Here is a 144,179-nt window from a genome sequence, read left to right as displayed (position 1 = left end):
ACTGCTGGGGCCTGGGGGCTGGGGTGCCCCGGGGCAGCACTTGGCTACCAGTGAAGACTGTCTGCACAGGTTAGGGAGTGTTAGGAGACAGTCCCTTAGGCAGGCCTCGCGACATTATTACAGTGAGCGATAGAAACAGCGACAGTGATGGGGGCACTTACAACAGGCTGAGCAAGGTGCTGACCGAGGAAGCTGGGGCAAGACGGGAAGATGACCGCAAAGGAGCAGGTCGAGCCTCAGCTGGGAATTCAAGCACACACGCTGTCCCCTGCGGACTTCCGATGAACATGATAGATTCCAGAAAGGACCTGATGCCACAGGAGGGGGTCAAGTAGAAAGCAGAAGGTTTTGCTTATTTCTTGACAAACTGTCCCACTTCTAGCTGTCTGCTGGTTTGATCTCCTTGCTTTCCAAGGGACTCTCAAGAGTCTCTGCCAGCACCACAGTTCGAAAGCAACAAGGAGATCAAACCAGTCAATTTTAGAGGAAATCAACCCTGAATACTCTTTGGAAGGACTGATGCTAAAACTCCAATGCTCTGGCCAACTGATGTGAACAGTTGACTCATTGTGAAAAGACCCTGATTCTGGGAAAGACTGAGGGCTGGAAGAGAAGGTGGTGACAGAGGATGAGATGGTTGGATGGCATCACTGACTCGATGGACAGGAGTCTGAGCCAACTCCAGGAGATGATGAAGGACAGGGAAGCCTGGTGTGCTGCAGTCCATGGGGTTGTGAAGAGATGAACACAACTTGGTGACTGAACAACCACCTGTCTGCTAGTATGGCCTAGAAAATACAGGACTCTACTATGGGGATGGGGAGAAGCTTTATTGACAAAGCAAAGGCAATGTAACCCACTTGACAGGAGTTATATTTGCAAAACTCAGAAGACTGGTTTAGACAGCCACAGTTCATACCTGACCTGCAATGCTTTGTGATGGCTTAGATCCAGTTATCCTGATCCTACAAGTCTTTTCACCAAAGCATCTGCAAATCATAAAAATAGGGTTTGGAACATAGCTAACACAGGATTTAAAAGAATCACCCATGAGACTTCCCTGGTGGTCCAGTGGTTAGGAGTCTGCCTGCCAATGCAGGGGTAGTGTTAGTTACTCAGTCATGTCTGATTCTTTGTGACCTCACGGACTATAGCCCGCCAGGCTCCTCTGTCCATGGAATTCTCCAGGCAAGGATACTGGAGTGAGTTGCCATTTTCTTTTCCAGGGAATCTTCCCAACCCAGGGATTGAACCCAGGTCTCCTGCATTGCAGGCGGATTCTTTGCCATCAGAGGCACCAGGAAAGCCCCAGTGCAGGGGACACAGGTTCAAATCCTGATCCAGGAAGATTCCACATGCCACTGGGCAACTAAGCCCATGTGCCATAACTATGAGCCCTCGAGCCCACGCTCTGCAACAAGAAGCCACCACAATGAGAAGCCCACATAGCTCAACTAGAGAGCAGCCCAAGCATAGCAATGAAGACCCAGCACAGCTGAAAATAAAACAAGATTTTTAAAAAATTTAAAAAAGAATCACCCATAGGTTACACACCATAGCATTTTTCATGAATGATTACTAAACTAGTCAGAGTGGATAGCTATCATTTCACCTGCCCTGTGTGATCTTAGGGAAAGCATACACCTGAGAGTCTTGGTACAGATACCTCTGGTGACCACAAACTTCCCATATTTTAAGCAACACTGATCCTCAACTAAAAACAAGCGTCTCTCTTAAGGGTGAAATTAGTGACCAATGGACTGAAAGATTTTTGAATTTTGATGATAACGAAATGAAATTCTGTTAGAGTAACTAGCCAAAAACAAAATAAAACAAAACAGGTGACTTTCGATGGCACAAAAATTAGATTTGCCTCAAACTTCTGAAAGGTTGTTGCTGACCCACGAAAAGACGCCAGGATTCTTGGCCTCCGGAAGAGAAGAATTCAATCCGGGGCCAGAGGACGAGGCTTGATTGCTCAGAGCTTTTGTGCAATAGAGTTTTATTAAAGTATAAAAGCGATAGAGAAAGCTTCTGACACAGACATCAGAAGGGGGCAGAAAGAGTGCCCTCTTGCTAGTGTTAGCAATGGACTTGTATACCTTTTAATTAGTTATTACAATGAATCAAAAGAATGTCTCAAGTTTGTGAAGATTTTACCAGAGCTACTCTCACAATTTACAGTTTAGGATAACAAGATTCAGTTCGGTTCAGTCGCTCAGTCGTGTCCGACTCTTTGTGACCCCATGAATCACAGCACGCCAGGCCTCCCTGTCCATCACCAACTCCCAGAGTTTACTCAAACTCATGCCCATCAAGTCGGTGATGCCATCCAGCCATCTCATCCTCTGTCGTCCCCTTCTCCTCTTGCCCCTAATCCCTCCCAGCATCAGGGTCTTTTCCAATGAGTCAACTCTTTGCATGAGGTGGCCAAAATATTGGAGTTTCAGCTTCAGCATCAGTCCTTCCAATGAATACCCAGGGCTGATCTCCTTTAGGGTGGACTGGTTGGATCTCCTTGCAGTCCAAGGGACTCTCAAGAGTCTTCTCCAACACCACAGTTCAAAATCATCAATTCTTCGGCGCTCAGCTTTCTTCACCTCCAACTCTCACATCCATACATGACCACTGGAAAAACCATAGCCTTGACCAGACGGACCTTTGTTGGCAAAGCAATGTCTCTACTCTTTCTAGGTTGGTCATAAGTTTCCTTCCAAGGAGTAAGCGTCTTTTAATTTCATGGCTGCAATCACCATCTGCAGTGATTTTGGAGCTCAAAAAATAAAGTCTGACAAGATTAGAATTTAACAATAGGAAGATCCTCCAGACCCACTCCCATAATATACATTGTAAAATATCAGGATTAGTCAGAAGGTTCTCAGGAAGTAGAAACTGTCCTCCAACTGGATACATTGTTGTTGTATAATCCCTAGTACAGAGTTTAAACTGAGTTGTGTAATTGACCGAGACTAAGGAATGCAGAGGAAAAAAAGGTTTGTCCTTTTCTCTTCCTTGAGAATTTCAGACCCCTAATATCCACTTCCAGAGCCCCAGACCCCTTTCTCCTCCTTGGGAACCCTGAACTTCTTATCAATCTGCCTAGGAATTGACTCTCTCACTTCTATGTAATATTAGATGCCAGACAACACTGAAGAAAAGTCTACACTCAAATCCACTGCCTTTCACCTTCAGTAGATACTCTCTGATTGCACAAAGCTTCAGCAAACACATCTACTATGTGTACTTTTTGAAAAAAAAAAAAATTTCACTCAACATAAAAATGAATCAAAATTCACTAGATGATTTTGAGACACAGAACTGACAAACCCATGAATAATATATAGAATTACCTAAAGAGTGTTATAAACATAGCTACAAAGATGAAATATGAATATGAAAATATGAAAATTATTTGTTTATTAATTTATACATGCAGATGTATATTTAAAAGCAATATAGCAGAAATTAACACAACATTGTAAATCAATTATACTTCAATAAAATAAAATTTTTAAAAAGGTAACACAAAATTATGGTGAGGAATTTAGGTAGTCAAAAAAGGAGAAAAAAAATTATTTGTAATTCTATTTATGTAAAAAAAATCTTAACAGAGTATTTCCTCCAGCTAGGGATATGCATATTGCAAATGATACTATAAGTAAATTTTATTTTTACATTTAAAAATTTAATGGATAAAATATAATAGTCTGAATTTCTAAAAACACAATTTTTAATACTTCCGCATAATATTACATTCTACAGAAATCCCATAATTTCAAAAGATTTCCCTTTGGGAGCCATTAGATGATGTAGTGATATAAATGTCTTTTCATCTCTGAATTGGATAGAGTCCTGAAAACGAAATTTAGTGAGTCAAAAGGTATTATCTTTATAAAGTTCTTGATAAAAATTTCCAATTAAGGGGTTCCCTGGTGGCTCAGTGGGAAAGACTCTGCCTGCCAATGCAGGGGACAAGGGTTCGAATCCTGATCTGGGAAGATCCCACATGCCGTGGAGCAGCTGGGCCCAGGCACAAGAAGGACTAAGCCTGTGCTCTAGAGCCCAGGGGCTGCAGTTATGGGAGCCCTAGAGCCTGTGTTCTACAACAAGTCCATCGCAAGAAGACTGCACGGCTTAACCAGAGAGCCCCCGCAGGCCCCAACTAGAGAAAAACACGCACAGTGACAAACACCCAGCCCAGCCAAAAACAAACAAAGAGAAAAAATTTAAAAATCCTAATTAATTTATACAACCACCATCTGCATAGGAAAGTAGTGGTCTCACTATGTCATCAAGAACAATGATCATCTCCAGAAAGTATAACTTTCCAATTAGGAAGGCATGTGTGTGTGCAAAGTCACTTCAATCATGTCCGACTCTTTGCGACCCCATGGACTGTGGCCTACCCGGCTCCTATGTCCGTGGGATTCCCCAGGGAAGAATACTGGAATGGACTGCCATGAATTTTGCCTGGAGAATCCCAAGGACAGAGGAGCCTGCAGGGCAACAGTCACATGGCATCAAAAAAGAGCCAGACGCAACTAAAGTGATTTGGCATGCACGTACACCTTATGGCTTTCATGGAAATTCAGACTGAGACATTTTCCTTGGGTAAATGTGATCGGCCAAGGAGCCAGGCAGTAAATGTTCTGTCTTGATATGTTATCTCAGCACACTCGTCTATATCCCGACCACACACACCCCTCAACCAACCAGACCCACTGTTACCAGCCCATCCACTGCTCCCTCGCTGCTCTGTCTTTCCAGCCCTGAGCTAATGCCCTATCATTGCACCATCCACCATATAGACTGAAGTAAAAGAAGTGCAAAAAAGCAAACTGGCTGTCTGAGGAGGCCTTACAAATAACTGTGAAAAGAAGAGAAGCGAAAAGCAAAGGAGAAAAGGAAAGATATTCCCATCTGAATGCAGAGTTCCAAAAAATAGCAAGGAGAGATAAAAAAAAAAGCCTTCCTCAGTGATCAAAGCAAAGAAATAGAGAAAAACAACAGAATGGGAAAGACTAGAGATCTCTTCAAGAAAATTAGAGATACCAAGGGAACATTTCATGCAAAGATGGGCACAATAAAGGACAAAAACGGTATGGACCTAACAGAAGCAGAAGATATTAAGAAGACGTGGCAAGAATACACAGAAGAACTGTACAAAAAAAGATCTTCACAACCCAGATAATCACGATGGTGTGATCACTTACCTAGAGCCAGACATCCTGGAATGTGAAATCAAGTGGGCCTTAGAAAGCATCACTTTGAACAAAGCCAGTGGAGGTGATGGAATTCCAGTTGAGCTATTTCAAATCCTGAAAGATGATGCTGTGAAAGTGCTACACTCAATATGCCAGCAAATTTGAAAAACTCAGCAGTGGCCACAGGACTGGAAAAGGTCAGTTTTCATTCCAATCCCAAAGAAAGGCAATGCCAAAGAGTGCTTAAACTACTGAACAATTGCACTCATCTCACATGCTAGTAAAGTAATGCTTAAAATTCTCCAAGCCAGGCTTCAGCAATATGTGAACTGTGAACTTCCAGATGTTCAAGCTGGTTTTAGAAAAGGCAGAGGAACCAGAGATCAAATTGCCAACATCCGCTGGATCATCAAAAAAGCAAGAGAGTTCCAGAAAAACATCTATTTCTGCTTTATTGACTATGCCAAAGCCTTTGACGGTATGGATCACAATAAACTGTGGAAAATTCTGAAACAGATGGGAATACCAGACCACCTGACCTGCCTCTTGAGAAATCTGTATGCAGGTCAGGAAGCAACGGTCAGAACTGGACATGGAACAACAGACTGGTTCCAAATAGGAAAAGGAGTACCCCAAGCCTGTATATTGTCACCCTGCTTATTTAACTTATATGCAGCGTACATCATGAGAAACGCTGGGCTGGAAAAGCACAAGCTGGAATCAAGATTGCTGGAAGAAATATCAACAACCTCAGATATACAGACAACACCACCCTTATGGTAGAAAGTGAAGAGGAACTAAAAAGCCTCCTGATGAAAGTGAAGGAGAGTGGAATAGTTGGCTTAAAGCTCAGCATTCAGAAAACTAAGATCATGACATCTGGTTCCATCACTTCATGGGAAATAGATGCAGAAACAGTGGAAACAGTGTCAGACTTTATTTTTTTGGGCTCTAAAATCACTGCAGATGGTGACTGCAGCCATGAAATTAAAAGACGCTTACTCCTGGGAAGGAAAGTTATGACCAACCTGGATAGCATATTTAAAAGCAAAGATATTACTTTGCCAACAAAGGTCCATCTAGTCAAGGCTGTGGTTTTTCCAGTAGTCACATGGACATGAGAGTTGGACAGTGAAGAAAGCTGAGTGCCGAAGAACTGATGATTTTGAACTGTGGTGTTGGAGAAGACTCTTGAGAGTCCCTTGGACTGCAAGGAGATCCAACCAGTCCATCCTAAAGGAGATCAGCCCTGGGTGTTCATTGGAAGGACTGATGTTAAAGCTGAAACTCCAATACTTTGGCCACCTCATGCGAAGAGTTGACTCATTGGAAAAGACCCTGATGCTGGGAGGGATTGGGGGCAGGAGGAGAAGGGGACGACAGAGGATGAGATGGCTCGATGGCATCAGCGACTCAATGGACATGGATGTGGGTAGACTCCAGGAGTTGGTGATGGACAGGAAGGCCTGGCGTGCTGCGATTCATGGGGTCACAAAGAGTCAGACACGACTGAGCAACTGAACTGAACTGAGCTGAACTGAAAGTAAGTAGGGTTTGGGTAGGAGTACAGCAAAGGAGATCAAGCCAGTTCATCCTAAAGGAAATCAATCCTGAATATTCACTGGAAGGACTGATGCTGAAGCTGAAGCTCCAATTCTTTAGCCACCTGATGTGAAGAGCCAACTCAGTAGAAAAGACCCTATCATTGGGAAAGATGGAGGGCAGGAGAAGAAGGGGGTGACAGAGGATGAGATGGTTGGGTGGCATCATGGACTCAATGAACATGAGTCAGAGCAAATCCCGGGAGACAGTGATGGACAGGAAGCCTTCTGTGCTGCATCCCATGGGGTCACAAAGAGCCAGACACAACTGAGTGACTGAACGACAACAATAACCATGTATTACATGCTGCCCATTGACTAACATTCTCCTTCAGTTTGCTATTTAGAAATGGGGAACCAATTCTTACTGGTACATTTGATTTAATGCTTTGATGAGATAAACCTTAATAATATCAGAAATTAAGTTATTCTTGCAGTCACCAGCAGCTGATTGGTACAAAGTCATGGTTTGCACTTTATCATCACCATACCAGCCGCACAGAAGCTGATGGATCCTGTTTTTCTCTCCAAGGTGGAATGATAACTTTAAGAAATTTTATATATACATTAACATTTACTATTTACATTTCTTTGAATACAAATTAGTTTGAGAATTTTCATGTTATTAGGTCTTTATAATTCTATAACTTATGTCCTTTGTTGAACTTTATGTTAGAAACTTTTCCTTATTAGTTTATATGAGCTCTTTGAGAACAAGTAATCAATTGCAATTTCTGTAACAGATATTTACCCTTGATTTCTCTTAGGTAGAGAATGGTCCTACCTCACTCCTGATATCTATATATGAATTCTATGTGCATTAGATTCCTGGACATATTCTGACCTTGTTATCAGTTCTTCCTAAGAGAGAAGCAGGATCATGATCTACTTGATGAGTCTGGGAGCTCAATCTATCCATACACAGCTCAGTACTGTTTTCAAGGGGTTTCCCTGGTGGCTCAGCAGTAAAGAATCTGCCTGCCAATGCAGGAAACACAGGTTTAATCCCTGGGTCAGGAAGATCTCCTGGAGAAAGAAATGCAAACTGCTCCAGTATTCTTGCCTGGGAAATCCCATGGACAGAGGAACCTGGCAGGCTATAGTTCACAGAGTCCCAAAACAGTTGGACATGACTTAGTGACTAAACAACAACCCCTTTCAAGTCTTTTCTAATTTGAGAGCAAACATGCCCCCCCCACACACACACTGAGACGAAAGGAACAGCTTCTTTTCTGCTTTCTCACACTGTAGGTTCAACAGGTGCAGACCCCAAATGTGAAGACTTGGGTTGCTCCAAGGCTGCCTATGAGTGGACAGGTGGTGGCGATTTAGTTGCTAAGTCATATCTGACTCTCTTGCGACCCCATGGACTGTAATCTGCCAGGCTCCTCTGTCCATGGGATTTCCCAGGAAAGACTACTGGAGTGGGCTGCCACTTCCTTCTCAAGGGTGGACAGGTACATAAACCAATTCAGGGGCTCTGTGATAGCAAACTCACTTGTCTATTTCCCTGTCTGGCAATACTCTCCAAAATTAGCTTAATAATAATGCAGTATTTTGGCCTCTATCTATTGACTCATTTCCTTTATATTTCAACTGGTTCATTTGTTGGGCAGGGGAGAAGGATACTATTTACTGAAACTTTGAATTCCAATAATTTGTTTTTTAATGATGTGGTGTCTTAATAATACAAAGTAGTTTAATTTTTATAAAATCAAATTTATTATTGCTTTCCTTTATTCCTTACATTGCTTTTATCCTTAGAAAATCTGTTCCCATGCTAAGATCATTCAGGTTTATCTATATTTTCATCCAGCACTTATACAGTTTGGTTTTTTGTTTGAATCATTACCATATGAACCATCAGGGAACTTGAAATTAGCTTATGAACATGATGTAAAGTGCAGATTTCTTTTCCAAATAATTAAGAAAACACCCTGGCAGAACTTTTTTGAATAATCCTTTTTATTCACAAAATTGCAATGACCTTATCACATACTAAACTACCAAATATGTATACATGGCCTCACCAACAGCACCATCAGGATCTGGGACCTGCAGGACCAGGGTGTGGTAAGGGGCTGGCCGGTAACTCTAGTGGAAACAACAGCATTGTTGTCAAAGATCAGACCATCTAGACCTGGCAGTCTGGACTCTTGCCAGCAGTGCTGAGACCCAAGGAGGGTCAGGGAGCCCCAGGAATACCAACTCATGTCTCAGATAATGAGCCTATACCCCCACCTTTGAGAGGACTGGGTGCTGGTGGGCACAGCCAATGGCCAACAGTGGCTGCAGAACATCTGTGGGGGCTGGAAGTACATGGTGAGATGTAAGAACAGCAGCATCCTTTGTCTAATCTTCTCTTCCCTCCACTAGTGATGGATGAGCACTGAGATGGCCCATCTGGTCAGCATCTACCCAAGGCAGCCAAGGTGCTCCTGGCACCTGAGATCCCTTCCATCATGTGCTGTAATGTGTCCCCCCATAACTTCCTGATGGTCATCAGGGTTCAGCAACTACTACTAATGTACCAGATCACGTAGTGAGGGACTCGCCACTGTCATCCTAACTCAGGGTCCTTCGGTGTTTTTTTTTCCCCAAAAGTCAGGGGAGGTGGTAGTGGTGGAGCTGTGTGGTGGGAGCCTGAGTTTCTTTGACGTTGCAAGATTGGACTGGTGATCTTTGTTACATGCAATAAAGCAACCAAGGAAAACAATACCCCCCTACACATACATATGCTATGTATACATACATATATTCATCTATCTGTGTGTTTACATACATAATAGTATGTCATGTCTCTGGACTGTCAATTATATACCCTGTTGATTTTTTTGCCAAAGTTCTATTTTCCAATTATGATAGCTTCATTTTTTTTTTTTATTAGGTAAGGAAGATGGTGAAGGACAGGAAATCTGGGAGATGGTGAAGGACAGGGAAGCATGGTGTACTGCAATGCTTGGGGTCACAAAGAGTTGGACACAACTGAGTGACTGACGACAAGGAAAGTTCAACTTTGCACAGTCTCATTGTATGAATACATGTTATAATAAAATGCCATTTTTGACTATCAAATTTGCTAGCAAATGATAATCTCCTACAATAAACTTTTATTGTTTTTTAAGTGTGATATCTACACATTGTTCACGCCTGTGAATCAGGCATGGACTGGACTGTGGCTTGCACTACCAGCTGGCCTGCTACATGACTGAGAATGGTCTCCACCAGTCACAAACTACATCTGTTTGTGCCTCTGTTTGTTAGACAATCTGGCACCAGGAACAGCTGAGAAGAAAGACTGAAAACAGCTTGCTTGATTGATGTGTCTAGAGTTATCTCTAAATCCAAATAAAATGCTAAGTGCTATCAAGAAATCATAAATCAGGCATGTCTCTCTTTGAGCCAGGAGAAAGTCTCGCTAAAGCTTTTATGACACCCATTTGTGAGAGACTGGCTTGCATTCAAAAAGAGATTTTAGACCTGCTTCTTCTACACAATTAATTAAGTTACATTTCTAACCCAACTGGGCTGTGAGGTGTAGCACAGGGCTGAGCATTAAAGTCATGGTGATGAAAACTGTTGGAACTAGCGTTGTCCACCAGGTAAGAGGAATACAGTACCAAGTAAGAATGCAGAAGGTGGTTGATGCCAAAGACTATGTTGGGAGAGCAGCTGTGATCCAGGGAATGTGTTCGTGGGCAATGAGATGGGCATGAACAATACAGGGAAGCTGAACAAAAGTCAGTAGGACATCAACCTGGGGGAGACCCCAGTACTGAACCTTCATGAGTAATGACAAAAAGTTTTCAAAGGAACCTGTCTACACTGTAGGTGGGAATGTAAATTGGTACAGCCACTATGGAAAACAGTATGCGGGTCCCTCAAAAAACTAAACATAGAGCTTCCCTATGACCCAGCAATCCCACTCCTAGGCAAACATCCAGACAAAACTATAAGTCAAAAAGATATGTGTGCTCCTATGTTCACAGCAGCACTACTTATAATAGCGAAGACATGTGTGCATGTGTGTGTGCTCAGTCGCTCATTGTGTCCAACTCTTTGCAACCTCACAGACTGTAGTTCACCAGGCTCCTCTATACATGGAATTTTCCAGGCAAGAACACTGGAGTGGATTGCCAATTCCTACTCCAGGGGATCTTCTGGGCCCAGGGACCGAACCCTCATCCCTTGCATCTCCTGCATTGGCAGGCAGATTCTTTACCACTGAGCCATTTGGGAAGTTCACCCAAAACATGGAAACAACCTATATGTCCATTTACAGATAAATAGATAAAGAAGATGGAATACTACAATGGAATAGTACTCAGCCATTAAAAAGAACTGGGTAGATCTAAAGATTATCATACTAAGTTAAGTAAGCCAGAAAGAGAAAGGCAAACACCATATGATATCACTTATACATGGAACATGAGGTTATGATAACCTCAGTTATGCAGATGACACTCTCCTTGTGGCAGAAAGCAAAGAGCTGACTCATTGGAAAAGACCCTGATGCTAGGAAAGACTAAACGCAGGAGGAGAAGGGGATGACAGAGGATCAAATGCTTGGATGGCATCACTGACTTAATGGACATGCATTTGAGCAAACTACAGGAGATGGTACTGGACAGGGAAGGAAGCCTGGCATGCTGCAGTCCATGGGATCACAAAGAGGTGGACGCCACTTGAGCGACTGTACAACAACAAATATGTGGAATATAAAATACAACACAAATGAATATATCTTTGAAACAAAAACAGACTCACATACATAGAGAACAGACTGTGGTTGCCAAGGGGGATGGGGTGTGGGGCAGGGAAGGATTGGGAGTTCAGGACAAGCAAATGCAAACTAGCATATATAGGATGGATAAACAACAAGGTCCTACTCTATTGCACAGGGAACTATATTCAATAACCTATGATAAACCATAATGGAAAAGAATATGAAAAGAAATACATATATTCATATAATATATATACATATATAAAACTGAATCACCTCACTGTATACCAGAAACTAGTGCAACATTATAAATCAACTGTCCTTCAATAAAGATGGAGAAGGAAATGGCAACCCACTCCAGTACTCTTGCCTGGAAAATCCTATGGGAGAAACCTGGTAGGCTACAGTCCATGGGGTCGCAAAGAGTCGGACACGACTGAGCAACTTTACTTACTTACTTACTTCAATAAAGAAGCAAGTTTTCACATTTTTACCTTTGCAAAAACCCTAAAGGCCACATGAGAGTGCAAGTGGACCTCTTCTTTAGTCAGAGGTTTTTAAAAATATACTTCTTAGCTGTTGTATTAGATGTCACTGGTTAACAACACCAACAGTGCCTCATCTTGGCTGAAAAGTAATTACTGGTAGAATATTGTGAAGTTCACCAAATCAGCGGGAAGACTAATGAATCAAACTTGGAAAATGGGTAAAAGCCCAGGAAGGTCAGGCAGGAGTCACCGCGTCAAAGCCACACCCCAGGAGCACTGGGCTCTGGCAATGTCCTTGTACCAGCCTCTCTGCCCTCCACGCGGCTGCCGTGTGCCACGTCCGTGAATGAATTCTCAAGCGCCTTTGGCTTTTGCTGATTTACTTAAGACTGGAAGTCATGGTCAGGAACGTCTGATGGACTAATCCTGGTCATGTGCCCACCTAAGTCTGGAGGCAAGTGGGGGAGAATCTGGAAACTTGGGCTTCTTTAATGCAAAGCTCGGTCTTGATGCCTTAGCAAGAGGTGAAGAGTAGGAGGGGAAGGAGTCTGGGTGTTAGGTAGCAAAACACGTACACACGATACACACACACACACACAAATATACCAACAATGAATTTCTATACCTGAAATTTCAACATTTTGAATATTTTTTATAAACATCTATTTGTTTTCTGCAATAATTTGTTTTTAAAAGCCTATTTCTTAAGGTCTAGTTTTTTCTACTTTCTCTGAGAGAAATATTTTTTGTTTACTCATTTCTTTTGACAGGGGCCTGGTACATCTCCCCATTAATAGGGTGTTTACACACACCCGGACTTCCCCAAACTCTCCGAGGTCTTCATAAGGGAGGCTGATTTCCAGCTCCTTCCTCCAGGAGCCCAAATTGAGTGCGGAGAGATCCAGGCAGTGGGCAGTCCTGGTAGATAAACCTCATTTCTGAGATTTCTGGGCAATGCAGCTGTCCAAGACATAGGAGGAGGAGGGTTTACATATGACCTGATGGTCCATTTCCAACCCAAGCCCTAGACCATATAAACTAATGTATATTTGTGGCACTTAGGATTTCTTCTTCATTTTTGAAAGCCTCAAATTTCTAACAAAAGAGATTTGCCAGTCAGTCCTGATTATCTTTTTTTAAGCAGATCCCATATGCGTCATAATTAACGAAAATTCTAGCATTTGGATGGTACCTGCCCTGGTTTTTGATGTGAATGTAACTGTTTCTCCATTTCTTTGCTCATTTCCCTAGCTATTGGGAAGAGAAATTAGACATCTGGTGTCAAGTAGCTACCTTCCCACAGATGGCAACAAGATCTGTGTTTGTTCTTTTTATATTTCATTTCACCTCTTCCTGTGAGTTCTTGTCTCATTGCTTTCTCTTGGCGTTCTTTAAAAGGTATGAGGCCAAAATGAATGAGGCGAGAAAAGAAGTAATGCATTACTCTCATACCCGCACATCTTGGAGAGGTGGCTTTACTTCTCTCCCTGCTCTCCCGTCTACCTAATTAACAACTGCTCAGCTCAAGTGCTCTCCTCTATGAGGGATGATCTCAGAACGGCCTCACCATTTGTGTGACCCCCATCAGCATGCAGAGTGCCCCCCACAGTGCTCTAAATACACCCCCCTCACGCCTATCATCATTGCCACGCTTTCACCCATCCGCCTAGTCAGACTGTGGACTCTCTGCTACAGTCACTTGTCGCTGGATCCCCAAGGTCAAGTTGAATTAGTGAAATGAATGAACAGGTTTGGGAAAGAGATAGCAAAGACAGGAAGAAAACTTTTCTTTGAACCTCTAGACTATTCCTAAATTGGTAACATGTAAGATCTTTCACACTTTGTTCAACCAATCTGGGAGGACAAATGGGAAGAAAAAAGAAGAAAGAGCTAGATTATGGGGCTGATAACTATCTCTGTTTATTCTGTTAAAAGTAGAATTCATGTGTAAGAGGTTCACATTGTAAATAGTTACCAAGAGCAAATAAAGTATATAAACATAGTCTTTGATAACAGCTTCTATATAATTCCCATTTCTTTATAATAAAAGCACTATTCTGCATTTATTATTAGAAAAACGAATTGTCTGCTGTGTAAGAGCTACCCATCAGCCTCACGGCTCCTAAACAATATACAAGCTTGTCTTTTATGGCTCTCAGCTGCACCCTGCCTGGAAGATGCTTTAGACATGAGCCAACTTTTTACGTCGAACAAATGCCCAGTAAAAGACACTTTGAATTCCAGTCGGGCTGAACTTGCCCCTGATCCAGAGGGCACATAAATGAATAAATACATCGTGCACACACATTATGCACGCACGCAGTCCTTGGAGCAGCTGTGTTATATTATAAGTTGGAGGCCTTTTGTTAGTTCAGATGTTTCAGGTCTGTAAAAGCACTCTGGAGAAGAAATAAATATTATGAGTAAGTCTCGTTTCCAGGCTTGTAGTGGGGAAACACTTACTAGCACAGTTTACTACAGCTTTATACTCAAACAATCTCGTAAAAGAATACCAGGATTACTCACTCAGCACATGACGGCTAAGACAAAATGGTGTTTGTTTTCTCCCCTAAATATTCAAAATGTGATTTCATTCAGACCATTTCCCAGATGAATTTTCTTCTCAGTAAAACTAATCAGAATGATCATGGATCATGGACTCATGTTTTTTCTTAAAGCATTCATCTTTCTTTCATTTCACTAAATATTAAATACTAATAAAGCTTCACAATGAGAGAGAGAAGGTATATACATCTGAACTGTCCAAGGACAGGCAGGAAGTTGGGCAAGAACTCACATGGAATCCAGACCATTCCATCTGGGGATCCGGGGTTTTTGCTTTGAAGGCTCAGGGCCTGAGGTTGACAGATTTGGTAAGAAGAAGAAACTGTACTGAAGACTAATATAAATGTGAACTTATTAATTTACAAGGAGAAAGGGCTCTGATAATAAGCAAAACACTAAAAGTCTGCCTACAAGTGCACTCTCTTGTTATCAAGCCCTGTGTGAAGCTAAGTTATAATAATATATTTAATGGACATAAAGTCAGAACAAGGGGACAGGGAGAGATTGATTATTAATGGCACTGAGAGCCTGATATGTCCACCTCCCTATGAAATCTTGTTAAAGAGATTAGAAACACTTTGCCATGCGCATCCCAAAGCCTGGTACATTCTTCCCCCATTCTTCACTGACTTTTACTAATCCATCTAATCTTAGCTTAATTATCACTTTCTTAGAGAGACCTTTTCTGGTCTTCTTATCTAAGGAAGGGCCCTCACTGTACACTCCAGGGCACTTTGCAATTTCTTTTTATAGCCCTTCCCTCAATTTGTGCTTATCCACTTATTTATTGCTCTAAGTCCTGTCTACCTGTAGACTGTAAACTCCAGGAGAGCAGGCATCATGCTTGTTTTGAGTTCTACCAGGTTCTTAGCACCAGCCATAGTGCCTGGCACCTCTGTGAGCATTCAGCACATATTTGTTAAATGAATAAATGAACGTTCATCCCCAAACTGTGTGGAGTCGTAGCTAAGAGCACAGGTGCTGGATTCAGGCTCCCTAGATTGAAATGCTGGCTCCACCTCTTAATAACTATGGGAGCTTGAGCAAATTACAGAAGAAGATCCCCTATCTGTGAAATGAGGACACTGACCACGCCTGCCTCATAGCATCCTAACGAGGACTAAATAAGTTAACAGATGTAAATTACTTGGAACATGGACTGGCACAGTAAGCACTCAAGCAGAGTTAGTGCCTAATAGTTTTTTCAAAAGAATTCTAGGAAAAACTGAAAGATCGGTTGCTAAAACTCAATGTCCCTGGGACATTATTGGGAGGTATATGTAATCAATACTAATCTCTGAAGATATTTATTCATGTTTCCATGGTTTAGCAGACCATCTTTTTAATTTAAAAATCCTTTATTATTAAATATGTGGCTATATTAAGACAAGTCATACCCAAGCCCCTCCAGCCTGGAATTCACTTTATCTTCTCACGGTGTTTTGTGTATATGAACTGATCTACTATGCGTGGGCAACAGAGCTTAACTCTAATGGCAGCTGAATTATTCTCATTTCTGAGTTCTTGGAAGAGCCACCTATGTAACAACGAATTATGGACAACAATACTCAAGGTGAAAATTTAGGAAGGAAAGAGGATAAACAAAATAAACACACAGAATTCTGTTACAACAGAGGTAATCATTACTGTATTCATTTGCTTTTAAAGGTTTTATTGATGAACACCACGGGGTATGTGCCATATTGGACAACTATATATTATAATGTTAAAAGGCAAAACTCTTCTGGTTGTCAGAGTCTCACACAATGATGTATGGGAATGCACTGCTAAAACAGCGATCTTTCCCCCCTCACTCTATATACACATGAAGTGCATCCTTTGATCACTAGCTGTAGGTCCTATTCAAAGAGCTATTTCATGTTATTTTCATGAACAACTGAGTACTTTTACTTGAAAATACATTTATTTATTAAAACCTGCTCCTTCCTTAACTTTAAGGAAGTTAAAAGTTCTTTTAGGGAAGTTAAAGTTCCTGATTTTTGTTTAGCAGACCATCAGGCATGCTAAATCAGGCCTTTCTGATATGCCTTTCTATATTTAAGCCTTAATTTGTCCCTTTTCTCCCTGTTGGGAGTCTTCATTTTCTTATTCTCTTATATAGGAACTCTGCTGTTTTCAGTCCTTAAGATTTTAGCCATGAATATTCCACAGACTAAATCAGTGCACTGAATCTCAGAATTGGACCAAACTCAAAGATCTTCTTTGCTGAGTTTCTTCTTACAAGAAGCAAAGCAAAACAAAACTACAATAAAATATTAATAAAAGAAATTAGACAAAAATAAATGAGAAGATAGCTCATGTTCATGAATTGGAAGAGTTAATATTGATGTTCATATTACCCAAAGCAATCTATAGATTCAGTGCAACTCTGTCAAAATTCAGATGGCATTTTCACAGAAATGAAAATTCTGAAATGAAATAGAAAATAGAAATGAAAATAGAAAAAAACAATTTCAAAATTCATGTGCAACAAAAGAACTGAATAACTGAAGCAATTTCAAGCAAAAAGAGCAAAGGTGGAGGCATCACACAAATTATATTACAAAACTATAGGAATCAAAACAGTATTGTATTGGCATAAAAACAGAAACAGGGATCAATGGAACAGAATAGACATGTTAGGTGCCAGTTGAACATGAATGGGTCCTGCCCCATCCTGGACAGGGTCATCTTTTTCTCCCCAACCCAGACGCTGGTGATCAGAGCATGTACAGAGATCCTCCCTCTGCTAGTCAAGGACCACTGCTAAATTTTTAGCCATATCAGGATCAAGCAAGAAAAACTGCAGGTACAGTTTGGCACAGGCGCATTCAAAATTTGAAAGGTGACTCAAAGCAACCCAGGATTCATAATGCTGTATTTGTAATAAATTAGCATTGTGTTTTTGCTCCCACCTCCACCCTCCGTGGGTTTTCCTTGAGTGCTTCTAGGTAAGCTGGGAGAAATGTTATATAACCTAAAGCTGTCAACAAATTTATCAGTCCAGTGACACAGGAACAGAGAGAGAGACTACCACTCTAAAAAACTCAACTCTACCCCACTGGGGAGCTGCTTCTGGTTTCCAAACAGCTTCTGTCATCCTTTCCTGGGAACGTACTTTCACTCTGCTTAATAAAAATCTTGCTACTTAAAACTACTCTATGCCTCTCAACTCAATTCTCTCCCTTGAGACAGACAAGAAATAAATCGATACACATATAGTCAACTATAATTTTTGACAAAAGAGATAAGAATACACAACGAGGGAAGGATAGTCTCTTCAATAAATGGTGTTGGGAAAATGATATTTCCATGCAAAAGCATGAAATTAGGGCTTTTCTGGTGGCTCAGTGGTCAAGAATCTGCCTGTCAATGGAGGAGACGTGGGTGTGACCCCTGATCCAGGAAGATCCCACATACAATGGGCAACTAAGCCCTTGGGCCACAACTACTGAGTCTGTGTTCCAGAGCCTGGAAGCTGCAACTACTAGCCCATGTGCCACAAGTACTGAAGCCCAAACACCCTAGAGCCTGTGCTAAGCACCAAGAGAAGCCACTGCAATGAGAAGCTTGTGTGCCACATGAGAGAGTAGCCCCCACTCTCCACAACTAGAGAAAGCCAAGGTGCAGCAATGAAGATCCAGCCCAGACAATAAATAAATAAATAACTTTTTTAGAAAAAGAATGAAATTAGAATAAAACATACACATTAATTAACCCAAATTAGAGTAAAACTTAAATGTAAGCCCTGAAATGGTAAGACTTTTAGAAGGAAACACAGAACACAGGAAAAAATCTCCCTGACACCAGTGTCGACAATGATTTTTTAGATTTGACACCAAAAACGAAGTGATGTTTAGCACATTTTCATGTACCTATTAGCCATTTGTATGTCTTCTTTGGAGAAATGTCTACTCAGTTCCTCTGCCAATTTTTAAATTTGTTTATTTATTTTTTACTGAGTTGGATGAGTTCTTTACATATTTTGGATATTAACCCCTTATCAGATATATGATTTGCAAATATTTCCTCCCATTTGGTAGGTTGCCTTCTTATTTTGTTGATGGTTTCCTTTACTGTGCAGAAACTTTTCAGTTTGATATGGAACAATGGATTGGTTTCAAATTGGGAAAGGAGTACATCAAGGTTATATACTGTAACTCTGCTTAGTTACCTTATATGCAGAGTACATCATGTGAAATGCCGGGCTGGATGAAGCAGAAGCTGGAATTAAAATTACCAGAAGTATCAATAGCCTCAGATATGCAGATGACACCACCCTTATGGCAGAAAATGAAGAGGAACTAAAGAGCCTCTTGATGAAGGTGAAAGAGGAGAGTGAAAAAGCTGGCTTAAAACTCAACTTTCAAAAATGAAGCCCTAATTTCATCTATTTCCCCAAACAGATGGGAAAAAATGGATATAGTGACAGACTTTATTTTCTTGGGCTCCAAAATCACTGCAGAAGGTGACTGCAGCCATGAAATTAAAAGACACTTGCTCCTTGGATGAAAAGTTATGACAAACCTAGACAGAAGATTAAAGAGCTGAGACATCACTTTGCCAACAAAGGTCCATATACTCAAAGCTATGGTTTTTCTAGCAGTCATATATGGATGTGAGAGTTGGACCAGAAGGAATGCTGAGCGCCAAAGAATTAATGCTTTTGAACTGTGGTGTTCAAGAAGACTCTTGGGAGTTCCTTGGACAAGAAGGAGATCAAACTAATCAATCCTAAAGGAAGTCAACCCCGAATATTCATTGGAAGGACTGATGCTGAAGCTTCAATACTTTGGCCACCTGCTGTGAAGAGAGGACTCATTAGAAAAGACCCTGATGCTTTGACGGCAGGAAAAGGGATGGTAGAGGATGAGATGGCAGGATGGCATCATCGACTCAATGGACATGAGTTTGAGAACACTTTGGAAAGGACAAGAGAAGCCTGGTGTACTGCCATTCATGGGGTCACAAAGAGTTGGACATGACTAAGCAACTGAACAACAAGAGTCCCATGTATTTATTTTGTGGTAATAAAGGCAAAAATAAATACCTAGGACTGCATCAAACTAAAATGTTTCACAACAAAGGAAACCATCAACAAAATGAGAGGGCAACCTACCAAATGGGAAAAAATATTTGCAAATCATATATCTGATAAGGGGCTAATATCCAAAATATATAAAGAACTCATCAAACTCAGTAAAAACAAATAAACAAATTAAAAAATTGGCAGAGGAACTGAGTAGACATTTTTCCAAAGAAGACATACAAATGGCTAACAGGTACATGAAAATGTTTTCAACATCACAAGTTATCAGTGAAATGCAAATCAAAATCACAGTCAAATATCACTTCGCACCTATTAAAATGACTATCAGCAAAAAACAAGCAATAGCAAGTTCCAACAAGGATGTGGAGAAAAGAGAACAATTTTACCCTGGGGCTAAGAATATAAATTGGTGCAATCCCTATAGAAAACAGTACAAAGGCTACTCAAAGCATTTATAATAGAACTACCATATGATCCAGCAATCCCACTTCTGGATATTTATCCAAAAGAAATGAAATCAGAATGTCAGAGAGATATCTGTAATCTCATGTTCATTGCAGCATCATTTAAAATAGTCAACAAATGGAAACAACTTAAGTGTCCATCAATGGATGATTAAAGAAAATATGGTATATACATACAATGGAACATTATTCAGCCTTAAAAAAACAAAGAAATATAGCATTTTTGACAACTTGGATGAATCTGGAGGATATTATGGTAAGTAAAGTAAGTCAGACAAAGAAAAATACTGTACTTGTAGGGGTGGAAAAATGGGAAGAAGTTGGTAAAATAGAACAAATTTTCAGTTGTAAGATGAATCAGTTATAAGGATCTAATTTACAGCATGATGACTATACTGTACTGTACACTTGAAATATGCTAAAAGAGTAAGCTTTAAACTTTCTCATTAAAAAAAAGGTAACTATGTGAGGTGATGGATATGTAATTAACTTGGTAATGAAAATCACTTCACATTGCATACATATATCACATTATAACATTGTACACTCAAAATAATTACAATTTTGTCAGTGGTATCTCAATATAGCTGGAAAAAACCTACAATTTTTCCATTTGAATTATCAATTACAAACAGATGTGTTAAAATCTTCACAGTGGTTGGAATGGTTCCACAATGGATGTGGATTTGCCAATTTTTCATAATTCTATAAATTTTTGATTTGTATTTATATAATTTATACCTATGCTATATGTTATTTATATAAAATATGTATATATCAGGTGCATGACACTACAATACATGACAGTGGGTAAAGAATGGGTAGACATTAATGAAACACAATGTAATGTAAAGCATCTTTATTGTGACTCTCTCACATATGTGTTCATGGGAGACCTTGGCAATCAATCATGGCCCTCTATCCTGATCCTGAAATTGTTACAGAATATGTTTAACATAGTACTCTATGAAATCATCAATTCACCCCTCAGGGTAATTCCTTTTTGCCTTTTCCTTCCCCAACATCTTACTGTCCTCAAGAACTGAATACAATAAAAAGATGAAATCTCAGATCAATGGGAGGGGTAAGAGATTACTTTTTAATAAATGGAGTTATTCTCTATTATTCAATTTATTAAATGGAGATTATTATTTAATAAATGGATTATTTAATAAAGAAATCATTTAATAATTGATACTTTAAAAAATAATATATTTCCAGAATGAAATTAGAACACTTTCTAGCACCATACACAAAAATAAACTCAAAATGGATTAAAGATCTAAATGTAAGACCAGAAAATATAAAACTCCTAGAGGAGAACATAGGCAAAATTCTCTCCGACATAAATCACAGCAAGATCCTCTATGACCCACCTCCCAGAATACTGGAAATAAAAGCAAAAGTAAACAAATGGGACCTAATGAAACTTAAAAGCTTTTGCACAACAAAGGAAACTATAAGCAAGGTGAAAAGACAGCCTTCACAATGGGAGAAAATAATAGCAAATGAAGAAACAGACAAGGGATTAATCTCAAAAATATACAAGCAACTCCTCCAGCTCAACTCCAGAAAAATAAATGACCCAATCAAAAAATGGGCCAAAGATCTAAACAGACATTTCTCCAAAGAAGACATACAGATGGCTAACAAACACATGAAAAGATGCTCAACATCACTCATTATCAGAGAAATGCAAATCAAAACCACAATGAGGTACCATTACATGCCAGTCAGAATGGCTGCTATCCAAAAGTCTACAAACAATAAATGCTGGAGAGGGTGTGGAGAAAAGGGAACCCTCTTACACACTGTTGGTGGGAATGCAAACTAGTATAGCCACTATGGAGAACAGTGTGGAGACTCCTTAAAAAACTGGAAACAGAACTGCCATATGACCCAGCAATCCCACTCCTGGGCATACACACCGAGGAAACCAGAACTGAAAGAGACACATGTACCCCAATGTTCATCGCAGCACTGTTTATAATAGCCAGGACATGGAAGCAACCTAGATGTCCATCAGCAGACGAATGGATAAGGAAGCTGTGGTACATATACACTATGGAATAATACTCAGCCATTAAAAAGAATACATTTGAATCAGTTCTAATGAGATGGATGAAACTGGAGCCCATTATACAGAATGAAGTAAGCCAGAAAGATAAAGACAAATACAGTATACTAACACACATATATGGAATTTAGAGAGATGGTAATGATAACCCTATATGCAAGACAGAAAAAGAGACACACATGTATAGAACAGACTTTTGGACTCTATGGGAGAAGGCAAGGGTAGAATGATCTGAGAGAACAGCATCGAAACATGTATATTATCAAGTGTGAAACAGATCGCCAGTCCAGGTTGGATGCATGAGACAAGTGCTCGGGGCTGGTGCACTGGGATGACCCAGAGGGATGGGATGGAGAGGGAGGTGGGAGGGGGGTTCAGGATGGGGAACACATGTAAATCCATGGCTGATTCATGTCAATATATGGCAAAAACCACTACAACACTGTAAAGTAATTAGCCTCCAACTAATAAAAATAAATGAAAAAAATATATATTTCTACTTTTCATCATACTAAGAATAATTCTGAATTGATCACAAAATTTCACATAAAGATAACAAACTCCTAGTTGGTCTAGAAGAGAATATAGGTGGTTATTATCTTTTCTTGGGATCCAGAGATACAAGTATAAAACAGGACCTTGGTAGAAGGCCTAAGGAAAAAGTTTGATAGGTTAGGTTCTATAAAAATTAAAATCTTTTTTAAGTCATAAAAGGCAAGCTAAATAAATGAGGGACAGTTTGGTAATGTATATAACACTTAGTCAAAGTCGTTCAGTTGTGTCCAACTCCTTGTGACCCCATGGACTATACGGTCTATGGAATTCTCCAAGCCAGAATACTGGCATGGGTAGCCTTTCCCTTCTCCAGGGAATCTTCCCAACCCCGGGATGCAAACCCAGGTCTCCTGCATTGCAGGCAGATTCTTTACCAGCTGAGCACAAGGGAAGCCCATATAATACTTAAGTTCTTACTATATTACAGGTCTTTATAAATTAGAAAAAGACAAATATCCTAGAGGCAAAATAGACTAAGAACAAACTCACATAATTTATGATGGAAGTATTAACAACCAATATACATATTGCAAAAGGTTACATTCCACACACAAAAAAACCCATAAAATACCTATTTTATCCATCAAATTATCATGGACAGAAAGCCAAAGTGCCTATTATTTCATTTATATATGGAATTCTAAAAACAAATGAACAAACATAGCAAAACAGAAACAGAGTCATAGACACAGAGAACAAACAGGTGGTTGCCAGAGGGGAGGGGAATGGTGGGGTGAGAGAAATAGGTGAGAGAGATTAAGAGGTACAAACCAGTTACAAAATACATGAGTCATGGGAATGAAATGTACAATGTGTGGAATACAGTCAATAATAATGTAATGCCCTTGGATGGTGACAGATGGTAACCAGAATTAGCTTGGTGATCATCTTGTAATGTATAGAAATACTGAATCATTTTGTTGTGTACCAGGAATTAACATAGCACTGTAGGTCAATTATTCTTCAAAAACAAACAAACTTACAGAAAAGAAGAGCAAATTTGTGCTTATCAGAGGTGGGGGGAGGGGGAGAGGTGGGGGTGTTGGATCAAAGTGATCAAAAGGTACAAACTGGCAGTTATAACATAAGTGAGTGCTAGGGATGTGATGTAGAGCGTGATTAATATAATTAATATCATTGTATGTTACATATGCAAGTTTCTGGGAGTAAATCCCAAGAATTTTCATCATAAGGAAAAAAACAACTCTTTCCTTTCCTTTTATTTTGTATCTGTACGAGATGATGAATGTTCACTAAACTTATTGTGAAAATCACATCACAGTGTATGTAAGTCAAATCATTATGCTGTATGCCTTAAACTTCTACAATGTTGTACGTCAACTATGTCTCAGAAAACTGGAAGAAAAATTATCATAGTTCAAAAATGATATCATGATAGAGTGAAAATTGATGACACTGGTAAAAATATCAGGAAGGAAATATGAAAATTTATACCAAAGGCTTCATAAATATTTAGACTCAGTTATGCTGTTTCTTTATCTAAAGGCCAGAGGATCACATGAACAAGAATGGATGAGATGCTGATATTTTACTTCTAAGATTAGAAATTGGAAATAACAAAAATTGGGGAATGATTGCACAGATGACAGTATCTCTGTATATTAAAATAAAATCTGTAATAATCAATGTTCAGAGATATGTACACAAAACAATATGCAGTATCCTTCAAATATTAACATATTTTCTATAACGAGTAATATGAAAGAAGTTGAGAAATGAGTGTATAAACATGGCAATATTTGTTTGCTAAGTCTGGGAAGTACTATTAAGTGATCAATTATTGTTTTTATTGTTCTCAAGGTTTTATAATTGTTTTCTTTTCTTATATTTTTTTGTGTGCTACAAATGGCTAAAAAAAGAAACTGATTTTTAAAAAGAAAATGGCAGCAAAGTGTCTAAAAATCAGATGACTACTGCAGTCTCCAAATATTTCATAATCCAGAGAAGTACAACCATTGGCAAAGAAACATCCCCCAAATCTTACTTCACACCAAAGCTAAAAAACCACTGAAAATGTCTCCTTGAGTATGAACTGTAGCAACTCCTAAAGCCCTGTGTAAACTGCCGCTCAGAATCTCCAGAACTTGCCCTAGTCTGCCCAGTTCAGTCTGGCCCTTGCGGCTGAGCTAAATAAAAGGAACCTCTCCTCTGGTCCATAGGCCACACGCATGCAGGCTTTGCAAGAGGGCCAGAGGTACGGTTGGTTTGTCTACACTAACGCTGGTGATTACCAGGACATTACAAAATTAGACTTATCTGTGGGTTTATATTTTTATTAAATAAAATCTCCTGAGAGTGTCAGGGTTATGCATAAGCCACATTTATTAATCCTTGCATCAGCTCAAAGAGATCACTACAAAAATAGACTATGAATAAATTGACCACATCATAATGATTCAGTTTGCAGTGTAATCTTCCAAGTGTTATTTTGTGCTGCTGAGCTGCTGAGGGGCTCAGTGAAGGCTTCTCTTTCCCTGAGGTGGTATGTTTTTCAGAACTGGAAAATTCTTTCCAGGCCACTTGAACATCAGTACACACTTCCTGAGCCCTTATTTATCCAGTGCATCACTATAATCGCACTGTGTTGTTTATAGAAATGCTAATGCTAGAAGATGTACCTAGCATCTTGTCCACTTTGTTTAAAATGATTGAATTCAATCACATAGAGAAGCATTTTCATAGTCTGTGTGTACAACTAGCAATTATTGCTAGGCAAGGAGAAGGGAGAGCTGACTGTATTCCTTTTTTGATTGTTTAGTCACCTGGCAAAAATAAGGGCTAGTAATTTTGGGAAGCAAATGCCAAAGCTACTTTAAGTATGGTGTCAACAGTTCAAATATATCATGTTTTTGTTTTCAGAAACAAGGATTTCATAAATCAGATTAAATCAAACTGGAATTTAATAAACATAGAGATCTCCTAAGAATTTAGCACATGAATTGTTGCCTGAAATTTTCTTCTATGCTCATGTCAGCACTTAAATCTGCATGTTTGAAATATTCCTGACAAGGTCACCAGCAAGCACCACAAGGCCAAATCTGATAGATACCTCCCATCCCTAAACTGCCTCACCCCCAGCAGCATTTGACCAAGTTAACCACTCCTTCCTGCTTGAGGAGGGCTTTGCAGGTGGCACTAATGGTAAAGAATCCACCTGCTGATGCTGAGACACAAGAGATGTGGGTTCGATCCCTGGGTCAGGAAGATCCCACGGAGTAGGAAATGGCACTCCACTCCAGTATTCTTGCTTGGGAAATCCCATGGACAGAGGAGCCTGGTGGGCTACAGTCCATGGGGTTGCAAAGAGTCAGACATGACTGAGCACCTGCTTGAGGGACTTCCTTCTTCCCAAAAGAATATGCACATCTGGATTTCTAGCTTGTCTGGCAATTGTTTCTCACTCTATCTGCCTTATTAACTCACTCTTCTCAAAACAGTCTCTAAAAGTTGGCATTCCTGATAGTTCAGTCCTGGGGCCTCAAGTATGTTCCACCTATGCATTCCCATGAAGATCTCTGCTGTCTAGTGAATAAATATCAACATGCTGGAAACACCCAAATTCATATGGAAGCCCAACCTTCTCTTCTGAATCTCAGCCCTAAATCCAACCTGCATAGCAGACATTTTTATTTGGATGTCACATAGACATCTCAAACTTCACATCCAAATTCAGAATCATAATTAAGAATATTTTCCTTCTTAAGCTGTTTTTCTCCTTTAAAAACAAATCCAGTCTTCAGCATCTTAGTAAATGACACCACATCCACCCAGTTATTCAATCTAAAACCATGAATATCACTTTTGTTCCTCCTTCTATTCAACAAATCCTGTTGTTCTCACACCCCAGATGAAGGAACAGTCTTTTTATAACCTAATATCGGAAGTGACATACCATTGCTTCTGCTGTGTTATATCCATTAGAAGTGAGTCATTAAATCCAGACCACACTCAAGGAAAAGGGATTACTAAGGGGCATTCCCCATTAGTGGGCTATCTAAGAGGCTGTCTAAACACTCCACCACTGTTCGGTCAGGCTTGGTGAGGATTGCTCTCATTCTTCTTCAGTGCTCCAAGCCCTGCCAAGAGCTTCTCTGCTTACATTGCCACATGGCTCAGTGGAAGCAGTTGTCGATGTTTCTTTTGGATTCCAGTGCCTGGCATGAGGCCCCGTAATGACCTGTTGAACTGAATTGAATTGTATGTCTCTAAGCCATGGTCAGAATATGTAAACAGTGCTGACGGCTGGAACTCAACTGAGAAATAAAGCTTATAAAATGGAGGCGATCTAATTCAGTGTTCTGAATTTCTTTCAGAGGTGATCTACTTCAGTGTTCTCCAATCTTTTCCACGGGCCCCTGAAAACAGATCTAATGCTTTTGAGGAATATATGGTAGGAATCTGGAACACACCAGTTATGATGATGAGGAAGAAGGAAGGATATAAGTGGTGAGAAATAGGGATTACTTTCTCATCCTCGTAAAGGGGTTTAGATGATGGTTTTTGGTCTTCGCTGCATCTCTATGTCTCAGTAAATTCCAGATGAAGTTTAAGATTGGGGAAAGCAGAAGAGATGAGGATATAGAAGGGCAGCTTACAGAGCACTCAAGTACCAGCTTTATTACAAGGCAACTGAAGGAGGACATCTGCTTACCACTATCCTCAGGTTCCCAAATGATAAAGGCCAGGGAATGCTCAAATCAAATTCACTCCTTTCCTGTACACACAGTATGTCTAGAATTCCTGCCTGTCATTCCCCCCAATGATCTGGGTAAATAACATAATTTTTCTTTTCTACAAAAGGTATAGACTCAAGCATCCAGCCCGAGGACTCCAGTCCTGCTTTTTTCTCCGGTGTTGCATATGCCTTCAAACCATCATTTCTCAAGCTGCAAAATGCAATGCTGCATGGCCTAACACTCCAAACGCTACTCTAGAGGAAAGAGAAAACTAAGATCTATAAAAGTAAGCCAAGGAAATCCCTCTTAATGCCTCACTCCCTAATCAAAGGAATCTACTGCCAAGGCCAATATTCCTAGGGAGAAATGAGGATACTGTTTCATTTATTCATTTCTCATCATGAAATAGGTACCAGAGGGTACAATACATCTGGAACTTTGCTAGGCATAGGAATCACAGAAATAAAAGATACAAAAATCAGCCATCAATAAGCTCACATTCATGAGCAGATAAAAATACTATTGTACAGTGTGCTATGACAGAGAGGGGGACAGGGTTGGAGCGCTAATGAGAACAGAGAAGAGGAGATCCTACCTGGGTTGAGTCATCAAATGAGACTTCTTAAGGAGATAAGAACCAGGTGGATTCCTGAAAGACAAGCCGTGATTGGCTAAAAAAAAAAAAAGAAAGAAAGAAAGCAGAAGAGTAACATTTCATAGGAAAGGAAGCCATGTCAAAAGCAGAGAGGCAAGAAGGAATGTGGTGATTTCAAGATACAATTACTCCCCAAAGCGTGTGAAGAAGGGAGGGGGAGAGGAGGGGAGGAGAGGTGAACAGAGGTTTTCCTTGTTAGGGAGTGTGAAGTTTATCCCCCAAATCAGTGGGAGGCCATAAAACATTTCAGGCAGGAGAATAATGTGGCCAACTTTGTATACTAGAAGGAACTCTGACATCAGTGGAGAGAAATGATTGGCAGGGAGACTCATTAGGGGGGCTGCTGTGGTGAACAGATAATAAACTAAAAAGGCAGTGAGGGCATTGAGAAAGGGACACGTTAGAAAGGCCTTCAGAATGTAAATCTGGTAAGTCTCACATTCAATTTAAGGTTAAAGAAAAAAAAAAAAAAACAGGATGTCAGGGATGATTCACAGCTTAATGACTTAGAAAGTTAAGTAGAAGATGGTGATACTGACCCAAACAAGAGATAAAGGAATTCCTACATTTCAGGGAAGATGATGAGTTTAGTATTGGACATATTGATGTTGTAGGGACTTAGGACCAATTTCCTCTGTCACTAGGATTTTGGATTCATTTAAATTAAAGACAGATCTTTTCGTCGGTAGGAATTTATTATTTTTTTTTCCCATTTATTTTTATCTAACGATAACCCTATATGCAAAAGAGAAGAAGAGACTCAGATGTATAGAACAGACTTTTGGACTCTGGGAGAAGGCGAGGGTGGGATGTTTCAAGAGAACAGCATGGAAACATGTATATTATCTAGGGTGAAACAGATCGTTGGTAGGAACTTAGACTCCATGTTTTGAGAGCTTTGTAAAAATGTTTGGAATTAGATTTGATCATCTCTGAAATCATAATACCTTTCCAAGCTATCTTCCCACAATCCCCAAAATAACTTCCCACTACTCCAACAGGGATTGGAGCATATAGAGGGTCAAACAATGGAGACTATCTTATTCAAAGATACAGACGGCTGTATAGGACTAGCTCTTTGTTATTAATGTACTCTAAAGAGACTTCAACATTGAAAGGCATGTTTTACAGGTGGCTTAGAGCCACATTAACTTGAAAAAAAATTTTATTGGCGTATAATTGCTTTACAATATTTTATTAGTTTCTGCTGTACTACAACATAAATCAGCTATATTTATACATTTATCCCCCCCTGTTGCACTCCTTCCCATCCTCCAAAGCCCATCCATCTAGGTCATCACAGAACGCTGAACTGAGCTCCCTGTGCTATATAGCAGCTTCCCACTAGCTAGCTATTTTACACATGGTAGTGGACATATGTGAATGCTGCTCTCTCAATTTGCCCCACCCTCTCCTTCCCCCATGTCCACAAGTCCATTTCCTACATCCGCATCTCTATTTCTGCCTGGAAAAGTTCTTAATTTATGTTCAGCTCTTATTTATTAGACATATTCCATAGGCCAGCCACTCTTCTAAAGTACGTGCCTTCATAGAACTCACCAATAAGAGGAAACACATATTCTCCAAATTTCCACTGACCTCTTCATTTATAAGACTTTGGAACTAAGTCTTATTTCTGGAGATGTGTGGGTTTCCAGGAATACTTTAGCTCAGTGAAAACAATAGAAAGCCATTATGGAGATATGGCCTATAGGTGACAGTTTTGTCTTAAAGAGCCCCTTGCAGGGATGAGGAGAAAAAGCAAAGTCTGAAGGTTTTTGTCCTCTCTTATCTCACTGTTAATTCTAGTTGTATATTAAATGTTTTTAAGATTAAAAATACCGTATCTCAAAAAAAAAATATTGTATCTCAACTGTTGAGTTTCAGTTGCTGAGGGACAGTCATGTAAGTGACCAGATATACAAATGTCCCCAAAAAGAGATTTAATTCAAAGGTATAGGTGAAGGACTCATACGTGCATAGATATTACCTAATGCTGTAAAATGGTTAAAACTACTCTTAGAGTATGTATGCAGAAAAAGGAGTGCTAAGGACTTGATGCTGGAAAAATCAATATTTAATTTCTACATGGGAGAGAAAGGGTTTTATGAGGGAGACACCAATGAATGACAAGAAAAACAAGAAAAAGCACTATGCAGAAAACCCAAGTGAAAAAAAAAACCTTCAAGTAAAAAGAACTGACTAATATTGTCACATGCTGAGGAAAATTCAAGCAACATACTGAGATATCTATTAGCTTAGCAAGTTTTGTTTTTCCTTTTTTATATTTTGCCTTTTGGCAATATGTTTTCTAAGGTAGACTTGAAAACTTTATGTAATCAAATGTATTCATCCTTATATGACTTGTAGGTTATGTATCATATGACTTTTCCACAGAAATATACACATCTATTTTTTTCATGTATTCTTCTAGTACTTTTGCTTGTTATAGAATTTTACTTTGGTGTAATATATGAAGTATATGAATATAATTAATATTTTTAGATGGCTACCCAGTTGACATGATGCTATTTTTTGTCACTGACTTAAAATATCATCTTTATCATTTTAATTTTCCATTTATCTATTTATAGTCTAGTACCACACAATTTTAATTATTATAGCTTTCCAATATGTTTCATTTCTAGACAAATAATCACTTGTCAGTCTATGTTTTCAACAATTTTCCTTGACCATTTTTCTATATATGGATTCTAAATCAAATCTCTACTTCCAAAAATACTACTGGAATTTTATTGGGTTTATTTTAAATGTAGAGGCCACACACTATCTTGGGGAGCAATAGTTCTGCTGAAACTATGACTTGCTCTTTTTCTTCTTGACAAACTGCAGTGGGAATAAGTGAAATGCTATTAAAGTTATTCTCCTTTAAAGTCTAGACCTCCAGCTTTAAGCAGGATTATCGGAACTAAGGGTACAGGTATAGGATTGATGTCAAACTGAGGTTCCAGTGGAGGGGGAAATACACACTTCTATATAAGAACAAAACAGACCTCCAAACCTCTTCATCATTTGTGTGCTTGCCTGACATCATAGGTGTTAATGTTACCAAACCAGGTTCGCTTGCCCTGGGTGCAATAAGCCAGACCCTGAGGTGCCAAAATTTGCTGCCAAGAGATGGTTTATTCAGGAGGCAGCCACATGAGGAAACAGGTGAACAAATCTCCAATCTGCCTTGGCAAAGTTGAAGGGCTCAGGATACTCCTGGGATAAAGCTGGCACACGAGGAACATGGGGGAAGGTGACTGGAGATAAGAAAAAGGTGAGGCACTCCTTGTTCTGCACAGGTGCCAACTAAGCTACCAGCTTCAGAGGGGTGGCAGCAGCGCATTCTGAGGGTGGAGCTCCGGGTTCTTTGATTTCAAAATGTCACTGAGCAGACACTCATGCATGCACAGGTGAAGGGTCAGTGGTCCTAACCAGTCTTAAATGGCTTGAGTTCAAACTGGACACAGCTGACTCCAGGTTTTTGAAAAAACAACTTGGACAAAGAGATCTCATTATTTAGACTACAAGGTGCCTGAAGGAATTGTGAGTTTTGTAAAAAAAAAAAAAAAAAAGTAAGTTTGATCCAGTGAAGGCAGGTTAGTTTATTATTTGTCATTGCCCTTGGTTTCACTAAAACACCAAGATAGGTAAATGCACAAGAAGTTCATATTCAATATTGATGATGAGCTAAGTAGTTAAAATCCAGTAACCAAGTCTCCCATTCATAATCCTGTGAGTGACAAAAGCAATGGGTAAACAGAAATGACAGTAATTCGGTGGAGAAACTCCCAGGTTTCTAGGACCAATCTCTGATGCTATCATCTCCTATTCTTACAGGGAAGTCATTACCTCCTGCATCTCCCCCAGAAAACTAGAATACTTTGTGGCATGAGATTAGGTTTGAAGGCAGTTAGTACTCAGTTTTTGTTTTGTTTTTTACCTAGGCACCAGGAAGTAGAAGGGAAGCAGTGACTTGGATGAAAACCCTGCATGAATTGTCTGGTCTCCTAGAAGTTCAGGACTATTTCAGCTTTGCCTGCTAAGGAAGTTACTTTTGGTCCCAGAGAGGAGAAGCCCTATACTTACCTGCCTTCAAGTTTATTAGGCTGAATCCCACCAGAAACCTACTGATCTCATCAGTAGTTATGAGTACACACTGGCTCACCATCTGAGCCAGGCTGCTAGCCATGACTGTTCACAGCAATTTGTAAAGAAGCCTGGATGACTCACCTCCATACAGCAGGTTACGTCTAAAGTGATCTTGGGACAGCATTTACCACCTCCATCCTTCTTCCAGAGCCACTGGATAGCCATGTTTGCTGTTTCCCCGATTTCTGTTTGTGTTCATCAGAGACGATAATGATCACCTTAACTTGATCACTTAACCTTGACTAGTTTAACCTCTAAGCTTGTCTGGACATTAAAACACCACCTATCACATGAAGTATGTACTCTGTCTACAATGTAGATGCAGAGGTTTGAGGGTTGGAGGGGGAATCGTACTTGGAAGCCAGATAAACCTGCATTAGAATTCTGCCTCCATCACTCACTAGTTGCAAAACTTCGACCACATTTTGAACTTTTCCAAGCTTTAATGTTCTTATCTGCAAAGTAGACACTTATTGCTGCAATCAACCAAAAAATGACTCTGGTTAATTTAGGAGCAAAGGAATTTAGGGGAAGGATATTGAGCAGCTTACGGAATCCCTGGGAACACTGAAGAGTCAGGCAGGAAGCTAAGGCAGTCAGGTGGCAAGCACTCAGGCCAAGGTCTCAGCAGAGGAACAGCCTGGTCAGGGTGACACAGCTCTGCACTTGAACATGGGCACAGCCGCTGGCACCGCCATCGCCAGACACTGGATACTGCTGAGGCACTGCCATGGCTGCATGCTGCTCCTGGCACTCCTGCCAACGAATATCTGATGCCTCCACCACTGGAATGAATTCTAACTACCGCCTTCTTTGTGAGACATGCAGCAGATTCACAGTCACAGCAAAGGCGTCTGACTGTCTAAGCTTAGGCCACTTATCCATATCCAGCGAGCAGGGTTCACAGGAGTAAGTATTCACTGTTCTTAGCTTTTACAGGGAGAGCAGAGATTTGCCTCCTACCGGAATCCACACAAACACAGGAAGAGGTTCAAACACTGAGTTTGAAAACAAAAACAAAATTTCACTTTAGAGGATAATATCTTTCATGCAAAAGATGTTTTTTTTATAATTAGTACCTGGTCATAAAAGGACATTTACAGTTATCATTTTTAAATATTTATCACTTTAATCAAAACACAATGGTCTTGTACTTGACTCTTTACATAAATTCTTTTTTTTTTTTTTTTTAAGACTTAGTATTTTCAGAGTAGTTTCTAGGACTTCCCTTGTGGTGCAGTAGATAAGAATCTGCCTACCAATGCTGAGGATACAGGTTCAATTCCTGGTCCAGGAAGATTCTACATGCCAAGGCACAAATAAGCCCATATGCCGCAATTACTGAGCCCATGTGCTACAGTTACTGAAGCTTGCACACTCTAGGACCCATGCTCCATAACAAGAGAAGCCACTGCAATGAGAAACCCATGCACCACAATGAAGAGTAAGCCCTTGCTCACCACAACTAGAGAAAGCCTGCATGCAGCAACAAAGACCCTGTGCAGTCAAAACTAAATAAATAATTTTTTTCTGGAAAAAGGATGAACCTGTATTGACACATCAGAATCATCCAAAGTTCGTAGCTTACCTTGGCGTTCAATCGTCATGCTGTACATTAAATGAACAGAGGTATGATGTTATATATATCCATCAAGATATTATATGGATAATTTTCACCACCCCAAAATTTCTTGTTGCTCTGTTTATTGATCACTTCCCTTCTTTCCCTGCCCCTCAAAACCACTGATCTTTTTACTATCACCATGTCTTTTCTAGAATGTCATATAGTTGGAATCATACATAATGTAGCCTTTTCAGATTGACTTCTTTCTCTTAGTAATATGCATTTAAGTTTCTTCCATGTCTTTTCATGACTTGATAGCTCATTTCTTTTTAGCACCAAATAACATTCCATCAACTAGATATACCACTGTTCATTTATCCATTCACCTACTGAAGAACAGCCTGATTGCTTCTAAGATTTGACAATTATGAATAGAACTGCTATAAACACCTGTGTGGAAAAGACCCTGATGCTGGGAAGGATGGAGGACAGGAGGAGGGGGGCGCAACAGAGGATGAGATGGTTGGATGGCATCATCAACTCAATGGACATGAGTTTGAGAAAACTCCAGGAGATAGTGAAGGACAGGGAAGCCTGGTGTGCTGCAGTTCATGGGGTCACAAAGAGTTGGGCACAACTTAGTGACTGCACAATGAACCACAAACACCTGTGTTCAAATCTTTGTGTGAACATGTTTTCAGCTCCTTTGGGCAAATACCAAGGAGTGCAACTGCTGGATCATATGGTCAGAGTATGTTTAGTTTTTCAAGAAACCACACACTCTTTGTCTTCCAAAATGGCTGTACTATTTTGCATTCCCATCAGCAATGGATGTAAGTTCCCATTGCTCTACATCCTCACCAGATTTTGGCCATTTTAATAGGTGTGCAATAGATAATTATTTAAATTACTTGAGAATCCCACTGGCAGCAGGATTAAGGGGTTGAACAGCCTGTGGCGGAAGACTGAGGCAAGCAAGGTAGACAAAACCTCAACAGTAACAGCAGCTCCATACATTTCTCTAGCAGGTAGCTGATGAAACTGGCATTCCCAGTAGGCAGGGTGGAGGACTTCTCCCAGTGCCAGTTAAGTCATATCTAGAAACTTTAGGGTCCTTGAACTGTACTCATATTAGAATTTTCCATAGATTTTCAGACAGATCTCGATGCTGCCAGAGGGGATAGATGAACCAAGAAGAAGTGCTGAATTCAGAAATATGAACAGGCTAAAGTCCCAGAGAATGCTTTTGTTCCATAGTTTACAAAAGCCAGAGAAGTAGATCCATAATCTGGAAAAGCCCCTGTAACACACTGGAGAACAGAAGATGTATTTCAAATGGACCTAGGGTCTTTGATGTAGAAGCAGCATAATCAATCTTCCAGAACAAGTAGAGAGGTGGGGAAAGTGTGGCACGATGATTCAAAAAGCAACTGTTGCAACAAATGGGAATAGCATCATTCTTCACATTCGTGTTCCAGGAAAAGCTGGGTTTCCTCAAGAGATCTCCTGATTGTCCTTCCGTTTATTCTCTAGATCCATTTCTCCCCTGCTCTGTGCCTGTGAAAACTGACTTCTTTGGACTCTACCAATGGGCTTTCTTACCCTCTTATTTCCTGTTGGTTTTGGCCAGTGGCAAGAATCTACCAAAAATCAAAGGCACCCTCATGAGCTGGCTGAATCCTCAACCAAAGGTCTTCACTCCTATTAGAAGATTTCTCTCAACACAGGCATCTCTGCCTCTTAGGTTCCAGTATCTTTTTTTCATGCCCCTTAAGCCCTTAGGCCTACAGATGGCAAAGGGCAACTACCTGTTAGTGGTTTACAGTTTCCATACTAGTACTTGTGGTTTCCCAACATCTTACACCTTTGTACATATTCCTTTATTCTGTTTGAGTGGGCCACCTGTTTTGTTTTGGGACCCAGACAAGCATCCCAAGATATATAAGATATACATTGCCTTGTTGCTCAGTCAACCTTGTTGACTGGTTGTGTCCAACTCTTTGTGAACCCATGGACTGTAGCATGCCAGGCTTCCCTGTCCATCACCATCTCCTGAGCTTGCTCAAACTCACGTTCATCAAATTGGTGATGCCATCTAACCATCTCGTCCTCTGGTGTCCCCTTCTCCTCCTGCCTTCAATCTTTCCCAGCATCAGCGTCTTTTCCAATGAATCAGCTCTTCTCATCAGATGGTCAAAGAATTGGAGATTCAGCTTCAGCATCAGTCCTTCCAATGAATATTCAGGGTTGATTTCCTTGAGGATTGAGTGGTTTGATCTCCTTGGTGTCCAAGGAACTCTCAAGAGTCTTCTCCAACTTCAAAAGTTCAAAAAAAGGTTCAACTTCTCCAGTTCAAAACCATCAATACTTTGGTGCTCAGCCTTCTTTATGGTCCAACTCTCACATCCATACATGACTACTGGAAAAACCATAGCTTTGACTATACAGACCTTTCTTGGCAAGGTAATGTCTCAGCTTTTTAATATGCTGTTTAGGCTTGTCATAGCTTTGCTTCCAAGGAGCAAGCGTCCTTTAATTTCATGGCTGCAGTCATCACCTGCTGATTTTGGAGTCCAAAAAGATAAAGTCTATCACTTTTTCCATTGTTTCTCCATCTATTTGCCATGAAATGATAGGACCAAATGCCATGATCTTTTAGTTTTTTGAACATCGAATTTTAAGTTAGCTTTTTCAGACTCCTCTTTCACTTCCACTAAGAAGCTCTTTAGTTCCTCGTCACTTTCTGCCATAAAGGTGGTGTCATCTGTATATGTGAGGTTATTGATACTTCTCTTGGAAATCTTGATTCCAGCTTCTGCTTCATCCAGTCGGGCATTTCGTATGATGTACTCCACATAGGTGCTAAATAAGCAGGGTGGGTGACAATATACAGCCGTGACATACACCTTTCCCAATTTGAACCAGTCCATTGTTCCATATCTGGTTCTGTTTCTTCTTGACCTGCATGCAGGTTTCTCAGGAAGCAGGTAAGGTGGTCTGGTATTCCCATCTCATTAAGAATTTTCCACAGTTGTTGTGATCCACACAGGCAGAGGCTTTAGCTAGTCAGTGAAGCAGAAGTAGATGTTTTTCTGGAATTCTCTTTACCTTTTTTATGATCCAGATGTTAGCAATTTGATCTCTGGTCTTCTGCCTTTTCTAAATAAATCCAGCTTGAACATCTGGAAGCTCTCAGTTCACACACTGTTGAAGGCTAATTTGGAGAATTTTGAGCATAACTTAGCTAGCGTGTGAAATGAGTGCAATTGTGCAGTAGTTTGAGCATTCTTTGGCATTGCCTTTCTTTGGGATTGGAATGAAAACTGACCTTTTCCAGTCCTGTGGCCACTGCTGAGTTTTTCAAATTTGCTGGCATACTGAGTGCGGCACTTTCACAGCATCATCTTTTAGGATTTGAAATAGCTCAACTGGAATTCCATCACCTCTACTAGCTTTGTTTGTAGTGATGCTTCCTAAGGCCCACTTGACTTTGCATTCCAGGATGTCTGACTCTAGGTGAGTGATCACACCATCGTGGTTATCTGGGTCATGAAGATCTTTTTTTATATAGTTCTGTATATTCTTTCCACCTCTTCTTACTATCTTCTGATTCTGTTAGGTCCATACCATTTCTGTCCTTTATTGAGCCCATCTTTGCATGAAATGGTCCCTTGGTATCTCTAATTTTCTTGAAGAGATCTCTAGTTTTTCCCATTCTATTTTTTCCCTTTATTTCTTTGCACTGATCACTTAGGTAGGCTTTCTTATCTCTCCCATCTATTCTTGGAACCTCTGCATTCAGATGGGTGTATCTTTCCTTTTCTTCTTTGCCTTTCACTTCTTTTCTCAGCTATTTGTATGGCTTCCTTAGACAACCATTTTGCCTTTTTGCATTTCTTCTTCTTGGGATGCCTACCAGCATATAATTAAATACTCCATTTTCTATATTCACTCAATTATTTCAAGTTGGAAATCTGTCTTAATGAACAAATCCATCTGATTCTCCTTTCCATATTTGTCCTAAGTCTATCCTTTCCTCTCCATCCACACTATTAAAACCTTTGTCCATCATGTGAATAGTAACAGCTTCAGAGCTGGTCTCTGCTCTAAAAAATGAGCTTAACCACACATAAGCAAAATGGCCCAGGGTCATGGTCTAAGTTCCCAAGGTGAACTTCTAAACTCATTTAAACCTACCTACATCCTTGAGTCCCTCCCTTTTCATCGCTTGCTCCCATTGTCCATTTCCTACTTTCTTTGTTCTGCCAGTATCACCACTTGTTTACTGATCATGTCTATACTTATTATGGGGCTTCCCAGGTGGTGCTAGTGGTAAAGAACCTGCCTGCCGATGCAAAAGACGCAAGAGATGCAGGTTCAATATCTGGGTTGGGAAGATCCCCTGAGGAAGGGCATGGCAACCCACTCTAGTATGTTTGCCTGGAGAATCCCAAGGTCAGAGGAGCCTGGCAGGTTACAGTCCATATCGTCGCAGAGTCAGCCATCACTGAAACAACATAGCATGGATGCAAACTCAGTACATCCACTTTGCTGCCTATCATAATGCGTCATTCTGTCTTCTGGAATGCTGCTCCCCTGGGCTAATATATCACTGACAAATACCCTTTCCTCCCCCCATCCCCAAAATAAACCTAAACCATTCAACATCTGTTATACAGAAAGCTGAGACATGCTAGAGAAAATAATTACACCAGCGTATATGAGAATCAGTACAACTCTATATGAACAACCTCACTGTGTGCACCCTTCTCCAGAATAACTGTTTTAAATCTCCTTCAACCTCGTCTATTTAATAGATATGATAGAAGTCATCAGATGAGGGCTCAGTAACTTCTTTGTCATTCCTGCCTATTAATTTCCATTTTTACCCCTTCCTGGAGAAGCGCATGGCAACCCACTCCAGTATTCTTGCCTTAAGAATCCTGTGGACAGAAGAGCCTGGTGGGCTACAGTCCATGTGGTTGCAAAGAGTCAGACACGACTGAGCAACTAACACACACACCCCTTCCTCCTCATCTTCTATTACAGGATCCTGTCACACCTGCCTTTCTTGAAACCTTGACTTGTCTATTATCTCTTTTCTCTCCTGTGTCTTTAACCACTTTCTCTCTACAGGATACTTCACAGAACACCTTCAAAATAAATGAAAAGTAAAAATTCTGTCTTCATCCAACCTCTCCCTCCAGTTGCTTTACTTTCTTTACCCTTTCAACATCACTCGTCTTGAGAGAATCATATTCACATACTGTCTCTTTCATACCTCTTATTCATTCCTCAATCGCTGTACACTACTCTGATTTCTTACCTCATTCCCCATATCCCAGAGATTACCCTTCATCAATATCATAAAATACATCTATGCTGCCAAATTCAATGGGAGCCTTTCTTACTCGACCTCTCAGTAGCATTCTGAACACTCCTGGAAAGTAGGCTCTCCTGGAAATGCTCCCTTCCCTTCCCTTCCCTTTGGTTACACTCATCATTTTTTTTTTTCTCTGTCTCACTACCTGCTCCTTGTCGATCTTTTTCTCTAACTCTTTGTCTTCTACTGACTTTTAAAGGGTTGGATGTTTCATGGCTCAGTTCTGGGGCTTCCTCTTCATCTACATTCTCCCCTTAGCATCAGCTGATTCACTTTATAGCTTTAGCTGGGATCTGCATTCCCATGACAGTTCCCTGCTCCAAGAATGAAGGCCTTACTGAAACACAAAAGATCCTGAACGACCTTGTCTATCTGCCTCTGTAGGTTCTACCCTAACTCTTTACTCCAAACATGCTGACCCTCTTTCATCTCCATCACATCACCATGTTCCTTCATGTTCTGGGTCTTTTCCATATTCCTCGCCCACTAAAGGTTATGGTCCACTCCCAGACCTCCCGAGTTTAGCCATCTGGCTTTTACTTATTCTGCAGGATTTAGCCTCCCTAGTACCTTCTCAGAGAAGCACTTCTCAAGCCCTCAGACTGTAGAGTCAATTCTTATATAATTTCACAGCATAATGTATCTCTCTAGATTATAATTTAGTTAATTATTTCCTTTAGTCCATCCTAAAGGAAATCAGTCCTGAATGTTCATTGGAAGGACTGATGTTGAAGCTGAAACTCCAATACTTTGGCCACCTGATGCAAAGAGCTGACTCATTTGAAAAGACCCTGATGCTGGGAAAGATTGAGGGCAGGAGGAGAAGGGGACGACAGAGGATGAGATGATTGGATGGCATCATCAACTCAATGAACATGAGTTCGAGTAAATTCCATGAGTTGGTGATGGACAGGGAGGCCTGGCGTGCTGCAGTCCACGGGGTCACAAAGAGTTGGACATGACTGAGCGACTGAACTGAACTAATTACTGATGCAATCATATAATATTAACTACATCACCAGACATTTTTTCTTGCTCCATTGATTTCTGCCAAATGTTCAGCCTATAGTAGGTAGTCGATATAATTCCTTCATTCACTGAACAATCATTTTAAGAGTCCCTCCCATTTTTATAAGGTAAGGGTTTGCAACATATTGATGTACTTCTCACTGCCATCCTGATATTTAATCAGACATTACATTCATACATTCATTTGTGAACATGGAACTCTTTGACTTCCCAGGAGTTTTCTAGAAAGGGCAATCTACATGGCATTTCTGACCCACTGTTGACCAGTGAGGCAGAAGACCAGGTCATTGCCCTCTGTGATCATTATTAGAAGGGGCTCCTTGCCAACATCACCAGGTGTATGAGAGCAGGGTGTAGACCAGGAGCACTGATTTGGTGATGTGCTGATTCTAGCAGGAATGAGGCCAGTCTCATCAGCTGCTGTATGGTTGAATTCCAGTGTCAAGTTCAAGATATGGCTCAGCACGGTGCTACTTGGTGTCTCGGCTAGCTCTTGAGATGAAGAAGCAGAGATATTAGAGGTGGCAAGGCAAATTTACTCGGTGGCTGAGCGCATTTTATGAAAGGCAAGACTGGCCATCAGCTCCATAGTCTCTCCACATGCTCCAAAAAGAAGTCAAATAATTGACTGTCACCCCATCTCCACTCTCTGTGGCTGAATGAGCCTACTTTATAAGGAATATATTTGCCTGTATTGTAGGATGGAAGGCCATTTTGTATCCAGGGTCCAAGAAACTGCAGCAAGGACAATAATTAGCTGACAGCCTCCAGCTACAACATTTTGGGGTCTGATGCCATGTTCACGCCTAAGCCACACTCTTCACAGGGTTCTCTTAGCAAACAGATTAACTAACAGATTAATTTTATTTAGTTTTTGTTTTTTTCCAATTTTTTAAATTGAAGTATAGTTGATTCAAAATATTGTGTTAGGTTAGGTATACAGAAAAGTGACTCAGTTCTATACACACACACATTTTTTTTTCAGATTCTTTCATCTTACAGGTTATTATAAAATATTGAGTATAACTCCCTATGCTATACAGTAAGTCCTTATTGCTTATCCATTCTACAAACAATAGTTTCCATATGTCAATCCCAAATACCTAATTTATCCTTCCCCCACTTCCCCTTTGGTAACCATAAATTTTCTTTCTATGTCTGTGGGTATATTTCTATTGTGTATGTAAGTTCATTTGTATCATTTTTTAGATGTGGTATATTTATACCATGGGATATTACTCAGCCATCAAAAGAAAGAAATAACACCATTTGCAGCAACATGGACAGACCTAGAGATTATCATACTAAATGAAGTAAGCCAAAGGCAAATATCATATGATATTGTTTATAGGTGGAATCTGAAAAAATGAAACAAGTGTACTTCTATACAGAACAGACATTGACTGGTTCATCTTAAACCAGCCCTCATCCACACATTCTGGCTTCCCCTCAACAGAACTTGGTCTCCCCTTAGTTTCACACAGTATTCTTGTCACCTTCAGGCTCAGGTAATGGTGGAATTTGAAATAGGGTCACTAGTCTAGAGAATGCAATTCCTACTGGACTCAAAATGAGCACCATCAATGCTTGTTCTATATTTTAGGGAAAAGGGAAAGAGAATGAAGAGTGCTTATTCCCAAATCTTCCTCCTGGACATTTGAAGAAAGAGGTCCCTTAAGTTGCTCACCTTGGACTTTCCTTTCTTAATGGCTGGTGGTGATCCTGAGTTTATCTTTAAGCTCGCAGATTTATAGTCATCCAAAATCTCCAGAAATTTGTGCTCTCCCTAGTGCTACTTGTGGGATGGCTGAAGTCTTTTCATCCTGCTGGTTCCTAAATTTTGGATTAAAGTAAAAAAGTGCTCATTCAGCTAATGTCAAAGTTTCCCATGAGGTATATGGCATTCACAGGATATTCTCAGGACAGAAACCACATCAAATTTATATCTCTTCTATTATAAATTACATCAGGATCATTTCAGTCACAATTTAAGGAATCAAGTTCATATTAGCCAAGCCAAAAAAAAAAATAAAGGAATTTATTAACTCCAAAAACAAGGAAAATCAATGGATACATCTGACTTTCATATTATTTCCTATTAATGAAGCAGGAAGCCTCCAACAGCCTTGGTTTATCTAATCCTCACAGGTGGTGATCAAAAAGAAGGAGCTTATTTTGTATTACATCCAGTAAAATAACAGGGAGACCCTGAGCTATAAGCCAGCTTGAGCCATAAGCCCATTTCTGAAGCAATCACTATGTCTAGGTAGTAGAGCTAGTTTACATAGGAAATATTTGCAAAATATACAATGGATCAATGATATAAAATTATTTCATTCAGAATATTTTTTAAAACTCCTATAAATTAATAAAAAACAGACTTAAGAGGAAAATAGACAAAAGTCACAGAAGAGGAAAATGAATAACAAATATACAAAAAATTCTCATTACCAACAGTAAGAGTGGAACACAAGTAAACTAAGACAACGTCATACCCTTTTTATTCTACTTAAATGTAAAAATTCAACGGTAAGTGTTGATGAGATTGTGGGGAAATGGATTCGTATATATTTCTGAAAGTGAAAGTGAAAGTCACTCAGTTGTGTCCAATTCTGCGACACCATGGGCTATAGCCTGCTAGACTCCTATTTCCATGGAATTCTCCAGGCAAGAATACTGGAGTGGGTAGCCATTCCCATCTCCAGGGGATCTTCCCAATCCAGGGACTGAACCCAGGTCTCCCCAATTGCAGGCATTCTTTACTGTCTGAGCCTGAGGTGTGATTACATATACCATTATACATCCATGATTTAGAAATCTACATAGCCAATAGAAGCAATGAGATAGTGCTATATATTAACCACGTAAAAGTCTCCAAGACATACTGTTCAGTGGGAAAAGGCCATTTGCCTAGGAGAATGTTTTGGAAGAATCTGCTGCAACTGACAGTTCATGACTGCTGACTCAGTGGACTCATGAGACCAAAGAATAAGGGAGACACCAAAACAAGCGAAAAAACTCTTAAAACCATGTGATAAGTGCAATGATAGAGAAATGCACAATAGAACAGAGAAGCCCAGAGGGCCAAGCCTAAGGCAACTTTGGGAAGATGTGGGAGCTTTAGTCTGGAATAGCTCCCAGGAGACAGTGATCAAGTTTGAGATAGGTGGGAACCAGTTGGAGAGGAGGAGAAAGCACTCCAAGAGGAGGAAACAGTAGGAACAATTCATGGAGGCTCGAAAGCTGTATTCAGTGAACCATCAGTAGGTTGCTACATGTTAAAACAGAGACAGGGATTATAACAGATGGGGCTAAACAGGTAGGTAGGGTCCATCAGGCCTTCTTTTGTCATATTAGAGAGATCTGAAATTTTTTTATGTGATGAAGAGCCACTGAAGACATTTGAGTAGGACAGGTGATCTAAAAAGAGATTAGTGAAAGTGTTAGTCACTCAGTCGTGTCCAACTCCTTGTGACCCCATGGACTGTAGCCCACCAGACTCCTCTGTCTATGGAATTCTCCAGGCAAGAGTACTGGAGCGGGTAACCAATCCCTCCTCCAGGGGGTCTTCCCGACCCAGAGATCACACCGGGTCTCCTACATTGCAGGCGGACTCCACCATCTGAGTCACCAGGGGAACCCTATTGGACAGGAAGACATAAGGCAGAGAGAAGAGATGGGAGGTTACCACCATCATTCCAAGAAGATGAATGTCTGAAAGGGAGGCTGGGATAGGCTGAGACTGGTGAGAATCAAAGGAGCGGAGGAAATCAAGGCATATCAAGTTGGTACAATCTGTAGGAATTAAATATGGGATGGATGCGGGTGGGGGAGTGAGAGATGGGGAGGAATCATGCTCACATACATCCAGAGTTCTCAGATAAGTGCAGGAGAGATGATGAGCTGACTCAGAAGATCAGGAAAACTATATTTCAGGGAATACAATGATGGTTACAAAAGGCATCTGGTATTGTCCTTCTGCTACTGTCTTAAAAGGGATTCTAGAGGGATTTTCTTTCCCTTGTTCCTCCAGCCCTACACTTGCATTACTGGCCTAAGGGCATACTCACCAGCTGGCCGTGTCTATCATTACAGCCAAGTCTGAGAATTCCTGATTATACTTAGAGCCAGCGGAGCTGCTGATACGAACAGTCATTAGCAGACGACCCTTTTGGAACAAACTATGCTTTAAAATGTAAACGGTGGAGGCCTTTTCCTTGCGTTGTCCAGAAAGAACTTTCTGCTGCCTGAGCCTGGATTAATCATGAGAGAGTTCGTCAACATTCCACTGGTACATATTCTTACTTTGGTTGCCTTCAGCGGGACTGAGAAACTTCCAAAAGGTTGGTTTCAGCACTCTTGTCTCCTGTTGCTTTGTGACAGTTTGAAAGTGCATGCGTGTGTTCCGATCATGACTAATTCATGACGGCAGGCTTGGGTTTTACTTGGTGAAGTGGGGGTGCAGTATATGGACAGAGAGAAAGCTATATAAATAAGCAATTGATGGATGGTATTCACTCTACTGCTATCTGTCCCCTGCTTAACTTGTAAGCGAAACATTAACAGGTAGACTGCAAGTTATTGAGGTCAGTTTGTTTATGTGTATGTCAAACTTCAGGGTGGTCTAAATGGATGATGAAAACCTTTTTACATCAGGTTTGCCAGGAATGTATCAGTCCCACTCCCAGACATCCAGAGTGTTTGCCTCTGAGCAAAAATCACTTCCATTTTCAGTTTCAGCTTTGCAAAACTCTTAACCAATACTTGAGTTCTTCCCAAATAAAAATTAGAGAAAGATGCACACAAGTTGCCTATAAAAGTTTGAAGAACAATGGATTCTCCATAGGAGGCTGGAGTCATGATTTGGTTTGGCAAGAGACTGTGAAAGGTTTTTTTTCCCAGAGGCTTTGGAATGTACCGGAAATAACACCACCTCAGGGGAAAGGAAAGCAACTTAAGAAACTGACAAACACCTGTTGCAGTAGCAAGAATGTCCACAGTTTCTGGCCAGCGTATTATGAAACAGAGACTAGTGTATTTCAAATCAGGAAGAAAGACAGGAAAATAGGTGATTCGTGAAGTGACTTCGTAAAGGGCTTCACTGAGGCTTCAATGAGGGCTTCATTGAAGTCTTTTTACAAAGACATGAGAAAGCAAATAGAATAACATAAAAAAGTTTTCTAATTAAATGGACTGTTGTTTAGTAGCTCAGTCATGTCCAGCTCTTGTGCGAACCCATGAACTGTAGCCCGTCAGGCTCCTCTGTCCATGGGATTCTCCAGGCAAGAATACTGGAGCGGGTTGCCATTTTCTTCTCCAGGGAATCTCCCCAACCCAGGGACTGAACCCCCATCTCTTGCGTTGGTAGGCAGATTCTTTGCCGTTGAGCCACCAGGGAATTAAACACATTATAGTAGAGTAAAAAGAGTTCTGTGAATTTATGACACATTCAAATGAATTATTTTCCTTTCATATTACTTTACCAAAGAACTGAATGGGTTTGTATTGTGTAGATAAGCGAACGCAGTTATAGTGTATGTTAGATCAAAAACATAGCATAGATTTTGTGGTTCACTAGAATTTCTGGAACCATAAGGTCAAAATTCACATACTAAGAAGATAGAGCTTTCTTTACCAACAGTCTGATTTCATAGATTTATGTTGTTTCATTGCTTTCTTTTTCTATTTTATGTGCACAGAAGGGTATCTTTCAATGCATTTAAATTTTGTCAACTAATACTTCAGGTACCTCCAGATAAAAGAGAATCTATATCTTTTCAAATAGCTAATAATAGCCAGAAAGACTTAACATTGGCTTTAGATTATTTTAATACTTCCTGATCATACAACGGATGGCCGGAAGGGCAGCACCTGGATGTTTGGACTTATGGATTGTTGTAAAATTATCTGTGCTATTCTAAACCATGAAGTTACATAAAAATGACATGGTTAGATGCTAAAATGTACTGAAATCCAGGCTTACAAGGAACATGACAATTGATTTTCTGATTCAAATTAGAATCCCATGAATGAGAAAAACCAAACCCAACCTCTTAATTTCTATCTAGAAAGAGATGATTTGTAGTTTCCAAACTTTATAGGTAAAGCACACTGTTTCTATTTTGAAAACTTCACAAAATAGAGTGGCATAAATTTAACAAAGCCAAAATCCTGACCTCTAAATAAGATAACCAAATTGTTACCCCAACTTTGTTTATTTGTTTATAGTTTATTTACTGCTTTAATTAGATTGTAAACTCAAAAAATTAAAGCAATATTTTTGCCTATCCTACTCAGAGTATTTGAGTATTATTGAAAACTCTAAATTAATATGGGTTTAACATCAGCCTTAGCCAAAACACCTGGTCTGAAAGAGCAAACATTCATTAACTACACTTACCAGTTCTGAGAATAAACACTATTATGAAAACATAATCCTTAACATTTTACATGTTGAAATGCATGGAATATGTTGGTACAAAAACACATTAATATGTGATTATTTTAATACTATTAACAGTAATGAAATTATGCTACACAAATATCTCTAGCTGTTTTCTCTATTCTTGGCAGAAGGCAATAGTGGCAAGAGGTTTTTTTGATGGTACACCTTTTTCCTAAGTCCTTTATTGTGAATGAATCAAGGCATCTGCACGATAATATATCATAAAGTGAACCGACACAGTTAAAATAGTGCAAGAATATTCCATGGATTATTTTCCAATCATCAGCATATTATTTCTTCAATAAAATTAATAACAAACTTTGTAGCATAGCTTATTATTATAGTTTTAGTTTAATTGAGATTCCTAATGTTCAAAGACAAAGGGAAAGGTCACTATCTTTCTGAATCATTTCACCTGGTGATACTTTCAATCATGAGCTCAGTATCAAACCACAAGGAGGAGAATTTTATAAAGTCATGTATGAAAATAGCCAACATTTCATTGAACATTTGCCTTAACCACATTCTTCAAAAATATTTAACACTTTATCAGGGAGTACTAAGTGTACAGTGGGATTTTCTGTAGGAGGATGGGAGTTCATGAAACAACTTTGAATCTGTTCTATGCACAAAGAACTCCTGTCCAAACTCCACTCTTAAAATTATCCCATTACTATCATACCTAGAGATTCTGAGTCTTAAGTGATTTATCTTTAGAAATATGTTAGTAACTTCTTCTAAATCATATATATACAGGGATAGGATTCACAGATTCGACATATGACTAAGTCAGAATGGGCGCAGCTGTCACTGAAATCCGGGACACCCAGTACTGGATGAATGTTTTATATTGACGTATACTGAAAGAGTAACTCATTCCATATTTGGGGAAACAACAGTTGCTTTAAATATTATTGACTTTAAAGAACAAAGTGCAGAAATGGCAAGATTTTTACCACAAATCCAGTGGTGAAGTAGGCAACTTCTCGGTGAAATAGGACATGAGGTTATCAGGGGAAAGTGATAAGTGAGGGATGAGTAGAGGACCTGAAGGAAGTGATCCCATTCAGAGAGATGAGAGAAGTGGGCCAGAGAATGTAGAAGGACCACATGTCCATGCTGGGGTTGGGGACTGCACCCCCGTAAGTGGTCCTGATCTTCACCCTTGTATGACTTTATTCAACAATAACTTTGTGAACACAGGAGCAGTGAGGACAGCTGGTTGGATTAGTTCAAGACTGGTACTTTCCAGGGTCAGTGCAGCTAAAGGACCGCAGGGTAAGGGAGCTGGGATTGTATGGCAACAAAGCATGCAGTCTAGGCCAAAAAATGAAGGAAGTGAAAGGAGGCTACTTCAGGCCTGGAAAAGAATGTTAAGATCAACTTCCTTTTTCTGGTCCCCAATGCCTTTTTGTGTGTCTTTCAGGAAGGCAAGTCTTCACTGTGAGCCTCAGTTTTCTCCTAAGATGAAGTACCTACCTCCTAAGTTCAGCTTACAATGTTATATGCTATGCTGAAGACTGTCAATGACTGGTGAAATGACCCCTCCTGGGGAACAGGCACATTTTAGATGAGTCCCTATGAAATCACGCCTTAATACCGAAGGGATGCCCCTAGGAGAGGTCATTTCAGAAATTCTAACAGACTGACCCAGAATTCCTACCTTCCTGTCCCCAGTGTCATTTCTGAAGGCAAAGACCAAGAGTATGTTCTGTGACAAAGAATTAATGATATGGCATTAATAAGTGACTAAACACAACACAGTAACTATTGAGCTTATCAATGAAACTTATATAAGTTCCAGAGACTTCATAATTAAAAAAAATAACATATTTGATTACATCACCAGAAGTATGTGTCAGTTTCTAAAATATGACAAATGATGAGCAATACTGAATACCTCTTTCTTTGGGGAATTTGAAAGATTTCTAATACCCATGTGTTTTCTCATACTGAAAAAGCAATACCATATTCATGATGCTAGAAAAGCATGAATATGTTCCAAGTCTGAGCCTTAATTTTCCTAGAACAGAAAGGAGCAAATACACCTTACTGCTTACTCAGTTATTTGGTTATGTCAATCAGCAAATGGTCGATCCGAAGTTGGTATGGCAATGACCGTATGTTACAGTCCATAAAAAGATAACTTACAATTGCCTCATCCAGCAGCCAGTATTCAAGTTCAGTTACTCTTTGAAAAGCACTGTGTTCATTTTTATGTATTTGTTGTTCACGTGGTCCTTGGAAAGAGGGGAGAAATAGTGTCCCAGTTTAAATAGGCCCTGGCTGAGATGAAAGCTAGACAGTAGAAAGAAAGCAAATAGAGACAGTCTGCTGATTCTATAAACATCATTAAATACAACTATGTGATTGTGTCAATAAAAATTGAAAAGCGATTTGTTTGGATAATTTTGGACTGTGAGCAAGGTGGGCTTAACCAACAGTCTTTTGCCTATAGAAATTGATATTAATGTCAGTCTTATTTTTTCCCTTGTCTGTGAGTAACTAGTACCACACCGAAGACATGGTATACTTAGAGTTAAAAGATAAGAATTTTAAATCAACCTTACCCATGAAATTCAGTTCTATCACTTCCTGCTCTTATTTTGTTTAGATAAGTTACTGAACCTTGCATAGCCTTCATTCCTCAACTGCAAATGAGAATAATAATAATATCTGCTTTTATGTTTATTGTGATCAATAAATAAGATCATGAATGAAAAGTATAACTCGTGGCTGATGGCAGGTTCTTAATCAATTTTAGATGTTAACCTTATTAAAAACAGAATCAAACCTCACAAAAAACCATCATGCCACTGAACACTAAGGGAAGTTGTTCTCAGTGACAACTCATGCATTTCTCCATGTTTAAGCTTGTCAAGACATTCCAAGATTTATTTCTTTGATTTTAGCTGACCTCAACAGAGTTTGTACCACCTCCCTGGAAAGATAATATCAATAGTATATATGCTTCCTCTGTCACTTCTGGATTTGCATGTTGAATGGGAAGAAACTAATGAATCAGTTTAGGGGTTTTAGTAAAAATAATACCTGGCATTAAGAATGATAACTGAAAACACAAGATATGCAAAAGTCTAAGAGAGAAACTCACCCATACTTTCAGGACTATTAACATATTAATACCCTAAAAAGTAGATATAATAAGATTGTTTATGCAATTCTGCTGCCTACCAGGAACTGTTACATAAACAGGATGCTATTTATACAGTCATTGTAAATGGTAAGATTTGAAGATATTGATAATATAGAATATGCTCATGAGCTAGTGCCTCTCTGAGGGAAAAAAAAAGGCCCTGATATGTGGCATCTGTTGACTGCTGGAGTGCAAATGTTTCAATCTTAGCCAACTGCAAGGTACCAATAAAGACTTATCTGGGAGGAGATGTACAGTAGCACAGCTGTGTATGTAATTTCTATAGACATCAGGTGTAAATAACTCCAATAACACAGATAATAAAACAATGTAGTAAAATAATCAGGAAGTGATAAATGTTGAGTATTACTTCTTTGTTTTTAACATAGTTATTTTAAACAGAAATTTAGATAATTTAGTTTTAAATAATGGCTCTATTCAATTGCCTTGTTACATTTCTGAAAAGTTAACACTTGACACTTGCAAGCCAGTATAAGCCAGTTCCAGCACACCACAGAAGACAAAGCTGTGAGCCTCTTTTTCCACTTTTGAACAGGTAGTAGTACAATTATTCTGTTCTGTGCAGTGAAATTCATCTATATGCCTTTCCATTTTGAGTTTTGGGGGGGATGCTTAGGTGCTCCGTCATGTCTGACTCTTTGCCACCCCTTGGACTGTAGCCCGTCAGGCTTCTCTGTCCATGGGGTTTTTCAGGCAAGAGTACTGGAGTGGGTTAGCATTTCCTCCTCCAGGGGATCTTCCTGGTGCAGGGATTGAACCTGCATCTCTTGTGTCTCCTGCATAGTACGTGGATTCTCTACCCACTGAGCCACAGAAACCAGGAGAATAACTCAATAGTTCAGGTTTCTGTCTCTAAATTATGGAATAAAATAACATAGACTACTCCCTATAGGCCAAGAACAATGCCAAATGCATTGTGTACATTTATTTACTGTATGTAATCATCATGTCAAGCTTTAGTCAGTCCAGTTGCTCAGTCATGTCCAACTCTTTGCGACCCCATGAACTGCAGCACACCAGGCTTCCCTGTCCATCATCAACTCCTAGAGCTTGCTCAAATTCATGTCTATTGAGTCAGTGATGCCATCCAACCATCTCATCCTCTGTCGATCCCTTCTCCTCCAACCTTCAATCTTTCCCAGCATCAGGGTCTTTTTCAATGAGTCAGTTCTTCGCATCAGGTGGCCAAAGTATTGGAGTTTCAGCTTCAGCATCAGTCCTTCCAATGAATATTCAGGGTTTTTCCTTATGGATTGACTGGTTTGATCTTGCAGTTCAAGGGACTCTCAAGAGTCTTCTCCAACACCACAGTTCAAAAGCATGAGTTCTTCAGTGCTCAGCTTTCTTTACAGTCCAACTCTCACTTCCATACATGACTGCTAGAAAAACCATAGCCTTGATTAGACAGCCCTTTGTTGGCAAAGTAATGTCTCTGCTTTTTAATACGCTGTCTAGGTTTGTCATAGCTTTTCTTCCAAGCAGCAAATGTCTTTTAATTTCACAGCTGCAGTCACCATATGCAGTGATTTTGGAGCCCAAGAAAATTAAGTCTGTCACTGTTTCCATTGTTTCCCCACCTATTTGCCATGAAGTGATGGGGCTGGATGCCATGATCTTAGTTTTCTGAATGTTGAATTTTAAGCCAACTTTTTCACTCTCCTCTTTCACTTTTATCAAGGCTCTTGATGTCAAGCTTATGTAATGGTTTTATTATTATCTCTGCCTACAGCTAAAGATGCCAAGGCAACTAGCTAAGTGACTCAGTGGAGATGGGAAGTGATGGAGCAGGATTTGGATTCAACCCCTGGGCTAGAGCTTCTCACTGTCTAATTCCTCAGTTTTGTTGTTGCTATTTAGTCACTAAGTCATGCCTGACTCTCTTGCAACCCCATAGATGGTAACCTGCCAGGATCCTCTGTCTGTGGGTTTTCCCAGGCAAGAATACTGGAGTGGGTTGCCATTTCCTTCTCCAGGGGATCTTTCTCACTTAGGGATCAAACCTACATCTCCTGCACTGGCAGGCGGGTTCTTTACCACTGAGCCACCAGGGAAGTATTTCCTCAGTAGTCTGTCTTTCTTTTTAAACAATGAAAGCATTCAATATTATCCATTATCTTTTGGACCCATCATTACCTGCAACCTTATTATCATATGATGTTTTTAATCACTGTGTATGTGATTATGCAATTGACCATTTATTTTGTTCATCAGTTGTTTAGAAAAATCTACCTTTTTTAAGAGGTTGACTTTCTAAAACTTATCAATTACAAATTTGCTTCCATTGCATTGGAAAATTAACATTTCTGTGGCATTCTGATTATGTCCTATAATTTTTATTATGAAGATAATACATATTCATGTCCATGCTCAGTCATGTTTAACTCTTTGTAACCCCAAGGACTTTAGCCTGCTAGGCTCCTCTGTTCATGGCATTTCCCAGGCAAGGGAATATCCAATATTGGAGTGGGTTGCCATTTCCTTCTCCAGGGGATCTTCCCAACCCAGGGATTTGAGCCTGCATCTCCTGCACTGGCAGTTGGGTTTTTATTACTGAGCCACCAGGGAAGCCTGATAATATATACTAATTTTATATATTTTAATATTATATAGTATGTCTTGTAATATTTTGCTGTAAGATACAGCAAGACAAAGATAAAAAAGTATACATCATGCTCACAACTAGAAGATAAATGATAATAACATCTTGGAATTCATCCATTTTTCCATTCTCTTCTATGTGTGTATGTGTGTATAATTTTCTTTATAATTTTTGGTGCCTATTACTCCATTATAATATCTCCTGGTAATACTAACTTAAGTTTGATTTGTTTATTTGAGTCTATATTTATTACATTACTTATTTACTTACTTAATTTGTCTGTGCCGGGTCTTAGCTGTGGCACCTGGGACCTTTCATTGCAGCCCATGGACTCTCTAACTGAGGGGATGCAGGCTCAGTGCAATTGTGGTACACATGGGCTTCAGTTGCCCAGCAGCACGTGGGATCTTAGTTCCTGGACCAGGGATTGAACCTGCATCCCCTGCATTGCAAAGCAGATTCTTTAACCACGGGACCACCAGAGGTCCTGAGTCTATATTTTTAAATAATTAAATGTCATGATTGTTATCTTGTTGATGGATTGTTTCTTTTATCATTAAGAAGTCTTTCTTCACTCTTCAAATGCTTACTTATCACTTTAATTGAAGTTCATCTTATATTAGTACTATTACTCTATTGCATTATCACTTTGAGTAGTGTTTACTTCGTATGTATTTTCCACTCTCTTTATTTGCAACATTTGTTTTAAAATAATTAGATATGTCTTTTGTGTTTTTAAATCATGTATCTGTCTTTCTACAGATCAGTTCATATCATGGGTGTTTACTGTGATTTCAGATGTATTTGGGCATGTTTATTCCAAATTAACTTGTTAATTTAATCTTCTGTTAGCCATACCTGTTCTTGGCTCATTTATCCTCCTTTTCTGCTGCTTCACTTTTAAAAAATTGATACAGTTTTAGTTCCTTTTGTTCTCCTGCTGTTTCAGAAATTTTGATTTTTAGTCTATTATTTTGGTGGTTAGAATTAATGAAATTTTAACAGTATGCCTCTAACTTTATGTTATCTTCCCATGTTTGTAGTTATTCAGTATTTGTCATCTTCCTGCATACAGTAAAGAGCTCAGAGTGTTTTAACAATATGCTGAACTTCTTCCCTATACTTGCATCTTATAATTGTTTATCTAGAATTCTAGTTCCACTTTTTTTAAACAGAAAAATTATTGAGCTTTTAAAAAAATATATTCCACAATATCTAAAACTGCAGCTACATTTTACCACCATCTATGCTTACTATAGTGGCTCAGTGGTAAATAATTCTCCTGCCAATCCAGGAGATGCAGGTTTGATCCATGGGTCTGGAAGACCCCTGAAGAAGGAATGGCAACCCACTCCAGTATTCTTGCCTAGAAAATCCCATGGACAGAGGAGCCTGGCAGATTACAGTCCATGGGGTCGCAAAAGAATCAGACATGATTTAATGACTGAACAACAACAAATGCTTACTATAGTGTTTTGTCCCCTGCCCCTTTCTTTTGGGTACAAGTTATTTCTTATAGAGATTGTATACTTTTGGTAATTGTTTCAGAGAGGGTCTCAGTGGTAAACACTTGTCTTCATATTTATTTTATCTTCATTTTAAAAAAAATGATTATCTAAGCTGGCTATAGAATTCCAGGCTAGCAGTTATTTTTTTTCTCAGCCTTTTAAAACTATTACTCCAATGCCTTTTGGTATCAGTTGTTGCCAAATAATACCAAGCGAGCCTAATTGCCTTCTTTTCTTTCTAGTAAGGTTTAAGATTTTCTTTATCTTTTTCTACAGTTTTAATTTAGTATATCTAAGAATGAATTAATTTTTGTTTATCTGGCTTTATGCTTGGTGGAAACTTTCAACCTGAATATTCTGCTTTATTTTTCAAGTTTGAAAAATAATCAGCAACTTACCCCTTTACATATTACTTCTATGCTATTTCTTCAATTTTATTTTTCTGGACCTCTATTAGAAGTTTATTAATTTTTGTCCATCTATGTCTCTTAACTATTAATACTTTTCATTCTTTATTTCTTTGTACTGCATTCTGTATATTTTAACAGTTATTTTAGTGCAAAGTTGGAGGAAAGGGTGGGCCTCAATGCCTAGATATAAAATATAAAAGATGTCATCTCACCTAAAAATTCTACCCTCTTCTTTCAGCTATTCTCTTCTCAATCTTTACAGAAAATTTATGCATTTTATAAAGGTCTCAGAAATAGAGTTTGGTTCATTTAAACAATACATTAGTCAATGTGCTAGCCCTCCAGATAGAGAGGTCTGAGACATGGTTCCTGACCCAAAGGTCAAGGTTTTTTATAACTTAGCATGGGACAGAAACATAAACAAATCATTCTAAGAGCATATGTGTGGCAAGTGTTATAAGAGTGACATAAATAGGATGACCTAAGGTTAAAGAAAAGGGTATTTGGTTCTATCTAGCAAGTCAGGGAGACTGGGAGGAGATGATACTTGAACTGGACTTTGCGAAAAAATTAACACTCACAGAAGAGATATGGGTTAAATGGGACCCTCAGCCTCTGAGTTTATTGAAAAGATAAGTTTCATTTAGAAACCGAATGCATTTTCCCCCCTCCAATGATGTACCACCTCACACTAGTCAGAATGCCCATTGTCAAAAAAATCAAACAATAAATGCTGGAGAGGATGTGGAGAAAAGGGAACCCTCTTGCACTGTTGGAGAGAATGTAAATTGATACAGCCACGATGGAAGCATTTTCTATGGCCAGTGTGACAGTTTGCTCTTATTTCATGGGGTTTTCAACCTCTGCGTGTATGCTAAGTCACTTCAGTCATGTCTGACTCTGTGCGACCCTATGGACTGTAGCCCGCCTGGCTCCTCTGTCCATGGGATTCTCCAGGCAAGAATACTGGAGTGGGTTGCCATGCCCTCCTCCAGGGGATCTTCCCACCTCAGGGATCAGCCTGCATCTCTTATGTCTCCTGCATTGGCAGACAGGCTCTTTACCACTAGCGCCACCTGAACATGAGTGTACAAATATCTATTTGAGTGCATGCGTGCTAAGTCATTTCAGTCGTGTCCAACTCTGTGTGACCCTAAAAGGACTGTAGCCTGCCATGTTCCTCTGTCCATGGTTTTCTCCAGGCAAGAATACTAGAGTGGGTTGCTATTTCCTCCTCCAGGGGATCTTCCCGACCTAGGAATCGAACACTCATCTTTTACATCTCCTACATTCTTTACCACTAGTGCCACCTGGGAAGCCCCATCTATTTGAGTTACTGCTTTCAATTCTTTTGGACATATATATATACCCAGAAGTGAAATTTCTGGATCATACATTCATTCCATGAACAGAGGAGCTTGGCGGGCTACAGTCCATGGGGTCACAAAGAGTCAAATACAACTGAGTGACTAACACACATGTTAATTCTCTGCTTAATTATTTGAGGAACCACCATCCTGCTTTACACAAGTGGCTGCGCCAATTTACTTTCCCACCAACAATGCACACAGGTTCTAATGTTTCCACATCCTTGCCAACATTTATTGTTATGCATTTTTAAAAATTTATAACCATTCTATAGTATGTAAAGTAGTATCTTAGAGTGGTTTTGATTTGCATTTCCATAAAGGCTAATAATATTGAGTATCTTTTTATGTGCTTGTTGTCCATCTGTATATATTCTTTGGAGACAGGTTGATTCAGCTTCTTTGATCATTTTTTTGTTGTTGTTTGGGTTATTTTGGATTATTTGCCTTTAAATTATTGAGTTTTTTCCTAAGCTATTTGTAGCTGTGTGGATCCTCTGTAAATCCAATGAAGCTTCAGCTTCAAAGCCTCACATTTGCAGGAGCCCCCTTTGAAGACCTCCAATGGTCTCTAGCAAAGAGAATAAAATAAAATGCAATATGAATAAAATATATCAATGTGTTTTATTGAAATTAGGGAAAAAATATTTTTATACAGGAATTGTCAAGATGGCTTCCTCTTTTCACACTAACTTCCCATCAGTGACACTTTCCTTCCACACTGTTGACTGATGTGAGGGAGGCAATATACATTTTGTATCCATAATTTTATATATTTTTTCCTTAAAAGGATATCTAAATTATATAACTTTGGGCTTCACAGAACCAGGCTCTGCCTCCACTCGTATATAATAAATTCTAAGTCCATCTCTCCTGAGAGCCTCCTCTTTTGATTCTCAAATGCCTAGTTTGAAAGTAGAAACAAAATCCTCTGCATAAAAGTCTTCCTCCCTTTTGGCAAATTTTTGCTATGGGGCAACATCATTCTTATTTAGGTTCACTGTGGCCTCTGACTGCTGACAGTGAAAGTGAAATTTGCTCAGTTGTATCTGACTCTTTGTGGACTATACAGACTATACAGACCATGGAATTCTCCAGGTTAGAATATTGGAGTGGGTAGCTGTTCCCTTCTCCAGGAGATCTTCCCAAGCCAGGGATCAAACCCAGGTCTCCCGCATTGCAGGCGGATTCTTTACCAGCTGAGCCATAGGGAAGCCCGACTGCTTACAGAAGGGTTAGGAAACAGTACTGTAGAATGCTCTCCTTTCACTTCTCCTCTCCTTTCAGCCCCTGTCATCACCACTCCTCTCGAAACAGTGGATGCCTTAGTTGAAGAAGTCGCTACTTTCATGTGTGCAGTGGAATCCTACCCCCAGCCTGAAATTTCCTGGACCAGAAATAAAATTCTCATTAAGTAAGTATTCTGCCTTTTTCCACCAAGAATGACCAAGGCTGCCTTGGGATTTATCTTAGTCATAAATGTAACCACAGCTCTTGGCAGTACTAAAGTTGACCTTCTAGAATATTTAAAATGTAACTCCTACATTTCATAAATGTAAGATCTGAACTTCTGTAAGGTTAAGGGAATTGTCCAATGTAAAGTGATTTAACTGATATGGCAGAGTCAGGGCTGTTTCCTAGATCCAGGTTAGGTCCTAGAGGAAATTTCACAGTAATTAGAAAACACCATGGTATCCTAATTCGGGGGGTACATGTTCCAGGACATCCTGGGGAGTTAATAGGGACCAGCCTCATCTCCTGTACTTTCAATATCCCAATCAAGTCATGCATGTTCTCTAGGAATCTGACCTCTAGGTAACTATTACTTTTTCTTTTGAAAATGAGAAAAGACTCCTGATGTATATAGTGAGGTAACCTCTCAAACAGTAAAATTTCTACTTGGCATATAAAGGTTATGCTATCCTTTCCTCATTAAATAGCTATCTGACCAAAAATACTCCAAAATATCTATAACAAAGGGAACCACTACCTTTCTAGAAGGCCACACATACCTTGAGTTAGGGCTAGAGTGTTTAACTGCTCCATAGGCTGGGGTCCGTGAACTTGGATAGGGAAAAATTATGTGTTTGTTTTCACTAAACTCTAATTGAAATTTTGTATTTCCTTCTATTATGTGTGCTGTCATGTGGGAAATTATCCTGGGCTATGAAGCCTTCAAGTACTCTATCAGGCAAGTTATCTCAAAAATCCTGGAATAGGAAGGCTTATAAACCAAATTAAGATGCTTGAAATACAGTTTATTAAATCAATTTAAAATTCCCAATGAAACAAAAAAACAACCTACAGAATGGGAGAAAATATTTGCAAATTATATAACCAATAAGGAGTTAATATCCAAAATGCATAAACTACTCAACTCAATATCCAAAAATAAAAACAACCCACTCAAAAAATGGGCAAAAGAGCTGAATAGACATCCTTCACAAAGACATACAGATGGCCAACAGGCACATAAAAAGATGCTCAGCATCACTAGTTATTAGAGAAACAACAATGATATATCACCTCACATAGCTGGGTCAACTATCATCAAAAGGTCTACAAATAACAAATGTTGAAGAGGATGTGGAGAAAATGAAACCCTTACATGCTATTGATGAGAATGCAAGTTGGTGTGGCCTCTATGGAAAACAGTATGGAGGCATCTCAAAAAGCTAATAATACACGTACTGTATGATCTAGTAATTCTATTCCAGGGTATATACCCAGAAAAAACTGAAAACACTAATTTGAATAAGTACATGCACCCCAAATTCATAGCAGTACTATTTCCAATAGCCAAGATATGGAAGAAACCCAAGTGTCCATAACAGATGAATAGGTAAAGAAGATGTGGTATATATTTACAATGGAATCTTAGTCAGCCATAAAAAAAGAATGAAATTCTGTCATTTGCACCAGGGTGCATGGACTTAAGAGAATATTATGCTTAATGAAATAAGTCAGAGAACAACAAAGACTGTATGCTACCACCCACAGATGGAATCTAAAACGTAATACAAATGAATGTATGTGCAAAACAGAAATAGACTCACATAGAAAATAAACTAATAGTTACCAAAGGGGAGATGGGAGGGGAAGGGGAATGCAAATTAGGGGTATGGGTTTAAGAGCTATGTGTCTGTGTACTGTCGCTTCAGTCATGTCCAACTCTTTGCAACTCATGGGCTGCAGCCCTCCAGGCTCCTCTGTCCGTGAGATTCTCCAAGCAAGATTACTGGAGTGGTTTGCCATTTTCTTCTCCAGGGGATCTTCCTGACCCAGGGATCCAACCTGCACCTCTTTCAGCTCCTGCATTGGCAGGCAGCTTCTTTGCACTAGCGCCACCTGGGACTACTATGTAGAAAATAAATGAGCAACAGGATATATTGTATAGCACAGGAAACTATAGCCATTATCTTGTAATAACTTTTAATGGAGTACAATCTGTAAACATAATGAATCACTAGGCTATGTACACCTGAAACTAATATAATATTGCAAATCAACTATACTTCAGTAAGAAAGAGGAAAACAATTTATATTTTGAAAATTATAAATACTTGTGTCCCTCACAATCTACAAGTGATTTATATACTTTAAGCAGCAATGATACAACAGATTATAAATCTTTAAAGTTTCTATTTCACAGAGTGGTTTGACTCTTAGTCCACAAGCACATCTGTAAAATATTTCAATATTCACATTTTCCATGCAAACTTAAACATAGCAAAAAACAAAAGCAAAGCAAAAATTACATGAGAATCAGTATCATGGCTATCCCTAGTTATTTAATGTGATTTAATGAACTACCCAGTGATTATATCATCCTTAGTCACATAGATCAAAAATTACCATATCTTTTTTCCTCTTTAAGATCAGTGTGTGATGGGGGCCATCCATCGAATTCAAAATCAAGAATCCATTTCCTTTAATCTTTTGTTTTCAGGTTGTATTATTTTTCCATTTCTACTGTAACAAATTATCATAAAATTAGTGGTTTGACACAACACAAATTTATTATCTTACAATTTTGGAGTTCAAGAGTCTGAAACCAGTCTCTTTGGGCTAAAATCAAGGTGTTGACAGGGCTGCATTCTTTCTGGAGGAGGCACTAGAGGAAAATCTGATTTCTTGCCTGCATTTCTTGGCCCTTTGCTCCATTTTGAAAGCCAGCAACTGCATCACTCCAGCCTCATCACATCTCATTCTCTGATCCTCCTGCTTCCCTCTCCCATCTTTTAAGGACCCTCATTATGAGGTGGTGCTAGTGGTAAAGAATCTGCCTGCCAATGCAGGAGACGTAGAGATGTGGGTTTGATCTCTGGGTCAGGAAGATTCCCCTGGAAGAGGGCACGTCCACCCACTCCAATATTCTTGTCTGGTGAATCCCACGGACAGAGAAGCCTGGCAGGCTACGGTCCTGGTCGATAGGTTGCAAAGAGTCAGACACGACTGCAGTGACACAGCAGGCAAGCATGCATGATTACATAGGGCCCATCTGGATAATTCATGATACTCCATTTTAAGATTCTTGACATCTGCAAAATCCCTTTTGCCATGTAAGGTAACATATTCACAGGTTCTGGGGATTAAGACATGAATCTTTGAGGTGGCGATTTAGTCTGCCTAATTTATACTTGTTGCATAAAGCATTTTTATTCGGTCATAAAACTCAATTTTAGGTTGACATTTCCCCTCATATTTCTTTCCATTGTCCTAACTCCCTTCTTAACATTCAGGCTGCGTGCCATTTAGTGAGATAATATATGTAAAACATAATTTTTACAGTTTGAGCCTGTATTGCTCCCTATGTATCCCATGGAACTAGAACTGTGCCTGGCACTTGTTAGGCACTCAACAAACATTTGATTAATAAATGAACAAATACTTAGGCAACTGTTGGTTAATCCAATATATATATTTAACCTTTCCCTTTTTTTCCATTTTTTAAATTGAAGTATAATTGATTTGGGACTTACTAGGTGGCACAGTGGTAAAGAATCTTCCTGTCAATGCAGGAGACCCAGAGACGCAGGTTCTATCCCTGGGTCAGGAAGATCCCCCGGAGCAGGAAATGGCAAACTGCTCCAGAATTCTTGCCTGGAAAATTCCATGGACAGAGGAACCTGGTGGGCTATTGTCCAGGGGGGTCACAAAGAGCTGGACATGACTGAGCTACTGAGGACAGCACACACCTAGTTGATTACAATGTTGTGTTAGTTTCAGGTGTATAGCAAAGTGATTCAGGGTGTGTGCATGTATGTGTGTGTATACTCTTCTTCAGATTCTTTTCCATTATAGGTTATTATAATATATTGAATATATTTCCTTGTACTATACAACAAGTCCTTGCCGTTTATCAATTTTATATGTAGTAGTGTGTATCTGTTAATCCCTTTCTGCTAGTCACGTGTGTGTGTGTGTGTGTGTGTGTGTGTGTGTGTTCATTATCTAGCTGCTATTCCCAGTAAATATGGGAGAGGATTCATATCTCGGGTAATGATATACTTCCCTAAATAAAGTAAATTTTATGTTGGGTGGGTCTTATCAATAGACATCACCTTTCGAAATTATTTTTGAAGGACTCAGCACTGCTTTGATTATTGGAGTCTACAAAAGATTAGAAAATGTTAGCTTTCTACTCCCAAATAAGCTTATTCTATTATTCAGAACTTACTCGAGTTTCCTCTTCCCTTTAATCTACTTCATCCATTGGTAAATCATCTGCTGGATCATATAATCATAGTCAAAACAATTCACAGATGGGGCCCTAACCTGCCATAATCGTCTGTGACCCACAGGCTCTTTGATACCCGGTACAGCATTCGGGAGAATGGTCAGCTCCTCACCATCCTGAGCGTGGAAGACAGTGACGACGGCATTTACTGCTGCATTGCCAACAATGGTGTGGGAGGAGCTGCTGAGAGCTGTGGAGCTCTACAAGTGAAGATGAGTGAGTGGGAAAGAGAATCATCCATTGATTTCTAAGCTGACTTGGTACACTTTGAAGCAGACAGTAAACAGAGCCTCTTGCATATCTGGAGGCTGGGCAGCCAGACAAGTTCAAGTTCAAATCACAACCTTGAGACAGTTTCACACCTTTTATTCCTGCCATCACCCACTACCCTACAGGCAAGCCTCATCATTTTCTGCCTTCTCCCATTTTCTAGCCTTTATTATGGCTCTTCATTTGCACCACCATGAAATCTTTCACCAGGAACTCCCCTTTAAAATCTTTACCATGTACCTTTAATTTAAAACAGTTTCATTACAACCAGACACCCTTTTAATCTCTGACCTCTTTGCAGACACTTATTCTACCCTTTTGCCTTATTTCAAACCTGAATTTGAGTGACTTTTCAAACTTGAGTGACTTTTCTGTTTAAAGGGAGGCTGTTTATTTCTTATCCACTTCAAGTCAACAAGACTAGCAGGTACTGATGGTTCATTGCTGCTTTTAAGCCATTATATTTTGCATTCCTGTGCAAAACCTTTCCTCTCATGAAGGCTTATACCATTTTGACCAATCTCTCTAACTCTATTCATCATCTACTCACTTCTAGGTCCTCTTCCATATTTCTCAAAGATTTTGATTCCAGATTTATTATCTTTCTATCCACTCCTACTTCTGCCATTATCCTTTTAACAGCCATGAAACAGAACCACTGTTCACTTCATCCTACAGCCCCTTGACCTTCACAAGTCCAGTGATGTTAACCTTAACTCTTTATCAGTCTATCCAACCTATGATCTTGGTACCCAGTAAATTAGGTCACATCCTGAACATGGACATTTCTATTTCCAGCTCTGTCTGATGAGTGAAATGGTTTCTCACACTCAGGACTTGCCTCCAAACGGAGGAACAAACTTTATCGGTCTCTTTCTCAGCTAAGGACAGAGTCCAGCTCCCTCATGCCCTTCTTCCCACGCCAAACCATCACCATCATGGTCATGCTCCTGCTCTTACCTCCTCTCTGTTCTCTGTTTCATTGACCCCACAATGGGCACATCATTCAGTTCTCTCTTCACTTCGTTCTCTCTCCTACCTGGCATCATCACGCGGACCTTACTAGCATCCTCAAATCTCATGAACCTTGTGCCCCAGCACCTGATGCTTATAAACTCTCAACCTTATAATGACATAACCTTTATTTTCTCCTGACATCACACTATTGATGGGAAAAATCACAGAAATATGCATATTAGCATGGTGGAATCCAGTTCTGCCTGTGACCTTTATTGTAAATTTTTGTTGTTGATTTTTATCACTATTTCTTTCATTTTTTATCTTTCAGTCTTGTTATTATTGTTTTGCTGGAGGAACTCACTCACTGCTTCTTTTCGGTGTGAACACATGAGATGTATTTTGTGAATGTTTGCATGGCTGAAAGTCTTTATTTTGCCCCCAATATTGAGTAAATAATTTGTCTCAGTACAGAAGTGAAGTGAAGTCGCTTAGTCGTGTCCGACTCTTTGCGACCCCATGGACTGTAGCCTACCAGGTTCCTCCATCCATGGGATTTTCCAGACAAGAATACTGGAGTGGGTTGCCATTTCCTTCTCTAGGAGATCTTCCCGACCCAGGGATAGAACCTGAGTCTCCCGTATTGTAGGCTGATGCTTTACCAACTGAGCCACATGGGAGTTTTAATAGGCTTTTCCTTTAGGTTTTAATAGACAACTATTCATTGCCATATGACATTTTAGGTTGAAGATAAGAAATCTTTCTCTTATTTGTTTACACATAAATCTGGTATTTATCCTAATTTTTTTTGGATTTTTCTATTTCTAGAATTCATAATGTTTCAAACTGACAGGAATACAACAGGCTTGTGTTTTCTTTTGTTATTTCTACTTAGTCTTAGGTGAGCCATTTTTCTCTAAAAACCAAAGGCTTTTTTTTTTCCCCCAAGTGAGCTACACTTTTTGTCTATTTTCTTCCTCTTCATTTGATCTCATTCTTAAACTTTTAATCAACCAATATTAGGTTTCATTTTTTGTTTTTTTATAACTCCAAGTTTATCCTCATATTTTCTACATTATCTATTTTGATATTCTACGTTCTAGGAGATTTGCTTGACTTTTCCTTCTATTTCATGTATTTGGTCTTCAATATAACCATGCTGCTATTCTGATGTTATCTTCAGTTTGACCTAGAGACCCATATTTTTAATTTCCAGGTGTTCTTTCTTCCCTGATTGCTCTGTTTTTCATAGCCAACTCTATGCGTTGCATGGCGCAGTATTCACTTATCTAAGGACACTATTTACACATTTTTAAAAACCTTTTCTTCCCTTGCTTTGCTTCTGTTTTCTTCATGTTAATTTTGATTTTATTTTGGTTCTTTTCCTTCATGTTCATGGTCTTTCTCAGATATCTGTTAATCTTTTATGTTTATCACACCTACAGATGATGTCCAAGATTAACTGTAATAGGTAAGTTGTGAGGACATCATGGGAAAAGCTGATCTGGAGATTCTGAGAGTAAGTAGGTCAGGATGTACCCACAAATAGGCTTTCTTTCAGCATATGGGGCAGTAAGAACACCAAGTAAGGAAGAAGGATCTATTTTGCTGATGAATAAAAGTGTGATTCCAAAGACAGAGCATGTTTAAGTACTTTACTGCTTTGTGATACTCCTTTTCCTTCGAATATTGTTCGTATTCATTCTGGCACTAAATGTTCTTGATTTTGGCTTTATCTTAAATCCCCTTTTCTTCTTCTCTCCTCTTCTTTTCTCCACTTTCTCTTTAGGAAAGCTCAGCTAGTGTGGGTACACACTGGTGTGGCCAGCCCAGCTGTTAACATTTTGGAACGCTTCCACACTGCTTGCTAAAGAGCTGTTTCCTGAGATTCTCAAGGTCCCTACCCACACTGTTACCCAGGCCCTCCTTAGGGAGCCCCTTCCCCCAGATTCTTTATGGTCCAACAACTAAAGGCTGAATTTTGGCATTGCAGGACACCTCCAGGATCCAACCTCAACAGAATAACCAGTTCTGATTAGTCAATGCTCACGGCTCCACCTGAATCATGCTCCCTTAGAGTGGGGAATCCATCATTCCACATCGGTACTCAATTCATTCCTAGTTTCCTTCATCATCAACTACTCACAAAGTTCTCCTGACCCCTCATCAGTAGGTGGCAAAGATATCATTTTCACTGAGAAGACAGGAGTTATTTGCTTTAAACAAAGGTTTTCTGCCTAAGACATTATCTGTGACTCAGGTTTGCCATAGGGATCAGTTCAGGGAGCCCAATGAAAGGAATGAATAATACTGTCTTTGATTATATCACAGGCATATCAACTCCTAAGCTAAGCTTTGATCAGTAACTGTACGACAACTCTACCCACAATCAAGGTGCCTAGTCATTATCTAAATGTACATATTCATTGTCATTGATAAGGAGGATTGTATGCTTTGCAAAGCAGGCACAGTGACAAAGTTGATATTTTCCTATAACATGCTTAAAGCTTGTCTTGTACTTTTGCCAGAGTGCAGGATCATACCGCCTGTAAATGGCAATAAGTAACTAGATTAAAAATCCAACAAAACCATGTCCCCTCAACACTCAACACACACACAAACACACACACACACACAGTTGAAGTAGAAGGGGGAAAATGTCCTTATTTCCTACTCTTCTATGTCAAAGCAACACATTGATTATGGCACATGACCTGAAAGAAGTAAAAGGCATCTATTTCTCAGTAGTCTGTCCTGCTAGACAGACTCCATTTGATAGTTCTCTATTTGATATCTGTAACATAAAATTCCTAAGGAAATAAATTTAGTTTTCATTATTTTATGAATGTTTCACATAGTAAAATAACTGACATCCTGAACTTGTCAATTCTTCTATACACTAGATTTAATAACTTCTTTCTCTGAAAGCTCAGTACCTGGAGAATAAAAATTAACTGACATAAACTATTTCTTCTGAAAAATTAATTCAGGAGTGTTTCATAGTATATACAAGTTTGCTTTGCAGAGTAGAGTTACTCTGAATTGTATTACAGAATTTCTCTGATTATAAATATAGTAATATCTGATTTATTTTCTAGAGGACAAATGTATCTAATTTTTAATCATCAAATTTAATGGTCAAATTAAGATTGAAACTAAAGGGACAGTAGGTCATAACTCAGAATTGTATACAAATGTAAACATATCAAACCTTTATTTTCATAAGTTTTCATGTCTGTTACTATGAATTAATGTGAGTTGTTACAGCAACAGCTTATTTTAATCAACTTTTTATTAATTATTTTTTTTCAAATAAGATAAAACAGAGCTAATCTAAATTTTAAAAAATTATTTGTTTGATATCCACTAAAAACATGGCTCAGCACTTGGTGAGTTCTGTATTATAATACACCTAAGAATATTTTTAATAGATATTAAGAATTAAGCATAAAGTTAGAAATTCTAAGTTTAGTAAATGCAAATTGCCTTTTTAATTTTTTCCTTTATTTTCCTTTAGAACCTAAAATAACTCGTCCTCCCATAAATGTAAAAATAATAGAAGGATTAAAGGCAGTTCTACCATGTACTACAATGGGCAATCCCAAACCATCAGTGTCATGGATCAAGGGGGACAGTGCTCTCAGGGTAAGTGATGATTATGTTAAAACATGTATACACAACATATTTTCAAATACAACAATCCTTTGCAAATTCAGTCACACACAAACTTCTAGTATAAAATATTTTCTATGCACAACATTTTAACCAAACCTAAATATTTTAACCAAATCTAAATATTTTCCATGCACAACATTGGAACCAAGCCTATATCTATCTATCTAGATAGATAGATAGATAGATAGATATAAGGCATTCCAGTTGGGGCTGAGTAGGAGAGAAAAGAGATAGGGACCAGTAGTGTTAAGGATGATAAAAGAGGCAGAGCAAAGCTAAGCTAGAGTCTTCTTTGTTGGTTGGTCAGTTGGTTGGTATTTGAATTTTTCTTTTTTAACATTGAATCTCTGAGACTCAACAGATTTTTTTTAAAAAAGGAACTAAGCTTCAAGTTTTAGACCTGACAAATAGCTTCTGGAAGGAGAGAGAAAGAAATGAGATTTGGAAGAAAAGGAATGAGAACATTCTGGAGTGGTTAGAGCATTAAGACTCAAGACTGGTGACCTTGACAATGACCTCAATCATATACAGTAGTCAAACTTGAAATACATTATTCACATCCTTATTTTGTACTGCTTTTGTATCCTATACCTACATTTATTGATAAATTACTATTCTGCATCATCATTGTCTCTTTCCATCCTTGTATAACCTACTATGAACTCAGTGAGGTCACAGACAATGTGTTTTTCATATTACTATACTCAGAGTATTCCATGGGGGGACACATAGATGTTGATCTCAGTTAACTGAAATACAACATAATATCAATTAGCTTTGCTTTATTTAAGATAAAACAAATAGTTTTCATTTTTATGATAATCTATATAATTTTCTGGCTTTCTTTTGTTATATTTTCTACAGTAAAAGAAGGAGTGGCTCTATATATACTAGTGAATTTAGAGCCCCAAGGAGAATACAGATGTAATATTTTAATTATAAAGACCAGTTTTTGTAATTTCTGTAGAGTTTTCCAACTTTTAAAAGGTCACATATTCCCCTAAAGATCCCACATAGGCAGTAAGTACGCTTGTTAAGAGCAATGATTTTAATCAAACAAACTTGGGTGTGATTTTTTTTAGATATCAAATTCTAAAATAAGACTTGTTGGTTTAGGACATCCGATAAGCCTTGGGGTCCTCATGTATTGAAAGAAAATAAAAATAACTATATCTTATGGCACTGTTATTAAAATTTATTTTTATAAGGGAATCTTATACTATCTCATTTATTATGGTATGTTATCCATAATAAATGTCAAATGTTAAAATAATATTCCTGATGAGTGATAATGATGACTTGATGAAACACAGCAAATGTATCCTTGACAGACTCATGTTCATGCAAAATTCATGTACCTACCTCTGCAGGAAAATTCCCGAACTGCGGTTCTTGAATCTGGGAGCTTAAGGATCCATAACGTACAAAAGGAAGATGCAGGACATTATCGATGTGTGGCAAAAAACAGCCTTGGGACGGCATATTCCAAACTGGTGAAGCTGGAAGTGGAGGGTAAGGAGCTGTGTTTCTTCTGATGACAGTGCTAGCAGAAGGCCTCACGCTCTACTGTGAAGGCTGTACTTCATCTCGCAAAACAGAGAGGCAGGAGGAGTTTAGTGCCCTCAATTATTCCAGATATTAGACCATCAAGTCAACACTCAAAAACTGAAAGGAGGGGAAAAAAGTTCCTTTGTTTAATAGGTCATATTCCATCTATATTCCATCAATTGACTGAAACAGACTATAGTACTAAAACAATAGGATACCATTTTAGAGTACCTTCCTGGCTTGGACAACACTTCCTTGTTTACCAATTTGAAGATACTCATCTTTTACAGCATAAAAGATGTGTCTTAAAAATGTATCAAAAGAAAAATGTAACTTCTTTCCAGATTGTATTCTGTCACAAAGGTTAAGAAAAATAAAGTACTGACTCAAAATGTATAACTCCAAATGGTCCTACTTCTATGAGTTATACTGTTAATATATTTTACATTTTTTAAAATGTTCTTTGAAGTCAATTAATTCAACAGCTTGTTGTAAAAGATCTTCACTGAGAAATCAGAATCCAGATTGAGCTAGGGATTCTATCCATTTGGTCATCAGCTCCCTCTTGACCTGAAATTATATCAATTTTGCTTAAAAATAGAAACTTTCATTTTGCCTATATTAGGTGAGGAAACTGAGTGCAAAACTCTTTCCACCTTTTCCTGTTATAAGTCTTAGAATTAACCTCTCTGGTTCTCAATTTTCTTATCTGCAAAGTGGGGTTTATTGTGAGTATTCAGTGAGATAAGTTACTGGTAGTATTTAGCACAATGTCTGGCCCTTTATAAACACTCAACAAATGTTGACTATAAGAATTATCACTTCCTTTTCTGCTTTGCTGTTATCTGATCAATAAAGTGATTATCACACATTGTCACAAATTACATTTCAATTGGGAAAGGTTTCACAGTTTCCCCGAGCTTGCTTTGATGTCACCTTTCTCTTAAGCCAAAATTGACCCCTTCCTACATTTCTTCCTTCCCAATCACAGTTTTCTATTAGCTCCTGCAAGATTATCTTTATTGCCTAGCTAGATATTCTCACAGCTTTAATGATCTTACTTCTATTAACTGTTCATGGAAAGGAATGAAATTAGAGGAAATTGTGGTTGTCAGACATAAAAAGGATATATTTTTAGCACAGCTGCTAGAATTTAATATCTTTTAAATGATCAATGCTATTTAAAGCTCAGAATGCAACCACCACCTGATGTAACTCACTGAGTGAAAATTAAATAAACACACAAACACATTTGGTCACACTTTCAGACACAACGAATGTCTGCCTGGATTCAGTGTTTCCTTGAACTATGCATGGAGGGATACAGAATAGATCTTAGCCATTTATAAACAACATCATGAAGATTTTTCTCTTCAAGGCATGAAATATGCGCCCTCTGATTCATAACATAAAACATTGATTGTTTAGGTTCTGTCTTCAAAGATAATGGAACAATTTGCTTTAGTTTCGGCCTAGAGAAAATGATCACAAATCTCATTAGTTGGAGCTCAATTACACAGCTTAGTCTTGCCTTGCCATTTAGTTTTGTATCATGCCTATCAGTAAAACTGAACACTCTCCTTCCTAATATTTAAACAGTCATGTTCATTGTGTTAACAACTAATATATGTAAGACATTTTATTCAAGTTTCTAGTACTGAAAGCTCATAATATCATTTAAAGGTACTTTACCAGGATGTAATAAGCTCATTTTAGCACACATGTCTATTTCTACTTCATTCTAGTCCCTATTAAAGTAGTCAATATACATAAAAACATGTGACATGCTTAGCACAACTGCTGGTATATACTACGCATTTAGTAAATAGCATCAACTAAAATTATTACTATTAGAACATAAATATTGCAGCAAATCTGTTTGGGCTCTTGAAGCTCTGTGAGATTGGCTTCCACTTAAATAAATAGTTGAGGCTTGTCCACAAGATATAATACAGACACAACCTATTTAAAAGAAGGGTCAATTAAACCAACAACACAGAGGAGATAAAAAGGCACCTAAGAAGTCACTGGAAGAATCCCAATATGCCTGCAAATGCCTGCTGTCTTGGCAGCCATGAGGGCTGAAGATGAAGCAGGGTCACTCAGGACAGATGAGCGTTTGTTACGTATTGTGTCAGTAACGCTGCAAATTAGTTTGAGCAAATCAGAACGAGAGCCCTGTCAGTGCTTTCTGATGCTGGGCTACATCTACGGCAAACAGGTATGCCAGGGAAAGACAGGGTTTGTCTGCTGTCATGAGTGTCTAATGAGGTTAACCTTGCCAGTTTATATAGATTTGGTACAGCATGTTAACTAAACCTTAGCAGCCGTAACAAAGGTGAAAGAAATACCCTTGGACACGGAAGTGAAGCTCCCTCTCTAGACTGCCATCCTCAGGCTGCTGGGTCACTGGAATGGTAATATAAAGATATTTTAGGGGACTTCCCTGGTGGTTCAGAAGTTAAGACTCTGTGCTCCCCATGCGAGGGCCTGGGTTTGATCCCTGGTCAGGGAACTACATTGCACATGCAGCAACTAAGACCAAACATAGTCAAATAAATTAAAACAAAACAAAACAAAACAGGCTCTTTGCTATCCTAGCTTATGAAAAAAGATTCTACCTTTCTGCCTTGCCTTAAAAGGTTCAAAGGGTGGCATGCAAAATTACTGATGGAACAATCCAATTTAACCATGACCAAACATGGATATCTTTATAAAATGATGAACAATGTGATGTCTAACATTTTAAAACACTAAATGCTTTACAGGGATTATTTTATTTAATTTTCACTAGCAGTCAGTGAGGAAGGGCCTATCATTGTACCATTTTAGGAAACCGAGAAACACACAGGATAACTAACTCACTCAAGGCTCCACAGATAGAGGCACCTAAGCAATGGAGTAATGCCGAGTACAGTCTGTTCTGTTAAATAACAGGAGGATCATGTGTAACATTGTCAAGATTAGCATCAGAATGGGGATGGGGGAGGAAGCCAGAATTCTGTGAATGAAGGAGAAGGGGAGTAGAAGAAGAGAGATAATAGATGTAGATTTATTTTTTTCTCAATAAATTTGGCAGAAAAAAGAGATGAGTCCAAAAAGTGAGCAGTAGCTGGAAGCCTCGTTGGCACACAGGTAGTGTGGTTTTGCATAATTTCTCTTTTAAAAATGATTGAAATTTTTAAAAAAAAATTGGCAATGTTAACTCGAAACATCCCACCCTCACCTTCTCCCACAAATCCATGGCTGATTCATCAATGTATGACAAAAACCACTACAATATTGTAAAGTAATTAGCCTCCAACTAATAAAAATAAATGAAAAAAAAATAAAAATGAGCAGGAAAAAAAATTGGCAATGTTAAAATATTAATGAGAAGGAACCCAGCGAGAAGAAAAATTTGAATATACAGGAGAGAGGCTGAATATTCAAGGGACTGTGGTACTGGAGAAGGTAAAAGAGATGAATTCAGCAACAAACTTTTTATGGGGGTGACCACATGACCCAGTTTACCCTGTTCTGGTTTACACCTGTCATCCTAGAATAATTATTAATAGAGTCCCTCTTTTACTTTCAAAAATACCCTGGCTTCAATAGTAATTGCATGATTATTGTACTTAGACAGGAAAAAGAAACAAGTTTCTTCCTTGTAATAGGGAGAAAGGAGAAAGGGGGTGTATTCCGGTATAAATGAGTTCATAAATTAGGTGGATGGAATTTGAGAAAGCTCTGTTCTGATGGGCTCCGTTTCCTGTAGGAAGTAGGAAGTAAGATTATCTTCTGAAAATACTCCTATAAAGGGGGGCAGAGGGATGAGGAGGTTTTTAAATAGCTGTGGAGAATGGGGGCGATGACTCACAGGAAAACTAGGCTTGCTGGGCAACATGCAGGTTTCAGCAGAGAACAGGACTAGGAATACAGACTGGCAGCAATTTGCTTCATTCTAGGTTTTTCCTGCAGGGTGGCACAGCAGGTATAAGTATAGGTATAAGTCAGAAAAAATAGAAAGCCAAATCCAAAGGCAAGATATAAGCACTGGAGCTTTGCCAGGAAGGAAAAGAGGGTAAGAAAGTTGAGAATATTGTGAGAGAATGCTTGAAATGATGACTCATGGAATCTTTATGTACTAAATACACAAACCTGGGATCAAACACAGAGCTCCAGCAACATGATAGACAAGATAACATGAAAATCTTTCTACTACAAACATTCAGAAATGCCAGGTTAGTTGTATAACTCATAAGGAAACAATATACATTTTCTGAAGTCAAGAATGAACAGAAATTTGCAAAGCAGAGCCATAAGATCATGGGGTCGTTGGACATTGTCCTCCATGTAATAAGACAGATGCCCATTTCTTTAATGGGTAAGGTCAGTTTTTAAGACTCTTAAAGGGACAGAAGTTAGTCTTTTGCCCCTGTGAAGTGGAAGCTGGCATTGATACCCTTGTATAAAGCTGAGAACCATAGAAGTAAAAAGGTAGGCCAGCAAAGTTCTACCCATCAGCAAGGAAAGGCAATACAGAGGCTTGTCTATCTCTCCATAAGAAGAAAAAAGAAGTTTTCTTATGAATGAATATCCAACACTCAGGACTATATCTCAATTATACTTTTTGAATTCATGCTGCCAGCACAGCCAGTTTAGGAATCCCCAGCTAGAGAAATTAACATATAAACTAGTCCTAGGTCTTCCAAAGACATAGAGATGGCCAAACAGGCACATGAAAAAATGCTCAACATTGCTAATTAATACAGAAACACAAATCAAAACCACAATGAGGTACCACCTCACATTAGGTCAGAATGTCTATTATCAGAAGGTCTACAAATAATTAATTCTAGTAGGTGTGGAGAAAAGTGAACTCTACTAGGCTGTTGAGGGAAATGTAAATTGGTGCAGCTACTATGGAGGAAGAGTATGGAGGTTCCTTAAAAAAACTAAAAATAGAACTACTATATGATCCAGCAATCCACTCCAGGGCATGTATCCAGAAAAAATGAAAACTCGAATTTGAAAAGATACATGCACCCCAACATTCATAGCAGCACTGTTTACAATAGCCAAGACCTGGAAGCAACCCAAGCGCCCAGCAACAAACAACTGGCTTAAGAAAATGTGGTATATATACACTGGCATATTACCTGACTATAAAAAAGAATGAAATAATTGTCATTTGCAGTAACATGGATCTAGAGAATATTATACTTAGCGAGGTTAAGTCAGACAGAGAAAGACAAACACTATAAGAGTCATATGTGAAATCTAAAATATAATACAAATGAATCTACATACAAACAGAAACAGATGCACTGACACAGAAAACAAACTTATTGTTAAAAAAAAAAGGGAGGAGAGAGGGAGGGACAAATAAGGAATGTGAGATTAATAAAGTACATAAAATAGATAAGCAACAAGGATTCACTGTATTGCACAGGGGAATTACATTCGATATCTTTAACCTACAATGGAATATAATCTGAAAAAATAACTGAATCACTTTGCCATACACCTTAAACTAATACAATATTGTAAATAAACTATAATTTAAAGGAAAAAAATAGTCTCAGGTCAGAAATTTTAACAACAAAAAAGCTGAAAAACAAAACACTTTGCACAGGTTAGGGTTTAGATAAAGCCACACTGAGCATGAATTCACAATGCAAAATTATCACATCCACAGGAAACAACCTGCCTTGAGTGAGAGGTAGCTAACACAATAAATAAAGAGATTTAAGCCCCAGGAAATCCAATTAACAACACAATATAATAAATACTCTCAAATGAATATGTTAAAGTGAAACACACAAAAGGAGGAATGACAAAAAAGAAAAATACATCAGGAAGAAGAAAGGCAAGCCTGATAAAGAATTAAATATAATTTTAACAAGTGAAAAATACAAAGACTAAAGTTAAAATTCAGTGGATGGATAATGGTATATTACCCAAAGTAAGATCATCACAAAGTTGTTTATAACAGCAAATTTTTAAGTATAATTTAAATTTGCATCAATAAGAGGCTGACATTATGTGATGAAATTTGTGTGAATCATTAAAAAGGATGAGATCAATCTATAAGTAGTAACTTCTATAACTATCCACCATATATGTAACTTGGGTATGTTTCCTATCTGAAATTTCAGTTTCCTCATCTCTAAAAGAGGGATAAAAATAGCACCTACCTCTTAGGTTGCTGTAGTGACTACATGAATTATTACGGCACACAGAAAGCATGATATAATTATCAGCTGTCTTTATTATTAACCATTAATACTTACATAGTGCTTACCATGTGCAAGTGAAAGAGAAAATGAAAGTTGCTCAGTCGTGTCCGACTCTTTGTGACCATATCAAGGCACTATCCTATTTCTTTAGAAATATTAACCATTAGAAATATTAATGTTTTCATAAGTAAAAAAGTAAGTCAAAGAACAGTATGTTATATATTATACATTGCGTTTCCCTGGTGGCTCAGCTGGTAAAGAATCTGCCTGCAATGTGGGAAACCTGGGTTCGATCCCTGGGTTGGGAAGATTCCCTGGAGAAGGGAAAGGCTACCCACTCCAGTATTCTGGCCTGGAGAACTCCATGGACTGTATAGTCCTTGGGGTTGCAAAAGAGTCAGACACAACTGAGCGACTTTTGCTCTCACACATTGGAGTAGAATAGCAGATTGTTAACTGTCATCATCTCTGCATACAGAGTTACATGAAGGTGGTTACCTTCCATCATACACTTTATAAAGCTTTAGACTTTCTGAACTTTTATAGAGAGACCTTTAAAATTAGAAAGAATGAAAGCTTGTATTTATGCTTTGGAAAAAATTACTTCTTCCAAATATACTATTTTAATCAAGTGACATCAACCTTTCTGTTCATTGGTTTGATAGACTATTTTTGTATTTCTGTTGCTCCATTCTGCTTTAGAACAAATACAGGGGTGGAAAAAGTTTTGTCAAAAGCAGTTGATTCCTATATTGATTCCTATATTGATATTCACTACACTGGGGTATTGAACCAAAGAATGTTCAGGGAGGGGTCATAAGAAACAGAACATGGAAACTGCCATTTCCTTAGGGGAGGAATTAATCCATAAAGACAGCAAGCTGAGAAAGTAAGGAGCCAATTAGATGGAGTGGGAAGTGAAAAGTTTCAGAGAATGGCAGCTGCGGAGAATTCTCTTCTCATTTGACTCTTCTTTCTTACTTATGAGAAGAAACCTAAAATTCATGATTCTACAGTGGCTTGGAGGATCCCAGCTAAACTTCCATTTGGGTTCTGATTTCTCAATGAACATCTTCTACACTTGGTTAGGTATTATTGATTCATAGGGAAAATAAAGGTAAGTTTCCTCAGAAAAGTGAAACACTCCTGGGTGAGAACTATATAGATATGGTGACTTGCCCTTGGTAGGGAAGTCTTTGGTTTCCAGATCCCATATTCACCTGGAAGGCAGAAAAGAGATGTCAACCCCACAACTATGGAGGATCTTCCCCTGGAAACGTTAACCCCTCTCTCAGGAACCTCTGTGACAATGGGCTTTAGGACAGACCTCATGGCTGGATAGATAAGGGCCAGAGAAATATGAAACATATCATGTTTCATAGAAAGTTTCACTTTCTAAGTGCTCATTTTAAAATATTTTACCATATTTGGAGTGAATTCCCAGTCATTGGTTTCTTAAAACAAGCATTAGCTGATTTTTTGTTTCTTTATCATGCATTTCAATATATCAGGAATTGAAATTTGTCTTACCCAGCTTAAAGGCAATCCTACCTCATTTGTGGCTCCTGCCCTTTAGCTAAGAAGGTTCCTTAGCTGTCTCCAAATATGAGAATGAATATACAATTATAGAATAAAGATAAATCAATCATATTTCCCAGAAAGATTTCCTTATATTTAACTTCAGATATTGCTTCTGTTGAGATCACTTCTTTTAATTAGTTCCTCACAGAGGTAAAAATATCTTTTTCAGCAGCATAATTCCACGTAGCCTCACCCCCACTTGCCACATCTGAACAAGGATTCTTACTGCATTAGTTTTGATTGAAAACGGACAAAGTTAACTTCTCAGGGCCCTAGAGAAAAAATTACCTTATAAGTCAAGAGACAGCCTTGTCTCTTTCCAACCTACCTCATGTTCTACCTTAGGCGTATGAGCATCCAAAGAATGATTCATATCGTTTCTCCTACGTTCTAACAGAAACAGATTTCCCCCGAGTACTCTCAAGTACTCTGGAGCACTCAGTGGCAGAGCGATACCACCTTGAAGGACGATGATTTGAGTGATAGGGCTGGAGTTATTAAGGAGAGGCTGCCATCAAGGCAGGCTATGAATGACCTCTGAAATACCAGAGTCTTGTTTTACTTGCCTGATTTTGACCTGAGGGACATTCTTCCTTTAAAAAAATGTGTTTCATAAACATCACAGAAATTAAATATGTTTAAGATGATAATGTAGTCTTTTTATAGATAGAAAGATTATTGTTTTGAGATTTTTTTAATCATTGGGAAAGATCTATTTAAAAAATTACAAATAGCTAATTTTCTTATATTTCCCTTACATTCTTACATATTTCCCTTAGACTTCCCTTATATCCTTCAATTTAATAATTATGAAATGATTTACTTATTTGGAGATGAGCACGAATCTTATGCATTCTTTGAATATAACATCCAGACAAATCAAGCTCTGTGTTCAGAAACTGGTTGAGTGTAGAAGACTTGAGGACCCCAGTTAAAATAGATGGATATTGGAACGGACTGGGCTTCCTGGTGATGGCATGTTCTATTACTACCTCATTTTCCCTTGGGGCTTTAAGGCAGTAAGGAAAAGGTTGGGCAGAAGGGAGGCTAACACCAAGGGTTTTCAGTCAGGGGCCACCAGTGGGAAGAGGGTACCCGGCACCAGCACAGAGCCCAAGATGAGAGCCCAAGAAGCAGATCCAGAAGAGAACAGAACCCCTCTAGGTAGAGGGTTATTGTGGGCTCCTCTAATGTTTAAACAACTCCTTGTTTGCAGGAGGCCTCAAAAATAGACCCATGTCTCCACACCTGGGAGAGGCATTTTGGGGAGTAAGGAGGAAAGGTGAGCCACCTGGCAAATTTAATTGGCTCCCATGAAAGCATTCCCAACACTGGTCAGGGTCCTTATTGCTCCTGTCAGTCCCTTTCTCTGCAATCTGAAAAGCTTCACCATATATCCTTAGGAATAACTTGCTCTGTGGGAGGCTTCTGTTGATTTTTTGCAGACACACAGTATATAAAATAAGTAGAATTTTAAAAGACCAAACAAATACGTATGCACATAGGATGACCCCGAGGCAAATGTCAAGAGATCTAAGAGATCAGGACTATTTTCAGAAATGTTAGACTTCTGTCCATCTTCTTTCCCAGAGATCAGATTTCCTTACTGCATCTATAAAAGTAGAAGTGAACATGTAATGTTTACGCACATTTGATTTGACTTTTTCCTTTGTTTACGCTGCAGCTCTTAATATGACAAATGCCACAGAGAGAGGTATTTAAACCCCCAGTGTGTGCTATGCTCTCAATGATTGCAGTTTTAATAAAATTTGCAGTGGCCCTGTTCCCGGCATCAGTTCTACCTGTTTGATGCCACTAACGGGTTTGATTTGCTGTCATGATTACACTGTGTAATTAAAAACCAAAGAAAAGCAAGAGGCATAAACCTTTGATATTCTTGGGGGCTATCATAGGGAAAATTAAATCTGCATGATTCATAGGGTGCATGCTCTCAGAGAAGGGTTTGACCCATTGATTTCCACTTTAGGGGAGATTACGCTGCATTCTCATCTGAAAAGTTCTGTAGTGTGTTCAAGTAATAATGGTAACGTGGTCCTTTATTTGAAGAGTTGTCAGTAATGTTCTCTAAAGATAAAAAGAGTTGTACGATTATGCACTGAACATATAATACTTCAAGGTAAAGAACAGTTAGATTCTCTTCAATTGCTCTGAAGAAAAAATGTGCTGCAAAGATTTTTCTTCAGTTGTTTACGATAATAGAACTGATACAATGTTGACAGTATATTGTTTGAAATGAAATTGGAAAGTTAAGGAACTTAGTATACTGGCTAATAACATGGGTCTTAGATTGTAGAAAACTGTCTGGGCTCCAGAGTCTAGAGCCAGCTGCTTAAGTTCATATCCTGGCTCCAGCATTCACCACTTCCGTAACTTCAGGTAGGTTACTTCCTCTCATAGTGCCTCAGTTTCCCTATGTGTAAAATAAGGTGAATACTATGTCCTATCTCATAAGTTGCAAAAGGATAAACCCAAATACTACATTTAAAGCTCCTACAAGAGTGCCTGGCACAGAGTAATCACTCAAATAATAGTCATTAATGCAGTTCTAGGACTAATGAAACTTTAGTACAACAAAAGCAATGACTTAAGCACTTGGGAAGACATTTACAGCTCTTTATTTCACATGCCATCTTTATCTTTGAGGTAGAAGCAGTCAAGTTCAATTGCAAAACTAAATTTTTATTTAAGATACAGTTGATGTTTTATTAACTTTGGTTTTATCAGAAGAGTAACCATACACTTTAAAACCTGAAAGGGGCCCTAGAAGTTATAGCTCAATCCTGTAATTTTCAGTTAACGAAACTTGAGACCAGAAAAATGATAACTTTGCCCAAGTTAGCCAAGAACATGGATGGCTTAACCCCTAAACCAGGACATCTTTTACAATCCCATTCTTGAGTCTTTTCTTTCTCTATGTTTATGTTACATAGACGAGAATTCTGGAACATTGACATGCTTTAGCATCAGATAGACTGAAGAGTTAATCCTGACTCTGCCACTTACTAGTTACGTGAAGTTGGATAATTTATGTCACCTCTTTGAGTCTGTTTCCTCTGTGTGAAATGGAGCAGAGAGTTCTTAAAAGGAGCTGGGATACCATGTAGATACTGTATGCATCTACCAGCTCTTCGATAAATACTGACTGTTGTTGGTATTGTTGTCTTTCGTTTACATTGTTATGAAGCTGGATGACTTGTATCCAGAGAATATTGCTGGTTAGTCTTCTCAAGTTTCAGAAATAGAATGTCAACATTACCAACTGCTTCTCTTGCTTCCAAAGAATATAAATCTACTTTCAACCAGCAATGCTTTGTCCCTGCATTCTCGATACTTGTTAGAGATTAATAACTTTGGTTTAGCCCTATTGTGACAAGTGACATAAGGATGCTTATCTAAGGTGCAATATGAAGATATGCCTTTACCAGCAAACTGGAAAGAGGCTGTATAGAATCAGCATGTCCCCTACCCAAATAATATAATAACATGAAAGTCAAGGCAGGCTTAGTGCAGCTTACATCCCAAGCTTACATCATATTTTGCTCGCTACAGCTGTTTGCCAAAAACCTTCTTGAAAATATTGATCATTCCATCACTCACTGCTCTGAAAAACATCTTAAGTGAGAAACTGCTTTAAAAATTTAGTGGCTTGGGGGAAAAAAAAATGGTCTCTCTTGAGAAACTGGCATTTTGCTCTCTTTCCTGTAGTGAGAACTGTATACTTTATTTTTTGCCCTACCTTGCATGTTTTTCAGAATCCAACTTGAAGCTTCATCATAATATTTGTTCCACTAAACCAACAAGAGGTCTCCTTTTCTTGAGACGAATGTGTTGTTATTTAATTTACTGTCACATCATTGATTATGCTCACTTCAAAAACCTCTATGGAAAGAGATGGAAATAACTAAGTTGATGGACTAATGGAACTCTTGAAGGTAGTGGTTTTCAAGCATCAGTGCACATGAGACGCAACTGCAGATTTTGTTAAAAGGCACAGCTCCAGGTAGAGATTCCCCAGAGGTTCAGACCTGATGGGTCTCTGTTAGGGCCTTTTAACAACCTCCCAGATGATCCTTACATAGGCAGTCTATGAACCACACTTCAGGAAACATTGGTTTAAGAATTTCTACCTGGAATGTCTTTAGTCCAGATGAAAGCTTAACAATTCAAGGAGAGAGTTAGCTTATTCACCATTTCATGATAAATATGATAGCTTCAAATTTATTCTTTTGCTGAGTGCCTACTATATTCCATGAAATGAGGTGAATCCAAGGATACAGGGGCTTCCCTGGTAGCTCAGCTGGTAAAGAATCTGCCTGCAATGCAGGAGACCCCGGTTCGATTTCTGGGTTAGCAAGATCCCCTGGAGAAGGGATGGGCTACCCACTCCAGTATTCTTGGGTTTCCCTAGTGGCTCAGCTTGTAAAGGATCCACCTGCAAAGGAGACCTGGGTTCGATCCTTGGGTTGGGAAGATCCCCTGGAGGAAGGCATGGCAACCCACTCCAGTATTCTTGCCTGGAGAATCCCCATGGACAGAGGAGCCTGGCGGGCTACAGTCCATAGCGTAACAAAGAGTCAGACACAACTGAGTGACTAAACACACAGCACAAGGATACAGGATAAATAAGACATGGTTCATTTCTTGAAAAGTGTCCAAATTTAGACAGAAAGATGGACATGCAAGCAAGGAACTACAATAATTAGAGTTCAATATATTTGCAACAATAGGAGTTTGGGCAAGACACACACACAGGACAGGGGAGACAGAGAGAGATCAGGGAAAACTTAGAGAGATGAGGTCCAACAGGGCTTTGATGAATGAACAGCAGCTCATGCTACAGACCATACACCAGTGAGAGAGGAAAAAATGAAGATTTATCATGCAATCACAGGCTGACACCAACTCCTAACCAGGAAGTTGAAGATGGTCTAGAGAGTTTGGTTAGTACCTACCAGAGGTGCTATGAAAACCAGAATGAGCTACAGTTTGACTCACAAGCTATTCGAGTTTATACACTCTGTCATCTTTTGTTGGGCATAATTTAAAAATGAGTCTATATCTACCATCTCATTGGTGTGGTAACATACAGTTTGGAGGTTCTATGGTCCTATTGGGGTATCCAGAATTCTATTTCAAAGCCTATCAATATGTTCCCAAACCGAGCCACTTGAAACAACCAGGATATTATGGTGTCATTTAAGATTAAGGTTATAACTACTGTTTCTTTTCCCATTTAAAATTTCTGGTTAGCTAATAAGTAAATAACTGTTTTGAAAATTCTGGTTCTTATTAAACTTCAGCTTCTTTGCCTGCTGTCAGAGCTCAGGTATCTTCCTTTTCATAAGATTAGGTCAAAATGTTACTTAAAAGTAAACTAAGATTTTGATACATACACTGTGGTTATGTAAGATGTTAATGGGGCTTCCAGGCGGCAGCAGTGGCAAAGAACCTGCCTGCCAATGCAGGAGATACAAGAGATTTGGGTCCACTCCCTGGGTTGGGAAGATCCTCTGGAGTAGGAAATGGCACTCCAGTCCAGAATTCTTGCCTGGAAAATTCCATGGACAGAAGAGCCTGGCAGGTTATAGTCTATGGGGTTGTGACGAGTCAGACACAACTGAGTGTGCACACACTATGTAAGATGTTAACAGTCGAGGAAACTGAGTGAAAAGTACCTGGGGACTTTTTCACTTCCTTTACAACTCTTGTGTAAATCTAAATTTATTCCCAAATAAAAACCTTCGGAAAGGGTAAACTAAAACAGGCTTCTGTCCTCATCATTAAGCAGTTTAGCATCTCCTCCCATTAAAACCAGAAAATAATTATTTTAAGAATGAAAAAATTGAATCGGAGCCGAAAGTCAACTTTTTTTCTTGGCTTACAGTTAAACTTGTAATATATTTTCAGGACAATTTTAACAAAAATATTCTTAATAGCTACTCTCGTTACATCTAGGACTGAAATCAAAACAAGTTAACTTCATGTGGTTCTTGCCTGATTTCCTTGGTAAACACGTCTTACTCACAGTCATTTATTCATCATCCATATTTACAAGCTAAGAAAATGTTATTATCTCAAAGGCCACAGAAATGTTCCCGACCCAAGCCACTTTAGAGAATAGGAATGTCACAGAGGCAGGCCAGCCTGATTATGAGGAGGGAGTCACTGTTTGTGAGGGTACTGTGTATGTTTTTTTTAAAGGAACTTGTGCTCCAATTCCTTCAGAGATGGAGCCACAGTGGATAAACCTCTTTATGCATTGCTCAGCTTCAAAGGGGACAGAAATGTAAACAGTGGCAGCACACCAGGATCAAGTTTCTTTGCTTTAGCCACCAAGAAGTCAGGAAAGAAAATCAGGTATTTACTTAGGTTTATCATTACTATTATCAAGCTTTCTTTTAATGATTGGAAGACAAAAGAAGAATCTGTTCAGAAACAAAGTACCACAGAGTCTCACTATGATTAGTTTCAACCACTCTTGAGCCACTTTTCTCTAAGTAAAAAAATTAAGAATTAAAATTACCTTTCTTCTTCTTTGTGGTGGTTGTCTACTAACAGGCATCTCTGACTCCATAATTCTGAAAATACAATGTTTGATGAGACATCTAACCTATTTAAGAATAGATTCAAATAGTCTAATATCAATTAGCATCTATGTTTTAATAATAGGATCTGAAGAATGAATTTCTCTCTCTAGAGTGATTCTTCTCAGACAATTGAGGAAAGGATTTAAGCTCATGCTTTTAACACCTACAATATATGGGATGCTGCCTGCTAAGGAAGACTAAAATTTAAAATAAGATAAAATAGCCTTCTACCTTTGAAGTCAGTTGGAAGAACAGCTGTCATCAGTCAGGAAGACACCACAGAGGCCGAAACAGGAAGGAAGGAAGGGAAGGAAGGAGGGAAGAAGGGAGGGAGGAAGAGCAAGAGGAGATGGCTTCAAAGTCAGCCTTCAACACTTTCTAGCTATGTGTCAGTTGCTATATTAACTTCTTTGTACAGATCATTTTACTTAATCTTCTCCATAATCCTACAAGTTGGGAGTCGACATGTTCTGCATTTTCTGCAAGAAGAGACTGAAGTTCAGAGTTGAGCAATAGCACAGATCAAACAGCTAGTAAGCAGTAGACTAAGGACCCAAACTCAGATCTGCCTGCCTGATTTCCTATAAGGGGTCCTGTACACAACTGAAAGGAAATATTATTTTGATTTCCCAATTTCTGATTATGTTCTTAGAAAAAGTCCTAGAATGGTATTCTTACAGTACCAGATGGTCAGAAATTTTCTTAGGATATTGCCCAAGAAGAAAATTATAAATGTCATGCTACAAAAAGCAAATAATGTATTATTTCAGCCTCCATTGAGACTTCAAGTCTAGATGGCCAGATTCCTGTTATTTCTTGACTTTCCTCATTCTTGCAGTCAGAAGGATGGAAATCATCTCACACGTGTGCCTGTTTTCTCCTCTGGTTTCATTCCTTTCTTTCTGTAAGATCTACATGACCTGTATTAATTTACTAAATGTATTCTTTTTATCTCCACTGGAGAACTTTGATGACTTTCCCTCCACCCATATAATAATACATTCCCCTGCCCCTACCCCAGCTTTCTTCTCCCATCAACTAATACAGTGAGCTGAGTAGGAAAAACTTAATTTGCCTTAGAATCAAGTCATATTCACACAGATACACATTCAAAACTGAGGAGATAGACTTTAATAGGAGCAAATATAAAAATGAGTATTGGATATTCTTGACTTTTAGTGGAATCAATGACCTAACTGCATCATTATATGAAATGCAAATAAAAGCTTGTGCAAATTTATATTCACAGAGGTAGAGTATTTAGAAAGAGTCATACTATTCACTGAATTTGTGAGACTCTAGGTGTGTTAGTTTTAGTTTCAGGTACCACAGATAAGAGGATAACTTATGAAAAGAAGGAAAGCTAAGCAGTTCAAAATTGAGAAGTCAGGATAGTAAACTGGGGTTAGCATGTTGGAAAAATGAAAATATTTGATGGATTTTATTTTCATTTCTGTCCAGGAGGTAGAAGTAGGAACTAGGTCTTGTGGGTAGTAATTATAAGGAGACGGATTTTGGTTTGATTCAGGATGTATATGTACCTATTTTTTAAACATAGCTGTTTAAAATGGGTTGATACGATGAAACTAAGTTCTCCATAAATCAAACTATTCAAGAAAATGATGGATATACTGTTTAACTTGGATGTTGATTATATCTCAGATTATTCCAATATGAGAAATCTCAGACTCTCCATTTACTGAACAATCCCAAGAAAGCAGAGAAGGAAAATGAATCACTATCCAACACTCTATTCAACGTATTTGTACAAGAGGCTGTGCTGGACTTTAGGGGAAAAAATGACACAACAAATGTAAAGTATGCTATGTTGCTCCCTCCTCCATCCCACAAAGATTACAAATCACGTTGGAAGACAAGACCGATGCATTACACACAAAGTAATTGAAAGAGAATGTATCAATTAAATAGAAATAAAGACCATGAAACAGAATATATGTAAAATTGATAAAAGGTAAAACAGTCAGTTCAGAAGTCAAGAGGGATGGTGGTAGGATAGGCAAGCAAGCTACACAGTAAAACCAGGACTACAGTCTGACCTTGAAATAACAATCTCATACACTGGGTGAGTGTATGCAAACTTAAATAGTGTGCAATACCCTTGCATATTTTTCTCTAATTTAAAGTAACCTCAATTGTGTATGCATGTGTGTGAATGTGTGTACATATGTGTATATATTAATATATAGTGTATATAAATATGTATATATTTATATACATAAAGAATCTGCCCGCAGTGCAGGGGATGCAGATTCAATCACTGGGTCAGGAAGATCCCCTGGAGAAGGAAATGGCAACTCACTCCAGTATTCTTGCCTCGGAAATCCCATGGACAGAGGAGCCTAGCAGGCTACAGTCCATGGGGTCACAAAAGAGTCGGACACGACCAGAGCAACACATAAGATACATGCTTGAATTTGTGTGTAAAAAGAAATTTTGAGAATCGATATATGAAAGTTTAATTCCTGGTGGGACTTCCAGACTTCCTTTCAGGAAAATGGCAAATCTTAGAGCTTCTGTGATTCCCTGAGATGGTTCTATAGATCTGCAGTGGAGGAAACGGGCACATTCATTTAAGACTGCTTCCAATTCCAAACAATTCAAGCAAAATGAGCAATAATAACAGTAACAACAACAAAGTGAAAGGCAGCAAAGGAAAACTCAGCATTGCCCTCAGAATCTACTTCAAAATATAGTCCAGTCCAGTAAAAGACCATTGGTGTAAAATTACAAAGAGGCTGAGGGTTTACCTGCACTTGCTCTAGAACCCTAAAAAGAGCAGTGTAAGAGCTGATGAGGAAATAAGGTTCTCAAAACTTACGGAGGTCCTTCAACTTTAGTGGAGGAAAATTTTGGAGATATAGCAGTCAAATAACACAGATACTTAATGTTCCCATCTAAGTCCCCTGCCCATCTCAGGCACCCATAGTTATTTTGCTGGTTCCAAAAAAAATGGTTGTTTCCCCCTACCCCCAATCCCTGTAAGCTTAGAAATAAGTGCAATTGTGCTAAGGAACTAGAAAGACATGCTCAGCCCAAAGACATTCAGGTATAATTTTCCAGGCCCAATCTGGTCCAACTATGGACCTTCATTTATTTCTTCTGATTAAGGTCTTTGTTCCAAGCAGGGACTCTCTGCAGTTTTCTAGTGTCCAGATGGACCATTTTTCAGTATGGAAAAATCTCATTTTTATCCAATATGACCCTGATATTTAAAAAAAAATAAAATAAGAATGTGTCATGGACTTGACCGATAGAGTAAAATCTAACTGGGAAATTATAAGTTCACCTAAATTTAAGAGTATTGGGCATTAAGTATAAAAATGAAGCTTTCTCACTGTGATGCTAGGTAGAACAGAAAACTTTGTGTCTGAAAGCTGGAGAGGCATTTCTGGCTTTGCATCTGCAGCAACTCTGTGAGTTTCAGATTCCTTGTCTGAAAAATGGGCTAAATAATATCAGGTATGTATCATCACAGGGAAACAGCTAGCATTAAATGAGATAATGTACAACATGTGTGAAAATACCCATAACCTGTAAGGAACCATACCAATGTATTCTTATTTCTAAAAGTAGATTAACAAGAGCATTGCTATTTTATGCTATAAATAAATATTGCATTAGGCTTATCACTAAATCAAAGAAAGGTCTATTCTAACTACACATCAATTTTAAAAAAAAGAAAGGTCTAAATTGACACAAAATATATCTTCATGATAGAAAGAGAACGCGTGGGATCTATCTTTGATTTTGTTGTATTAAACATTTTGGAACAATTAATTTGGTGGTTGTCTCTTTTCTATGATTTTTAAATATTGAAAAATTCTCAATTCCATATACCCAATTTAGACATTTTTATATTTTTCTTTGTAGCTTGCTTTACTGTTCTTTTTCCCTGAAAGATAACGATGAGCTCCTCTCTGCCCTCTGGGCAGCCTCTGGGAATCAATACAGAGGAGAGAATCTCTTTTGGTTGTAGGCTCTGTTCTGCAGAAACCCCCTAATCCTGTTTACCACAACAGGAGTCTATTGCCATAGAAATGATAGCTGAGATCCCAGATTCAACATCACCGCCTTCACAGCAGGGCCTCATAAGAGGAGAAGCCGCACTAACAAGGAGAAACACAATCACTACTACTATTATCAGAATAGTAGGCAGTTTGTTGCCTTGAAAGAAGGGGTAATTGTCAACGATGAAATTAAAATGCATGAATGAGCTATGTTGTTGGGTATGCTGTAGTTCATTTTCTGTGTGGTACTGCCTGACTAAAAGCAATAGTTTGAAAGTTTATGTCCTTTAATAGTTTGCTTTTAAAAGGTCAGTGGTTTCCCTTCATTGCATTTGTTTCTTATTGAAATAAGAAACAAGCAGATTCTGATTCATCTTGTACCGTAACATTTCTGTGCTCAAAGATTTTCCTTTTCATGATGTGTTGTTTTTGTTTGTGTGTTTGTTTGTCTTGTTCCTATTAATAGAAGAGAGTGAACCTGAGCAAGATACTAAAGGTATTTTTTTTTCTTTCTGCACTGCTTCTTTTATAAATGTATGGTTTCATTCAACTGTTTATTTCTCCGACCTTACAAACAACTCTGAGTGCCATGATTTTATAAGGAAATAACAAACGATGTATGGGGAATATTAATTCAGCATTTAACAGTGTTATTAGATGGGCTGCCTTCTATATAATATAGTTATTGAGGATTTACGTGTATTAAGAAAAGCTTGAATGAACAGAAATAAACTTTGTATCCTAGACTCTGAGAATGCAAACAAAATGAAATGACATAAATCAGCATGAGAATATAAATGTCACACAGACTAGAACGGAAAGTTCCTCTGACCAAAAGCCTTAGGGGTGGGGGGCCAGGAGGTGAGGGAGTTACAACCTTTGGAGACTTGTAAAAATGTCAAGGTGCCAGCTTAGATTTTTATTGTTATTACTTCAAGTGGACAAGTATTATATAACTGCTCCAAACCAAACCAAATCAATCAAACTGTTCTAACTTTTGTATATTTTGGATGAAATTCACAAGTTCTCATATAATACAGTTTGGCTTTAGGAATAAACCCTAGGCTGGTATTCTTTGAAACAGCCCCTCCTTATCTAAGTATTTCAAATAAGGTATCTGAGATGTTTTCCTATTTAAACATCATGCTGCTTATAACTAAATCTAGATAAAATCATTTCACCTGTATCTGTATGATTCTGAGGGGTTTTTTGGTTTATTTTTAGTTTCAGTTTTTGTTTGTTTTCAACTTACTCTTCTCAGTGCTGGTTTGAATCAAGTAACAAAAGATCTCTTTAAGAGAGGCTAGAAAAATAAGAAAGAAAGAAAAGAATGAAAAAAAAAAAAAACACCATGCAAATCCATGCAAGCCCACTATATCCTTTGAAGTAATTACTCAGAAATACAATTTACAAGGGACTTAAATATTCTTCTGGTTCCACTCCCTTTCCAAGAAAAGAGAAGCAATTCATTTCAAGCCAAACTGCTTATTAATTTCAAGATTTAATTTGGGTCCCCTGCCTGTTAGGCTTTCCATTACACCACCAGTGAAATTTCAGAGTGAATAATGTTCCATCTCCTTATTACAAATTCAGATTACCCCTTAAAATGACAACCAAAGATAAAATTTATTATATATCTGAAAGTATCTTGAAAAATGGAACAAGAAAGAGGAAGCAGGGTAGAGGGAGGCAGGGCAAGACAGAGGGAGGGAGGAAAAAAAGAAAGAGAGAGAGAAAGGAAACGAGAATACAATATGGTTATGTTATAAAGGACTTGGAATCACTGGCTGCTTAAGTCCAATTTTGAATGCAGGATTTGCAACCTGCAGTTATTAAAGTAAACTTATCCGGGAGAAAGTAAAGCCCCAAACTCAGGACTAGACGCCGTGAAAGAAAACCCAGGGATAAATAGATTGCCCATGTCTATTTTACATGTTGCAGATGAATAGTAATGTGCTTGCCCACAGGAAAGCTCACAGTGAATTGGAGAATGACGATAAGACTATCTATAGAAAGAAGAGTTGAATAATTTTTTCTTTAAAAATCCATATCAAAACAATTATCAGCATTTTCCAAATGACCAAGTAATGCCATGCCCTTTCTACTAAACAGCTTGTGTGTGTTACAAAGCACTTTTATATTGTCTTTCATGCAAAGAAAAGGTGAAATAGGGATATTCAGGGGGGCATTTATTTGATATGAAACCTATCACATTACTTTTAAAATGGATGACTTAAAATGAATTTTCAGCTAGTGGCTACTGCTGAAATAATGGGAGTTTATTATTGAACTATGTTTAAATTTATTATTACAGGTGTATTGTTATCCATGAGCAGTCTGACATTTATTTTTAATGGCAACTGGCTTTTTGTTTTTTATGTTTGATAAATGTGCTGAAATTTCTTTCCCCGTCCCATTACTTTTTATGCTTGGAACTGGTAACAAATACTGATGGGTATAAAAATATCAGCTTTATTGCTGATAAAGCTAGGTTGAAAAAGAAAGCTTTCTCTCCCTTCATCCAAAAATTAGATTCATGTAACTTCTAATTCCTCCCCACACCCTCCACCTTTCACCTGGAGTTGCAGGATGGAGAAACCCCGACCTGGGGAGCTCACCTGTAGGACATTAACCCCATACCCTTTTTGTTCCCTGGATAGCTGGAAGAAAGATGACCCAAAGAGGACTGATATATTCATCACATAGACAAGTCCCTTTTCCCAATTCATTCATTCAACAAATATCTATTGAGTTCTCACCATGTACCACACGGAGAAGGCAATGGCAACCCACTCTTGCCTGGAAAATCCCAAGGACAGAGGAGCCTGGTAGGCTGCAGTCCTTCGGGTCGCTAAGAGTCGGGCACGACTGAGCGATTTCACTTTCACTTTTCACTTTTCCCTTTCATGCACTGGAGAAGGAAATGGCAACCCACTCCAGTGTTCTTGCCTGGAGAATGCCAGGGACAGAGGAGCCTAGTGGGCTGCTATCTATGAGGTCGCACAGAGTCGGACACAACTGAAGTGACTTAGCAGCAGCAGCATGTACCATACAGAGTTCAGGATCGATTGATCAATGAATCAATCAATTATCTATCAATCAGCTTGTGTTAATGAATAAAGCAAGCTCCACCCTTCTGATGCTTACATTCCATGAGAAGAGACAGCCAAAACACAAATTATGCAATTGAGATGCAGACATAGAGAACAGACTTATGGACAAGGGTTGGTGAGAAGAGGGAGAGGGTGAGATAAATGGAGAGAGTAGCATGGATGCATATACATTAACATATGTAAGGAGACAGCTAAGGGGGATTTGTTATATGTCTCAGGGAACTCAAACTGGGGCTCCGTGATAACCTAGAGGGATGGGAATGGGCAGGAGGTGGGAGGGAGATTCAAGAGGGAGGGGATATATGTACACTATGGTTAATTCCTGTTGATGTATGACAGAAATCAAACCAATATTGTAAACCAATCATCAATCAATTAAAAATAAATAAATATTTTTAAAAGCTAAAATCAAAGCAAAAAACTATAAAAAAGAAAAAAACAAAACAAAACAAATTATGATGTGGTATGAGGGGGATGGGTCAAGACAACATTATGAGAAGAAGACAGTTGGGTCAAAATCCAAAAGCTGTTTGCCGTCTTCTTTGAGAGGTAAACTTGGAAAAGGCGAAAGCTATTCTTCAATACTGAAAAAAGAGGCAAGTTTCTATTTTATATGGGCTTCCCTGATAGCTCAGTTGGTAAAGAATCTGCCTGCAATGTAGGAGATCCTGGTTCAACCCCTGGGTCAGGAAGATTCGCTGGAGAAGGGAAAGGCTACCGACTCCAGTATTCTTGGGCTTCCCTTGTGGCTCAGCTGGTAAAGAATCCACATGCAATGCAGGAGACCTGGGTTCAATCCCTGGGTTGGAAAGATCCCCTGGAGAAGAGAAAGGCTACCCACTCCAGTATTCTGGCCTGGAGAATTTCCATGGACAGAGGAGTATAGTCCATGGGTCACAAAGAGTCGGACACGACTGAATGACTTTCAGGGGCTTCCTTGGACTTCCTTGGTAGCTCATATGGTAAAGCATCTCCCTGTAATGCGGGAGACCTGGGTAGGATCCCAGGGTTGGGAAGATCCCTTGGAGAAGGAAATGGAAACCCACTCCAGTACTCTTACCTGGAAAATCCCATGGACAGAGGAGCCTTGTAGGCTACAGTCCATGGGGTCGCAAAGAGTTGGACATGACTGAGCGACTTCACTTTCATTCTATTTTATCTTTTGACAAGAAGGTGGGAGTATAGGAGAGACCAGTTTCCCTTTACTTCCTGGCCTTTTCCCCTCCTCTTATCCCATAAGACTTAACAATGAAACCCATGGTCAGCCAAGGTCTATCTGTCCCCGTGGAGAGGGAGACCAACAGCTTGTCAACACAATCCTACATTCATGAAGCCACTTGCAGTACCAGCAGTGGTCTTTTCTGTACCCTCCTGTGTCTCACTGGACCAGAAGTTTCTGATATGGGGCAGGCAGCACATTAATTAAATGAACTCCAAGGCTCTGTTGACCTCTAGAATGATAATGGACTGTTTTATTTACCATCTCACATAATTCTTAGCTGTGTTGTGCAATATAGGTCATCAGAGGTTTCGCAATGAGCCTGAATGATATTCCAAATAATGTAATGCCAGCCAAAAATAAAAGCAAAAACAATAAATTACAAAATAAATAAATAAATAAACCTTCCCTTATTACTAAATTTCCAGGAAGAACTTAAAGTCCCAGATGAAAATTCTTGCCTTCGAAAATTAAAGCAGAAAAAAAATCTAAATTTCATACTTTTCCAGTTTCTCATGCTTCTCATCTTCAGCCAGAAGCTTCTAACTCAGGTTCAAGGATACACTGACTAGTGTCATCTTTAGCAGCTGCTGTCCACTCTTTTCCAGTGTTCATGGAATTGAAATAATCCTACTCTCAATCTCTCAAGGATCCTGCCTTTTTTCTTTCCAGATTCTCAGAGGCAATGGAACCTATAAAATGATCATCACAGCAGTCTCACACTCACAAAATTCTGGACACACAAGTTTAGCCCTAAGCTCTACAAAAGCTATTTCAGCCAAATGGTGAATGTGGACTCAATTATGTTGTGTAATCTAAGTCTCCATTATCTTTGTGAAAACATCAGAAAGGAAGAGAATCCCTGGGTGGACTCTCATTCAGATGCCCGTCACTCTGTATTAGCTGTCAGGGGTCCACAACCTGTGAATTAGGACTAAGCTCAATCAGGTGCTCAGATGGAATACACTTTTGTCACTCTGAAGGCAATATACACGGCCTCCGAGCTGGCTTGTCCTCTTGGGATATTTAGACTTTCTAGTGGGTATAGCTTCTGTCATCTAGTCTTGATTGACACTTCCTATAAACCTGTCCAGCATATTGGCAATTTTTAAATTTTCCATTTCACCTTAGAGCCTTGTGTTTCTGGAACTCCAGCAGAAGTGCAGTCTTCACTCCCTATTTTAAGCAAGCATTTTTAGCCCTGACTACCAGGCTCTCAGAACTGGCTCCATAATTTGTGGACTGGTTGCAAACGACAATACAGGGCCCCTCATTCAACAACCACTTATAATTTTTAAAGACACAGGCAGAAGAAAAATAAACCAACCATGGGCCCTCTAAGCATAGGGCCCTGGGAGAGTATACCGGTGACTCGTTCTTGAAACTGACCTTACTGACCACCATGATGACTGCTACTCCTCTTGCTATGGAATTTTTCAGGTTGTAAATACTGCCTGCTAGAAAAAAAAAAAAATTTAAGCCTACATTTTGTTTTAACTTGTAATCATCTGCCACAGAGCTCTGATCTAAAGCTGTTGTGGTTACTAGGCATATACCCTGAGAAAACCACGATTCTAAAAGATACAAGTACCCCAGTGTTCACTTGAGCACTATTTACAATAGGCAGAGCATGCAAGCAACCTAGGTGTCCATCAACAGATGAATAAGAAGTTGTGTGTATATGTATATCTATCTATCTATCTATCTATCTATCTATATATATATATATAATAGAACATTACTCAGCCATAAAAAGAAACACATTTGTGTCAGTTGTAGTGAGATGGATGAAACTAGACCCTGTTATACAGAGTGAAGTAAGTTAGAAAGAGAAAAATAAATATCATATATTAACTCATATATATGGAATCTAGAAAAATAGTACTGATGAACCTATTTATAGAAAAGGAGACTCAGGTATAGAGAATGGACCAGAGGATACAGCAGCGGAAGGGGAGGCTAAGACAAAGTGAGAAAGTAGCGCTGACATATACACACGATCGCATGGAAGACGGATAGCTAGCAGGAAGCTGCTGCGTAACACAGGAAGCCCGGCCCTGCGCCCTGTGACAACGGAGAGGGATGGTGGGGGGAAGGAAGACTCAGGAGGGAGGGGACCATGTGTGTGCTCAGTCACGCAGGCCTGTCTGGCTCTTTGTGACCCCACGGATTATAGCCTGCCCAGCTCCTCTGTCCATGGAATTTTCCAGGCAGGAATACCGGAGTGGGTTGCCATTTCCTCCTCCAGGGGATCTTCCTGATTCAGGGACTGAATTCACTGTGGCTCCTGCATTGGCAAGTGGATGCTTTACCACTGAGCCACTCAGGAAGCCCCAGGAGGGAGGGGATACATACATATAAAATTATAACTGATTTGTGTTGATGCGTGGCAGAGAGCACCACAACGCTGTAAAGCAATTATCCTCCAATTAAAAAAGAAAAGCTGTTGCGGTTATTTCTGAACGCTCAGGACTGAGATCTGTGTCCAGGGTTTGTCCTCAGAACCCTATCCTTCTTCAGGTTTTAGGTTTTCTAGTAACTTACACTATTTCAATGGCAGAAGAAGTATGTGTCCCCTGACATGTTTCTCTGGAGCTGTGGGGTAGGCTCCACTGCAGCTTTAAAAAATTTTAATGTTAAAAATATTTTTAATCTTGTAAAAAAAGTTGACACAGTAATCACAGTACTATTATCCAACAGCAACAGTGATCAATAGTCTGCCATTTTATCTAAGCAAGTACCATTTTATGGCTGCTAGTTTATTTTAAAGCAAATCTCAGACATAAATTCAATCAGTGCACATGTACTTTTAAGGATTTTTAACACAGTCACATTACCGTCTATCCCCAATTAGCACTCGTTTCTTAATACCATTTACTACCAGGATTGTGCAATTTTTATCAGGTTGTCTCTAAAATGTCTTTTTATATCTGATCTGTTGAATAAGAATCCAAACAAGGATCCACACATTACAATCGGGGCTATGCTTCTTAAATACTTCTCAGTCTATAATAGTCCCCTCATTTTTTTTTTTTCCCTTCCAATGTTATTTGTTTTTTGGGGAAACAAAATATCTTGCCCTGTTCAACTGTCCATATTTGGGATATGATTGAATTATATCTTCATAATGGCTTTTTTAAGAGAACTAAATACTCTTTCTACTTACTTTATTTATGACTGCATCACACGACATGGGATTTTCAGGATCTTCCTCGACCAGGGAAGGTATCTGTGACCCCTGTATTGGGAATACCAAGTCCTAACCACTGAACCACCAGGGAAGTCCTCTCATAATGTTGTATAACATGTTCCTCAACCCTCTCTTCTTTTGTATATTGGTGATTAGACCCCTGTACTTAAAATCAGGCTCAATTTCGCTTTCATGTGGGGCACAAGGGAAAGATTCAGCTTCATTTTAAACATTAAATCCACTCTTTTTAATTTTTTAATTGAAGTTGGCACCTTTGCATTGAAGGTGCCAAAGTTGGCACTTTTGCATTGAAGTTGGCACCTTCCTTGCTTTCTCTTTCTCCTGGCATTCTGGGTTCAATGTTTGTATTTCTAGCATGCTCTTTCAGACTTCATCTCTCAGAGTCCTCCATATCAAAATATAGGAAAGTGAGTTAATCTGAGCATGCAAATCTGAAATTAGAACCTGCATAAAGCATGCATTTGTCAAACAAATTATGTCCTCCCATATCTCTTCGAATTATGCAATCCTTTTAAAGAGCTATTCAAACCTCAGACCAACTTTTAATACAGTTGAATTTGATCTTTCTTTGTCCTGTACATCTTCTGTTCAGTATATACTGTCTCTTCTGTACCTTCCTTTAGAATACAAAAGCCACAAATTTTACAATTTTAGAACCAAGCATCAAAGCATTGTGTTAACGGGAATTTCATAGTCTAATATTATGTCTTGTACTTAAGTCCTAGAAAACAAAAGGCCAGAGCAAAAAAAAAACCCTTATATTTGCAATCAATGGGTAATTAAAAGGATTACATAATGATTTAGAGAACACTGGATTTGAAGTCAGAAGACTTGAGTTCAGGTTTCTCACTCATAAGTTTTATTACTTTGGGGAAACAAATTAACTGGGATTTTATTTCTATATCTATTTAACAAGAGCCAAAATTAGATGATTTCTGAGGTCTCTCAAGATGAGTGATTCTGTGATTCTAATATCCCTCAATTTATTGTACATTCTGAACCTCATCTCCACTCTTTAATCAAAGGTAAAATTCTTTTCACACTGAAAGAACTTCCTCTTATCTAGTTAGTGGGCATTCAGCCTTCAGTTCAGTTCAGTTCAGTCGCTCAGTCATGTCCGACTCTCTGCAAACCCATGAACCACACAGCACGCCAGGCCACCCTGTCCATCACCAATTCCCAGAGTTCACCCAAACCCATGTCCATCGAGTTGGTGATGCCATCCAACCATCTCATCCTCTGCCGTCCCCTTCTCTTCCTGCCCTCCATCTTTCCCAGCATTAGGGTCTTTTCAAATGAGTCAACTCTTCGCATCAGGTGGCCAAAGCATTGGAGCCTCAGCTTCAACATCAGTCCTTCCAATGAACACCCAGGACTGATCTTTAGGACGGACTGGCTGCATCTCCTTGCAGTCCAAAGGGCTCTCAAGAGTCTTCTCCAACACTGCAGTTCAAAAGCATCAATTCTTTGGCGCCCAGCTTTCTTTATAGTCCACCTCTCACATCCATACATGACCACTGGAAAAACCACAGCCTTGATTAGATGGACCTTTGTTGGCAAAGTAATGTCTCTGCTTTTTAATATGCTGTCTAGATTGGTTATAACTTTCCTTCCAAGGAGTAAGCGTCTTTTAATTTCATGGCTGCAATCACCATCTGCAATAATTTTGGAGCCCAGAAAAATAAAGTCAGCCACTGTTTCCACTGTTTCCCCATCTATTTGCCATGAAGAGATGGGGCTGGATGCCATGATCTTAGTTTTCTGAATGTTGAGCTTTAAGCCAACTTTTCCACTCCACTTTCACTTTCATTAAGAGGCTCTTTAGTTCTTTTTTACTTTCTGCCATAAGGGTGGTGTCATTTGCATATTTGAGGTTATTGATACTTCTCCAAGAAATCTTTATTCCAGCTTGTGCTTCATGCAGCCCAGCATTTCTCATGATGTACTCTGCATATAAGTTAAATAAGCAGGGTGACAATATATAGCCTTGATGTACTCCTTTTCCTATTTGGAACCAGTCTGTTGTTCCGTGTCCAGTTCTAACTGTTGCTTCCTGACCTGCATACAGGTTTCTCAAGAGGCAGGTCAGGTGGTCTGGTATTTCCATCTCTTTCAGAATTTTCCAGTTTATTGTAATCCACACAGTCAAAGGCTTTGGCATAGTCAATACAGCAGAAATAGATGTTTTTCTGGAACTCTCTTACTTTTTTGATGATCCAGCGGATGTTGGCAATTTGATCTCTGGTTCCTCTGCCTTTTCTAAAATCAGCTTGAACATCTGGAAGTTCACAGTTCACATATTGCTGAAGCCTGGCTTGGAGAATTTTAAGCATTACTTTACTAGCATGTGAGATGAGTGCAATTGTGCAGTAGTTTAAGCATTCTTTGGCGTTACCTTTCTTTGGGATTGGAATGAAAACTGACCTTTTCCAGTCCTGTGGCCACTGCTGAGTTCCCCAAATTTGCTGGCATATTGAGTGCAGCACTTTAACAGCATCGTCTTTCAAGATTTGAAATAGCTCAACTGGTATTCTATCACTTCTACTAGCTTTGTTCGTAGTGATGTTTCCTAAGGCCCACTTGACTTCACATTCCAGGATATCTGGCTCTAGGTGAGTGATCACACCATCGTGATTATCTAGGTCTTGAAGATCTTTTTTGTTCAGTTTTATGTATTTTTGCCACCTCTTCTTAATATCTTCTGCTTCTGTTAGATCCATACTGTTTCTGTCCTTTATTGAGCCCATCTTTGCATGAAATGTTCCCTTGGTATCTCTCATTTTCTTGAAGAGATCTCTAGTCTTTCCCATTCTATTGTCTTCCTCTATTTCTTTGCATTGATCGCTGAGGAAGGGCATTCAGCCTTAGAAAAGAATAAAATTACTCCTTATCCTGTCCATCTTTGTCTAAAATATTCCTTTTTGTTTTGACCCTGCATGCTCATCTCATTCTCATAAAAGTTTAACAGATTTTGTCTGTCATTCTACCATGATATAGTTGAAGATGTAAAACATTAATTAATTATTTCATTAATTCAACTAAATATTATTACTTTGGTAGGCACTCTCCTAGGTACTGAACAAAACAGGCAAGGTTTTTGGTTGCTGATGACTCACAATCTACTGCAGGGAGACAGACAATAGATAAAAATAAATAACTTTAGATCATGGTGAGGTCTATAAAGACAATGAAATAGGATGATGAAAAAGTGAATGGGAGAAAGGTTAGACTTTACAGTGGGCAGTCAAGGAGGGCCTTTCTCTGAAAGTATCACTTGAATGGAGACTTAGATGATATAAGAAAACTACCACAAGATGTACGGGATGAGTGCTCTAGACTGAGGGATGGCATGGGCATCATCTAAGTTGGGAGCAAGCTTGGTGTATCCTGGAGTGGTGTGAAGCATAGGGTCACAGCATAAATGGCTGAGAAGCCAGGGCACAGCATTTGGTATTATCCTTAAGATAGAAGGCACGTGGAGGATCCTTCACAGGAGACCATGATCTGATTTGCATTTATTCAAGACTAGTCCAGCTTGACCATTCCCAGTGGGAGAGTCGCTCACCACTTCTCTTTTCCTAACAGTTTTTGCCAGAATCCTGCGGGCTCCTGAATCCCACAATGTCACCTTTGGCTCCTTTGTGGCCCTGCGCTGTACAGCCACAGGCATCCCTGTCCCCACCATCACCTGGATTGAAAACGGAATTGCTGTGAGTTCCATCTGTATGGGGACTTGTCTGGGGGAGACCCACAGGTGTTGAATTTGAGGGCTGAGAACATATTTGTAGAGTTACCATGATCTCTGTCATTGGTCTCACCTGAATCTCCATTTTTCAAAATCTTCCAATATTTTCATTCTAGAAGTCACTGTCTAGAAACTGAACTCCATAGGTTTACTTCTTTCCTTATATCATAGGCAATAGTAGAAAACCAAAATTATTATTTACACTTTTGTATAAAAGAGAAGTGGTAATAATTCCTTCCCACACAAAAATCATCAGCTGAAGGATTAGTTCACTGCTGGAGCCTACTTTGATGAAAAGCAATCCAGAATTAGAATACATGTCCGTTAGTGCAACATTTTATTTTCATTTCTAATACTGGTAACAGTAGCTAGTATATAGTATGTGATTGCTATGACTAGGCCCTGTTCTAAGCAGTTTACATAAAAGCATTCATTTATTCATTCTACAAATATTGAGCATCTCCTGGGCATCAGGCATTATTCTAGACATTGTACATACAGGCGCAACCAGAACAAGTATAGTTTCCTATCCTCAAGTTTCTTACACTAACATTGGAAAAAAACAAACAATAAAATAAGCAGACAGTAGAATCTATACTCTGTGTTAATAGTGTCCAATGCCATGGAGAAAAATAAAGCGGAAAAGTGAGAAAGTACAACCTCAGGAGGAAGATTCTGTTTTCAATAAAGTGGTCAAAGAAGCTTTATTAAGATGAAGATATTTAAGCAAAGAGCTGAATGAGGAGGCTATGTATATAACAGGGGGATTACAACCAGGAAAAGTCTCTGAAATAAGCATACACCTGGAATGTCAGAGGAACAGCAAGTAGGTCAGTGTGGCTAGAGGAAAGAGGTAAGGGGTGTGTATAGGGATTGTCGATCCTACAGGCTTACATAGGTCATGGATACATTTGACTTCATTTGGATGAAACGGAATGCCTCTGTAGGTCTGTTTCTGTTGTCTGTTTTACTGCTGACTTTCGTTCATTGTGTTTTGTTTCCTTGTGTGCCTAGTCATCTTTGACTACCTGCTGTTCACTGTTTTGAGAAAAAAAAAATGTCAGAGGTTAATTTGAGGTCTAGATAAAGGTTCTTTTCTCCAGAGAATTTTTGTTTGTTTCTGCTACGGACCAAGGGCGACTACTAATCTGTGATTGGCTTAAACGTGTTAAAGTAACTTGTAACCTTGTTCTTCTTTAGTTCTCTAATTAAACTTCAGGTATCATTTACAACTCAAATCTTATTTGACAGTACATTTTGTGGCTTTTCCATGAAGCTGTAGGAGCTGTCTTAAGCCTTTCAAAGTAGTATAAAGAGATTCCCTAAGAAAACTGGGGAACTGACAATATGACTTTACTAATTTGTCTCACTCTTTAAAAGGCTTGTATGAGTTTAGAACTGGAAGATATATGATTATTCTCTGTTGGAGTTGAGAAGTAATTTTTAAAAGCCAGATGGTTTGAGTTAGTTTTGGTCTTACTGAGACTCCAACTTCATCTTTCAAGATGTGATTCACAAAAAAACAGAAAGCAAAATAGATTCTTTGCCGGAGATTCTAAAACAGGAATAAAATAAACGAACAGTGACTTTCCTCCAGGAGGAAAGCAAAAGGACATCTGCAGTTCTCATGGTCAGAGAGGGTTTGCTCTTAGGGCCAAGTTTTGTTCTTGGTGCTCCTATCCAAGTCCAACTAGAAATTGAGATGACTGCCCTGTGCTGATGCAAATCACAGGAAATGGAGGCAATTTTAGGCACTTAATGTCAGACAAGTAGCCAGCCAGAGAAGTCTATTGAGAACAGGGAAGAGTCCACAGACCCAGGATCATTTTGGGTGGGCAGGATTAAGACAAATGCAGAGCCGGGAGCAATTTGGCACAGAATAAGACAGGATTTGAACTGTGTCCTTTAACTAACTATAAGGCAGTGAACTAACTTCACTAACACACTAAAGTATTAAAGTATAATAAGTACTTTAAAAGATGTGAATGCTCCTTCATCCTCATACATGAACATGCCAGTAAACTTAAACCCTGAATGCTTACAGCCAAAGAATAAGAGAACGGCAAGGAAATTGCCCCAAAGTGATAAAAAATTTTTTTGCTTTCTTCCTATGGAGATATCACTCATCTTTCATGAAAATTTGTAGTCTTAGATGAACTCAGAGTGAGCAGCAATATCCCTTTTGTTTTACAACATTGGAAACAATACTTTGGTATTGTTACTTATTACTACTTATCGCTACAGCAGAGATTACTTTTCTAAAAGAAAATATCCTCATATTTTGATAACCAGATTTAAAGTTAAATCCAACTCTATTATTTTGGCATTCAAATAAAAAATTTGCCCAGCTCTCTTGCTTTGTCCAAAAGATATATTTATAACTCCTAAAACATGTTAAAAGTTCAATCATTTTAATTTATTAGAAGAGTTTTCAAAATGAACAGCCAAATCTGTGTTGAAGATCGTGGTTTTTGAATTTCCTTAAAGGGAAGCTCACTTATATTTTATACATATTTTTAAGAGGCAGTTTTTTGGTTTAAAGGACATGAGCTATGGAATCATCTTCTCTTACTGTGTAAACCCAAGATAATTACATATATCAAGTGGAATATATTATGTGGACTGTCTCAGCAGCCAGATTGAAAGAGGTCAATATTCATGGCTATGTTGATCAGAAACAGAATGGGAAATTTTCTCAGCCAGAATGTCCCTTTTTCTATGATGCATAAACAGACATTTTTACAACTCCCTAGACATGGACCATATTAGGCCACATCCTAAAGTTCCCTGAGATAGTTCTAGCCAACTGGGACTATTTGCTGCATGACAAGGTCATAGAAGCCAGAATACCATTCAGAGGTCAAATTATGATGAAGTTATAGGATTATCCATAACTGGGGGTAAATTCTCTCTAAACAGCATTATTAATGATATGTAAAAAGTTTTCCACCTATGTTGTCTCCTTCAGAAGACTTTTACATACATTTTATCAGGTGTGAACTAATATGCCTATTTAATAGAGTGCCTGTTCGATGGCCTCATCTGACGTCACAGTCTCACCCCCACACACAGAACAGAGAACTCTTTATCCAGTGCTTTCAGGTCAGTATGCCTGGGTGACTTGGAGAAAAAACATATTTACTGTAATACCAGATAAAGTCACCTCAATGAAGCCCTTACCGTTGCCTCAGCATACCTTGCTTAAAGCTCCCAGGCATAATCTGAACTCATCCTTTTGAGCTTTTAAATCTGAAAGGCAAAATGATCAAAATGCAGGGCAAGGGGGTGTTCTGAATTTTAGGTCATGAAAAATACTAAACTGTTGGTCAGATTGCTCCATGAAGAAAGAAAAACAAATTCAAATGATGACTAACAAGTCCTGCTGTGCATGAGTCACAAACTGAATCAAGCCAGGCCTCTGGAAACAGGAGGAAAAGCACTTAGGAACCACATCATCATCAGGCAATGAGCCTTGGAACTTGACGGTCTACCCGCTGGACTATGTCAGCACCTGGATGATGTCCAGGAGGACGGAGGTCAGGCGGCTTAAAAGTCATTTCGCTTTCCTCCCAAGAATGTTTTCAGTGACCTTGAGGAGTGACTTTCTTAGGTGTGAACATGAAAATAGTGCAAGTTTAGTCAGCATTTAGGGGATTACTCATTTCTGAGTTGTCTCCGAGGCATCCACAGTACAGACCTACTTCTTGAAAGAAGAAACAAACTTGCAAAGGAGGAAGGTAACTGTTTTACAGATTTCACATATATAAACTGGGAAGGGATTATATTTAAAAACAAAATATCCTCAGAGCATAAAACATACTAACTGACAGTGATTTGAGGTCTTTAGCTTTTTTCTCATTGTTGCTTTGTATTAAAATCTGGGGAGAGTCCAAAATTGTATTTCACCAACAAAGATCTACTATAGAGCACAGTGAACTCTCCTCAATATTCTGTAATAACCTTTATGGGAAAGAATCTGGAAAAAATGGATCTATGAATATGTGTAACGTAATCACTTTCCTATACACCTGAAACTAACACAATGTTGTAAATCAACCATACCCTAATAATCTTTTCAAATTGCGTTTCAAATTGTTCAGTCCTTTCCATCTAACTTGGACATTCAAATCCATAGGAACTTGCACCTCTGATAAATATGATAATGATGCATTCGGAATTCCCAACTGCATGTGTGTCTCTCAAATATATTTTCCTCTCTGCCTTGTCAATTTCTCATAGAGTCCAGGCTGCTTATCTGGGGAAAATGCCACAATACTTGATCTGACCTGGGAAGTTTCCCCAGTTAAGGTAAATTGATGCTCACATAAACCAGTGTTTCTAAAAAAATGGAGACTCATAGTGTAGATAAAGAATAAAAAGACAGAAGCTAATTGGACAAACTTCCACTGCCTAACCACGACAGAGAGTGCTTGCTTCTGGGGCCACCCAGCTACCTGGCAGCAGAAGCATGGAAAGTTGGTCTCACCTCAGGGCTTCCTTCCCCCTTGCAGATCTAAATGAGAAACAGTAAAATATCTTGGCTCCAAGTTTCTTACTCCTAGTTTCCTTCCCTACTACTAGACAGAAAGATCTTTTTCAAGGCCACTAAGGTACCCACTCCTACTCCTGCTCAAGGTAAACCATTAGCTGATTCCTTGATTGTCAGTCCATTCACAATTCTCTCAAACTAACAATTTCCCCCTCAGATAAGCAATGATAATGAAAAAAAAAAAAAATAACTGAAAAAATGGCAGAGTGCTTAAGAAAGCAGTGAAGAAAGAATCACCAGTTTAAGAAATGTCACCACCTTAACAATGACATTTAAGTCAGAGGTTTATTTTGTTCATGGTTGATTTGAGGCTTTGTTGTTACTGCTCTTCTTTTCTAATGACTATTCAGTTTTAGTAGGCAAGGCAGTAAAACATAAAGATTAAAAGCACACACTTTGGGGGTCAGACAAACTAGCATGTAAATTGGAACTCCGCAACCCAAAAGAATGTACTGGGAGCTGTCTTTCTTATAGCTGGCATGCTGATGACTAAAGAGCATTTAGGTATATTAACCAGTCAATTATGCACTAATATGGTATTGGTAGCCCGGCTCTTCCAGGATATTTGATTTTCTGATATAGGTCATAATGCAGAAACAGGACTGACTTCACAACCATTTTTTTTCTTGTTAACCATCCACTATTTGTTGTGCATTTGGGTGGGGGGGGAATCTGGAAAAGAATTATGAAAATAACTCCAAAACTCTATTACCTCTCATAATTGACTGTCTCTAACTTTAAGACATAGAGATCTATCTTGGAGGATACACACAGGGTATCTTTTCTAGCTTGTGTTAGTTATCTACTGTCACATCACAGACATCCCAAAGCCTGATCACTTAAAACAAGAGCCATTTATTAATGCTCACAAGTCTGGCTCGACTGGGTGGTTTTGCTGATTTGGGCAAGGATTGCCTGATCTTGCTGATCTAGCTCCTGTGATTGGCAGGTTGACTAGGAGCTAGTGGGTCTAGAATGGCCTTACTCATATATCTGGGGGTTATTATTGGCTGCCAGCTACATCAGCGAGGATAACTGGGCCATAAGTGCCTCAACCTCTATCAGGCCCACTCTGGCTTGTTCACAGGAGGTCACAGGTTCTAAGTGAAACAAGAAAGCAAGCCACAGTGTGCAAGAACATTGCAAGTGTCTGTATCTTTTGAAAACATGTCACAAGCCAATCAAGACTCAAAGCATGAAGAAAGAAGCCACCTCCGAAAGGAAGAGCAACGAAGTCACATCGTAAGGTCATGGGCGTTGGGAGACAAAAGTTGTTGGCAATTTTTGCAATCTACCACATGCCTTTTGATCCTAATCCTAATCCTTTTTCTTTCCAGTCTACTTTACACAGCATATTAGATATTCTTGATCTAATTCTATCTTCTTTTCCCCCCTGACTCCACCAGGTTTCTTCTGGGTCTATTCAAGAAAGTGTGAAAGACAGAGTAATTGACTCAAGACTGCAGCTGTTTATCACCAAGCCAGGACTCTACACATGCATAGCTACTAATAAGCATGGAGAGAAATTCAGTACTGCAAAGGCTGCAGCCACCATCAGTATAGCAGGTAGGATGGCTGTTCACAATTGCACTGTTTCAGGAGAGGAGAAGGGGACGGCAGAGGATGAAATGGTTTGATGGCATCTCTGACTCGATGGACATGAGTTTGAGCAAGCTCTGGGAGTTGGTGATGGACAGGGAAGCCTAGAGTGCTGCAGTCCACGGGGTCGCAAAGAGTTGGACATGACTGAGCGACTGAACTGACTGACTGATTGAGAAGAGAGTCGGTACTATTCCACAGCATCCTTCACTAGGGAACATCTTTTTTTCTTTTAAACCTCTTAATCCAGGCCCATCTGGGATATTTCTTCCTCCAAAGGTTGACCAAAATAATTGATTTGGGGAAATTCATTGCTTCAAAAATTAAATTCTTAAATGTCTGCCTAAGTGATATGAAACAGCTTCCAGGAGTTCATTTCTTTCAATATCTTTCTCTTTCATGTTCTTTTCTTCCCTTTCTTTTTTTATTCTTCCCTCTCTCCCTCCCTCCCTACTTTTTCCTCCCCTCCTTCCTTCCTTCTTCCCTCCCTCCCTTTCTTTTTCTTTCCTTTCCCTCCTCTTTTTTCTCTTCCTCCTCTTTCTTTCTGGGGGTTAATCAAGTTTTCCAAGGCTCTCAAAGAGTAAGTTGGCAGACATTTAACATGCTTGTGCCAATTTCTAATTGGCTATATTTTAGGGCATTTTTACTTATAAATACATTATCTACCTCGTGGCCTTTCCCCTTCTTTTTTCATGCAAGTGATAGCAAGATCCACAGATATTTTCAAGGAAAAAGGCTGACACATGGATTTCTAGGATATTTGTGTTGAGTTATAAAGGTTTATTTTTAAAACTTAAATGTCCCAAAGGCTTCTGAGAACATCTGTGGAATTCCTAGAGATGGAAATAATCCCTGTATCAGGAAATGCCAGGCATGATAATATTCATAGCATGCCTACTGTCCAAGGGTCAGCAGAGAGATACTTGGCCTCACATGTAAGGTAAGCACTGGTAGAACCTGTATCCAGAGCCAGTTCCCCAGAGTCTGATATTTCTTATTACAGTGTAACTTCTTTGATCTTCCCTGATGAGGAAATTTCTAGTAATGCTTGTGATTTTTAGCATGAGGTGAATAAGGACACAGAGAAATACATAAGAAGCATTGGACAAGGCTGGCCCTCTGAGGCATGCCCATGAAGGAAAGAGATTTCAAAACCAGGTTCTTTCCTCCTTCTCCTCCAAGAATATATCTGTATCTTGAGATATCACATCAATTATTCAAGAATTTCCACTGATGGGAAGTCATATTCCCAGAGAAGAGTGAGACTCTTAAAAGTAAATTCAACTCAATTTAACAAATAATAATAAACTGACTACTCTTCACATACCATTTGTTGTCCATAAAGCACTCTTACATGCATTTATTAAATATACTAGGTTCAGTCCGTTGCATTAGGTAAAGGATGCAAACTTAATTCATGAATGGGATCATCAACAATGGAGTCCAAGTCTTCCAGGGACTCTCAATCTAAAAAGGAAGCCCATCAGTCACAGACATCATGGCACAGACTACGTTCTATGCAGAAGCACAAAGTACAACAGCAGGAAAAAAAGAGAGTTTAAGGGAATCCTTCAAAAAGAGGTACCATTAGAGTTAGAGATGACAAGGTCGAAGTGAGTCCAGAAAATAGCAAGTCATGATGGAGACTGCAATGAGGTAGAGGAGAGGCAGAAAGGTTTGAAACGTGAGATCTAGCTAGACTATGAAGAGCCTGAGTAGGCTGACTGTACTCTTTAATCAATGGGAAGTCATTTAATTTTTTTAGAGGAGACAAGTGAATATGGTCAGATATATTCTTTATCAAATCAACAGATGTCAGGTGTCAAAAGATGAGGGGGCATGGCACGCTGTTAGGTTATTCCAGGAGTCTGGAAAAGTTATGAAATTCTGGACAACAGCAACAATTGGTAAAGAGAGAAGAGGAGAGATGCATGAAAACTATTAGGTAGATGGCAGGTCAGGAGAGAAAAGATAAGGTTTGAAAGTGTCTGAATGTGGTACAAGGAGTTTAGATGTGTCTGAGATTTTAAGGAAAATGTCTAGGACAAACAATAACAGATAAAACAAAAGAACATGAGAAGGTTCAAGAGATAACAAAATTTTTGATGTCTTTAAATTACTTGGAATGATTCTAGTCTCACTATCTTATGTTTTATTTGATAGTTGATCAGGAGCCAGTGTTCAGTAAATATATATTTATATAACTATATGTTGATAACATGTGTATGTGCAGAAAGAGGGAGAAATAGTTACATATGAATACTCAAATCCAAGAAAATAAACTGATCTAGCCTAGCTTAACCTACACATTCACTGGTTGGAGGAGAAAATAAATGTTGCTAATATGAAGAAAGTTTCATTTCTGGTCATTATTCAGGCATTCAAAGATCAATTCCCTGCCATGTCTCTTCCCCTCCTTCCTCCTTCTATCTCTTCCTTACATGGAAAGAGAGAAGGAGTCTTGGATTTATGCAGTGGTGTCCTCTGGACCACCCTGGTCTTTGGTAAAGTCTACAGCTGGAGAACTAGTGATCTCATCTCTTGGCTTGGTTGGAACCCAGAGGACCTCCCTGTCTGGCTCAGCCCCATTGAGGCTCTTCCTGTAGCAGTACAATCCTCTACATCTCGGTCCAATCCTTCATCAATTCCCTCTCTAGAGTCTATCATGCAACCTTTGCCCCTAGTCACCTTGGCTCTCTCTGCAATGCCATACATGCTAAACCCCAAGTCAGCTCCTTCCTTATCCCTCGTGAGGCCTGTAGCAACTTCTGAATCACTTTCATGTTATAAAAAATCCAAAGAAGATTCAGACCACTGACTCAGTCCTGCTGTCTACCCAACAGTGTCATACTACTATTTTCGCACTAATGTGGCCGATCTCATGTTGGGTTAAAGGGCCCTTATAAGATTCTCTGCTTCTGGAGTCCCAAATAAGAAGTAGGAAAAAGTCCTGCTTTATCTTTGTGTAATTTATCAATATACCTCTCTTCTAGGATTTTGGTCCAGAGAAAGGAACCCATAAAATGTGTACCTTAACTCCCCTATCTTCACCTTTCTGTAATTTCATGTAGAATGAAACCAGCAATGATTTGACTTTAGTCAATGGGTTTGGAAAGTATGAGGTACCATTTTTGAATAACACTCCCTTACATGGCTAATTCATAAAAAGCTACAAGACCCTTTCGTTCATCCCCTGATCTGTTTTTCCTGTTGCATCACACTTACTATGAGACTTGAAGCTCCTCTACTTTTCCTAAAATTTCCTCATGTACATTTAAAAAGGGTATCTCATGAGTGCAATGGAATAAGATATCTGAACCCCATGAGACACCTGCCATTTTTATTTCTCTCCTTAACCTGTTCACATGGACATCACCAGATGGTCAACACTGAAATCAGATTGATTATATTATTTGCAGCTAAAGATGGAGAAGCTCTATACAGTCAGCAAAAACAAGACCGGGAGCTGACTATGGGTCAGGTCAAGAACTCCTTACTGCCAAATTCAGACTTAAATTGAAGAAAGTAGGGAAAACCACTAAACCATTCAGGTATGACCTATATTAAATCCCTTACAATTATGCAGTGGAAGTGAGAAATAGATTTAAGGGACTGGATCTGATAGACAGAGTGCCTGATGAACTATAGACAGAGATTCATGACATTGTACAGGAGGCAGGGATCAAGACCATCCACAAGTAAAAGAAATGCAAAAAAGCAAAATGGTTGTCTGAGGAGGCTTTACAAATAGCTGTGAAAAGAAAAGAAGTGAAAGGCAATGGAGAAAAGGAAAGATATGCCCATTTGAATGCAGAATTTCAAAGAATATCGAGGAGAGATAAGAAAGCCTTCCTCAGTGATCAGTGCAAAGAAATAGAGGAAAACAATAGAATGGGAAAGCCTAGAGATCTCTTCAAGAAAATTAGAGATACCAAGGGAACATTTCATGCAAAGATGGGCCAAATAAAGGACAGAAATTGTATGGACCTAACAGAAGCAGAAGATATTAAAAAGAGGTGGCAAGAATACACAGAAGAATTGTACAAAAAAAGATCTTCATGACCCAGATAATCACGATGGTGTGATCACTCACCTAGAGTCAGACATCCTGGAATGTGAAGTCAAGTGGGCCTTAGGAAACATCACTATGAACAAAGCTAGTGGAGGTGATGGAATTCCAGCTGAGCTATTTCAAATCCTGAAAGACAATGCTGTGAAAGTGCTGCACTCAATATGCCAGCAAATTTGGAAAACTCAGCAGTGGCCACAGGACTGGAAAAGGTCAGTTTTCATTCCAATCCCAAAGAAAGGCAATGCCAAAGAATGTTCAAACTACTGCACAATTGCACTCATCTCACATGCTAGTAAAGTAATGCTCAAAATTCTCCAAGCCAGGCTTCAACAATACATGAACATGAAATTCCAGATGCTCAAGCTGGTTTTAGAAGAGGGAGAGGAAACAGAGATCAAATTGCCAACATCCACTGGATCACTGAAAAAGCAAGAGAGTCCAGGAAAAACATATATTTCTGCTTTATTGACTATGCCAAAGCCTTTGACTGTGTGGATCACAATTAACTGTGGAAAATTCTGAAAGAGATGGGCATACCAGACCACCTGACCTGCCTCTTGAGAAATCTGTATGCAGGTCAGGAAGCAACAGTTAGAACTGGACACGGAACAGCAGACTGGTTCCAAATAGAAGAAGGAGTATGTCAAGGATGTATATCGTCACCACGCTTATTTAACTTATATGCAGAGTACATCATGAGAAACGCTGGACTGGATGAAGCACAAGCTGGAATCAAGATTTCTGGGAGAAATATCAATACTCTCAGATATGCAGATGAAACTACCCTTATGGCAGAAAATGAAGAACTAAAGAGCCTCTGATGAAAGTGAAAGAGAAGAGCGAAAAGTTGGCTTAAAGCTCAACATTCAGAAAACTAAGATCATGGCATGCGGTCCCATCACTTCATGGCAAATAGATGGGAAAACATGGAAACAGTGGCAGAATTTATTTTCTGGGGGCTCCCAAATCACTGCAGATGGTGACTGTAGCCATGAAATTAAAAGATGCTTACTCCTTGGAAGGGAAGTTATGACCAATCTAGACAGCGTATAAAAAGCAGAGACATTACTTTGCCAACAAAGTTCCATCTAGTCGAGACTATGGTTTTTCCAGTGGTCATGTATAGATGTGAGAGTTGGACTATAAAGAAAGCTGAGCGCCAAAGAATTGAACTGCTTTTGAACTGTGGTGTTGGAGAAGACTCTTGAGAGTCCCCTGGACTGTAAGGAGATCCAACCCGTCCATCCTAAAGGAGATCAGTCCTGAGTGTTCATTGGAAGGACTGATGTTGAAGCTGAAACTCCAGTACTTTGGCCACCTGATGCAAAGAGCTGACTCATTTGAAAAGACCCTGAGGCTGGGAAAGATTGAGGGCAGGAGAATAAGGGGACGACAGAGGCTGAGATTGTTGAATGGCTTCACTGACTTAATGGACATGAGTTTGGGTAAACTCTGGGAGCTGGTGATGGACAGTGAGGCCTGGTGTGCTGCAGTCCATCCATGGGGTCTCAAAGAGTCAGACATGACTGAGCAACTGAACTGAACTGAACTGAACCTGTTCTTGCCAGTCAAAGTTGCTAGATGCCTCATAAGTGTCCCCTTGTCATTATTGAGGAAACTACATCTCAACTCTGGGGTGCTCCCTATTTCAGGAAATAGGGAACCAATATTCCAGGAAAGTGAGGCCACTCTGGTGTAAAAGGGATGCACGGAACCACATTAATTCAGAATCAAAGCATGGTCTTACGCTTCCCAGATCTCGCAGAGCTTAGTCATGACACCTGCTTTCTCCGTTTCTGTTTTTGGCATCTCTCCATTGGCCTCATTAGGGCTTCCCTGGTGACTCAGATGGTAAAGCGTCTGCCTGCAGTGAGGGAGACCTGGGTTCGATCCCTGAGTTGGGAAGATCCCTTGGAGAAGGAAATGGCAACCCACTCCAGTGTTCTTGCCTGGAAAATCCCATAGACAGAGGACCCTGGTAGGCTATAGTCCATGGGGTCACAAAGAGTCGGACACAACTGAGTGACTTCACTTTCTTTCTTTCTTTTCTCCATTAGCCTCAGAGGTCCAGAGCCTGATGCTTCCCCTTGACACTCTGGCACACTTCCTTACCTCAAACTCTCCTTTCTCCCATTTCAGCCACCCCCATCCTCCCCTGGTGTTTTGCAGTCAACGGTACTTTTTGTCACATTCTCTGTGTTTCACTTTGAAGCTTTTACTCCATCTGTTTATTTACTCATCGCAGCAGGAAAATTGGAAATGGAAAAATCTGTTCTAGGGCTCGGATTATGTCTAATGATATTTCTAGTGTTTGAAAAACAACAACAAAAATAAAGATCATCCTTCATTTTCCCAAAACTCTTCCATGCATATGCCCAGATTCATATGTATTTTTTGAGAAACTTGATATACTTTTTCTGACTCATTTACATTTGCTCCTAGTCATCAAAAGGAGCCATAAAAACTTTTGGATCCTCTCCCTATGAACCAGGAAGTTCCATTTCCCCTTCAGTCACCACCTCGAAAGGCTCAAGTTGCCATTTAAACTCACCAGGATGCCATATTATTGGCAAGATGCCTTCTCTTTGTCCTCAGAACCCTCAGCCCTGTAACAGAGACCAGCAATACAGCCCATGATCCCTGTAATAAGCATAGCCCTGGAAGAGCCAAAGGCCATCAAAATAGACACAGATATTAATTCTATCAAACATTTAAAGAAGCATTAACAGCAGTCTTTATTACCCTGATATCAATGCCAGATAAGGGCAATACAAGAAAACTAAAGACCAATATTCCTGAGGGATATAGTTGCAAAAATTCTCAATAAAATCCTAGCAAACCAAATTTAAATGTACTGATATTAACAGAATCATGCTCCATGATCAAGTGGGGTTTATCTCTGGGATGCAAGAATGGTTCAACATACACAAATCAGTTAATATTTGTCTTTATCTGACTTAATTCAGTTAGTATGATAATCTAGGTTTATCCATGTTGTTGCAAAATCGCATTATTTCAGTCTTTTTTATGGCTGAGTATTATTCCATTATATGTGTATATATGTACATATATAATGTGTGTACATATACATATGTATGTATGTACATATATCCATATTTTTAAGGATAAAAATATGATCCTCTCAGTAGATGTGGAAAAAGCATTTAACAAAATTCAATATACATTAAAAATAAAAACTCTCAGCAAATTGGATATAAGCATTGCACTCCAACCCAGTAAGGGCCACATATAACAAACCCACAGCCAATATCATACTCAATAGCAAAACATTACTTATACACTTTTCCTCTAAGATCAGGAACATGACAAGAGTGCCCATTCTAACCATTTGTATTCAACACAGTACTGGAAGTCCTAGCCCAAGCAATCAGTCAATTAAAAGAAATAAAAGGCATCCAAATTGGAAGGGAAGAAGTAAAATTGTCGCTATTTGCAGATGACACAACCTTATACATAGAAAATCCAAAAAACTCCACCAAAATCTGTTAGAACTAGTCAATGAATTAAGTAAGTTCTACATATAAAATCAACATATGGAAATCAGTTGTTTTTTTAATATACTAACATCTGAAGAAGAAATAAAGAAAACTATCCCATTTACAATAGCACTAAAAACAAAAAAAGTACTTAGTAATAAGTTTAACTTAGGAAGAGAAAGATCTGTACACTGAAAATTACAAGGCACTGATGACAGAAATTAAATATACAAATAAATAGAAGATATCCTGTATTCCCCTTGAGGAGGAAATGGCAACTCACTCCAGTATTCTTGCCTGGAGAATCCCAAGGAAAAAGGAGCCTGGCAAGTTATAGTCCATGGGGTTGTAAAGAGTTGGACACAACTAAAGTGACTTAACATAACATCCTGTGTTCATAGATCAGAACAATTAATATTGTTAAAATGTCTATGCCACCCAAAGCTATCTGTGGATTTCATATACTCCTATTAAAATTCTATGACATTTTTCACAGAAATAAACAAACAATTCTAAAACTGTATGGAATCAAAAAAGATCTCCAATAGTCAAGTACTGTAAGAAAGCACACACTGAAGGCAACACACTTCCTGGTTTCAAACTATATTACAAAGATATGGTAACCAAAACAGCGTGGAACTGGCATAAAACCAGACACCTAGACAAGTGGAAATGAATCAAGAGCCCAGAAATAAACTCACACATATATGGTCAATTAATTTATGACAAAAGAGCCAAGAATATACAATGGGGAAAAGACATTCTTTTCCATGCATGGTGTTGGGAAAACCAGATAACCATATGCAAAAGATTCTATTTCTGTTCTTTAAATAAGTTCCTTTGTATCAGAATTTAGATTCCACATATAAGCACCATATGATATTTGTCTTTATCTGACTTAATTCAGTTAGTAGGATAATCTCTAGGCTCATCCATGTTACTGCAAAATGGCATTATTTCAGTCTTTTTTATGGCTGAGTATTGCTCCATTATACATGTATGTGTGTATATATACATATATATATATGACATCTTTATCCATTCATTTCATATTTTTATTTTCTATATTCTGAGCTGATGTTTCACATTATTACAGAGCAAATATAACTTTGGACTCTGTTTCATAATAACCATAGCTAATTGAACACACCATCATGTTTCACATTCTCTGTCATGTCTCATAGTCACACTGTTGGGTCCCTTGCAATGTTCTCCACAATTGTGAGACCTGGGATAATGCAGCAGGAGCACACAACTCTCACTACCACCCAGTGCTTCACCCACCATAGGCAGAGAGTCCTCTTATCAACAAAACAGACCCCATCCCTCAGCATTTCATGGTGGATTCATCTGGTTTCCAACTGATTAAAGGTGTTTGCTTTTAATAAAAGAGAAAAGGATAAACGAGTAACAGCCAGTAGCTGCACTAAATTGCTACCAGCTGTCCCACAACTAGTACCAAGAGGTAAGCATTCTTTTTATAATCACGCAGCTTTTTCATATTAGATTGGCTGTGTGTTTTAGAAGACAGCCAAAGTTTTATTGGCTTTTCCAGATAATTGAAAAGATACTACAAATACTGATGACTGTTGGAAATTTTTAGAATTTTACAAATAACTAGTTTTGAGATAAAAGCACTTGTTTATAATTGCTTTGGTTCTTGAAGCCCTTCCCTGCTCCACCTCCCCCCCACCGACCCCTGCCAAGAAAGAAAATGTGACTGGAGAGAAGACACACAGAAGTCTAGTGAATCATCCTTTGATTCTCTTAATATTCTTGAAAAGACTGAGCCCCTTTAAACAACCTTGATTTTTTTTGTCCTCTCACTTGCCATTGAAACAGAAGCCTATGTAAGTTTATTATCTCTTCCCAAGTTCTATGGCTGGATTCTCTTTGGTGTTGGTTCATCTCCATGGTATAGAATCCTCTCTTTTACTTCTTAAATTGAGGGTTTTTTCATATACAAAACCTTGGTCTTTTCACGTTTCAAAAGGTTTCCTTGTCCAGCTGCTATTAGATTCTGTCTTTACCCCTTCTGAACTATATACCATTTTCTCTTTAACAATTTCCTCATGTTTCTTCCATCTGTTCTATCCAGAAAATGTGGGGCACCTTGTTAGAAAATTATTAAGTGTTTCAAGATGATCACAGCAAACACTAAACTAAGGATGGAGCCCTTCTGAGTGTGAGAACCTGTATGACCAAGTGAGGCCAGTGGGTCTGCGAAAATAACAGCTCCACCACCCATCCCCTCTTTCCTTTTCCTGTTCAGCCCTCCACTCCTTGCTTTCCTGTTGAAAAGTTCCTGGGAAGCCAACAGAGGGAAAATTGGACTATGATCCTGCCTAGGCTAATGATGCCATGGTTGACTCATCTTAAAAAGAATTAAGTTCCTAGAGACATTTAATATTTTCTTACTTTCCTTCTCCAAATATGCCTGCTAATGTAGGATCTGGCCTCCCGGCAGATGCAGAGAACTTTTCAGAAACTTAGAGCTAGAGGTATCAAAATTATCTCTTATAAGCCTTGAGATGAAAATGTACTAACCTCTGTTTCTTTTCTCTTTTACTTTAATTTCCTGTGGAAACTTCCTTTCCTGGTACTAGAATGGAGGTAAGGTATTGTTATTGCACCAATGTTTTGTTTTGCTTTGTTTGACATGCCATTTTTTATCTATTATTTGTTGAGCACTGTAATCTTTCAGAAACTCTCTAATTTCTAATCCTTTAAATATTTTCACAAAAAGATGATGATGAAGATAAGTAGTATCTATTGAATACTTACTATGTGTCAGGCACTATGCTAAGAGTTTTATATACATTTAAAAAATTTATCCTTGGGACATCCCTATGAAATAGGTACTATTATTATCCCTATTATATGGAAAAGAAATTAAGAGAGTTACTTGGAATTGGAGACTATAAGTGACTCATACATCAAGTAAATGATAGGCTTGGAAAAGAGACATAGCACTGACTCCCAAACTCTCCCTCACAGCTTTATCCTGCAGATAAGAAAGTAAGACCTTCTAACATTCTGAAATTTACAATGTTTTATTTGCATAAATTGACTTTCATAAAAATTCTATGACGTGTGGTAACTATTTTAACCTAGTTTTACAAATGATGAAATCAAGATTCAGAATGGCTGTGTGTATGCAGTTGCTCAGTGATGTCCTACTCTTTGGATTGTACTCCACTCCATGGATTCTAGCCCACAAGGCTCCTCTGTCCATGGAGTTTTTCAGGAAAGAATACTGGAGCAAGTTGCCATCTCCTACTTCAGTGGATCTTCCCAGTCCAGGGATAGAACCTGCATCTCTTGCGTCTCCTGCATTGGCGGGTGGATTCTTTACCATTGTGCCACCTGGAAAGCCCCCATCAAAATGGTTAACTAAAATAATAATAATAGTTAAGTTCTGCAGACATTTTGAGTACCACTTTTCTTATACTAACATCTCAGCAACTTTGTAGGACAAGAACTATCATCCCTCTTTCTTTATATGAGGAATCTGAGGCACAAAGAGCTGTCCAGACCACAAAGCTAACTACAAAACCTCAATCTGAGCTCAGATAGTCAGAGTCAAAAACACAAATTCATAACTATAATGCTAACCCAGTTAACACAGCAACTAAACAGGACCTACAACTCAAGCCATTGATTGTAATTCCATGGAATGAAATAATTCATAGCATAAATAATAATTCATAGCCTAAGAAAATTTACTGTGTTCTCAATCTTTTTCCCAATTCATACAGCTTTGATGCATTTGTTTACCTGGTAAATAAATTTATCAGGTATTTTAGAATTAGGTGGCTTCACCTATTTGAGAATTAGATGGCTATCACAGTTCTAAGAGACAGCATACTGACCTGAAGGATACAACAGAGAAGCTTAATATTTACTGAAGAGATATATGGCATATACATGGAAAAAGGTAAATTGAAATGCAGGTCACCCATAGAAGAGATGTCATCTTTCATTCACTCATCCCTTCAGCACACCTGTCTTCTCTATGCATCTTTAAGCCACTCACCCTAGGAAACTTCCCTGGTGGTCCAGTGGTTAAAAACCCACCTTGCAATGCAAGGGACGCAAGTTTGATTTCTGGTTGGAGAACTAAGATCCCGTGTGCCACAGAGCAATTAAACCCACACGCTGCAACTATTGACCCCACATGCTCTGGAACCCACATGACACAACTAGAGAGTTTCGTGCACTGCAATGAAAGATTGCACACGATGCAATGAAGATCCCACATGCCACAACTAAGACCTGATGTGGCCAAATATAAATAAATACTATTATGCTATTAAAAACAACAACAACACTAATTCTGGTGCTATATTGGAAAGTAGAGAAACAAAAGAAATTTTATGTATTCTCTGCACCCAAGGAATTGACATTTTACTAGGGGATATAAACACACACGCTGGGTCTAGAAGATCCTCTAGGGATGGAAATGGCAACCCACTCCAGTACTCTTGCCCAGAAAAATTACATGGACAGAAGACCCAGGTGGGCTCCATTCAAACGGTTGCAAAGAGTCGGACATCACACACACACACACTCACACCCCCTACACAAATTACAGAACCACATAATGATGGAAGCATGCAGAAACCCTAAGGGCTCAAGGACAGAAATCATTCACATAGAACTATATGCAAATGAAAATTTTTAACTGATTATAGTCAAATAAATGCTAACTAAAGAAACTCCCATACCAGTTTTTGCTTGTGGTAACTCAAGGACCTTTGGTTTTCTATAAAGGACAAGACAGTAAGTATAGGGATTTGTGGGTTATACAGTCAGTGTTGCAGCTACTCAGCTCTGCTATGGAAGCACAAAAGCAACATAGACAACTTGGAAATGGATGAACTGGGCAGTGTTCCAGTAAAACTTTACTTCTGGACACTGAAATTTGAATTTCATATAATTTTCACTCCTTTTGATTTCTTCGACCATTTAAAAAGATAAATACCATTTTTAACTCACAGGTGATATAAAAGGAGGCAGAGCGCCCAATCTGACCTGTGGGTTCTATTTGTTGACCCCCGCCTTAGAGAATGTGCATGTATGTGTGCTAAGTGTCCAACCTTCACAGCCCTATGGACTGTAGCCTGCCAGGCTCCTGTATCCATGGTGTTCTCCAGGCAAGAATACTGGAGTGGGTTGCCATGCCCTCTTCCAAGGGATCTTCTTGACCCAGGGACCCAACTTGCGTCTCCTGCCGCTCCTGCATTGCAGGCAGATTCTTTATCTCTGAGCCACACAATCATACACAAAGACATTAGACGTGAAAGGATAAAAACAATTCCAGTTTGCTTTGGAGACTGAGAGTGATGTAGAGCCCTGACCATCACATAAGTACAGTGAGAGGCCAGGCAGTTACTATATAACAAAGGAGTGTCACTATCGAAGGAGAGGTACAGTTCTCACACGGGAGGGCAGGAAAAGAAGGTGTGGCATTTCCACTGAGGTAGTGGGGTTGTCCCCACCAACCATGGCATGGCTGGTCATCTGAATGTGCCCTTGGACAACGTATTACGTGTTCAAAGGGAGTAGATGTCTCTCTCACAGAAACTGGAGCATCACATTTTAAAACAGTGGACCCTTGAACAATTCAGTGGTCAGGGACACCAATCAGTATCTTCTATTTGGTGCTATATCTATGTGGTTCCTCCATATCCACATTTTTCATCCTTGGATTCATCTAACCACGCATGGGATGGTATAGAAGTGTAGTATTTATTGAAAAGAACTGCATAAAGTGGAATCCAAGTAATTCAAACCTGTATTGCTCAAGGGTCAACTGTATTCTACTGAAAAGGATTCATACATGCTAAAGCAGAGAGAAAATAAAAGTGAAGATACAGTAAGAATCCTTCAAATGTTTCATTTGACCAACGAGAGCTATCTGTTACAAGAAACTAGAAAGGCTGGGATCAAACATCAGTTGTTGATTCCTAAAAAGAAACTATACAGAAAGAGAGGAAAGGGGGGTTTAGTTTGTCAGGAGGCAAGACAGGGACTGACTGCAAGTGCTATATTAACTAGAATTTTTGGAGGAAGTTTGGCAGATTATTCCAAAATAACCAGCACTCTGAACAGATCCCTGCAACCTCCGTCCCATTGCTGAATGAGCAACAGGACCAGCTGCCTCCGCTGTTACTCCATCTGCAGTCTCAAGAGCTACATGTGGAGAAACATGATTTCAGTTGGACAGAAAGGGGACTCATCAATTGCAAAAGTCAGAAGGCACCAATGGAAATTTTTTGCATTCATCTGTTTCCCTATGTTTTGCTGTGAGCTCCTTAAAATAAATTTTTAAGTGATAAGGTTAGGAGGTTGAGGGGAAAAAAATGGCCCAATTGGCTTCCATACCTGTCCTCTGAAATTTGATCATCACATAAAATTTGAGGTTTATAAGTTGCCAAAATGAGGGAGATATATTACATAGGATACACACACACACACACACACACACACACACACACGTATATATTTGATGCTAAATATCCCTTGCCTTGTGGGCCAATCAAGCAATGATAATCTACAAAAGCTGTCTTTAATGCTCCCAAAACATCAGCAAGACACAGAAAATAAGCAAGAACCATACACTTTGTATGGTTTTTCCCAGGATGCAAATGGTTTTCACAGGCTAGTTATCGTCAAGATGGTATGAAGACAAACCAAAATTAAAATCAAGATCTTCTCCTTCTATTAAAAGCCTATTCCGCCTTTCTTTCTTTTCTTTTGCATTATGTAGCTAATGCTCACAAATCAATGAGGACTCAGTACTATTAATTCACACTGAGGTTGTTCTAAAGATTTCTCTAGGGCTTTTTAAAAGAAAAGCAGCAGAAATTCAGAGAAAAGAATTGGTTAATTCATTATTAATAACCCTTATCTCTAAGGCTACTTTCATTAACTTTTCCTTTGTGTAATTTTTCTAAGTTTCCAATGTTTTTTTCAAAAAATGGTTTTTGCTTATGTAATTAAAGAACAAAATCATGAACTTTTTATTTAAAAATATTAGTGGAAAAATAAAGAAGTATTATTTAATAGTTATCATACGACAATGAAACACAGATGATTAATTCTCAACTCAGACAGACCAGAAGAAATATTTAACTTTTACATGATATATATTTTTTTCTAAGTGAAAACAGTCACTCTTCCTCTCCTTTTAAGGAAGGATTATCAATATGTATGACCATTTTGTAAAACAGTTTGAGTTATTTCCAGTTATTAGGTATTATTATATTCAGTTTCTTAAAGCACAGTATCCTTGCTTCTCTCGAACTTTCTTAGTGTCATCCTACCTTGGGTTTCCTCAGAAGTTGAGTCATGAGCTATTTCTGGTGTTTTCTCAACCTTATAGGGCCCACGTTTTCTTGGGAGTTTTGTGTTCCCTTATTCAAAAACTTCATTTTTAAAACTCCCAATAAACTACAAGTAATACAATAAAATTCATGTTAACTAATTAGTAAAATGCTCATATGAATTAGAAAATTATTCTATATTAGAAAACATTATTTTAAAATATAGTATTTCATGGAAGTTCATTGCTTTACCTTAACGAGTTGTATCTCATTTAATAAATTTGCTTCAAGGACAAGTCAGTGATAATTTCTAATCAATTTTTCAAATTCAGATGAGATCTGTTAGCAGTTAAAACACTTCAGTTAAACAAATTCCCGCTGTTTAATTTCTTCTTGAAATCTTTTATATAAAGATAATGAAATGCTAAATTCCAACAGATGATCTAAATGATAAAGCAACTTGAATTTTCCATCCCTGTTAACAATATCGTATGGAAGGTATAAAGATATATTGAGACTATTACAGTGCCTGCACATAATAAGTGCTCAATAAATATTTGTCAAGTGAGTATAGGAGCTATAATTCTCAGCACTGCGTGAAGGGAACAGTGGATATGTGGAGACAGTACCAGCAGTATTTTCATTTTCCTTATAGTCCTCTTCAATCATTATAGGCTTTTAATCTTATTTTTATGCCAGTACTTTTATTACCCATGAATACACAATAACCTGGGTTCAGGATAAGTATTTACATCACTTTACAGAATATGGCATCATAAGTGAACAGATGACTTTCCCTAAGACATGTGGTGAGAAAATAGCAAAACTGAAGACGTTACTTAGCTCCTCTGAGAGTCATACAGATTCTCATCTGAGAGTCCAGTGCTTTCTTCTCCCTACGTGCCTTTCTTCTTATTCTTTAATGGAATGTTGGGAAGATGTGTGGGTGGTAGGATCTGGGTATTGAAAATGTGTGCCACAAAATTCAAATGCTTACCTATCATAACATTTAAATAAGCTATGGGAGAATTCAGTGGACAGAGGAGCCTGGAGGGCTACAGTCCATGGGGTCCCAAAGAATTGGGCATGACTGAGCAACCAACGCTTTGCTTCCTAGAGGCTCAGTTGGTAAAGAGTCTGCCTGCAATGCAGGAAGTCTGGGTTCGAATCCTGGGTTGGGAAGATCCCCTGGAGAAGGGAATGGCAACCCGCTCCAGTATTCTTGTCTGGAGAATCCCATGGACAGAGGAGTGTGGCAGGGTACAGTCCATGGGGTCGCAAAGAGTCAGACACAATTGAGTGACTTTCACTTTTCACTTTTCATGTTTATAAAGCTGCAAGTTTTTGGATCAGACCAGTTACTACACTCAGTCACTTATTAATCATCATGATGAATGTGTTTTGTAGATGTATTTATTGCTACGTCAGCTTATTTGTAAGAAATGTGGAGTCAAATTTTATTTATGATGAAAATAATAAAAAGTACTCCCACACATTCTGGCCTTGAGACTTTCTAAAGCTTTCCACATGGTTATCAATTTGGATCTTCATCATAACCTCTGGAGTAGCTAGAGGTAATATAATTGCTGCTGGAAATGACAATATTCAGATGGAACATTTCAACCCATTTGCCAGCACAATCTTCTATTTCTGTGATGCAGATGTGGAAATGGAAAATAAACAAAAAGGCAGATTGAATGCTCAGAAACAGCATGTGATCTGGAACGTTGTTCCCTGCTTCTTTCAGCAAGCCACAGAAAGATAACAAAGGCTACTGCGCCCAGTACAGAGGGGAGGTGTGTAATGCTGTCCTGGCAAAAGACGCTCTTGTTTTCTTCAACAACTCCTACGCAGACCCTGAGGAGGCCCAAGAACTACTGGTTCATACTGCCTGGAATGAACTGAAAGCAGTGAGCCCATTCTGCCGGCCAGCTGCTGAAGCTTTGCTCTGTAACCACATCTTCCAAGAATGCAACCCTGGGGTGGTACCTACTCCTATACCCATTTGCAGGTAAAATTAAAAAATAAATAAATGGGGAAATTCTGTTTGTCTGCAAACAGGGAAAGTTTTCAAAAGAGGAAGTTGTCAGGTGCAGGAGTAAAGGCAAAAGCTGGCTTTTGTGCAGACTACAAGGTAATTAATTGGACAAAATTCTTACCCTGTAAATCCCTGATGAATGATATACATTATTAGACATGGAACTTCCCTGGTGGCTCAGATGGCAAAGAATCCACCTGCAGTGCAGGAGACCTGGGTTTGATCCCTGGGTCAGGAAGATCCCCTGGAGAAGGGAATGGCAACCCACTCCAGTATTCTTGCCTGGAGAATTCCATGGAAACAGGAGCCTGGCGGGCTACAATCCATGGGGTCACAAAGAGTTGGACACAACTGAGCAACTAACGCTTTAACACTGAGCTAGAAAATGTCATAAGAGGTATAATATTCTATTTGTTATTGTTTACATTATTTTCATATTCATAGATATCCCTGCTTTCTAGGAAGTAAAAAACAAAATCCCAAACTAACATGGATTTCATTGGTAAACCAAGATAGAGAAAATAAAGACTATATAAAGTGTTTCAACATTATTTGCAAATAAACATGAGATCTTGGTGAGCATTTCAGAATATTAAAGATACATTCCACTCAATATTCTAATTTAAGTACTGACACTCTGGTCTCATGGAGGGGTGGAAGTAGTCATAAATATTTCTTTAAATCCCATACCCTGTAAGCATTGAAATTTATAAATCCAAGTTCAATAGAACTATCTTTGCCTCTATTTACTTTTTATATAGCAAAGATAGGAATCAATATGAATTTTGAGCTAATTAGAACAAAGTTCAAATACTGTTTATACTACTTTTGAGATGTATATGATGTGGGCTAAATTCAGTTTCCTCATTCACAAAATAGAGTTGACAAGATTAAAAGATAAACTGCATCCATGGCATATATTAGAAACTGGATAGATGCTGTTTACTTTTCAAGGAAACAGGAAGACTATCAACATAGAACTTTTCCATCTGTTTCAGTAAAACCAGGAACTACTTAAATACTGAAATAGGTTTTAAGTGCTCTATTTAGCATACAAGGGGACTATGGGGAGGTTATTAAAACACAGTGCCCCATTCTTCAACTTACTGCGGATTTTGAAGGTTTGGAGACATTTTAAGACTATAATAATTTGTTATTTCTTCAGTTAAGAGTATGTTTTAGTCAGGTATGACATCTAGATATCTCTGGGGGAACAACCAGAATTAAACTGAAGTGTTCTTCGTACTCTAGCACAAAATAAATTTATTGAGTAACTTTTCAACATTTACGCCCTAGACTAGTTTACATGCATAGGCCACAGATGTCTTTTCTCGGGATTGAAGATAATTTAGATTTTTTTTAGAAAAATAAATTTGTTTCTTTTAAGAAAAAAAAATCTCTTTCATTGAGATGTCAAATTTATTAGAATAGCATAATTATCTCTTAAATCTATAAGCCATTAAATGTTTTTTCCTAATTCTAGTTACTATTTAAACAAGTATTTTTAATCTGAAAATTGTTTCAATTTTTTAATCCTTGTAAACAATTTATTACTATTGGGGTCAAAAAATAAGTCTAGAAATTTTCACATTTTATTGTTTTTTCTCTCAAATATAATTAATAATTGTTTAAAAATTAGACATTTTAAAAGATTTGGTCTCTGCTTTTAAGGTACAAAATTCATACATATTATATAGGTATTAGTGTCATGAGTAATTAAGTTGTCCGATCCTTTCGGCTGTTACATGAGTTTTGCCTGTTTGATTCAATGCAATAATCCCTTCCCCAATAACTGTTTTTTTCTAAGAAAATTTTCCTGCAGTCCTGGTAACTTCTGCTTTTTGTTCCAATAACATTAGGATTAAAATTCAGCTCATTGTAAATAACTAGTAAGTTTGCTCTTCAGATATTCTCATTTTGTCCCCTTGCATTTGTATTATATCTTTTATAATAGTTTCTGTTTGCCTTGATATTTCCAGGTGGTTCAAAAGTCTCCAACCATGTTATATTTTACTGCTACTTATTTTTAAGACTTTTAAACACATACTATTCGTCACGGTTTTCTAATCATAAACAATAACTTGATCACTTGTGCCTCTTTCAATGGATGATAAGGAACTTCATTTATTCAGTAAACATTTATTGAGCTCCTATTGGGTTCTAAGCACTATTCTAGGGCATTTGTCCATGGGGTGTATATTGCAGCAGCAGAAGTCAGTGAGCAAGATACAAGATAAATAAACAATTTATATATTACCTTAGCAGGTATTAAGTGTCATAGGAAACGGGAAAAGTGCACCAAAAGTGGCAAAAGTCATCTTTAAGAAGTGCCAGAAGTAAATTTAAAAAGAGTGCTATAGGTAGTCCTAATTAGTTAGGGTAACTGTACTGAATCCTCCATCCTTGCTTTTTGAAACTTTTTGTGGAATTATAAACCAGGTTAGTGTTAGTCAATTATGTTGTATTTGCACTTGGGGAATATTATTAGCTTTGACATAACTGCATAGTCACGTACATAGCAAGTACCTGGAAGAGTTCTCTGTTTGTTCTCGCTGATCTGTCATTTGTTCCATAGAAAAATGTTGTTGTTAAGCTCTCAACTTTGATTCACCTCTTGTTCAGCTAGAACAGAGGTTTCACATATTACATGTAAAAAATTATTTTTTACAATATTACATATGTGTGTGTTTGACTGGTACTTAAGTCTTGTGCTACCTTCAGTTTTCCTTAAAATTCTTGCATACTGACCAGTTGTGGGGGCTATGCTGTAATGAAGACCATATAAGGAAATCCTGAATTTTGTTCCTTTGTGGGGAATATTTTTCTCTTGCCAGATAATAGTAAGATTATGTCTTTAATTCCTGAGATTCAAAATACTTGTAAAATTCACCTGGGAGTAGATTTCTTTCCTATAAGTAATATAAAAATAATGGCCAATATATTTTCCTCATCAGATTTATATCCTTTTTAAGAATGTTTTCTTATAGTGTATCTCTGAATATTTTTCTATCTTTTTTATGTGCTCTAGTTTCTTGTTGGGATACATTGTTAATTTATACTTTGAATTTCTTGCTTGATTCTTCCTTTCCTTATCACCTTACCCACCATTTTTATCTTTCATTCTTTCTTTCTGCATTCAGTTTAGAACTTCTAAAGTTTTCCTCTATCATTTGTTCAATATCTTGCCAAGTCTTTCTTTTTCAATGGAGATTTCACATGTTTCAGTGGAACAAAGTTGTTTTCACTTTTTTGTAGTCTTCATTTTCTTCAGTCACTGTCATGTTTAACTTAACCTAGTTTTCAGTCTATTTCCTTTTCATTTTGATTTTTTTCCTGCTGAAAAACTCTTCTGTAAAGGCCATGCTTCAGTGAAAGGCTTCAGGTCAATGAAAACAAAAAATATTTTTTAATTCTCTAGTGTGTGTTTTTAACTTATAATAAAAAACAACTTTCCCAGGTATTTGCTTTTCTTCACATAATGTGGGGCTAGTTTTCTCATATGTCCCATGTTGCTATTGCACAGTTCAATTATAACATCTGAATGCAAAAAGGTGCGCTTATGTGACTCAAGGATGGAACCCAGCAGAGTTAGAAGCAAGCCAAGCAATGTTTCTACAGTTCAGCTTCTCAGAAGGCTGAAAGCCCCATTGCTTTCCCTTCCCTTGCAGACACATTAAGAATCTACAACTCATTGTTACACTCATGACCCTCATTGTATCCCATCACATCTGTATGCACAGCCCAGTCATTTTACACATGTTCATTTGGTCCCTATTGGTAAGTGGTTGCCTGGAAAAGTGGGAGTGTAGGCATGAGTGTTAAAGAACACATATGTATATGTAGGTATACATACACATGTATGGACACACACTTTCCTACTCTATACTTCAAATATTGAATGAATAACATTGCTATTATCCTTAATTTCTTTAATCTTTAATATCCTCTTATTGATGTATCCCAAGTATCTTAATTTGGAACTAACCTGGTCTCTCCTGTGTAGTGTATCTTATTTTCTATAAGATAAACTTGAACAAATATTAATCCACAAAGTTCTATATAATCCAACTAGTCTACCTAGTCTTTCGGCAGCCTCTTCACTCATGTGTGTTAGTCTCTTCGTCGTGTCTGGCTCTTTGAGACCCCATGGACTGTAGCCCTCCACGCTCCTCTGTCCATGGAATTCTCCAGGCAAGGGTACCGGAGTGGGAGGTCATTTCCTTCTTCAGAGTCTCCACTCATAGTACAACACAGAGATGACAGGTACAGCTTCATCTTCACATAGACATTACTCTAGCTCTCTCAGATGAAAGCACACACAGCAATGGGGAAGGACGCAGCTTCTCCAAGCGTAGGGCAGGGTATGGACCCCTAAGCTCTTCTATAACCATCCAGGAAGGTGATGGTATTCTGTTTCAGAGACCAAAGCACACAGAAACACTTGACTGTGTTCCTCAAGCCCTGCCCATCAGCCCTGAGATTATAGAAAAACCTCTCAGGCTGGAGACTGCTTGACCCATGACTTCAGTGTGTGTGCTTTTAAAGTTCTGTATTAACTTGTTTCTGAACCTTTGTGGTAATTTTAATATGAAGTTGAGAGAAAACATACCGGGGATTTCTAATCTTTTTTACCTTTTGAACTTGAAAGTTCTTTCCTCCAGTAGCATTAGTGATATTTTAAAAACAAGATAGTATTTCATCTCACAGCATAATATACTGTATATTTCATTAAGTCTCATGTTATTTACAAAAGGATCTATACAAAGACACTTTTGCAAGAGCAGTGTACTACAATGATGCTCTGAAAATACAGGATTTGGGCTCCAATTTGGCTTCAGCGTGCTATGATTCATTAAATTTTGTTCTCCCTAAATCATTTTAGAGAATACTGCTTGACAGTAAAGGAGCTCTTCTGTGCAAAAGAATGGCTGCTGGTGGAAGAAAAGACCCACAGGGGACTCTACAGATTTGGGATGCTTCTGTCCTCCATGCCAGACTGCAACAAACTCCCCAGCACGCACTGGGACCCCATGGCCTGCACCAGACTGCCATACTTAGGTAACAGAGTTCTCTTGAGATGCTGGAGGTTCGGAGAAATTTACTATTTTGAGGAAACTAAGGTGTGAATTTAAATCTCCTAACATTTCTAGGCATTTCTTTTTTTTTTTTTTGAGTTCTGCCTTCCTTCCATACCTAATAACAGAATCCTACTGCTATACTAGTTGCACCAATTAGCATAAGGATTTATTCCATTTGTTCTAAAAGAAATTAAAGAGTACTTTTCAGAGCTGTTGAAGATCTTACCTTACTTCATAAGCAGATCTGATGACAGCTTATAACATTTTTTGGAATGTGCAGAGCAATGGCTAAGAAACATCTCATATTTTGTCAGAGAAGTGGAATAAAGAAATAAAGTCCTCTTTCTTAGCCAAGGAAGCAGATTTTTCAGCATGCAAAAATAAGCCACATGTTTGAAAATGCTGATCTCACGAAACAAAGCTGAATGGCTGCATGTTGCTTTAATGAACTTCATTTGTAAGGAACTATGTGGTTAGCCCTAACAGCTGGATTCATTCCCAAGACGCAATCCTTTCACATTTGAATGCAAAAAAATGTTTTCCCGTTGTATATTAAAAAGCTGAAAGAGAACCTGCATTTCTTAGCACTCTCTCACAGAACATAGGAGCTATCTGGATGTTCCTAAAACAAATTTTTATCCTTTCCCCTTCAGATTATAAAAAAGAAAACCTAACAAGTAAGTATTTTTGTTTGTGCCCTTGAAACCTTATGTGTATGTAACTGGATTCATGCATGCGTATTTACACCCATATTTCATGATGTCTAGGACAAAGTACAGTCTCTCTCTTAAAGGCTTTTCACTATACTCATCCAGGGTAGAATACAAAGGCAGATCATTGGAGATCCCAGTTTATAGCTCCTAATTAAGCCATGGAGAGCACCATATTTAATGAATGATATAAATCCTATTTCCATCCCAAAGTTATTGAGCAGCATTGTCCCTTCTATGGCTATAAAATAAGCCAATTTAAATGATCACCTTTTGATTTCACATTCATGATTTTTATATCACCTAATTCTTTATAGAGGAAAAAGTGTTTTGTGCCCTTGAAACCTTATGTGTTTATAAATGGATTCATGCATGCGTATTTACACCCATATTTCATGATGTCTAGGACAGAAGTATAGTTTCTCTTAAAGTACAGTCTCTCTTCACTGAGCCAATTCATGCTCTTCCTTTGTGAAAACTGATCCTTCTCTTGGAAGATAGGTGTCTTTTAAAACAGCTAGTTTTCAGTATATACTTTACAGGGTCAAATCAAATGGTTTTAAAGGAGTCATCTCAAAATCTCTAGGAAAGAATTCTGCAAACTTATCTACAGACCTTCCCCAACTCAAGAATGAAACTTGTTGGTACCCTTTTAGAAAAGCAGGGGGACTGCTTGATTCAGGCTCTGGCACATGTTATTCCTTCTTTGTGAAATATTATCTCTCCTGACTCTCCCCACCCCCTTCCTCCATGGCCACACCCACACATATACCTCCGACCAGATACACCTACTCACTCTTAATATTTAACCTAAAGTTACTCTAGAAAACCTAGCTAGAATGCTGAAACCTGGACTTGAGCCCAAGAATACCCCTGGATTCTCACAAGCATCCTTGTTCTCACCACTCTTGTAACACTCTTTATATTTTATTGTAATTATTTGTTTTCTAATTGCTTCTAAGTACTTTAACATAGAGAGTTGTCATGTCCACCACAGTGTCCTTGACACTTAACAATCAATATTCATTTAATAAGTCCATTAATATGTGGATGAATGAGTGAATAAGACTCCTCTAATGTTCAAAGGCAAAAGATAAAGAGATAAAATTGACGAGAGAAGAAAAAGATTAAAAGGAAAGAAACTGGAGACTCAAATTGATAATGTGGACCCAAAGAGATAATTGATATTGCTCTAGGGAAGATGAGGGCAAATCGATCAGAAACAATAAACAAGAACTGAGAAAGTAAAACTCTCCTGAAAGAAGAAACAATTAAACCCATAAACAATTAAATGCATAAAATTCTTGTTGAACCTGTGCCAATTTTTCATTTTGGAAAAAAAACTTACTAAATCATCATGGCTTATTCTAATTTTCTGATAGTATTGATAAACAAATCACCCTTTATATACACTAATAAGGTTGCACTGCCAATTTCATAAATTTCAACACATTCCTTCACATGTTAAATACGGTATGAATGGCTCTGGTGAAATGCAGATACAGTAATAGTCCCCTCTCTCTTTTAATGATTGTTCCTGCTTTCTTATTAGCAGGAAGGTTAGCTCTCCAATTTAAATCCCCCTTCCCACTCATCTGGTGGCTCAGCTGGTAAAGAATCTGCCTGCAATGTGGGACACCTGGGTTAAACCACTGGGTTGGGAAGATCCCCTGGAGAAGGAAAGGCTACCCACTCCAGTATTCTGGCCCGGAAAATTCCATGGACTATAAGTCCATGGGGTCGCCAAGAGTTGGACATGACCGAGCAACTTTCACTCACACTTCACTCCCACTCATCTTGGATTGATTTTTTAAATCTTTGAATGTCTCAGTTCAAAGAAAGTCACAGCAGCTTTCAAACCATCACAGAGGAACCTGGGAAGTCTGTAATATCCATCACTGCTGTGACGCTTGATGAGAAATGCTATCATTGGTCCTGCACAGATATTTTATTGCTGTGCTGAGTTCCTTCTAGTTCCAGGGCCTGCTGGAGTCACAGGGGTGACCAAACTCGGTCTCCATAGGCTTTAAAACCCACTTATTTAGCTGTTGGTGCTCAGGGCAAAATCACTGTGTCCACAACTAGACTAAAAAGTCATACATGGGCATCCCTTATAATCTCTGCTTTTACAAGTATCCTATTTCAAATGGCTTCAAGCATTGACAGCAAGGAAAGTTTTCCTTTGACTTTGTGATGTGTTATATTAATATAGCTCCTTCTATGAAATCATTGTGTGTGTGTTTTACTATATTGCAGTTAATTGTTAATATTTCATTTAGGATCTTTTAAATCTATGTTCTATAATCTATGTCTGCACTTTTCTCCTGTGCTAACATTGTCAGGTTGTGATATTAGTATTATAACTTCCTAAAACAACCTGAAAGATTTTTCTCTTCCTGGAACATATTATAAAACTGTAGAAATTGTATCTCTTCTAAGACTGAAAGAATGTAATCATAATACTATAATGACTTAAATTTCCTGGTTATGACTATTTTCAGATTTTTTAATTGTTCAATTTGGTAATTAATATGTTTCCATCATTTCCCTCAAGATTTTTAAAATGTAACTCCATAGTTATATATTACTTCATTTTTATTGACATTTGAATCTATTGTTAAAATGACTTTATCATTCCTAATTTTGTATGTTTGTGCTTTTCTTTTTCTTTTAAAATTAAAATGTCACTGATTAGACTACTTTATAAATATTTATAAGACTACTGACCTATTTTTAAGTCTATCATTTGTGTTATGTGTATTCTAACTTATTAATTTCTGCTTGTACATGGCTGTTACTTTATCCCCTGTTTTTCTTTGTTTTCTGCCGATTTTGTTTCTTTTCCATCTTGAATTAACTGTTCAACTCATTCACTTTCATTATTTTAATCTAATGGAAGGAGATAATGGTATGAGTTTATCATTGAGCACATCTTTGGCCAAATCTCATAAACACTGTTAGGAAGTTATTTTGTAATCTGTAACTATGGTTAATTTCTACTCTTTGATTGAAAGGTTATCAATTTTTTTCTTTTAATGTCCTATTGGATTTTATCTAATCTACTATTAATTGCATTTTGATCCAAGAATAGATCTGCATAATTTCTTCTTTTGAAATTCACTTGGATTCATAATCTTAGTAATTACAACCTGACAAAAAAGATTATGTCTTTGTGGTATCCCACAAATATTTGAAAATACAGTTTCTCCCTCTTTTTAGGGTACAAAGTTCATTCTTTCCTATTAAGACATTCTTGTTGATTATGAAAATATTTTCTATACATGTTGTCTTTACTCAGTCAAATAAAAGGATTTAAAATATAATTCATAGTGTGGTTTCAATAGACATACAATGGACTCTACACCCCATGAACAGAGAGATTTAGTATGACATCTCTTGGTTTCCCTGGTGGCTCAGATGGAAAAGAGATTTAGCGAGATTTAGTATGATATCAGGGGTTTTCCCAGTGGCTCACTTGGTAAAGAATTTGCCTGCAATGCTTGGGAGACCCAGGTTCAATCCCTGGGTGGGGAAGATCCACTGGAGAAGGGGAATGGCAACCCACTCCAGTATTCTTGCCTGGAGAATCCCATGGACAGAGGAGCCTGGTGGGGTGGGGTACAGTCCATGGAGTCGCAAAGAGTTGGACACGACTGAGTGACTAACACACATATTTTTGGTTCCCAGCAGTAATGCAGATTTTACCTTATTTGTACATTGCACTGACCTTTTTAAAAGGAGTTTGAAATGAGTTTGACTGTTAGATGAACCAGCTTTCTCATTGAGTCCTATTATTTCCATTTGCCACATTCTTCCATTTGTTTTTGTAAATCAACAATATGTATGTATAAAAGCTCACCTTCAGACATTCCTGACTTTAATTTCATAAAAATATTTTACTTAATAACAATTTCCATGATTGCTGTCAGGTCATAAACAATATGATGCTTGTAAAGAACACTAGCTCAGGATCTGCATTTTTCTTGGAAAAAACATGTTCTTTCTCTGTGTCTCATCTTTAAAATTCTATGAGTCTATAAGCTGAATAACTCAGACAGTAAAAAATGTCCCTGCAATGCAGGAGACCTGGGTTCGATTCCTAGGTTGGGGAGATCCCTTGGAGAAGGTAATGGCAACCCAATCCAGTATTCTTGCCTGGAGAATCCCAAGGACAGAGGAGTCAGGTGGACTACAGTCTGTAGGGTTACAAAGAGTTGGCCATTACTGAGTGGCTAACACACATAAGCTGGATTTACTTACAACTGGACCTCACTGGATTCTTAAAATTGCACTTTATAGATATAAAACCAGGGAGAACCTGATACATAAACACATGGTCTTAAATTTACTTTACTGATTGCTTGAATACAAAAGTTGCTTCTTAAAAGTTTAAGAATGAATGAAAACTCTGTTGTTGACTTACAGCATTCCCGCCAATGACGTCCTCAAAGCCAAGTGTGGACATTCCAAACGCGCCTTCCTCCTCCTCGCCCTCCTTCTCTGTCTCACCTACGTACTCTATGACTGTAATAATCTCCATCATGTCCAGCTTTGCTATATTTGTGCTTCTTACCATAACTACTCTTTATTGCTGCCGAAGACGAAAACAATGGAAAAATAAGAAAAGGTGAGATTCTAGTTTAAGTTGATCACTTAACAGTTTAAAATTTTTATTTATTTCACATTGAAGCTGGAGATGGGAGGAAGGATATATACAGTCTCCTATGACACCCATTGCCGTGTTTTAAAGTTAAGCACCCCCATCATGATCTTTAAAAATGTCAATGACTTTTTGCATAGGATCCCTTGTCCTAAGGTTAGTTTCTTGCATCAGATAGAATCTAAACCAAAATTTGGAAAAATATAGTTGTTCCTGCTCCCCATTAGCCCCCTCAGCCCCACTGCCACTACCAGATTGGATGGTGACAAAATTCCTGAAGAGAAAAAAAAGTGTCTTTAGACTCCAATCCAAAATTATTTGTTGCTCTAAAACAGAAGGATCTTTCATAAACTTAGCATAATTTGTTTTGCTTCCTCCTAAACACCTGTGTCTCTGTCAAACCTGAGTACAAAGCTCTCTCCTGGTCCTCTCCTCATTACTGATCTTACCTGTCTTACCTGCAGAGAATCAGCAGCAGTAACCCTCACGACGCTTCCTTCTGAGCTCTTGCTAGACAGACTTCATCCCAACCCCATGTACCAGAGGATGCCACTCCTTTTGAATCCCAAATTGCTCAGTCTGGAGTATCCCAGGAATAACATTGAATATGTGAGAGATATCGGAGAGGGGGCATTTGGAAGGGTCTTTCAAGCAAGGTAAAGTTGCCCACATCAAAAAAAAAAAAATCTATCCACTAAACACATTGTGATGTCTATGTAATTATATATATTTATTATCAAATTAGCTAAATCTTCACAACATTCACCTTATTGTTTTGGGTACTGTAGTGTGAGTCTTGATAATTTTCCCTCTTTGCTGGAAAATAGGGTTATATATATGGAGAGAATCTTTATAAAGTGTTCTGATGATAAGCAATTTGCAAAGTTGAATATTTTTCAGAAGAGAATTTTGTCAGACATTTTAAATCAATTTCTTGCATTGCTTTTAGTAATATTTCTAAAATCTCTTCCATTTTCAATTGCTATAGTCTTCACTTCATTTAAAACTTTCTTTGAACTAATGTTTCAGTTTAAGAACTCAGAGCCTGACATGTGTAGATATTAAATAGATGTTCACAGAATGGCAAGACAGAAAAGGGAAAAAATAATGTAAAAATGGCAGATAACAATGTGCTCAAGAAAGGAGTATGTATTAGGGCAAATGCTAGCCCAATTAATGTCTTTATGTGAGTTGGAATAAAATAACTTCTCTTCAGATAGCTCCACAGAAACACAGCTAGGCCACAGAATGTAGACTTGGTTTTAATCACCGATTGTCACTTTGACCTGTTGCTCTTGGGCAGGACACAACATTACCTCTATACATAATGGCCCTAGTATGGAGCTTACATGATTAATGAAAATCTCACACAAATATTGGGAACCAAAAAAAAAAAAAGGCTCCCCAGGTGGCGCTAGTGATAAAGAACCTGCTTGCCAATGCAGGAGAGTAAGAGACGCAGGTTCAATCCTTGGGTCAGGAAGATCCCCTGGAGGAGGGCATGGCAACCCACCCCAGTATTCTTGCCTGAAGAATCCCATGGACAGAGGAGCCTGGACGGCTACAATCCATTGGGTCGCAAAAAAATTGGACACGACTGAAACTACTTAGCATGAATGCAAAAAACTGAAAGGCACACTTTGAGGCCTTTAAATATAACGATGAAAAAGTCACAGTTCCTGCCTTCTAGCCAGATATTAAGGGATTACAATGGTAATGATCATCTGGGCACTTCTGATTTTCTGTTATTTGTAAATAATGCATCTTCAACCTTAATCTGTGTTGAAAATAACACTAGTGATTTTTAATTGGAGTCAAGAAGTTTTAAGTGTGACCTGCCATTGGCATCTTTCTCTGGTTCTGTGGCTCTGGAAAAGGCTGCATGAGTGGGGGGATATGACAAACATGAGTAGTTATCATGTGACTATGTGTAATACTCCTGATCTTTGATTTCTTGCTCAATAAATGTGTCTCTCAGGGCTCCCGGCTTACTTCCCTATGAACCTTTCACAATGGTGGCAGTGAAGATGCTCAAAGAAGAAGCCTCAGCAGATATGCAAGCAGACTTTCAGAGGGAGGCAGCCCTCATGGCAGAATTTGATAATCCTAATATTGTGAAACTCTTAGGTATGAAACTCATAGATACAAGTGGAGAAATGTATGCATCAGAAAACAGAGACTTGCAAGTTTTCTCCTTTAACCTTCACTTCTTCCTCAATCAGAGAGATGTCTCTGTTCCTCTCCATAGAATATTTTCTGTACCAGGGAATAGAATATTTCCTTAAATCACTTAAGTTCAAAAAATTGGAGTTTTAAAAATTTTCTCAGAGAAATGTTTTGTCACTTCATTAACTTTCTTTTACCAATTTTATATTTTAATTGTTCATTTATTTTATATAGTTCATATAAATATACCAATTGCTGAAGTCCCTAGAATTAAAAGCTAACCCCAAAAGAAGCAAGCCAAGATAATAGTATTCTCATTTCCTTTGCTTGTTGAACAGAGACTTCTAATTTTTGCCTGAAAAAATAATGGAGTTAATAAGCTATTTTTATGCTGGTGTGAAATTGTGACCATCTGATCTAATATTTCAAGTTGTCCAGTTTCCCTCTCAAATACAGAAAAATTTTATTATCAACAAATGCCTTTCTGGTACTAAATCCAAGGTTCTACTTATATTAACTTTTTTTTTTCTTTCTGGAAAATAAACGTTTGTAAATTTACCTAAATGGTTAACTGCAGTAACTGGAATATTTCATCTAAGATCTTTGACTGTTTTTCTCCTCTTTTTAAAATTTCACAAAATAAGTTTCCTTATTATCCTTCAGAGAGGAAGCAGAAAAAAAGAGCAATTGTATTACATACTCAAAGCAAACATCCATTCATAAATTCATTTGCTTAATATTTATGGACTACTTGCTCACCAGAAACGTGGTAGGCATGTGGAATTGAAAGAAGTCTTAAGACATAATCTCTATTTTTAAAGGGCTAAAATGTTGGGGGGAGAAGCCTCAGCTGAATGGATAATTATAACAGGCTGGTAGGTAGGATGCAGGATTAAGGATAAAGAATGATGGAAGGAAAATCTGATCCAGGAAAGGTCAGGACAGAGGCCCCCTCAGAGGAGGGATAAATCAACTGAATCTTAAAAGAGAAGTAGCTGTTTACACAAAGAAAGGGGGGGTCAGGGTTCGACTATGATGCTGTCAATAGAAAACCAAGGCCCCACTTCTTCTGATCCGGTCATTTGCTTTTGCACAATGTGTTCCAATGTGTACTTTAGAAACACACCTCTAACAAGGGGCCTATTTTGGTTGCAGGAGTGTGCGCGGTGGGGAAGCCCATGTGCTTGCTCTTTGAATACATGGCCTACGGGGACCTAAATGAGTTCCTCCGCAGCATGGCCCCGCACCCCGGCCGTGGCCTCAGTCCCAGCGACCTATCCCCCGGGTCACAGGCCTCCAGCCCCGGCCCCCCGCCCCTCTCCTGCGCGGAGCAGCTGTGCATCGCCAGGCAGGTGGCCGCAGGCATGGCCTACCTCTCCGAGCGCAAATTCGTCCACCGCGATTTGGCCACCAGGAACTGCCTGGTGGGTGAGAACATGGTGGTGAAAATCGCCGACTTCGGCCTTTCTAGAAACATCTACTCGGCGGACTACTACAAAGCCAATGAAAACGATGCCATCCCCATCCGTTGGATGCCCCCAGAGTCCATCTTCTACAACCGCTACACCACGGAGTCTGACGTGTGGGCCTACGGGGTGGTCCTTTGGGAGATCTTCTCCTACGGCCTGCAGCCCTACTACGGGATGGCCCACGAGGAGGTCATCTACTACGTGCGGGATGGCAACATCCTCTCCTGCCCCGAGGACTGCCCGCTGGAACTGTACAATCTCATGCGTCTGTGTTGGAGCAAGGTGCCTGCAGACAGACCCAGTTTCAGCAGCATCCACCGAATCCTGGAACGCATGTGTGAGCGGGCGGAGGGCGGTGGGGGTGTCTGAGGTCCAAGGTGCACGAAGAGAGATCGCCAGTCTCTTCTCAGACTCTGGGAGCCAGAGGAGTGCAATGCCTGAGCCCCCAGGAGACCCAGATAGCAAAGAATAGTAGCAGACGTGGGTACCATGCTGCTTGCTTCTCGGAAAAAAAGAAAGAAAGACTGGGCAGAACTCCTGGAGTGGGTGGAAATTGGGTGAAGGGAAAGGCAGGCGAGAAAACGTGTCAGATAACCGGAGGTAACTACCCTTCCTCACGGGGAAAGTTTGTATTACATATTGTACCGGAAAGAATGCCATCCTGTTCAGTCCCTGAGTTAGCTGGCAGCAGAATAAGGCTCTGCTGTATTAAATTTTAATATGAACTGTGGTTGAGAGCTTCATTTTTCATAGAGTTCATTCCTGTCCACTAGGAAAGTAGTGTCTCTTCTCGTAAGAAATTCAGCTCAAGCACGGAAAACTCCAAAGAAGGAAAAACCGCTCCTTGTCTCCGCACCCAAAAATGGGTGTTGGTTTCTTACTCAATTTCTTTCTCGAGTTTAATGCACACTTTTATATTTGTTTGTATTCGACAAAGTTGTGGTTTACTTTATTGATAGAGGGTTTCCAAGGAATAAAGTGATAATCGGCAAGGTTATATTCTTATTGTGATTTTTAGTTCTCTTTTTCTTTGTTTCTTCTTCAGAAGTTTTCCTTTGTGCACACGTGTCATGAATTTAATCTGCTTACTTTATTCTTACAGGTTTTTTTTTTTTTCCTGAAAATGTCTTTTGTGTCTATTTACCTTTTTTTTTGAAAATTTTATTGGTATCTTTTTCTTTGTCTCATCTTTATTTAGGACTTGGTTCCTTTTTGGTTATTTAGCTATTTTTTCCTTTTATTTCACCTATACAACACACACCTTGGCAGAAATAATAATTTTCTAAGTAACATTGTGGACTGTTACATATATACCTTTTGCAAAGTATATCATTATTACTGTTTTCTTCTGTACCTACTTTTGAAATTACCCATTTCAGAGTTGTCATTCATTAATGTTATTGCCACAGACTATTCCACAGTTTATAACATGGGAATTCACAAGATGCTCTTGTGACCGAGTTATTTCAAACTATTTTTGTTCATTCTGACCTTTTTTTTCCCTTCTAGAAACCAATCTGATAGGTAGTAGGATTAATATAGGGCTATTCACCAACTTCCTGCATGACTATTCACCTGTCTTGTTACATCTTATGATTCTTAAAAAGAAAAAAACAAGACAAAACAAAACCATCTGAAACTCAGATTCTTGGTACACAAGATTTCCCAGTGGAGTACACACAATATATCTTTATCTGAAGCCAACATGGATGATATGCATCTCTTCCTGATATTATATAACACAGATTCTCCTGAAAAGCAAATAAATGGGAAAGAGAAAATAGCAGTCTACTCTATTTGCAGTTTACTTTCATTCAACCTAATGGGTAGTAAGGACAGTGGAGAAACGGTCTGAATTCTTGAAAGTAGATTTTCTGGCTACTTTCAGGTCCGTCCTCCAGAGGGCTCTGCCTGATATCTCCAACTGCACCTGCACACAACTTTGTCATCTTTGCTAGAAAATCTGCCATGCCTTGTTCACAGTCACTCCAGGTAACCAAGACAAAAACACAGTTTTCCCTCTCTTTCACCCATGAAAACTCTATCAGTTTTACTTTCTAAAACCCTCCTGTGCACACCACCTCCCCTTCAAAGCGACCACCCACTGTTCAAACTCTATTGCTATCTCTTCTCTCATCTTTCTCCCATTTCAGGCCAGATAAGATTCCATGGGCTATGACAATACAAGCTGACTCACAATTCAGATGTCAGGAGTTAGGACTGAGACCTTGAGAGGTACCTTAGATTCAAATAGTGATTTGAGACAGGCATCCAAAGAGCTAGATGAGGAATGAGGTTGCAATATGAGTCTAAAACAGAAGGTCAAGAGGCCAGCAAAGCAGAAAACTTGGAGTGGACCACCATCAAGTCTGGAACTTTCCTGTAGACATCCATGGCATGACACATGTATGTCATATAGGCTCTGAAAACTTCAAAGACATCTTTTTCCTCAGCTGACAGAGTTTTATTGTAAAAGAAAGACATGCAGTCAGGCCAATCAGAAAAGCTACTCTATTGAAAAGCAGGGGGACTTCCCTGCTTGTCCAGTGGCTAAGACTCCAAACTCCTAATACAGAGGCCTCAGGTTCAATACCTGGTCAGGGCACTAGATCCCACATGCCATAATTAAAAACCCTACTTGCTGCAGCTGAGATATGGCACAGCCAAATGAAATAAATAAAAATAAATTTGAAACAAAGAAAAAAAGCAGAGTCAGGGTAGTGAGAGTTACTTGGAGGACCTGCCATGGGGCTGGTGCAGCCGAGATCGTGTCTCCCTTAAGAGCCAGGTTTCCACCGGCCTGTTCTGCTGTCTGTCACTTCGAGCTGGCTTTGCTTCCCTCCCCACTGCGGGGTAACTGCCCTTACTTTCCTGTCTCTTCCTCATGGCTTCCCCAACCTCACAGATTCTCTGTCTGTGTGCCCTTTAGGTGCTAGTGCTCAAGATCTCAAAGCAAAAATAATCATAGATATATCGGCGAATATAGTGAATGAATAAGTGGACAAGCAAGTAACTATTATAAAACCCATCCAATTTTATTAAATATTTAAAGGAACTGAAAACTAAAATAGCAGCTAGAAACCTCAGTAATACTATCAGCTAGCATTTCTTGAATACTTACCATGTATATTCTAAGGCCTCTAAATATATATATTTATTTCAATTAAAGTAAATGTATTAACTTAAAACATAACACCCCTGTGATGTTGGTAGTATCATTATGCCCTTTTTTAGGTGAGGACACAGGCACAGAGAGGTTGTGTAACTGGCCTAACCACACAGAGCAGCAGATCCTAGGTTGTGACAAGAGGTTGCACTGTCAGTCACCATGGCAAGGTGCTTCTAATGATTCCAGAGGAAACAACTGAAGCTCGATGACTCTGCGGGGGTGATTTATAATTTGCATCTGGTTTCAAAGCATACAGTATATCCCTTCTACTACTGATTTCCTACCCAATTCTTTTCACTGAATAACAAGTATATTTTAGCATTGTTGATTTTATAAAAAAAAAATCCAACTGATGGAATGTGTATATTTTGTGAGCTCTAAATGCATTTTTAGGCTATGTCAAGATCACTGTCTTATTTCCTTGGTGCTCATCCCAAGGTTCTGTATCTCAGGGACAAGGGCCCAGTATTTACCAGTATTTTTTCTTTTGTAAATACAGATTTCTTTTTCCATTGTAAAATCAGTGTATAAATTAAAAAAGAGAGATCAGGAGAGACATTTACAGGGCTGTTGTCACCAACAGACAGGACCAGCATCAGTAAAGCACCCGCAAGTGATATTAAGTGGCAGAATATTAAATATGACGAGTTCCAGGGACTGCACGTAGTGCCAAAGAATGCATTTGCTGGTATCACAATTGAGCAGGAAAGGGGCCCTCCTTCCAGTCTGCAGGATATTATAAACCTGTTCTATGTCATTCACTGTATTTCTAAGAGTATAATTTAATTTCTGAATAATATTCCTTTCTTTGGATGTACCATAATTTAGTTATTTTCCTGTTTTTAAAACATTTGGGTTTTTGAACTGAAAACATTTGAGTTTTTTCCAATTTTAACTATTGCAAACAATACTGCGTTGGTCATCTCATTTGCACATGCCATAAATATTTCCTTATAGAAATTCTGAGAAAGAGAATATCCCAGCCAAATGGCATACACAAAATTGAGGCTTTTGTTATGTGTTGTCATATTCTCTAGAAACATTGTTCCCATCTCTGCATTGTACAGGAGATGTCATAGCCCTAAACATATGCTGTCATACATAGAGAATTAATTCTCTGTTTTTTAGAAGGCTTTTGTCTACTTGATGATAAATAAAGATGATCTCATTTTATTTTATTTTTAAATTACTAATGAGATTGCATTTTCCTTGTTTCTAGATCATTTTATAGTTCTTATTTTGGGAATCATGTATAAGTCATTTTTCTATGGCATAGTTCATCTTCTGATTGATTTGTAAGTCAATTTAATTAATAAATAGTAAACCTTTGTTATACTTTGCACAAAACAGAAAAATATGTACATAGCTTTTATTTTAAAATAGCATTTGCTTTATTATTGCAAAAGCATATTTATTTTTTTGAAAAAAAAGCAATAATATACAAATAAAGAAAATGAAAAACACCATTAGTGGTAACTAACATTAACTCATGATAAATATTATTGCAGTCTTTTTCATGTAGGTAAGAAGATAGATGAGTAGATGAGAGAGATATAAAGAGATAGATAACCATTTTAAATGAAAACAAGATCGTACTGTTGTATTGGTTAAAGCTTTGTTTTTATCAGAGTGTATCACACAACTTCAATATCAACAAATATTCATGTGTAACATCACTTCTGATGATGAAATAATATTCTGTTATATGAAGTTACAGCTTACTTAACTATTATTCCAAGGTTGGACATTTAGTTTATTTCTGTTTTTCATTATAAAATACAGTATTTTTATAATCCTATAGTTAAATTTTGTGAGCATCCAGCTCAAGTGATTTCTTTATATATATCTTCTATAAATAGAATTTTTAGATCAAAGGATATACTTTCAATACTTTTAGTACACTGACCAACTACCTTCCTGAATTATCAATATACAATCTTCCAGCTAGATGACAGTCTTTTTCTTTCAATCAATATACAATCTTCTAGCTAGATGACAGTCTTTTTCTTTCAATTGCAACAATGCTGAGTGTGAGCATTTTAATAATTTCCAGTATAATAGTTGAAGTTGTTCTCTTTTTTTTGTAACTTATGCTTACATTTCTTTAAGTAAAATAAGATTGAACATTTTCTCAGTGTTTTGAGGATAGTTGATTTACTCTGTGATTTGCCTCCTACTGTTATTTTTCTATTGGGTAGATTTCTTTCTTGCTACTTTATAAAAATATTATATATATTAATGAATTAAATGTTGTCATACATATTTCAACCACTTTTATCATGTTAAAAATGGACACATCTATTTGTCTTTTAAGATAGTAAAAGATTTTATTAATCAGGAAGTCATGTTGAATTTTCAGTCTATTGAGATGACTGTGGCTTTTTCCTTAATCTGTTACTATGTAGAAATGTAACAATTGATTTTCTAATGTTGAAACATAATGTTATTATGTTCTGGGAATAAACTCTCTTTGGGTGTCATATCAGTCTTTTGATTTACTACCAAATCTGATTTATTAACATTTACTTGCATCAATAAATTAATGGAATTAAAAGTTTATCATTTTTTTCTCTGTTAGAGCTTCATATCAGTATTATCAGTTCAGTTTAGTTCAGTTCAGTTGCTCAGTCACGTCTGACTCTTTGCAACCCCATGAACCGCAGCACACCAGGCCTCCCAGTCCATCATCAACTCCTGGAGTTCACCCAAACTAATGTCCATTGAGTCGGTGATGACATCCAACCATCTCATCCTCTGTCGTCCCCTTCTCCTCCTGCCCTCAATCTTTCCCAACATCGGGGTCTCTTCAAATGAGTCAGCTGTTTGCATCAGGTGGCCATAGTATTGGAGTTTCAGCTTCAACATCAGTCCTTCCAATAAACACCCAGGACTGATCTCCTTTAGGATGGACTGGTTGGATCTCCTTGCAGTGCAAGGGACTCTCAAGAGTCTTCTCCAACACCTCAGGTCAAAAGCATCAATTCTTCGGTGCTTACCTTTCTTTATAGTCCAACTCTCATACCCATACATGACTACTGGAAAAACCATAGCTTTGAATAGACGGACCTTTGCTGGCAAAGTAATGTCTCTGCTTTTTAATATGCTATCTAGGTTTGTCATAGCTTGTCTTCCAAGGATCAAATGTCTTTTAATTTCACAGCTGCAGTCACCATCCACAGTGATTTTGGAGCCCAAGAAAATAAAGTCTGTCATTGTTTCCATTGTTTCCCCACCTATTTGCCATGAAGTGATGGGGCTGGATGCCATGATCTTAGTTTTCTGAATGTTAAGCTTTAAGCCAACTTTTTCACTCTTCTCTTTCACTTTCATCAAGAGGCTCTTTAGTTCTTCTTCACTATCTGCCATAAGAGTGGTTTCATCTGCATATCTGAGGTTATTGATATTTCTCCCAGTAATCTTGATTCCAGCTTGTGCTTCATCAAGTCCAGCATTTCTCATGATGTACTCTGCATATAAGTTAAATAAGCAGGCTGACAATATATAGCCTTGACATACTCCTTTTCTTATTTGGAGCCAGTCTGTTGTTCCATGTCCAGTTCTAACTGTTGCTTCCTGACCTGCATACAGATTTCTCAAGAGGCAGGTCAGGTGGTCTGGTATTCCCATCTCATTAAGAATTTTCCACAGTTTATTGTGATCCACACAGTCAAAGGCTTTGGCATAGTCAATACAGCAGAAATAGATGTTTTTCTGGAACTCTTACTTTTTTGATGATCCAGCGGATGTTGGCAATTTGATCTCTGGTTCCTCTGCCTTTTCTAAAACCAGCTTGGACATCTGGAAGTTCACGGTTCACGTATTGCTGAAGCCTGGCTTGGAGAATTTTGAGCATTACTTTGCTAGTGTGTGAGATGAGTGCAATTGTGCAGGAGTTTGAGCATTCTTTGGCATTGCCTTTCTTTGGGATTGGAATGAAAACTGACCTTTTCCAGTCCTGTGGCCACTGCTGAGTTTTCCAAATTTGCTGGCATATTGAGTGCAGCACTTTCACAGCATCATCTTTCAGGATTTGAAATAGCTCAACTGGAATTCCATCACCTCCACTAACTTTGTTCATGTTGATGCTTCCTGAGGCCCACTTGACTCCACATTCCAGGATGTCTGGCTCTAGGTGAGTGATCACACCATCATAATTATCTGGGTCATGAAGATCTTTATTGTACAATTCTTCTGTGTATTTTTGCCACCTATTCTTAATATCTTCTGCTTCTGTCAGGTCCATACCATTTCTTTCCTTTACTGAGCCCATCTTTGCCTGAAATGTTCCCTTGGTATCTCTAGTCTCTAGTCTTTCCCATTCTATTGTTTCCCTCTATTTCTTTGCACTGATCATTGAGGAAGACTTTCTTATCTCTCCTTGCTATTCTTTGGAACTCTGCATTCAAATGGGTATATCTTTCCTTTTCTCCTTTGCTTTTTGCTTCTCTTCTTTTTACAGCTATTTGTAAGGCCTCCTGAGACAGCCATTTTGCTTTTTTGCATTTCTTTTTCTTGGGGATGGTCTTGATCCCTGTCTCCTGTACAATGTCATGAACCTCTGTACAAAGTTCATCAGGCACTCTGTCTATCAGATCTAGTCCCTTAAATTTATTTTGCACTTCCACCGTATAATCATAAGGGATTTGATTTAGGTTATACCTGAATGGTCTAGTGGTTTTCCCCACTTTCTTCAATTTAAGTCTGAATTTGGCAATAAGGAGTTCATGATCTGAGCCACAGTCAGCTCCTGGTCTTGTTTTTGCTGACTGTATAGAGCTTCTCCATCTTTGGCTGCAAAGTATATAATCAATCTGATTTTGGTTTTGGCCATCTAGTGATATCCATGTGTAGAGTCTTCTCTTGTGTTGTTTGAAGAGGGTGTTTGCTATGACCAGTGGATTCTATTGGCAAAATTCTATTAGTCTTTACCCTCCTTCATTCTGTTCACCAAGGCCAAATTTGCCTGTTACCCCAGGTGTTTCTTGAGTTCCTACTTTTGCATTCCAGTCCCCTATAATGAAAAGGACATCTTTTTTTGGTGTTAGTTCTAAAAGGTTTTGTAGATCTTCATAGAACCATTCAACTTCAGCTTCTTCACCGTTACTCTTTGGGGCATAGACTGGATTAATGTGATATTGAATGGTTTGCCTTGGAAATAAACAGAGATCATTTTGTTGTTTTTGAGATTGCATCCAAGTACTGCATTTTGGACTCTTTTGTTGACTATGATGGCTAGTCCATTTCTTCTAAGGGATTCCTGTCCACAATAGTAGATGTAATGGTCATCTGAGTTAAATTCACCCATTCCAGTCCATTTTAGTTTGCTGATTCCTAGAATGTCGATGTTCACTCTTGCCATGGTTTGACCTGTTTGACCACTTCCAATTTGCCTTGATTTATGAACCTAACATTTCAGGTTCCTGTGCAATATTGCTCTTCACAGCATCAGACCTTGCTTCTATCATCAGTCACATCCACAACTGGGTGTTGTTTTTGCTTTGGCTCCATCCCTTCATTCTTTCTGGAGCTATTTCTCCACTGATCTCCGGTAGCAAATTGGGCACCTACTGACCTGATGAGTTCATCTTTCAGTGTCCTACCTTTTCGCCTTTTCATACTGTTCATGGGGTTTTCAAGACAAGAATACTGAAGTGGTTTTCCATTCCCTTCTTCAGTGGACCCCATTCTGTCAGAACTCTCTACCATGACCCATCTGTCTTGGGTGGCCCCACACATCATGGCTTAGTTTCATTGATTATGATAGTTTCCAAAACTTAGGAGTTTCTTCTTCTAGATCTTTATAAGTTTATTAAAAATAAGGATTACTTATTAATAAAGGCAATACAAACACAGGGCCTTTTAAACACCCCTAAGAATATACCAATAAGAAAAGTCACCTCTTCCAAATCTCTAGTTCCAACTCAAGTAAAAACTACTTTACCCCTTTCTAGTTTCAGTTCTGCTGACAATGACTGCCGCAATTCTAACACATATGCTTAAATCTCTTTCTAAATTAATCAATTAAAAAAGGTATGTAATACCTCCCTTCACAAAAAAACGAGGTTAGAGCACTTTTACTGAGACACCTCTCAATTTTCTGAGTTGTTAGTAAGCTTTTATTTTAATTATTTATCATTATAACTTTCAAAACTACACCTAAACATCAGTTCCCCAGAACAATAGACATGAAATAAAAAATAAACAAACA

General features: G+C 38.6%; 1 protein-coding gene across 3 annotated transcripts; it reads left to right on the top strand.

Moving 5' to 3' along the window:
• The first annotated feature begins 44,361 nt into the window (after positions 1-44,361).
• MUSK (muscle associated receptor tyrosine kinase) lies at positions 44,362-140,451 on the top strand. 3 transcript variants are annotated; one of them, XM_070459303.1, is made up of 15 exons: positions 44,362-44,559; positions 57,008-57,134; positions 61,525-61,676; positions 66,205-66,332; positions 67,733-67,874; positions 97,477-97,601; positions 103,592-103,751; positions 113,960-113,966; positions 120,429-120,692; positions 125,602-125,777; positions 126,451-126,474; positions 130,933-131,134; positions 131,632-131,823; positions 133,146-133,294; positions 134,489-140,451. In XM_070459303.1, exons 1-15 carry the CDS (start codon positions 44,481-44,483, stop codon positions 135,169-135,171), a joined length of 2,610 nt encoding a protein of 869 aa, XP_070315404.1. In that variant the 5' UTR covers positions 44,362-44,480; the 3' UTR covers positions 135,172-140,451. The 3 variants fall into 3 exon arrangements, with proteins under 3 accessions (XP_070315404.1, XP_070315405.1, XP_070315406.1); XM_070459304.1 differs by lacking the exon at positions 126,451-126,474; XM_070459305.1 differs by lacking the exons at positions 120,429-120,692; positions 126,451-126,474 and adding an exon at positions 86,815-86,844.
• The last annotated feature ends 3,728 nt before the right edge of the window (positions 140,452-144,179 follow it).

This window comes from Odocoileus virginianus, chromosome 31 (assembly GCF_023699985.2).
Source record: "Odocoileus virginianus isolate 20LAN1187 ecotype Illinois chromosome 31, Ovbor_1.2, whole genome shotgun sequence".
Lineage (NCBI taxonomy): Eukaryota > Metazoa > Chordata > Mammalia > Artiodactyla > Cervidae > Odocoileus > Odocoileus virginianus.
This window is presented reverse-complemented; position numbering and strand designations above follow the sequence as displayed.

Excerpts from the sequence above, each read along its gene's own strand:
- MUSK (XM_070459303.1), top strand. The coding sequence starts at position 44,481 with ATGAGAGAGTTCGTCAACATTCCACTGGTACATATTCTTACTTTGGTT. Across the intron at positions 126,475-130,932 it reads TAAAAAAGAAAACCTAACAA|CATTCCCGCCAATGACGTCC; the intron begins GTAAGTATTTTT and ends GTTGACTTACAG. Across the intron at positions 131,135-131,631 it reads CAATGGAAAAATAAGAAAAG|AGAATCAGCAGCAGTAACCC; the intron begins GTGAGATTCTAG and ends TCTTACCTGCAG.